Genomic DNA, 141,596 nt, shown 5'->3' on the forward strand with positions numbered 1-141,596 from the left:
AGAAGCAGATTGGGTTATATTGGATAGACATGCAGAAACATGGGATAAAGTCCTCGGGCGTGTGATGATAAGGAGACCTTTCTCCCCACCCTGCTCTTCCGTGCCCATGCAATGTGGATCCTTGCCTTGTCCTCTCTCCCTTCAAATCCCACTCCCCACCCAGGCAAACACTATTACCAGCTTTTTAATGTACCATTCCAGAAATATTCCAAGCCCTAAAGCATATGTAGGATACACGAATGGTCTCACCCCTCTCCATACTCTTCCGCATCTTTTTTTCATTTAACAACGCATCTTGGAGACATTTCCAAGTCGAAATATGAAGAGCAGACTTGTTCGTTTTAATGGCTGCAAAGAATTTCATTGCATAGAGGTACCATAAATTATTTAAACAGTACCCTGTTGATAGGCATCTAAATTGTTTCCATTTTTTTCTGCTACAAACACTGCCTCAAGGAGTGTCTTTGAATGAATGTCTTTAAACAAACACGTGTGCAAAGTGAGTCCGTGTTTTCGCCATTCTGATGCAGTTGGCTGAATGGTCCAAAGGGACATGCCTTAGTGATTTTAATAAATGCAGAGGCTCATGCCTTCACGGAAAGTGTGCTGTAAACCTTTTTTCAACCTGTTTTAATTGTCAGTAGGTTGAAAAAGGGTATCTCATTAGTCTTTCTGCATTGTCCCTTGAATCAATGCAATTGAACATTTTCTTACATGTCATGAGCCATTCACATTTTTTTTCTTTGCATTTCCTGTTCACATCATTTTCTTTCTCTTACTAATTTTTTTAGAAAGTTATTTGAGATAGAGAGAGAGAGAGAAAGAGAGAGAGAGGAGTTTCTAACTGGTTCACTCTGCAAATGCTCACAATGACTAGGGTGGCCTGGGGTCAAACCCAGGAACCCAATTCTCAATCCAGATCTCTCACTGGGTGACAGGGATCCAGCTACCTGAGCCATCAACTGCTGCTTCCCAGGCTCAGGGTGGGTAAGAAACTGGGAAGGGGCGTAGCCAGTAATCGCATCAGGTACACCTATGCGCTCATGGGCTTCTCAACTAGCATTTAGCATCTGCCCCTCACACTGAGGTTTTCTGTAGATGGTCAAATCAGTATCATTTACTAAAAATCTATTTTTGTTCTACTCAGTTTAAGTATAATCTTAAACAACCATATCTGAACTTGCATTTTTTGGGTTCTGTCTCATGTATTTCTCATGAATGGACCACACAAATTTAAACTTGTACTTTTGGGGCCCGATGTGGTACAACACATTAAATTGTCACCTACAATACTGGCATCCTATATAAATGCTGTTTCCAGTCCCAGCTACCCTGCTTTTGATCCAGCTCTCTGCGGATCAAATCCAGCTCCTGGGAATACAGTACAAGATGTCCCAAGTCCTTGGGCACCTCCCCCAATTTCAGAAACCTGGATAGAGTGCTAACTTTTACCTTCGGCCTAGCTCAGTCCTGCAAGTTGTGGCCATTTGGGGGGAATGAACTAGCTGATAGGCAATTTCTCACTCTCCATCTCTCTCTTTAACTCTCAAGTAAAGAAACTAAATCTTTAAAAATATTCAACCTTGAAGTTTTATAATATGCTTTACCATAAATTGACTAATTCCTCAGAATCTATCCATGAAACTTTCTTGTCATACATTCCTCACAATGACTAGGGCTGTGTATTTCTTTTTTTATACAAACTTTAGAATTGGCTTATCTAATTAAGAAGGGAAAAAAAACTTGTATTTTTCACTGAAACTGTTATTTTCATTTTGAAATTATGGATTAATGTAGGGAGAATTCACATTTGTAGGATGTTTTCCACTCTAGCACACCATTCCTTTTCTTTTATTCAAAGCTTCATTTGAAATCTTCAGCATTTGGAAATTTTTTTCCTAGATTTTCTGTCCTTTGAAGTTTATCGCTAACTACTGAGCTTTTCGTTGCTGTTGCTGCTGCTATTCTAACTGAATCGTTCTCCCATCTTCTTCCTGGTCGGTGTGCATCTGATAGATACCTAACATGTTAATGTTGTATCCAGCTGTATTACTGAATTATCTTGTTTAAGTTGCTTAGTTGTAGATTCTCTTTTAAATGAAGCATCTAGCCTTTCAGGAGAGAATGGATATCATCTTTAAAATCTCCCAGGGTAAATGGCTATTTAACAATTTAAGGCGCTAATAAATGGAGGCCATTTAGAGAAGGCCTGGCTCTTTCCATACGCTGCAGCTAATAGCATCAGTGACAACACTGCATTGGGTCTGCCTGCTTGCCTCTCAGTTAATCCTTACAGTTATTTCATGAGGCCAGGGAACAGATTCTTATTCCACTTTCCAGTGAAAGAGTGAGAGACAGGAAGGGAGATGTCCTGCTTCACTGTCAAGGTAGTGCTGGAATGAGAACCCACATTTACCTGGAGGATGAGGAAGTAAGGTGATCCCCTGGAAAGAAGAAGCATCCTTAGAATCCCTCAAAATCTGTTTTGGGCTTGATTTTAGTATCTACCTTCAGGGTGGCTATTTGGGGTTAACACTCCCTGGCTGATGAAGACTCTATAGTATCACAGTTGCCTGAAGCCACAATGAGTTGAAGAACTTAGACTGTCTTTGCAGCTGGGATGGCAGGACCTGGCCTGCCTCACTGAGTGCCATGGCCTTACTCCCATTGCCAGGGGAGATGAGAGCAATGCACTCAGAGGTGCATCTGAGTTCCAGTGGGGGAAGGTGAAGGGTTGGGGGCAGGGAACTCCTTGAAGTTCCCTCTCTGGCTCTCCTGGGCCTCTCTCCCCTCTCCCTCCCCCATCCCCGTCCCTTATTTCTCCACCCACCTCCCTGATCCATCCCCAACTTATGTTCATTGGCCTCAGGAATTTCTCTCAGGCCTGGACTGAGGCTTCCTTTCTCCTTTCTGGGGTGGGGAGAGCAGGGTGCGGCAAAGTCAGGGATGAAGAACTCTCCAGAAACTGCTATGTTATGAGGTAGGAGCAGTAATTGGGGGTCTCCTTTCAGGGAGCAGGGGCGTTTCTGCTACCTCCCATTGAAGCTTAGAGAAGTCATGGTCCTGAGGTCATGGTCATGCATATGCTGGAACTCCCAATGGTTTCCTGTTACTTTCTGATGTAGAAGCTTGACAGACATGTTGGGCCTCTGCTTTAGACCATTGACCTCACCTTGCAGCATCACCTCCCAAGAGCCCCTGGGCCCACATCTGCCAGTGGCCCAGCTGGGTCCAGACCCAGGTCTGTGCGGTAGAGGATGCGGTGACTGCCTTCACGAGCTCACCATGCTCTGTAGAGCAGTCTCCTGCTCCAGACAGGAAGGCAGATGGACTTGTCCCAGTAATTCTTTAATGTGAAAACTGCATTTAAATCGATGTGGCTGGAGTATAAGAGCTGTTTCAATAACTGATTCATATTGGTGCTTCCCCAACGCCACCCTTTTTTAAAGCTCAAAATGAACTAAAACTCTGGATGATTCTCATACAGCTTCAGGTGGAACTGGGAAATATGACTATGCAAGGGTACTTCTGGTGTGTGGACATATGAAATTAAGGATAACTCTATTTTGTTACAATTTAAAAGAAATGTTTTAAAATACTTATTTACTTGAAATGCAAGTAAGAGAGAGAGAGAGAGAAAAAAAGAGAGAGAGAGAGATCTTCCATCTTCTGGTTTATTTCCCAGGTACCTGTAATAGCCAGGGCTAGGCCAAAAGGCAGCCATCCAGATGTCCCACTTGGATGTAAGAAGCCCAGGTACTGGGGCATCTTCTGCTACTATCCCAGGTGAATCAGCAGGGAGCCAGATTGGAAGCAGAGCATCTCAAAGTCAAATGGATGCTCTGATATGGGATGCTGGTGTTAAAGGTAGTGGCTTAGCCTGTTGTGTCACAACTCCAGTTCCAATGAGAAGTTTGTTTGTTTGTTTGTTTGTTTTACTGGAAAGTCAGATATACAGAGAGGAAGAGAGACAGAAAGATCTTCCGTCCGATGATTCACTCCCCATGCAGCCACAACGGCTGGTACTGTGCCAATTCAAAGCCAGGAGCCAGGAGCTCTTCTGGGTCTCCCACCTGGGTGCAGGGTCTCAAGGCTTTGGGCCGTCCTTGACTGCTTTCCCAGGCCACAAGCAGGGAGCTGGATGGGAAGTGGTGTTGCCAGGATTAGAACCGGCACCCATATGGGATCCTGGCAAGTGCAAGGCGAGGACTTTAAAGATTTATTTTTATTATTTTTTATTGGAAAGGCGGATATACAGAGAGGAGATACAGAGAGGAAGATCTTCCATCCGATGATTCACTCCCCAAGTGAGCCGCAACGGGCCGATACTATGCCGATCCGAAGCCAGGAGCCTCTTCCGGGTCTCCCACGCGGGTGCAGGGTCCCAAAGCTTTGGGCCGTCCTCAACTGCTTTCCCAGGCCACAGGCAGGGAGCTGGAAGGGAAGCGGGGCTGCCGGGATTAGAACCGGCGCCCATATGGGATCCCGGGCGTGCAAGGCGAGGACTTAACCACTTGCGCCACCGCGCCGGGCCCGAAGGCGAGGACTTTAAACACTACGCTATCATGCTGGGCCCATGAGAAGTTTTTTAAAGAGAACCTTTTGAAGACCTCTTTTATGTGGGATGGAGGGAAAGAGGAGAATTAAAAAAGAAGAAAGGGGAATGGTGGAGAGAAAGCAAAAATGAATCCATGTTAAGTCCTTCAGTTTATTTTCATTTTCTCACACCTGGGTGCTTTAGGCCATTTTTATTAGGTCCTGGTCTACACAGAGGAAACCCATCTCCCTGCTCAGCAGTTTCCAGGTTGTCCTTGGTTTATAGCCTAGGCCTATCCTAGGCTCTTCCTTTGAGTTCTTTCATGAACTGACTGAGCTTAGCACAGTGCCTGACTGAGAATGCATTTTCCCAGACGTAGTTGGGTTTGAAACTTGGTTGCACAGACAGAAGCAGGTGTGCATGGAGCTGTGGAAGAGCTACTTTTCCTCAAGCGTGGCTTGTGAGGAGCCGGGTGGGGAGAGACAGCTACCCACTTTGTCCTGACTCTCCCTGGGGAAGTCCCCTGCCCATGTAAGTTTTCACCTCTCTCCTTAATACACAATTCAAGTTTGCACAGAGGGCCTTCTGGACAGTCTGATTTCTAAAGCAGAGCACCCTTCTTGAGCTCCCAGTTTTGTTCCAGCCAGCATGGTTCCCAGGACCACCAGCACTGGCCTGAAGCACCTCCTCGTCTAAGCTCCTGGTCTGACTCCTCCTTGCAAAGCTGTCATCTTTATCTTCATCATCTTCATCTCACAGCAGCAGTTTGTGTCGTGAGTTCTCCCTCACCAGATGCCAGTTGCTCTAGATGTGTTACTTGGGAATATTTTATACTGAAAACACGATGAGGAGGGTGCTATTGTTACCCCATTTCACGAGGGAGAAGCCTCAGGCCTTACAGAGTCTCTGGGTAGTAATAATGGATGAGCTGATGAACCCTGGCACAGCAACTGCAGGAGCCAATGGGGTGAACCATGGTCAGGGTGATGTTTCCTTGGGAACCAGCGTACCCACCTCTGATGACTGAACCTTCCCATCTCCTCCCTGGCTGGTCCTGGGATGGTGAACAGCTTCATTTCTTCCACTGATTAGTGAGAGGGTGAGACCAAGCAGGACCTCAGGAGGGGGGAGAAAGCCACAGTTCACTAGGGACAGGACATCTAGGAAACTAAAGTGCCAGAGATGTGGGTTAGCTCTGGCTCCATGTCCCAGTTTCAGGCGCCACCAGGGAATTGCTTTAGCATGGCTTCTTCCATCAGGTTCCATGTCACATGCCCCCAGGACTGGTTTGAACCTCTGAGTTATAGCTGGATAATTACCTTTCAGAAGGCATCACAGAAGGCAGCCAGAACTTCTGCAGGTACATTTATGTACAGCCATGGTGGGAGCACTTTTCCACCAGTTGTTTTTGATTTGAACATGGATTGGGTATAGTTTGTTCATTCTCTTTGCTGACCTAATATGTTTAATCTGGGATATGTAGTTGGGTTCCTATGACACTATGGGAAGAGGCCCCTTTTTCTGACCCTAAGTCTGGGGGGCAGTGAAAGATGAGGACTTCCCAAAGGCATGAAAGTAGCAAGTGACAACAAGCAGTCCCTAGCCATCTTGCTGCCTCCATACTTAGAGGTTTCACTGGAAGTTCTGATTATTTATTGTTATCTGACCAACTATTCTAAATTTGATGCCTTAAGACAACAGCTACTTTTTTTCCTCTCTGTTGACTTCTGTGGTTCTGACATGGGCGGAAGAACCAGCTGGGCCGCTGTCTGCTCCATGCAGTGTCACTTGAGGGGCTCAGCTGGAAGCTGGTATAGCTGCTTCCAAGGTGACTCACTCATACAGCTGGCAAGTTGAGGATGGCTGGAGATCAGGAACTCAGTCAAGCCATGGGCTGGGGAGCCTCAGTTCCTCTGAGGGCTCTCTCCTAGAATGGCATTTTAAGGACAAGTATTCCAGACAGAGCTAATGGAGCTCCCACATTCCATGGCCTGCATCCAGACACAGTCATGCTAATATTCCTCTTGTTCAGGAACTCAGAAGAGCCCAGATTCAAAGACATAGAGTATAAACTTGGTATTGTCAGAACTGGGTGGAAAGGAGCATGTCTTAGAATATTCACACCAGGGCAACTCTAAGCATTGCAGCATTTAGCTAAGGAAAGGTCATATGCTAGTGTCTGTGTGCTTAGGCTGATCAGAAACATAAGCATAATTTGGATGAATTGCAACTTAGGTCATTTCCATGAGTCCTGGAGGAAAAGCCTTGGCCAACATGCCCTGCTGCATCTTACTACTTGGTGGATCAGGGAGGGGGTCTCCCTCAGTCATGTGCAGAGAGAGAAACATGAGGAGCATCCACACAGTGTTTGCTTTCAGGAAGGCAGGCAAACACGAAAGGAGGCAAATAGAAAAGCGGGGTTAACCAATGAGGGTGTCTCTTTCAAACAAGACCTGTGATAAGAATGCATTAGGTCATTGTGCTGGATTTATTATGTTCCCCAGGGTTGCCTTGTACCCATCTTTCTAATCACACTGTATCATCTCAGCAAATCTTGACAGCGAGTTCACTGTGCAGATAGACACAGTCTCTGTTAGTACTTCAAATCAACTTGGAGTACCTCCATCCCTCAACAGCCAGTCACACCATTCTTCAAAGGAGAAAGGTCCACAGAGGGAGGTAGATTTCACTCATTCCCATGGTCAGGAGAGGCATGGAAGGACCAGGATCCAGCTCTGAGGAGAACTCTATTGGTTAAGTGGGTAGAGAGAGGCAGTAAGAGAAGGAGGAAATCTAATGCAACCTGAATTAGGAAGGGCTTGGGAGGAGCCGAGAAGAGAGACCTCCATCTGTGTCTTTGTGCACTATGAAGAAGGCCAAGGAAAGGGGTGGGGAAGATGGGGCCAAAGACTAGGGAAAGCCTTGGAGATGTGGGTGCAACTCTGAAAGCTTGTGAAGCATGCAATTATATTTGAACTTCTGAACTGTCACTTGTTGCTGTGTGGAGAAAAAGGGGAAGGATTGGAGTCAGACAGAGGACATGATGGTGAGCAGTTAGTATTGTTTGAATGAGGATTGTGGCCAACAAAAATAAGAGAAGTGGCTGAATTCTAGAGTTGACTGTTGGGGGGATGGGAGAGCTTTAGTAATAGATGCCATGAGGGGAGAGGAAGAAGGGATCCCAGGGGTGATCACTGGGTCTCTGGCTGACTCAGTTATTGGTGGAGCCGCGGTGCACTGAAGAGGAGCAAGAAGCAAATGGTGAGATTCTACAGGGTAGATCTCAGAATGCTGAATTCATTGCTTGATCACATGTGTTGGAGCACTTCTGAGGGATCAACATGGAAAGGCGGGAGAGGAGAGTGAGTATGTGGTGCTCAGGAGACTGCCAAGGACAGCAAACATAAGTGTGGGAATCACTAGGCCATGAGGGTGTCGCCATCCCACAGCGACACTAAATAACGAGGCACACTCTGGAGGGTCTGGGAAAAGCCGGAACCGCAACTGGACCCCTCACTGCCAAAAGCGGTTGCGTTTATCCCTTTCTCTCCACTGCCTTTATCCCCGTCAGTTTAGCTTTCCTCCCTGCTTCTCCAGCCCCCTTTCTGCCACCCTTCTCCCCGTTCCTCTCCTCGTAGGTCTGCATTGCTTCCGTACCGCTTTTGTACCCCTCTTTGCCGCTTTCCACCTGAAGATCTTAGCCCCTCTTCCCACCTCTACTGCCCCATTCTTACCGTTCCATCCGCCATTTTTCTCCCCATCTTTCTCCTGGTCGTCCCCCACCCTTAGCTTTTATCGGCTGCTTTTATATCATTCTCCACCAATCACTTCTCCCCGTGGGTCCACTTGGCGCTACCTGATAGGTCAGTAGCAATGACATAAGCACAGGGAGGGCATCAGCCTATCCCTGTGACTTCCTGTTTACCTGCTGGTGAGACCAACCCTGCCTCCTGGCCCTGGGCCAGCCGCTATTCTGCGATGGCCTTTCCTATTCCGGCTTTCCTATTCTGGGGAGTGGCCTCAGCACCCCGCTTCCCACAGAGGGGGCCTAGGAAAGGAATATACAAGGAGCAAAAGACAAGGGTCTGAGAGGTTTAACATTTGGATGTCAGCAAGGGGAATGTAAAAGGAGGGTCATAGGACAGAGGAAACTCAGGCAGAGTGGAGTCTTGGAGAGGAAGAAAAGGAAGAGGGCATAGAAAGCACAGATCACAGGGGTCGTTAGGGTGAAGACTGGAAAAGGTTTATGGATTCAGTGACACAAAGGTCAGTGGTAACCCTGGCAAGAGTCATCCTGCCCACCTAATGGGGCAGGATGGGTTACGTGTGTGTGTGTGTGTGTGTGTGTGTGTGTGTGTGTGAGAGAGAGAGAGAGAGAGAGAGAGAGAGAGAGAGAGAGAGAGAGAGAGAGAGAGAGAGAGAGAGAGAGAGAGAGAGAGAGAGCATGAGAGAGAGAGAGAGAGAGAGAGAGAGAGAGAGAGAGAGAGCATGAGAGAGAGCATGGGGGAAAATGGGCAGGTAGGGATGATAGCTGAGTGACTCTTGTAAAGGAAGCTGCAATGAAGGACCCCATATAGAGGAAAAGGTTGATGAGACAGGAGAGGCTAGGCAACTGATGGTGCTGGAGGCTTTCAAGAAGATGTGGAGGAAGCTCTCAAGAAGAGGAAGGAGCTGGTCTCCTAGAGCAGGAGAGGCTTCTCCTAATGTACTAGAGTAAGGAGTGTGGAGGGCACAGGTGCAAACAGATGGATACAGGTGCAATTGTTCTCTGTGGGAAACCAGGGGAGCTTTGATTGAAGCAGGACAATTCCCCAAAGAGCCCAAGTACAGAGTGGAGATGGTAGGGTGGGCATTTGAGTTCAGCACAGTTAGAGGGGCCTATTAAAATAGGGAAGGAATCTGGCTAGGGAGATAGGGAAGTTGGAAGGAGGCATGAGGAACCCATTGAGGTTGGTGGCCATGAAGGTCAATGGATATCACCTCCACAGCATGTTTTTCTCTAGAGAATCTGGCATCAAGAAACCAGCTATTGAGTTCCTTCAAGGTTGGATTTCTCCAGGCAGATGTGCTACAAGGACAGAGGGGCAAGGACATCTTCTGGATGTTGCCTTGGTATTCCATGGAATTGCCATTCTCAACATGTTCAAGATCTAGTATCTCCATCTTCTTTCACAAATTTGTTCTTCTTTCTAGATTTCCTGTCTTGGTTAACTGCAACACAAGGGCAGGCATTGTGGTGTATTGAGTTAAGCTTCCACGTGGGTCACCTACATCCTATACTGGAGTACTGGTTTGAGTTCCAGATCCTTTGCTTAAAAAAAAAGATTTATTTTATTTTTATTTGAAATGCAGATTTTTACAAAGAGAGGAGAGACAGAGAAGAGATCTTCCACTCGCTGGTTCACTCTTCAAATGGCCATAATGGCTGGACTGAGCCAATCCGAAGCCAGGAGCCAAAGGCTTCTGGGTCTTCCATATGGATGCAGGGGCTCAAGGACTTGGGCCATCCTCTGTTGTTTTCCTAGGCCATAAGCAGAAGGCTGGGTCAGCAAGTAGAACAACTGGGACTTGAACTAGAGCTCATATGGGATGCTGATGCTTGCAGGTAGAGGATTAGCTTGCTATGTCACCACGCCAGCCCCAACACCTCTGTATCCTGAGAGGCAGCAGATAATGGCTTAAGTGCTTGGGCCCTTGACACATGTGTGGGAGACTTGGCTGAAGTTCCAGACTCCTGGCATCCATTTATTCCAGCTTTGGCTGTTACAGACATTTGAGTAATGAACTTGCAGGTGGGAGGCTTCTCTTTCTCTTTCTTTCTTCCTTCCAAGTAGATGAAAAGAAATCAATAAACATTAAAAAAATATAAGCATTGAATAATGCCACTAATGCCAGTCACTTATTAAGCACATGTTATACCAGATATCTTAAAAGGATCCCCATCTGATCATCATAACAACATAAGGAGTTGATATTATTCATATTTCTGATGTAAAATGAGAGGTTATGTAGTTTGTTCAAGATTTCCAAGAAATGGCATTCAGGTCCCAGAGCGCACTCATCTTCCTGTCTCCATATTATCTCCAGGTCTCCCAGCTGGGGGCCGCCTGCCTCAGACACTGTCCTTCCCGTCTCGTGTACCATGTCACCTGTCACTCTGCTCACCTCTGTCATGTGTCCAGCATCCCTAGCTACTTGCAGTCATGCCTCTCCAGCCAGGTCCTGGTTTAACTCCACAGCACTGTCAGCTCTCTACTGGCAGGCAACAAGGACCATCTTTCTTTCTGTTGTGTTGTCAGGGCCTGGGACAGCATCCAGTGGGGCTTGTGGACACTGCAAATGCAACAGTCTTGAAGGTACAGATAGTGCCTCCCTCTAGTGGAGGGCAGTTTTTTTTGCTGTGCATGGCAGTAAAGGTAACATGTGGTTGGCTAGTTTATTATTGGATGGTCTTTTATAAAAGAGAGGGGTTTCCTGAACTTGGAGTTCCTCAATACACACAGTGTTCCCCTTGTCCAGCCCCATGTCCCATCTGGGGAACCTGGGGGTTAAGAGAATTTGATATGAATATGTATTACAATGAGTAAGAAAATGTCTCTGGCCCAGGAGTCTCTTGTCTTCTGCCAGCACCCATGAAAGTGTGTAGGATATAACTTGTTAACCTGCAAGGGTCACGCTTGGGCTGTGCTCCCATTCCTGGTCCCTACGACAGTTGCGATACCTCTGCCTCCTGTCACTCCCCAAAGGGATCCTTAAGATCCCTCAGAGCAGAGAAATTGTATCCTGATTCCCTGACCAGCCCTGCAGACCCGGCTAGTGGCTCCTGCTCCTCCCCATCCTCTCCCCTCCTGACTCCCAGCATTGCTGCAGCTCAGGCACATTCTGGCATCTGTGTCCTTACCATGCTCTCCCCATCCACAGGGGCCATCGTTCCCGCCTTTTGCCTGCTCATTCTTCGAGGCCAGTGTCCTCCAAGATGCTGGTTGAGAGCCTGGTGAGCATGTCCCTCTCCATCACTGTCCTCATTTGAGGGTTCTTCAGTCCCTTCAGCCTTGCTCTTGACTGCCTGGATGGAGGCCACTGTGCCCCTGCTGGAATTTCTGCTCCCTCCACCCTGTAACCCTCTTGGCCTGTACAGCTCCTTGCATCTGGCAGGTGCTCCACAGAGAAGTGATATACAGAATTCTCAACAGTGCAGGGAATAACCTTGAAGGGTTCTACGGTTTGGGGAGGGGGTAGTGGATAAGCCAACTGGTGCAAAGATATAGAGAGAACAGACACATGCAGGTGGCATATTTAGTGCAAGGTAAATAACCACTCTGGGTGAGTGCGTGCAGGGAGGAGGACCCAAGAGAGGAGTCTGCAAAGAAGTCCAGGGCTGAGAGGGCTTGGCCACAGGGATCCTAACTGCTCCAAGGGTGCAAGCCCTTGGTAAAGGCTTCCTGGTCTAGGTGCTCTCACTGGCCGCGTTCCCTGCAACACTCTCCCGGCTGCCCGTCACCCACTCCGTCCCCGCCCGCGCTGGCCATCAGAGCCTCGCTCACTGTTGGAGAACCTCGAGCCTCGCACTGACGCGGGCCCGCGCGTGAGTCAAGCCTGCGTCACGGCGCCCCGCCGCCAGGGTGGCCTTTCGGAAAGCGAGGGAACAGTGCGCGCTGCGCTCCGCCCAGCTTCGTTCTGCTCCGCAGAGCCCGCACGGCTAGGGCGCAGGGAGGGCGACACTCGGCCCCGGCCTTCGCAACCTCACGCGCTCCCTCCGCCGCAGGACCCCGGTCTCTCGGCCGCTCCCCAGAGCCCCGAGCGCGTGGCGGGCGGGAACCGGGTTGGGACTTGGCAGTCAGGGAACGGAGTGGTGTGCGCTGGCGCGCAGCACTGGGCCCCCCAACCCCAGCCCCAGCTGGGGCCTGTCGCTGCCAATTCGAGCTGCCGTGGGAGGAGCCGCAGGCCCGCGACCCGTCAGGGACCGCAGCCACTCGGCCGGAGCGCGGAGGCCGAGTCCGCGCAGCGGACCACGCGGGACAGGTGAGTCGCGGGCCGCGCCCTGCCGGCTCTACCTTGCCAGCCGCCCCAACTTTGCCTGTTCTGGTCCCGCCCCAGCCTGGGAGGCCTATGGACCGGGGTGCAAGGCGGCGCTGCCCTGGTATCCACCCGACTCTACGTGGGTTCGGGGCTCCTCCCGCCGCCCAGCCTCTGTTGCCTGGAGACGCAGCACAGAGGAGCAGTCGCGCCTCTGGCGCATCGCTGGGGAGTGCCCCGCGGCACTTGCACGGGCTGGACACCTGGCTTCAGTTTCCTGGGTTCAGGGGGCCCGAGAACTCCGAGGTAACAGGGCGGAGCTGCTGAAGCAAGCGTTCTCTGAAAACCCGGGAGGAGGAGGTCCACCGGGCGGGCAGGTCTTGCTGTCTGGAGCCGTGCACCGGGGCGCAATTCCCTTACCCCGCCCCCCCCCGCTCCTTCGCCGCTGCGGACCCCAACCCCAGCCGCTCGGCCTCAGGCCCAGTGACCTTGACCGTAACATTGGCCAGCGAAGCAGAACGCTGACGTCTTAGAAGAAGGTTGAATTTCTAGTCCTGGGGGCTAGTTGTCTCCGAATTCAGGGTTAGAAAGGAGCGCTTCCTCTTTGCGGGGAAGTGCGTCTGGGAACAGAATGGCAGAGAGGGGAAAGCGACTTGCACGGGTGAGGATCCGGAGGAGGCGCCGCTCCAGGAGGAAGGCCTCTGCCACGTTCGTACCTGTGCCGCGCACCGTGCTCTTGCTGATGCTCGCAGCCATGCATTGGGGAGGGCCGCTCCCCCAGGGGCGCGGCCGCCTTGGAAGGAAGCCTGGTGTTTCCTTTTAAAGCCCTAACAGCCCTGCCAAGGGTTCCAAGTTCAGAAATCCCGAGGTCACTTTACAGGACTGTCGTCAGTTGGGTTTAAGAAAAAAAAAAAAATCTGATTGCTTTTTCTTTTTTGATAAATATTTTAACAGTCTTTTTTTTTTTTTTTTTTTTTTTTTTTTGCTGGGGTGGGGGTAGGGATTAGGAAATTTCTAACCAGAGCTACCTTTGGGGCATCCCAACCTTGAACTTGAGGCAAGGAGGGGGTGGCGCTGGGGAAATAAATAGGGCATGGAGGTGAACAAGAAAGACGCTGTTAGAGGCACAGCCTGTGTTAACAGGAACTTTCGGAAACTGATAAAAACAGATCATGGCTCCTGGAAAATGCAACCAAGACTTTCCTGAGCATCTAAACGGTTAGGCTCTGCAAGCCAGGCTAATGGGTGTGTGGAGAATAAGTTAGAGTGTGCTGAGGTCGGCTGGCAGTAGGGACTTCTTGTGTCTTGCACTAGGCTGATGTTATCTGGTGCCCTCCCATCTCCTGGGCAGCAAGGGCCCTGAGGTCACACTTGAGTACCCTTGGCCATTGCCCAGCGATGGGGGACTGCCAGAAGCTCTGGCTCCTCTGCGGGCTTTTTCCTCTAATGGAGCAGCTGTGGCTAAGTAGGCGGTGGAGTTTTCAGCGAATCCACGCAGCTCGGTGGGAGTGAGTCAGTGCAGGAGGCAGCGCGTGCCCACCAGCTCTGATTGGAGTGAGTCTGTTTGGTGTGAGTCACGTGCAGAATCCTGTGCTGGCTTTCTGGGAGCTGAATGGGAGTCCTTTAGGAGGATGTGTGGGCAGGAACGACCTAGCCCCAAGCGTGTTTTATTTATTTATTTATTTTTGGTGGAGGGGAGCACTCATAGGAGAGGGTTAGAGCTCAAGTAGCCTGGCTGAGGCAAGGATTCTGAAGCTCTGATCCCTTTGGGGAAAGTCAGCAGGACTAACCTGGGGCTGGGAGAGGTGTTGGAGGGGAGGCTGGGAGGGTGCCCCGGGGTTGTGGTCTCTTCTGGGCCCAATGTTGTGCTGCATGCCTGCAGGGTGACCTTGGGTAAGTCAGTCTTCGGTGGCAGAGGAGGAACATCTATGGTCCCTTTCCTGCAGGCTTATCCTTTACGTTCCTGAGAAGCAGAGAAAACAAGTGAGATACCATCTGCACCCCAAATACTGATGACAGCTGAGGGGCCAAAGCCAGGAGCCACCAACTTAAGGCAGATTTCCCTTAGATTTTTTCCATGGTCTACATTAGCAGGGACCCAGTCAACAGCCGGAGTTGGGTATCAAACCCAGGCACTCTGTTTAATACGGGACACCGGCATCTTGAAGACATTTTAACTGATAGGGCCAAACACTGCTCCTGCAAGCTTATATTGGGCTCAGCACAGAACACGTGGCAGGTGCTCATGAGATGTTTGCTCCCTACTCCTTCTGGTATGGGCTGCACACAGAGGCAATTCTTCCTTTCCCTGTCCATGCTTCTGGGGGTGCAAGGGGGTATGGAGATAAAGGCAGGTGGCAGGGTTTCCCAGGTAATCAAGATGAATCTAGAACTCAGATCCAGAGGAATCTGTGCCCTGCCCAACCCTCAGGTTTTCCTGTGAGATCCTGAGTGGGGAAACCAGAGCAGGCCTCGTGTTCTAGGAGGGGTTGGCCTGTGCTGGGTGCCCATGGCCACTCACAGGCAGTAGCTCTAGGTGGAGCACTGGCACAGACCTTCACTCCTTGGGACGATTCATGATTGTGTTCTGATTCTCAAGCTGCAGCACCTGCTGGGTCCCTTGCCTGTGCTCAGGTCTTGTCACCTGCCCATCCTACTCATAATAGAGTTGGAAACTGCAAGAGAAATGTCCAGAAAAGCTGAAGCTAGCCTTTCCCAGAGAAGAAAATGGGGAGTGTGTCTCCCGCCTACCTTACTCTCTCCTGTAACGAGTCAACTTTACACCAAGCTAAGGTGTCTAGGTCTCAGGAGTGCAGGAAATGATGAGGGGACCTCCCAGTGTAACAAAAAAGAGGTCACACTGGCTAGATGGGGTGTGTTTGTGTGTTGCATTTACTGTTCACCCTGGAATTGATGGCCTCCCAGCTGTGTCTGGGTGCACATTCCAGGGAGGATGGAGACAGAAGTGAGTGGATTCCAGAGAAGCAGATTCTTTCCACCTGTGCACCTCCCTCCCTGCCCCCTGCTTTCCATCCAGTTTCGCCTCAGCAGGACGATCCATCGTAAATCCCATTAGAACTGCTAAGACAAGCTACAGCAGAGTTTAAAGGGAAGATAGATTGGGGCGTTCTTTCCTAGAACACAATTCCCATTCGCACTCACTCCCAGATGGGGCTGCAGGAAGTCCTCACAGCTTCTAACATCTGGAATTCCAAGGCGGGATGGGGGAGCCCTGTTATCTCGGCTCCCCACTCCCTTTCTCAGCTGCCAGAGATCAGAAGCCAGTGCAGTGGATAGATGTGGATCCTGGAGCAGGGTGGCATTGGTGGGGGGAAAGCCTGCTCCTTACACTTTTAGGAGGAACAAGCACAGCCCTAGACTCCAGCAGCTCACACTGTGCTTGGCACACAGTAATAACACACAGCTTTTTACTGAGGCCTGGGCTAAGTGTGTTATTTGCGGGCCAACTTGTTTAATTTCCACTTGAGTTACTGTCAGTAGCAGTGGGTGTGGAGTTGGAGGTTCATATAGCTGCTGTGCGGTTCAGAGAAGTTAAGTAACTTGCTCAAGGCCACACAGGTAATGAGTAGCAACTTTTGAATCTGAATTCTAAACTTCATGCTCTTCGCCACCATATGACATATTTATGTAATACATTTTTAAAAAGCTGTATTTATTTATTTATTTATTTGGAAATCAATTACAGAGAAGGAGAGAGACAGAGATCTTCCATCTGCTGTTTCACTCCCCAAATGGCCATAATGGCCAGGGCTGTGATCAGGACAAAGCTAGAAACCAGGAACTTCATCTGTGTCTCCCACATGAGTGCCATCTTCTTGAGCCATCTTCTGCTACTTTCCCAGGCACATTAGCAGGGAGCTGGATTGGAAGTGCAGCAGTTGGAATTCAAAGTAGATAAGGGATGTCGGCATCATGGGCGGCGGCTTTTCCCAGTATGCCACAGCACTGGTTTCCCTGTGGTAGAAATGAACATAGCCAAATGGGGAGTATATTTAGTTCCAGATGGATTGGGATGCAGAAGATCCTTGGCTCCATCCTAGTGCTAGTGTGGTCCTGACCCTGTTCTTGCCCTCCTGACTCCTGCCACCCCTGAGAGTTTGTCCAGGTCAAGGGGTTGGCAACTGGAGCAGTGTGAGGATAGGCAGAGCAGGCTGGACAGGACAGGGAGAATGCCTGCCACTGCAGAATCAAGGCCCACCAGAGGCCAGCGGCCAGCGGTGCTGTGCTCCTGGGTCAGGTTTCTCAGCTGAGAGGCCGAGGCAGCCATTTGCAGCAGTTTCAAATGAGGCCCCAGGCCCTAGAGCAAAGCTGCTAAGCCTCCAAGGAGATTTGAAGACGCAGCTGGTCTGGGCCCTGGGAGGGTGGCTGTTTCCTGAGCCAACCTCTGAGCTTGTTTCCCTGAGCTTGTCCCTCCGAGAGAGCCCGCTCTGCTCTCCACTAGGGGCACTGCCATGCGTGTCTGAGTCTGTTCTGGGAAACCTGACATCGGATGCCTCCCACTGCTCTGTCTCTTCTTTCTTGAAGAAATCAGCATCCCCTAGAGGAACAGGCCCATGCTGTCCTTGTTTGCCTGCCAGCTGCAAGCCACCTGAGATCTCGGAGGGGAAGTTCTTGCGAGGGTGGATGCTGGAAGGCCAGGCTCAGTGCACCCCAACCCCAGTGGGCCCAGGAGCCTTCCCAGAGGGCCCTGCTCCATGGCAGCCATTTTGTGTAGACACGGTCCTCAGATGATTCTCTCCCTCTCTTTTCTCGCATGAGTACATTAAAAATAATTAATGCATTGTTCATCTATGGGAAAAATCTAGTCATTTATATAATTAGATATTCACTGTGCTGAAGACAGTCATGTGTGAGAACATAGCTCAGATGCACAAGGAAGTACTGAGCTAAATTATTCTCATGGTCAGAATGGGGTGTATTTTGATAGAATGTATTTCTGTGTCACATGAGTTCTACGTTACCTGAGTCCCCAACGTGGCCATTGACTCACAGACCTGCTTGTGCATGGCATGGGAATCGAGGAGCTAAGGCTCCCTCTCCCAGGTACTGGGATCATCTCCTCTGCTGCCTGTGTCCCACAGGGATATCCCTTTGCCCTCCACAGCCCACCCAGCAGTTCATTTGAAAATAACAAGTTGCCTCTCATTCTAAACCATCATTTCTAGTTAGTGGTTTGATGAGATTTTCTGTAGGATCCTTTGCACCACTAATTTGCCACTTTTTGCTCACAAATGGAATCCACTGACCCACACCCCCAAAATCTGCCACTTGAATTTTTTTTTTTTTAAATTTCTGGTCTGTTGTGGTTTAATAACCCACAGCAGCTGCACACAGGGAAAGATTGATGCTTGCCAGTGGCACCTCTCGAGAGGTGTGAGCAGTCACCACATAGGCTGTCCCTCGCAGGTGCTGCCAGATGCAAGTTCATTAAAGGGCAACAGATGTCCTCTATGCAGGAGAGCCATGCTGGTGCTCCCAGAATGGCACAGTGGGCGCTGTCCACGGTCCTGCCACACCACAGCCTTCTACTTTGCAGTAGCTTGAGCCTCTTTTAGAATAGCAGCTGGGACGAATCTCCTTGACCAGACCCCCAAGTTGCTTTCTATTGCTAGTTTTGGGAAAGGACCCTCCAAGGGAGGCATCACCTGACTAAGGGAGAAATAGTGATGGATGGGCTTGTTCCACTGTTGACCTGATGAATGAGACTCAGGTGTATCATTTCACAAGGCAACAGGGCATGTGACAGGACTTTCCAATCAGTGTCACCGATGTGTAGCATGTGGCCACCAAATCATGCTGCCATTGGAGTGTCCTGGGATGACACTGGGTGGTGGAGTCTTCCTTGCATGCTCCTGAATGCCATGGCAGTATTAGTTTCCCTGTGTGTCACAACATGCTTGGAAAACACAGTGTGTTGGAAGGAGCATAAGCTGCAGAATTTGAGTCCCCATTCTTGTAGTCCAGGCTTCTTAGTCTTTACTGTGAGAACTTGCTGTATCTCTGTGGCTAGAGGGTAACTAGCACACACTGTGCTCTGGTGAGTAGAGATCTTTGTGCTGAGCAGTTGCCTTGACTTGTTCCCAATTAGAGAGCTTTGTTGCCCAGCCCTCCACAGCTGCAGTGAAGGCTGGTGGGGAAAGATGCAACCCTTCTCTTCTCTGCAAAGTGGCATCCTGTCGGGGCGGTAATTAAGGGTTTCTGATCACCACTCCTTCAAGTACTCTTCTTGAAGTCCCTCCAACGACTCAGGTAATTGGACACCCTTGGTTCCCCCTGTCTGTCTCTGAAATGAGAGAAAACAGTGGCCTTAAGAAAACCCAGCACGGAGGATGTGGGCTGATGTTCTGAGGGCCCATCTGTCATTCTGGTGGGCCCCTATCAATGGAAAGAAGGGGAGTGAGAGAAGCATGTGCCCATTGCTTTAAATGATTGTTTTCAGATTTGATTCTGAAAGTCCTTTTCCCTCATTGGTGAGCTCTCATGGGTGTACCTGGCATGTGCTCTGGTCTCTGGGCCCTTGTATTTCCCTCCACTCTTAAAAACCGAACCCTCACCCAACAACCCTGTCCAGGTCAGTGCCTGGTCTTACCTGCCTCCCATAGCTCCTGAAGTCCTCCAAGCCGCCCATAATCCCTTTAGAAACAGATCATTTCACTTTTGTGCTTGGGTGTCTCCAACAGCTTCCTGTTAGCCTTGAAGAAAACTCAAACTGCTTTCTGTGGCCAATGGGTCATGCCTTCTGTGGGTCCAGTACGTCCTGTTCTCCCTTCACTCAGGGTGCTCGGGATGTGTGGTCCCTCACTGTCTTCTTACTCCCCAAACATGCAGGTTCTATCCCAGGAGCTTTGCACTTTCCACTCTGTCTTCCCTGCTTACCTTCTCAGGGCTTGTTCTCTCCACCTGTTCAAGTGTTTGCAATACTTTCTCAGAGGATATTTCCCTAACCTCATGTCTTACTCCATCTCCTCACACTTTACATTAAAAAGGGATTCGTCCTTTAACACAGACTATAGATATGAAAAATATACATGTAGATGTGTGTACATCTTCTCATGAATTATATCATCTTTCTGGCTTTTGCCTTACCCTCCACAGGGCAGGGTCAGTACTGCTACCCCTGGTCCAGGCCTAGCCCACAGGGTTTGAGGGAAACTTGCTGAAGGAAATAAAGTGAAGGCAGGGACAGAGGAAATCAGTGCAACAGAGAAGTGCATTTCATTAGGGTTTCTAGTTTGAGGGAGTCTCTGGTTTCTGTTCTATGTGTGCCCAGAAGGAAGTGGATCCCCTGGAGTGCCAAACCCAGCAATGAACTCCTCTCCCTGCCTTACACCTTGCCCTCCGGCTTCTCTGTGTGTGTAGCACACCAGATTCAGAGGACTGTGAAGTGGTGGCTGCACATGTCACCTTCCTGTCTGAGCCACCTTCACCTGTTTTGTGTCCCCCAAGGGAGCAGCTGGCATTGTGGCCTGGCCTGGATTGAGGGCCATTTTTGCGTGGTCTCATGCTGCATCCTTGAGGTCGGGGCAGGAAGCCAAGAGAGATTGTGTGCTTTCCCAGACTCTCAGAGAGGCAAATGCAGAGCAGGACCCAGATGCAGGCTTTCCCTATGCTCTTTCTAGAGCAGTCCTGTGGCTCCTAAAGGTCTACAAATGGTTAACCCGCAAAGTCCCGGAATGAGGATACTGAGAGGGTGGAGGCTCCATCTGATTTGGGCTCAGTGGGAGGTCCTTAGGGCCACTTGGGGTGGGGGCTGTGCTGCTGGGAAGACAGGTCTCACGAAAGGGTTGGTTATAAAAGTGTGAGTCAGGCCCAGCCTCCTTATTTCCCAGCTCATTGTGTGATCTTTACTCCCTGCCTGCTCTACCCTTGCTGTCCACAAACCTGAGCCACTGGGGCCTGCCCAACATTGGTCTGTGGGCCATGAGCTGAGACACACCTCTTTGCTTCCTAACTAGCTTGTCTGAGGGATTTTACTATAGAGATGAAATTGATGAGCACAAATAGTATTGGGGTTCGGCATTGGGGTCCCTAGACAAGGTGAGATTGGTTTAGATCTGTGGGTGCCCAGTTTTTGATGGAGTATACATGGACGAATGTGTTGCCTTAAAGCATGGATCTCAAAATATATTTTGTTTGTAAAAACAAGACATGCCTTCTGTCAACAGCTGCTGTATGGCTGTTAGCTGGTGGCAGGTGTGACCTCACTGCATGAAAACCTTCCCTTGACCTTTTTAGTATAAGTACAAGTGCCAGATTCCAAAGAATCTTAAGTTCAGTGATATGTGCTTGGACAGTGAATCCCTCTGAGCCTCTGCTTCATCATTTGTTTATTGGGGATAAGAGTGGCACCAGCCTAGTACAGTTATTGATAGCTTCCAAGAAGTTGATGCATGAAGATCCTTAGCACAGTGGTGGCCGGAGGTTGCTGTTGTTTCTACACCCTGCTCTCCCTTTGGAGGTAACCCCAGGAGGTAACCCCGAGGTAATCTTCAGGCCCTGAATTCTAATGCAGGAAAGATGTACTTGGTGGATGTGGGGGCCGCTGTACTGCCCTGTCTCGTGCACCCATTGCATATGCCCTTCCCCAAACATGAAATGGTAAAACAGAATTGAAAGGTCTTGATTGCACTGGCCACACCCACACATTTCAGAACCACTTCCTCCCGTGCTGGACCATCTGTCTCTTTTTCTGATGCTTTTCTCTCAGGACTGAGAAAACAAGTTTATGGCTGCAGAGAATACACTTGACAAATGCAACAGCAAAGCGCCTTAGCCTGATATGTTGTGTAGAGTAGTAATGCCATTCAGTGCCACGCGTACTTTGTGCCAAGACAGTGCCCATCTACTGTTTATTCTGGGTTCTGACTACCAAGCAGCAAGGGAGAAATGGAGCATAAACCACAGTTCCCTTAACAGAGGTAAAATCATCAAGTCTGGTGTCTTAGTGTTTCCTCGTTTTCAAACTGTCATTTGTGGCGTATTCAGGGAGAATATATGCTTTTGAGATAAGAATTGTGAATGTGAAGATAGAAAAAAGTTAGCACGTGGAAGAATACTCAAGCACTCATTCACTTGTGCACTCCTTCCATTTGTTCCCATCCTGTTATTTGTGGAGCACATGTAATAGGAAGGCACCAGGATTTAGGCTTGCAGAAGCCAAACTGGTGTCAACTGAGATATGAAGCGGAGGACCAAAACACAGGCCTACCAGAGCTGTGAAAGGGAGCTGGAAAATTACCACCCTGTTTATTGGACTTCTCACCAAAGCTTTCTTCTCTTTCTTCTTGGGTCCATGTGGAAGCCAGATGCACTTTGTAGGCAAGTACAAGGCCCTGTTCTACAGAGGAATTGAGCAGCAAACTGGTCTCGCGGTGCCGGGCTCCTTCCCATGTGTGCTCCAGGGCTGCTTTGGATCAGAGCTCCCCTGTAGGGGCACACAGCCTTCTTGTAGCCTGGAGCGTCTCTCTAGTGGCTCTCCTAGCTTGTCAGCCCTGTCTGGTTGCTTCAAAGTGAAGGCAGTGCTTCAGATTTCAGCACGCAAAGCAGGTTGTTCTTGGATGGTGGAGAAGGCAGGGAGTCTGGAACATCTACAAGTCTTGTGTTCTGCCCAGATAAATGGATGGGATGCCTGGCTCTTTTTGCCAGGCAGAGAGTAGGGAAGAGGTTGAGGGGAAGATGTTGATGACTCCTTGGCTCCTGCCTGTAAAGAGCCTCCTGTTCAGAAGGGGAATTGAACTGGACAGACAACCAGTGACCCTGGAAAGCAGCTGGTGAAGGACTCTAAGACTGCAGGGAGTGTGATGAGAAGTGCGGAGAAAAGGGACGTTAGTACTCAAGAAATCACAAGAAGGCATCATGAAGACAGGGCATCTGTACAGAAGATTTCAGGAGGTGGAGGGAACCTCTAGGCCTTGGAAAGGGTGACTGTGGGCTCTCTGCAGCTGGCAGTGGGCGTGGGGGTGACCTGGTATTTCCAGAAAATGTCTCTGAAGGCAACGTGTAGGGTGGCCTAGAGGGAAAGTGGGTGAGGAGCCTCCTGTTGGTGTTGAGCCAGAGAGAAGGCCTGGATCAGAGCACATGGGATGTGGCGAGAAAGGAGCTGAACACATCAGTGAGACTTTGTGATGCTTGGAAGGGGTGCAGTTAGAACAGGCAAGAGCAGTGCTGAGCTCCCTGCCTGTGTGGCCTGGAAAGACCAGGGAAACAGCCAACAAGTCAAGGTCAGCTCCTGCCGGGAGCATTTGCCCAGGGGACCATTAAAGGTTTAAATAAAGTAACCCGGGTCAGCTTTGTGGCCCAGGGGGTTAAGCTGCTACTTGGGATGCCAGCATCTCAAATGAGTGTTGGTTCTGGGGTCACTGGGAGAAGTGTTGGGCCACACTCCTTGTCATACAGAGACAAATTATAAAGTGTTCCTGAGGGTCTGGACTTAGTGGCTTCCTCCCCGTTATCAGTGAGTCTGAAATTGGACCTTGGGGCCCTACAAGCTGGGTGCTCTCATTGCTCCCCCTGTGGTGGAGGGGTGCCAGGCTTGGCCCCAGTCTCAGGGTGAGAGCTGCCCTTCCAGCCCCTGAACTTATCACAGTTGCTCTGCTATCTGGAAAAATGCTTGTGGAGCCATCGGTACTGTGGCAGGAGATATTTTTACCTGTCTGTCTCCTAGCCACACTATTTTTTTTTTTTTTTTTACCATTCTCTCCACTTATTTCTCTCACATAGGCTATTCTGAGCTGAAAGAGCATGCGTTGCTAAGTGACGAGCCCGCATCCAAGGCTGGCTCCAGCCCCGTGGCACCACCGTGTTGTCTTGAGGCTTATTTCTTGAATGCTCTATGAACCTTTGTCAATTTATGTGCTTGTGGAAGCAGTGTCACAGCCCACCCCAGCTACTACTACAGGGTGATCATTAGCATGCAGTTGGGCTGCTTGTTGATGCATCTGAAAGCTGCCCAGCAGGCTATGGGCTGGTGGTGGAGGTGGTAGGATGCAGCCTAAAGTTTGCATCTCGCTGGATGCCTGGGGTAGGGAGGGCCCTTCCCACCCCCATGTGCTAGAGGGCAGTTACTGGGTATGTGCTGGGACTTAAGGAGCCTTAGAGATTGTCCAGACTGAGGCATTTTGCACACAGAGAAATTGAGACCCTGGGAGTCGAGGGCAGTGGTGCCAACTTGCACAGTTGCTCGGTGGTTGGTGAGGACCAGCACTTGCCAGCCTCCTGATGCCTCTCATGCCATACTTCCTGGGATGTATGACACACACACACTCTCTCTCTCCTCTCTCACTGTGCACCTGCCACTGGGCTCTGTTTGCTGTTCCTGGGTTTCCCAGGGCTACCTTGTTCCCAGGATCCTGTGTCGGCTGCTCCTCTGCAAAGATTCACCAGGGTCACTTGAATTTCCTCTCCAGGGTCACCTCCTCTTAGGACAACAGCTACCAGCTGGCCTTGACTGCTTTGTGTCACTATTCCTTGTCACTAACATGCACCACTGCTGGCCACTCTGCATTTCAACTGCTTAAGGGACACTTGACCTGTTCAGTTCACGGCTGTACTCACAGTCAGACTAGAGTCTGTTATACGGGGGACATCAGAAAGTGTACACTGTGGGGAGTAAATGAGTGAATGAATGAAACAAAATTCTCAAACCTACGCCATGCCCTTCACCCCATCACAGTCAACTCCCTTCTGCGGAGTCTGACTTGGTGAGTGAGATTCCTTGGGTAAGACAAGTTGGGAGACCTGAGTCGCTTTGGGCAGTTTACTTCTCTCTGCACCTGTCTGCTGTGTGCAGAAATGAGCATATTGAGTCAAGCCAATAGTAGGGTCCCTCAAGCTTTAATGTCTTCAGGATTGACCCTGCTGTCACCTGAGCATGTTCACTGGACACAGAAGGTTCCAGTCATGATGGCAGCCCAGCCTAGTGCCTTGGCTTGCAGGTTTGTACTAACACTTTGCATCCTGCAAGCTCCATGGCCCCTTGTCTTGCTACACATGAGGCTCATGCATATAAGTGGCACCTTGAGAAGAAAAGGTAGCTTGTACAAGGCTTGGCCCTGTGGTGGCCTTCATGCTGCCCCTGCGTGTCCTTCTCTGATATTACTATTCAGTGCCCGCTGCGTCCTTGAGTCCTCCTATTTTAAAGTAACGACTTCTTCCTCTGAGTCTTTTCTCATGCTGCTGACCTGAGCTGTCACCAGGCTATTTATGGGGAAAAGCATGCCTCAGCTGGTCAGCATCAGGCTGTATTCTGCAGAACTGTGAGACTCCCCTTGGGTTTCTGCAGTTGTGATTTGCTTTGATCAAATCCTGCTGTGGGCACTGGTTTTGAAGAGAAGCTCTTGGCTAAGGTATCCTGGGGATTGCTGTCCTCAGAGGGACCCTAACTCTTGTCCCAGCTTGGGGACAGCTCTTGAGCAAAAGGTTGTAATAGAGCTAGACAAACAGCTGTTACTGATGTCTGCACCACTCTTAGGGATACCTTTCGTTTGCTTATAATTTTACAAAGTACTTATTTGGGGCAGATGTTTTGTGCAGTGATTAGTTTACTGCTTGAGATGCTTGCATCCCATATCATGTGCCTAGTTCAGGTCCGGGCTAAAGTGCATCCTGGGAGGCAGCAGATGTTTGCTCAATTACTTGAGTCTCCCACTAATGTAGGAGACCTGGATTGGAGTTCTGGGCTCCTGGCTCCTGGCTCCTGCCAGGTTAAGCCCTGACTGTTATTGTAAGCATTACAATAATAAAATGTTACAATAATAAGAAGAGGTGGGAGATCTCTTTTTGCCTCTCAAATAAAATGACTTTTTTAAATTAATTTTTTTATTTGGAAGGTAGATTTTACAGAGAGAAAGAGAGAGAGAGAAGCTTTTCCATTGGCTGATCCACTCCCCAAATGACTGCAGAGGCCAAAACTGAGCTGATCTGAAGCTGGGAGCCAGGAGTTGTTTTGGGTCTCCCAGATACGTGCAGGGTCCCAAGGGCTTGAGCCATCCTCCTTTGCTTTCCAATGCCACAAACAGGGAGCTGGATCAGAATGGAGCAGCAAAGACTTGTGGTGGTCCCCGTATGGGATGCCAGCTTTACATGGTAGAGATTAACCTCTGTACCACTGTGCTGGTCCCTAAAATAACTTTTTAAAGTTTATTTATTTACTTAATTTGGGCCAAGACCAAAGTCAGGAGCTGGGAACTCAGTCCAGGTGTCATATGTGAGTGGCAGAAATCCAAATACTCTGAGCCATTGCCTGCTGCCTGCCAGGGTCTGCATTAGCAAAGAGCTGGATTCAGGAGCTGTAGCCAGATATTGAACCCAGGCACTTTGGCATGCTACAAGGCTGACCTACATGCCATTGTAACTACTAGGCTACACAGCCACACCACATCCTTAATTCATACCGTGTCAGCATCCTAGCAGCCCCTGGGGGAAGACTGAGAGCTGAAGGCCTACAGATACCTGGTGCCACTGTGACACAATGGGATGCTCAGCTGACCGGCTGTGAAATGTGTGTCCCACCAGGGAGTCCTGGGACCTTCTGGGATGGTTGGCTCTATCCCAGGAACTCCAAAGCCCGAGACCCATGTGCTGCTGGGTTGGAAGAGAGCAGTTGCTTAAGCCTTCACTGCCTCTTGGATGAGGCAGGGGCAGGGAGCTGTCGCTGCTCATCTGGTCCAGGGCTTGCAAGGCCTGGGAAGGGCTAGTCAGTCCCACCCACACGCATGGTCAGCTGCCCTCATGTGCTTGGCCTCCCAGCTTTGTGATGTGGATGATATCTAGCTGGCCTCTCAAGGGTCAGCCAGGAGGTCAGGATCAAAGCTTGTGCCATGCAGCTGCACAGCGGCCTTGCCCATGCTGGTCAGGTGGGAGAGACACAGGAGGGAAGCCAGCAGTTTCTGGAGGCAGCTCATTCTCTTAATAAAGTAATTACGGAGCTGGGTAATTTGCATCCCTAGAAAGATGCAGGGCAACTGCAGGCCGATGTGTGTGTGTGTGTTTAATTTTAACTCCTCCAACCTCCTCCCAATGAGGAGGTGCCTTGAAATACAACAGAATGTGGGGACTGCAAAGGCTTCATTTTCTTGGTGCTTTATTTCTTTAAGGGCAGGCAGGAGAGACAAATGAGGATTGGCATTAGCAGGGGCGGGTTGGCCTCCCCACCCCTCCCGCCGGTGTTGTGCAGATACTATTTGCTGTAAAACTGTCGCCGGAGGATGGAGAAGCAGCTCTTGGCTGGAGTGGCCCTCAGATAATGTCAATGTGAGCAATGGGCTGGGATCTGTTGGCACTGAACAACCTTTTCCAGTGTGTCGGTGCCAGAATCCTTAGTTAGCTGAGTCTGCTCAGCCTGCTGCTGCCAGGAGAAGGAAGAACCTCACAGTGAAGGTCCTAGAGCTTCTGTGAAAGGTCGATGTCACTTTGCATCATCTCAAGACCCTACAGAAGTGTGGAGAATTATCCAGGAAGCCTGGGTGGGCCTGAAAATCTGCATTTCTAATAGGCCCCTGGCGATGTTACTGGACATGGAATGTGTTTTTAATAGAAACCTAGGAAAGGCAGTTGTGTCTACTCTGAGTCCTGTTGAGTGGCTGGAGATAAAGAGGACTCAAGATGGCTAGGTCTTGCCCTAGCTGAGACTCCCTGGAAGGGGAGGGCTGTGGGGACCTCATGAATCCCCTGGGCCCTGAAGAATAGGAAAGAGCACTGTCAGGGCAGGCAGCCGGACGTCTGAGGGCTTGCGTCTTCTGCTGTTGGGGCTAGCTTTCTGTGGAAGTGCAGGTAGAGCCACTAGGGATATTGAGTTTGTATGTACCTTTGGGTAGAGAAGGCAGACAAGTTCAACATTTGGGGCCCCCTGATCCACCTCACTGTGGGCCACGTGGAGTTGGTTGATGGGTTGGGCCTCTTTTGGGTTCCCCTTCCCAGTGACCAGCTAATCCACCCCCTGGCTTCGCAGGTCCCTGGATGAGAAGGCGCTGCCAGCAGTTGGGTCCCACCTCTGTGTGCAAGGGAACGGGGCTGCGTGGCCCAGGTGGCACCGATGCCCAAGAACAGCAAGGTGACCCAGCGGGAGCACAGTAATGAACATGTCACCGAGTCGGTGGCTGACCTGCTGGCCCTCGAGGAGCCCGTGGACTACAAACAGAGTGTCCTGAATGTGGCTGGTGAGGTGGGTGGCAAGCAGAAGGCTGCGGAGGAGGAGCTGGACGCCGAGGACCGGCCGGCCTGGAACAGCAAGCTGCAGTACATCCTGGCCCAGATTGGCTTCTCTGTGGGCCTCGGTAACATCTGGAGGTTCCCCTACCTGTGCCAGAAGAATGGAGGAGGTGAGAAGTGGCTCTGTGTGCAGCACAGGGTGCCCTGGAAGTGGAGGTTGGGCAGAGAAGTGCACAGGTGTACCCGTTTGTGGGGGTGGGGTGGCAGCCCCTGGAGGTGGAGCTCGGGTTTCTGGAGGAAGACTACAGGAACAGCTGTCATTATAGCTAACTGCTGACATGAGGCTGAGGGTGTGTGAGAAAATGTGGGCTCTGGTCCAGCAGCTTCTGGACCTCCATATTCCTCACCTGTTGAGATGGGCGTAAAAATAACTGATGCTTTACAACAGAGCCTGGAGAGCAAGAGGAGCTTTACTCATAAAATACTTAACACCGTAAATGTCCAAGGTACTAAGCATTGTCCTGAGCACTCGATGGAGATTAAATCTCTAAAACTGCTGAGAGTTGAGTGTCTTGGGATACCTTCAAATCTTCCCCCTAGCCTTATGTGGGAGAGCAGTTATGAATACCCTCATTTCTGTGACTATAAAATTGAGGCACGCTTGGCTTGGGTGCCTTGTTCAAGGGTCATATGTGATCAAGGTTAACAACTGTTAGTAAAGTCAGTCTCTAATCTAGGCAGCCTGGACCCTGAGGCTGAGCCTCCAGCAGCCCTAAGACTCCCTGAAGGAGAGACCCTGGTAGTGGTTTGAATCTGTCTGAGGACCTGGCCCAACGTCAAACCACTACTATCAGCCCACCATTTTCAGATCTTACAGAGAGCAGAAACTCCCAAGGTCTGGCCTCCCCAGCACCCTGAAGCAGACTGCAGTTTCCAAAGGCAGCTGACTCTGAAAGCAGGGCAGAGCCAATTGGGAAAGGAAGTTCTGGCAGGGCTGGAGATGGGGCCTACCAGCCCTTCCTTCTGGTCCTGGGCAAGCTGGCCCGGAGGGCCCAAGCTCCCTCTCCAGGGCCCATGTGGCTCCAGGTTAGACCAGAAGCTTATGTCTGTGCCATAGCACAGTGTGTTCATTCTATGGTCACCTGATTCTGCCAGATTTTTTTCCCTCTAATAAGTAACTGCCAGGTAGAGCTACTGGTCTGCACAGCATGGTTGCTGAGCAGATGCAAGGCCAGGTGAAGTGAAGGCTTGAATCTAAGGGTGTAGGATCCTTAAGCTCTGGGGGGTTGTCTAGGAGCCCCTAGGGAATGCAGAACAAACCTGCAGCCTGGCCCACGGCAGACAGGGCCAGTAGCAGGTGGCCCAGCTAGACTTTGCCCAAGATCACTCCTGACCATGTCTACCTAGAGGCTTTCCTGGGCTCTCTGAGGGAGAGGAGAGAAGTCTTCATGGACAGGGCATGCCTGCCTTGCTGACGCCCTTTCCAAGGCATCTGCCTGACCCCTCCTGTCCCACCCAAGGACGCAGGCAAAGTGCAAACCCGGTGATTCTGTCTCCCTTCACCTCCCTGCAGCAGATCACTTTTGCTTTTCTACATCTGCTGCATGTGAGACTGTGAGATGGAGTTAGAGATAGGCCCAGGGTCTAAGTGTGCTGTCTCTTAGGCTCTCGTCAGGAGACAACTTATGAGTGACAAGTTGAATCAGGCTGTGCCTGTGGCTCTAGCTTGTAGCCTCTGGGTTGCCTGCCTTGAGCGGCCTACCAGCATTATTGGATTCATCCCCTCCTGCCATGCGCTGTGAGCTCCATGGCCCTGTGCGCCTTTGTTTGCAGGTGCGATGCAGGGATCTTTTCCCATGGAAGATCAAGAACCCTTCCAGATGGTGTCTGGGCCTTCTGTGGTTGCTGCCTGTGTCTGGCACGGACTAGGCTGCCAGTGGATGGTTGCCTGTGGCCAAGTGCCAGGTTTCATTCCCAGGAGACCCCCAATCCTGGGTTTCATCAGTTGGCCAGGTCCACATTTTGGGGGGCACATGGTGTGTGACATTCTGACTCTGGGGGTGAATGACAGAGCCCCCTGCTTGCAAGCCATAGCCTAGGGGTGCTGGGTGGCCAGAACTGGCTTGACACCTTTTGACAGGCAGGCAGGCAGGCAGGCAGCACAGTGCTGACGGAGTTGCTAACAGGACCGAATTGCTGGCACAGCTGTCAGCGGGGTGCACTCGTCTGTGTCCAGGCATGGTTCTAATTCTCCTGCTAAATGCCCTGTCACTGGGAATCGAGGTTGTGTCTGCAGTGAAGCTAGGGACAGAGTCATTTGTCTCCTGGCATCTTCAGTGAGGTCCTGTCTATGCTATATGATCCTCCCAGCCATGCTCTTCTGCACTGCTAATATCTCTGCTATTCCTCCCAATTACCTGGGCAGAGCCCCTCCTGAGCTCCTCTTCCCCAGAGCTTCCTGGGCTGTTGTATCAGCATCTCACTCAGGAGTGGGGAGGTAGAACAGTGGGAAGTGGGGGTGGGTCAGGCTGGTGTCATCTGCGGCTGCTTCTCTGTGAGTGGGTAGAGGGTATGGGCAGGTGTCCACAGAGTGCCACATCTGCCTTTACCCATGGGTTCCAGGTGCAGTGCAATGGCCGTCTGTCTTTGAGATTAGCCTTGTGGATGGACGGCATTGGCAGACACGTGCTTCCTCCCTTCGTGTTTCATGTCAGGGGAGTCACAGAGGAGAAGAGCGGCTGCTTGGACCACATGCTGGTCTGGGTCACATGTGGGGGTAGGGATCAGTCATGGAGAAACCTCTGGCTGGTCACAATGCATGGCTGGCCCACTCTGTGGCTGAGTCTGTAGGATGGGCCTGCTGCCTTTCTGTCTTGTCCTGTCACATGCTCTAGACACCCTCTGATATCCCACCACCCTCTCCACTAGGTGCCTACCTGGTGCCCTACCTGGTGCTGTTGGTCATTATTGGGATCCCCCTCTTCTTCCTGGAGCTGGCTGTGGGCCAGAGGATCCGCCGTGGCAGCATCGGAGTGTGGCACTACGTGTGCCCCCGCCTGGGGGGCATTGGCTTCTCCAGCTGCATTGTGAGTTGGGGGCTGGGCAGGAGGTTGGGTCCCCCTACTGACTGCCAGGAAAGGTGAGTGGCTGGTATATGAGTGGCTGAGAGCCTGGCTGGGACAAGGGCAGTGAGGGGAACTTCCATGTGAGAATCACTTCCAGCTGGCATTTTAGGACTACAGTCACCCTATTCCCTAGTCTTCCCTGACTGAAACAGAGTATAAGATGCAATTAAGTGAAGAAGAAAAAACAGGGGGATATAATGGAGGTTCTGAACTGTGATGCCTGGGACCCCTCTCTGCTTCCCAGCCCCCCAGTTCCCTAGTCAGGCACAAAGAATGTCTTAATTGGGTAAGTGGATGACTTTGGAAAAAGCCAGGTGAGGGGCTCCTGGACATTTTGTGGGGGAATGAGCAGAGCTGGAGGACTCGGACCACCCAGGAGGTCAACCCAGAATGGCGAGGCTTTGGAACAGTGGGAGACAGGGAGACCTGCCAATCCTGGCTGGGGAGTTTTCTGGGGGCTCCAGGCACATGTAGAGGAGGGTATACTTAAAGCTGTGCATGAGGCAACTGTATATGTCCCAAAGCACACACTTGGGATGCATACTGACATCTGCTTTCAGAAGGGACAGGGGGTGCTGGCAGGACTGGCAGCAGGGCCAGTCCATACCTGCCCCAGGCAGAGACTGGGATGGAGGATTGCACCCTCTGCTCTCATACAAGGCATCAACTTTGCCAAAGACAGGGTGCTGTGCCAGGACTGGCTATGTGTGTCTCTGTGTGCAGGCAGGAATGTGTGTGCTCTCCCACAGGGACTGAAAGTACCCAGTGTGGGCAGCAGGTGTCTCTCTCCAGAGGATGAAGGGAGGAACATCTGCACAGGTACACAGGTGCTTAGGTGAAATGGATGATGCCAGAGCTCTCAGTAGTCACAGGGACAGGAATCTCAATGAGTGTGAGGTAGCTGGGGTCCCCACAGGGGATCTTCAGCATCCCTTGTACAGACAGCAAGGCCCTACCTGTAAAGCACTGAGCCCCTTGAGGAGCTTTGTATCACACCTGGGTTTGATAGTGGACTCCCATCCTGACTCCAGCTTCCTGCTAATGCAGACCCCAGGAGGCAGGGTGATGGCCTAAGTTGTTGGATTCCTACTACCCATGTTGGAGACCTGGGCAGGGCTCCAGACTTCTAACTCTGTCCCTGGCTTGGTCCTGGCTGCTATAGGCATTTGGTGAGTGAATCTGAGAATGAGAACTAACTCTATCTCTGGATTCCCTCCAATGTATAATAAAATAATAAAAAATTAATAAATTTGAACTTCCAGACTATGTGTACTCATGTCTTATTTTAGGAAAATATTTATGTATTTGCAAGGGGGTATAAAGAGAGAGAGAGGTAGAGTTTTTATCTGCTAGTTCACTCCTCAGATACTGACAGGGGGCAGTGCCAGGAGCTGGAACCTCAGTCCAGGTCTCTGGCATGGGTTGCAGGGGTCCAGCTGCTTGAGCCACCCCCTGCTATCTCTCAGGGTGCACATTAGCAGGAAGCTGACATTGGGAGCAGAGCCGGGACTCGAACGTAGGCCCTCTGATATGGGGTGTGGGTATCTCTTCTTGGTGTCAAACACCTGTCTCATGCACTCCTATTTAACAGCAGATTCTGTCAGTGTTACCTGTAGCTTATCAAGAAATGCAGAGTGATGTCTTTCTAGAGGTAGGCTGCTGGTCTTCTAAAAGAGAGAGTAGTGTCCCAAGAGAAGAGAGAACTGAAAAGACATAAGGAGCATCCCTCAGGTCTTACAGCCCACAGCAGCCCCAGGCTGCTCACCGAGAGGATGGGTAGACACTGTCCCGGAGGGCACTGCTGAGCTTGCTGTCCTAAGTCATCAGAAAACGACAGGGAAGCATTCAAGAGCATTCCTAATGGGAAGGGCTGAGCGTGTAAGATGTTTATTGCTTAAAGGACAGACTTTAATATCCCAAGAATTCCTTTGTGGCCAGTGTGACACCAGCTGGGAGGGGCTACAGCTTCTGCCATGCAGCGTTCCATGGCTACCTTCTGGGCTTGGTAGCTGGGCCCAGGCTGGAAAGTAGAACATAGGGCGGGGCTGCTGGCAGTGGCCATGACCCCCTCCTCCCCACCCTGTCACCAGGTCTGCCTCTTTGTCGGGCTGTACTACAACGTGATCATCGGCTGGAGCATCTTCTACTTCTTCAAGTCCTTCCAGTACCCATTGCCCTGGAGTGAATGTCCTGTTGTCAGAAATGGGACCGTGGCAGGCAAGCATGGAGTGTGGGGTGGCCTGGGAGCCTCCAGGGGTGTCTCCAGCAAGCCCTCGCCTAGGAAAGAGCTTAACAGGCCCAGTCCATGGGTTTGGGGTGGGGGGTGGTTCTCACTGACTGTGTCATCTTGGAGAAGTCACATCGCATCCCTGAGCCTCACTTCCCAATCTCAGGTGGATGTTCTTTCTGGCCTAGTACTCTGGCCTCTTACAGAGTTGAAATAAATCACTAGTGTAGGGAGAACTCTGAAAATTGTCACTGTTTTTAATGGTTACTAGCCACTCTGCACTGTTCTGACGCTGCAGAGTCTAGGAGTGCTCTTCCATTACATGCCAGGTCCATTTCATAGATGGCAAAACCGAGGCCTAGAGCAACTGCCTGTGCTCACATTACCCATGTGATCAGTGATCTGGGTCAAAAATCCAACTCTACAGCTCCCAGTTCAAGTCTTTCCCCAAGGACCCTGGGAATAACTCATATTTACCCCTCTCAGCCTTCCAGGAGTGGACATAGGTAGGGATGTACCAAGGGGTTGCTATGGGTGACAATCCAGCCTTATCGGCATGCCCCAAGCCTTTCAGACCCCTGTGGGGCAGAGACGTCCTCAGGGGTGATCTAGGACCAGTATCACCTTCCTAGTGGCCCACTTCTGCTGGCCCCAAGCAGGCATCCCCCACTCCCAGGCCCTGCCCTGAGGCCCCCATGGCCCTTGCTGCTATTTCAGTGGTGGAAGCCGAGTGTGAGAAGAGCTCAGCCACTACCTACTTCTGGTACCGGGAGGCTTTGGATATTTCCAACTCCATCTCGGAGAGTGGGGGCCTCAACTGGAAGATGACCCTGTGCCTCCTCGTGGCCTGGAGCATCGTGGGAATGGCCGTCGTGAAGGGCATCCAGTCCTCGGGGAAGGTGAGTGGGTGACCAGCACCTGAGACCCCCCCACCCTCCTGTGATCCAGCAGGAAGAGAGCTGAGAAGTCTGGGTCCCCTCTCTGCAGGGTTCTTTGGCTGGGCCTGGGCTGTGGTGGCTCAGCGTGATGACCCAGCCTCCCCACCAGAAGAAGGGAGAGGTGGGAGAAACACTACTGCAGCCATGCTCACTCTGGACATCCCCACCCGAAGCATACTTCCTGGCAAACCATTGTCCTAGGTGCCAACTATCTGCTCTGTCCATGTTCCAAACTAGAGGTGCCAACCCAGGGCTATCTGTCTGGATTCCAGGCCCTCGGGTTCCCTAAAAGAGCCTGTTCGGTGCTGAGCACTTGCTGAAGAAAGCCAACAGCTGACCTGCAAGGCCTCTACCAAGCCCCCCACGCCTTGCCCCGGTAGTTCAGATCCCTCTTAAACATGACCCTTCCTTGCTTGTCACTCACCAGTGTTCACAGACTGCCAGGGAGCATGGCATCATAGAGCCTAAAGCCCAACCAAGTCTGCAGAGATGAGGAAGCCGGGGCCTATGGTGGAGGAGGCCCCTCTCCTGACATCACACAGCCAGACTGCTCCGAGCTGGAAGCAGGCCACAGATGGCTGGCTGCACTTCTTTAGGACACTCGATGAGTGAGGAAGCTGAGCTTGATAGAATTATGCAGCCACCAGCCTGCAGGTGCCAAGTCTCAGGTGCTGACACATCATAGCATTTTCTTGGTTCTACCACACGAGGAAGCACATTTGGGCCTCAGTGATCTTGTGTGTTAGGAATTACAATGTCCATTTTAAGATTTATTTATTTATTTTTACTTTGAAAGGTAGATTTACAGAGAGAGAAGCAGAGACAGAGAAAGATCTTCCATCCACTGGTTCATTCCCCAAAAGATCCAAACAATCAGAGCTGTACTGGTTCAAAGCCAGGATCCTGGAGTTTCTACTGAGTCTCCCATGTAGGTTCAGGAGGCACAAGCACTTGAGTCATCCTCATGGAATAGCTGAGACTTGAACCAATGCCCATGTAGGATGCAGGTGGAGCAGAGCCATAACCTATGACACAGGCCCCATGGTGGGAGTTTTATACATGAGGAGTGGGAGGCACTCTGAGGTTAGAAGCCTGAGGCCCCACAGTTGGCAGATGGCAGATGGCAGATGGCAGATGGCAGGGGCTGGCCATCCACTGACACATGGCACTACACTGCCCCAGCAGCCTCTGTGGTCAGCATCTCCTAGACCAGGCACACAGGCTGTGGACATGGGTGAGCAACACTTGTGCTGGAAACCAACACTTCGTCATCCAGAGGGGCTGGGAAGTCTTCCAGCCCTGCTAATCTCTTGGCTGTTTCTGTCAAGGAAGGTCTGAGACAGGACAGCTCCTTCAGAGGTCCATTGGGGTCATGAGACATGGGGAAATGAGGCTGGGAGAGCAAGCCCTGAAGTGCTGAAAGGAGAAAAGGAGAAAGGAGAAAAGCCCCACGCACAGCTGGGCTGACTCCAGCATGGCCTACTGCAGCTTCTGCATTGGCTTGGGGCCACATGCCCAGATGTGTGGTGGGTTTGGCCCAATGCCTGGAGGTTCCAAGCCTCTGATTTCTGCTGCCTGCCATCAGAGGAGGCTCCTGGGGCACAGCTGTGAGCAGGGAGGGGGTGCCAGCTGCAGGAGGGGCTCCGCTGATAGCAGGTCTCTGTCTTCTCTGCAGGTGATGTACTTCAGCTCTCTCTTCCCCTACGTGGTGCTGGCCTGCTTCCTGGTGCGGGGGCTGTTGCTTCGAGGGGCGGTCGACGGCATCCTACACATGTTCACTCCCAAGGTAAGAGCTGGATCTTCCTTACACCTGGGAACAAACACAACTCCACAGAAGAAACAAGAAACACCATGGTGTTGGGCTCCTGACAGCTCAGGAAGGACGCACAGGCCCCATCCTTGAGTTTGCAAGGAGGGAGACAGGAAAACGCTTTGAGAAGGAGAGGGGTGACTTCTGAAATGAGCCCCAGGGAGTAGTGGGATCTCAGTGAGTGCCAGAGGACATTGTCCTTAAAGGGCACCATGAAAGCAAGCATGTGGAAAAGTGTTGGGTGTGCTGGAGGCTGCAGTGGGAAGTCACATTCAGTCCGGATGTGGGGGCAGGAGCTTCATTCATGGTGTTTTATTGTGTAGACCTGTGACAGCATGAACAAAGAAAATGCTCAAGAGAACACTCCTGCTGGGATTCCCAGTGCCGGGGGAATGTGGTGAACCTGATGGATCTGACTTTAGCTGGTTGGGACCTATCAGGCTCTGCCCAGCCCGGTGAGGGAGCCCAGTGGGATCTCTGGTCATGCTTCAGAAGGTGCAGCAGAGGCACAAGCATCCCCAAGATGCATACCCAGCTTTCCCTGAGGTGATCTGTGCCCTCCCCTTGGCCTTGCCCTGCTGTGACCTTCAGACCATGGGGCATAGCTGATGTGAAGAATATAATCTCCCCCTGAGAAAGAAGAGAATTAAAGTGCGGGGTGACATGCCCTTCGCGTTGCCCCAAGCAGTGTTCATCATTTGCCCCAGCAGCTCAGGCTGTGAATCCACCTCCAGATGCCATATGGTCAGAAGACAACCAGCAGGGGCCTGCAGGGACTCCAGCTCACAGGCACAGGGTCAGGGCTCGGCCAGGCCAGCCTGCTGCCTCAGTGTTCAGTCATGTCATACTTCCCATGTGTGCATGCGTGCGCGCGCACACATACATCCATATACACATGCACGTATATACAGGTGCTAATTTACACACATGCACATGAATATACATGTATGTATGCCCACACGCATGCAAACTCATGAAGTTTGCCCACATTGGGAGAGGAATCACATTGGGAGAGGAAACAGATTTAGCAAAGTCTGAAATCTCTCTTCTCCCCTGCTCTGTGGTTGTGTATAGACTTAGTGTTTGGAAATTGGCAGTGGCCTTGGGGCAGTATCACTCCATGGTCATCAGATAGTGCATGACGTTCTTGGATGAAGCCATCAAGTTTCTGTTTGAGCAACCACAAAGGTCTGCTTTGTGAGTACTGTGAATCCTTGGCCCTGTGGTGAGCTGTAGGCTTTCTGTCAAAATGTGATGCCAAGCAGAGTAGGAAAAAATGCAGCCTGGGTCTGGCTGGGAGGACATGGCCATGAGTAGAAAGCCAGGCCCTTTTATGATGAGTTACTTCCACTGAACTGTAGAAGCACCATCAGTGTGCAGTGTCCACTTGAGCCTGTGGGTTGTACTTTTCCTGGTGTGTATAAGGGAATGACGTGCTCCAGGGATGCTCATAAAAGTATAGATGCACCAAGACATCCAGATGGGCTTTTGGTCTCCCTGAACCATGACTGCAGGAGCAGGTGGGGCAGATTCACCAAAGCAACCCGCTGGATTCAGAACTTCTCTAAACATCATTTCAGTTCTGGAGTATCGCAGGCATACAGCTATAGCTAGGAATATAAGAAGCACTCTGAAGAAATAAAATATGATGGAGGCAGATGGAGGCCCTTTAGATCCCATTTCCTTCCTGTCCTAAAGATAGCCACTGTCTTACCAATTCCTGCTGCTGCTGTAACAGGACTGCTGTAGGCTGCATAGTCCACACATAGTAGAAATGCAGAGACATACTGGTCAGGCTGGGCAGTCCAGGCTGAAGCCATCAGTGGATTAATTTCTTGTGTTGAAGATGGCCCTTTCTTAGGGGTAAGTGTTGGGTTCAGCAGTTATAAGTGATCAATATCAGTGTGCATGGGTTCAAATCCCTCCTCTGCTTCCAACCCAGCTCCCTGCTCATGTACCTGGGAGGGAGCAGATGGCGACTCAAGCACTTGGGTCCCTGCCATACAGCTGATGATTGGGACTCCTGCCCAGCCCTGGCTGTTGCAGACAGGAAGTAAAGTAGCAGATGGATCATATCCCAACTCCCACCCTCTTTTTCTTAGCTTTTCTAATAGTAGTAGTAATAATAATGATAATAATAATAGTAATAAAAAAGAGCTGGCTTGGATCTCCTGACTAAGGCCTAAAGGCCTCACCTCTTCACACCATCATGTGCTAACATACATTCATTAGCTTCCTATACATGAATTTAGGGAGACACCGATATTCAGAGCATGGCAATTGCTATCCTGAATATGCAGTTTATCTTGTTAAGACAGTCTTGTAAAACTATTGCACATTTGTTTGTGTCTATATGTAATGTACAATCTTCATACAAACTCTTCAACTTTACATATATGATGTCATGTTCTAGGGATCCTGCTGTGATTTGCTTTTAATTCAGCCTAGCACTGTTTTTCTGAAATTTACCTCTGTGGATATGTGTAGTTATACCCCACTTTTGCTGCTGTACAATATTCCACCCTAGAACTAAACATCTTTATTCATCCTCTAGTTGATGGTTATTTGCGTTGTCCCCAGTTTTTATCACTGCTAAAACCACAATGAATGTTATGCCACAGATTGTCATGTGCACACACATATATTTGAGGATGAAATTGCTCTCTCAAAGGGTGTGAGGTTTTACTAGATACTGGCCAATGGGACCACTTACTGTTAGGAGTTCTACTGAGAACTGAGCAGAGAAATGGAAATGGGTAGTAGCTGGAAGAGACTGGGAGGTTCAGGATGTTATTTTAGGATTTCAGATGGCGATTAAACAAATAACACATCACTGGTGGGATGGTATATTAACCCAGTAGTTTTGGTAGGCAGCTGACAGTTCCTCAAAAGACTAAATGGAATTTGAATTAGGACCCAGCAGTTCTACTCCTAGGCACATAGCCATGAGAACTGGGAATACATGTTCACACCAAGACTTAAACTCATATCTTCCCAGAGCTGTGTGACTCATAACAACCAGCAAGTAAAAATAAGCCAACTGATCACCAGCTGATGGATGGATAAACAGTGTGTGACATGTCCATCCATGGAATACCACCCTACCTTAAAGAGGGATGAGGGCCTGGTATGTGCCGTGGTAGTGAGGCCCTGGAGAAAACTGAGCCAAGCCAGAAAAGCCAGGTACGTGAGACCACATGCTGTAGGACTTCAGCTCAGTTGGATGTGCAGCATAGCTGAATCTGTACAGATAGGAAAGAGTTAAGAGGAGCAAAGGGGTTGTGCACAGGTGCAGTCTTGCTCTCTGGGGAGATGAAAAGTGCTGTACCACTGATGCGTGGGGCAGTTTCATCACACTGTGATTTACTGAAACTAGTTGACTTGTGCCCTGAAAAGAGGGGGAAGTCGGTCCTATTGGAGAGGAGAACTGAGAAGCCCTGGGCTTCCATGCCAAGTGGAGGTGGCCTGGAACAGGAGCTCTCAGAGTCCACAAGGGCCTGGGCAGGGTCGGTCCCAGCATCTGGATGCCAGCTTGAGAGAGGATATGGGGAGGAATTCTTGTCGAGGAAAGAGTTCTCATCAGTGATGTCCTTTTTTCAAAGAACTAGGAAGGGAAGTGATCAGCAGAGAATGAAAGTGGAGGAGGAGGGACTGGAGGTGAGGATGAAGGAAGCATGCGAAACATTAGTGGACCGAAGTGAGGGCCTGCTGAAAGGAAGGGCGCAAGAGTGTGCAGACAACATGTGAGTGGCTACAGCTAACACACCAGGGACTTGAAGACAGACAGCTTTTTTTAGGAAAGAAGATTAATTTTGTGAGAGACAGTGAGATCTTCTTCCACTTGCTGGTTCACTTGCCCAAATGGCAACAGGGTCCAGGGCTGGATCAGGCTGAAGCCAGGAGCCATGGACTTCTTCCAGGTTCCTTATGTGCGTGGCAGGGACGCAAGCACTTGGGCAATCTTCCACTACCTTCCTAGGCATGTTATTAGGGAGCTGGAGTGGAAGCAAAGCAGCCAGTACTCGAACCTGCACTTCAATATGTGGGATGCACGCATCTCAAGTAGCAGCTTAACTTGCTGCACCACAACACTGGCCCTGTTTTTTTTATGTTTGATTATCATCGAAAGCAGGAGGTACTCAGGCACTCGTGTGGTTTCAATGTCAGTGCTGTCCGTGTGCCAGGTCCCCTCCATATATTAACTTATTCGAACTACTGAGTTACCCTAGAGGTAGACATTTTTCTTATTATTAAGTTTCTGAATTATTGTTATTATTATTCACTATTTCACCAAGAGGTTAGGTGGTTGCAGGGCTGAGCATGGGCAGAGAGGGCAGCTCGCCTGGAGCTCTGGGCGATAAGGGCATGAAGAAGTGTCATGGCTAGCAGGCGAGTCCTCCAGGAAGTGGCCACACATATACACATGTGTCTGAATGTGTGTGCTTGTGTGTGTGTAAAATGTATCTATTGCTGGCTGTGCAGACACAGGATGTTGGGGGCGAGAGTCCAGGTGAAGATGATGGCAGGGTCATCTGGGAGAGATAAGTGTGTTCCTTCAATTGCTTGGCACCCAGGTGGGGTTTACAGGCGGAACTTCTGGGATCTCAGTGGCAGAATGAGGGCCTCTGGCAGGAGGGTGCAGGCGACCCAGTTTTGACACAGACGTTGGGCAGGGAATCCCAGCTAATCACCAGCACTTGGAGGTGGGTAAGTCCTCGACTCTTGGGGCTTCAGTCTCTGCTGCCCGACACCAGCAATGGCATCCCTGGCATCAGCAGAGTGCATAAGCGTTTGCTGTTATAATCTCATCCCTTGTGAAGGTGACACAGCTCTCAGGCAGTGGGAGCTCGGCGCTACGGTGCCATCTGGCGTCTCGTGGCCCATCTGGCTGTGAGCTGGCAGGTGCTGCGGCAGTGTGAGAAGCGAGGTGTGTTCCGTTGTCACGCACTGGCTCGGGCGAAGGCCTGGCAGCTGCTTGCCAATTCCAAAAGCGCGTTCATGCCTGTGAGTCAAACGCCGTGAAATGCCTTGTTCCCTTGCATGAGGAAGTGACTCAGCCATCATGCCCGAGAAATGGCAGGAGGCGGTGCTCGGGGCGAGAGCAGGCACCCTGCGTCTTGGCTTCCATGGGGAAAGCCAGCTTCCCACATCTCCTCTTGCAGTCGCATCCTGAGGTCTGGAAGGGACATGGAGCACAGCTGTGGGATTTGTCCCCTGTTGATGCTTGTTGATATGCCCCCGCTGGGCATCCTTGAAAAGCCTCCTTTAAGTTCAAGAAACAACAGGTTCCTGACTCAGTTTCCCTCTGCAGACTGCAGGATGGGAATGAGGGGTTGCCCAGGGATCACTCACACAGGGTGCTCCCTAACTTCAGAGGCCAAGTGTCCATGCTCCGAGGTACTTTCCTGGATAGGAACTTACTCATGTCACAGCTGGGACCAATAGTCCAGGGGTGAGGGGTGACGGGTTTTGTGTGGTCACTTAGTGGTGGTTGTTGAAACCAGATGATGGGGACATGGAGTTCACTACACTTGCCTTTCCACTGTTCACCTTTCATAGTAAATATTGCATACTTTAAATTTTTATTGGAAAGGAAGATTTATAGAGAGAAGGAGATACAGGAAGAAAGATCTTCTGTCTGTTGGTTCACTCCCCAAGTGGCCGCAATGGCCAGAGCTGAGCTGATCTGAAGCCAGGATCCAAAAGTTTTTTATTCCAGGTCTCCTACATGGATGCAGGGTCCCAAGGCTTTGAGCTGTCCTCTATTGATTTCCCAGGTTACAAGCAGGGAGCTGGATGGGAAGTGGAGCAGCCAGGACACAAACTGGCATCCATATTGGATCCTGACGGATGCAAGGCAAAGATTTAGCCACTGGGCTATTGCACCAGGCCCAATATTATATACCTTAAGAAGTGAAGACAGTCTTAACACAAAATGTGTCTATCCAAAGTCATTGCTGATGTGGCAATCCTGCCCTGGTTTCTAAGAAATCCCCTTAGCTGCAGGACCAGTTGTGACAGTGGGACTTAGGATTGTGGTGCTTGTCCTGGAGTGACTCTGCCACTGTTTGTGCCATTTGGTCCTGAACAGCCATGGGGCCAAGGAATTGGTCCGCATCCTGACTCTAGGCTCAAACAGAGGTGAGAATCTTGGTGATGCCAAGGTTTTGGGTTGCATAGTCTGGACTTCAATATGTTTGATGTACATTGAAAAAGAAAAATGTACTGATGGGAGGGGAGAAGAGAGGAGAAGGAGACGGAGAGGAGAGGAGAGAAGAGAGGAGAGGAGAGGAGAGGAGAGGAGAGGAGAGGAGAGGAGAGATCAGCATTAAAACAACAGTATTTTAGAAAGTTGAACTTTGAAGAACTGTCATCTTCTGTTTCTAATTGATCACATTTTAGCCCAGCGTTAGCAGCCACCACCTCACAGTCAATTGTGTGGTCCTTCCTGTTCGGCTCAACCTTGAGAAAACAGGCCAGTTTTGTCGTGTGACTGTCTCTCTCCAGCTCTCCACCCTCTCCCCATCTGCCAGCTGCTGTTCAGAAGCTCTACTCCATGCATACTATGGAAAGGAAGAGAGACACATATCCCTGTGACGTGGGTACTGACGCTGAGCGGTGTGAGACCCAGCTCTGAGACTGGCTCTGCCTCCAAGAGGAGGTGATGGTCTGCTGTATTGTGACAACAAAAGGGGCGCTTCCTGGAAGGGAACAGGAGCAGAGCCTCGGGCGGAGGGAGCAGCCTGGGCCAAGGCCAGGCAGGCCAGGGTCCAGGGTGGGTCTGGAGAAGAGTGAGTGGCTGCTCCTGCAGTGTTCAGAGCACAGAGCAGTGGTGCCGTCCCTTCCATCACACAGAGAACTTGGTCATAGCACGTCTGTCTCAACCTGCCTTCCCACGGTGCCTGTGGTCCCTCCCCGGTGGAGCTCACCTGTCTGCTCAGAGCCGTCCATCCATGTCCTGGTTTCCAGGCTGAGAGGAGAGGCCATGTTCCAGCAGACTGCTAGGCATGTTGTGACTGGCATCTGTGAGCACCAGTGATGGCCAGCATGCCTTCTCCTTCCTCAACCCATTTCCTTTTCTTTTAAAGATTTGTTTATTTTTGGACCCAATGTGGTGGCCTAGCAACTAAAGTCCTTGCCTTACACGCGCCAGGATCCCATATGGGTGCCAGTTCTAATTCTGGCAGCCCCACTTCCCATCCAGCTCCCTGCTTATGGTCTGGGAAAGCAGTTAAGGATGACTCAAAGTCTGGAGACCCTGCCTCTGCGTGGGAAAGCCACGCAGGTTCCTGGCTTCAGATCAGAGCAGCTCTGTCCATTGCAGTCACTTGGAGAGTGAATCATCGTATGGAGGATCTTTCTCTCCTTCTCTCTGTATAGCTTACTTTGCAATTAAAAATATATAAATAAATCTTTAAAAATTTACTTATTTTTATTGGAAAGGCAGATTGTAAATTTTTTAAAAAGGTTTATTTATTGTTATTACAAAGTCAGATATACAGAGAGGAGAGACAGAGAGGAAGATCTTCCGTCCAATGATTCACTCCCCAAGTGAGCGCAACGGCTGGTGCTGCGCCGATCTGAAGCCAGGAACCTCTTCCGGGTCTCCCACATGGGTGCAGGGTCCCAAAGCTTTGGGCCATCCTCAACTGCTTTCCCAGGCCACGAGCAGGGAGCTGAATGGGAAGTGGAGCTGCCGGGATTAGAACCGGTGCCCATATGGGATCCTGGGCCTCAGATTGTAAGTTTTTTAAAGGTTTATTTATTTATATTGGAAAGGCAGATATACAGAGAGGAGGAGACAGAGCTGAGCCAATCCGAAGCCAGGAGCCAGGAATATTTTCCAGGTCTCCCACATACTTGGATCCCAAGGCTCTGGGTTGTCCTCTATTGCTTTCCCAGACCACAAGCAGGGAGCTGGATGGGAAGTGGAGCAGCCAGGACATAAACTGGCACCCATATGGGAACCTGGTGCATGCAAGGCAAGGATTTAGTCAGTAGGCTATTGCACTGGGCATGGAAAGACAGATTTACAGTGAGAGGGAAATACAGAGAGAAAGATCTCTCGTCTACTGGTTTACTCTCCAAGTGGTTGCAATGGCCATAGCTGAGTCGATCCACGCCAGGAGCCACGAGCTTCTTCTAGGTCTCCTATGTGGGTACCAGGTCCCAAGGCTTCGTGCCATCACTACTGTTTTCCCAGGCCCCAAACAGGGAGCTCTTTCAGCCAGGATACGAGCTGGTGCCCATATGGGATTCCGGTGCAGGCAAGGCAAGAATTTAATCACATCACTGAGCCATCTTGCTGGGCCCAGCCCTCCACCCATTTGTATGGAGCCTCTAGGTGGTGGCAGAGGGAGAGTTACAGAATTTGTTCCCCAGTAAGGCCATGATTATTATTCTCCTTTTCTCTAATCGCCTCATCTCTGTGTGTTGCATTGTAGGCTCCTGATTCCTTATCCACAATACCCAAATCCAAACCACCCTGAAACATAACATTGGTTTGATTTGGTTTTTATGTTACCCTAGAACTCATTTGGAACCAAAATGACTTGCTCAGATGTGTAGCTATTTATAGTGTTGTGTGGTGCACCTGGTGCGACTATTGATATTCCACAGCAGAATCCTAAGGCGCTTGATAACAAGGGGCTGCCCCGAGCTCCTCTGGGGGTGTTAGAGAGTCAGGTGGCATATGTCCCAGGTCACTTTTCCAAACTAAAATCAGCAGCAAAAGCCTGGATTGTAATGCCAGCCTTTATGTAAGAAGCAGAGCCTGTGTTACTGTTGTAAATACGGCAGTGTTTTATCTTACCTTGGAAAAGTGTACCCTTGAGACTGATGCTGTGGTGCCATAGCTTAAGCCGCTGCCTGCAATGCCAGCATCCCATGTTAGGTTTCCTGTTTGAGTCCTACTTTTTCCAAAAAAAGTTGTTGTTTTTTTTTAAGATTTGTTTATTTTCATTGGAAAAGCAGATGTACAGTGAGAAGCCGAGACATAGAGAAAGATTTTCTGTCTGCTGGTTCATTCTTCAAATGGCCACAATGGCCAGAGCTGAGCCAATCCAAAGCCAGAAGTCAGGAGTGTTTTCCAGGTCTCCCACATGGGTGCAGGGTCCCATGGCTTTGGGCCATCCTCCACTGCTTTCTCAGGCCACAAGCAGTGGCTGGACGGGAAGTGGAGCAGCCAGGACATGAGCTGGCACCTGTGGGATGCCAGTATCATAGGCGGTGGCTCAGTCTACTACTACACTTGGATGCCAGCCCTAAGAATGAATGTCTTGATCTTTCCCTGTCACCCAACACCTCTGTTCCTCTCTCACCTTTCTCCTCGGCACCTGCTCATTGTCTAGCCCAGCAATGTAGCTTTCACCTTGGCTGATCGCTCTCCAGCCTCCCTCACTTCCAGTTCATCCCCAAGACCTTTTTGGTTTTTCCTGCTAAATCTGCCCCTCAGCACCAGCCTGAACCTGGGCAAAGTCCTCACCACTGCATTCCTGGCCTATAGGAGGCCCTTCCTCCCAGGGCCTGCTGCATCTCTGTTGTTTAGGAAGTGTGCCTTTGACGTGCGCCCCCCTCCTTCAGACCCCTGGGGGTTTCCTGATGATGTGCCCTTTTGGAGTGAAGACAAGCACCTGTGCTGGCTTCCCTCTGCCTCCCCGCCCCACCCCCACCGGGCTGCTGCAGCCTTCCTGACCTCTTTCACTTCCCAATGTTTTTCCTCCCTGTGGGCCTGGTTTCCATCACCTGGCAGAAGCCACTCCAGGGTGCTCCCTCTAGAAGCCCTCCGACCTTCTGACTCGCTCATATGGCCTCTCCTCATTGGGCCCTGTGTGCCTGATGTTGGCTGTACTGTTCACTCCTGCAACTTAGTATCTGTTTGCAGGTCATTAGCCAACATCCCCCTCTCCCAAAGTACTGGCACCCAGTTGCCCCCTCGTGCTCCCTTCCAGGAACCAACGTCACAAGGGAAATGGGTGCAGAAGGGCTCAGGGGAACAGTGCCAGCACTGCACATGCTGCTGTGACTTAGGCTGTCATCAGGTTTGAGGGCAGTGGGGGCAGGTGCTGCCTCTTCCCGGGAGCTGTTTAGGTTCTGTGCTTTCAGCTAGTGTGGGAGGGAGCATTCCATGAACTGGAGAGTGTGGCTGTGTAGTAATGAATTGTGGGTCTTTCTGGCCCAAGAAGGGAGAGCTCAGGCAAGCAGGAGGGGGAAGGTGTGTGGTGTGTGTATATGTGTGTGTATGTGGCGTGTATATATAAAGTGTGTATGTGATGTGTGTATACATGTATGGTGTGTGTATGTGTAATGTGTATATGTGATGAATATATAATGTGTATATACATGTGGTGTGTGTGTATGTGTGTGGTGTGTGTATGTGAGTGTGTGTATTTGCTATCATTTTGGGTAGGGGAGGTGTCAGGGATGTTGCATTCTCTCATTTGTACACACAGCTTGCTGTGTGGCCCTTGGAGACCCCTTTTACAACACAGTGATTGGCTCTCCCCAGAGCTGTGCCACACAGCCATGTGTGAGGGTCTTGATGGTGTTCCTGGGGTCAGCAACGGCAGCATTGAAAAATAATAGAGGGCCCGGCGCGGTGGCGCAAGTGGTTAAAGGTCCTCGCCTTGCACGCCCGGGATCCCATGTGGGCGCCGGTTCTAATCCCGGCAGCCCCGCTTCCCTTCCAGCTCCCTGCCTGTGGCCTGGGAAAGCAGTCGAGGACAGCCCAAAGCTTTAGGACCCTGCACCCGCGTGGGAGACCCGGAAGAGGCTCCTGGCTTCGGATCGGCATAGTATCGGCCCGTTGCGCTCACTTGGGGAGTGAATCATTGGACGGAAGATCTTCCTCTCTGTCTCTCCTCTCTGTATATCCGCCTTTCCAATGAAAAAATAATAAAAATAAATCTTTAAAAAAAAAAAAGAAAAATAATAGAGAACTCACCATGTGAGCATTTAGCCTTTGTTTTCTTCTGCCTGGGTCTCACCTCAGCACCCTGAAACTGGCATTCTAATTATTTGAGCTTCTGAATGGGGAAATGCAGACTAGGAGTTAGAGGAACATGAAAGTCACACAGTGATGCCTTACCACACTGCCTCTGGGTCCCATGGAGGCTGAGGGAGGGGATGTGGCTGGACCCCCCCCCCCCACTGTCCTTGATAAAACTGTTACCTCTGTGTCTCTTTTCTCCCCTGCCTCGTCTTGGTCCTGCCCCATAGCTGGACAAGATGCTGGACCCCCAGGTGTGGCGGGAGGCGGCCACACAGGTCTTCTTTGCCCTGGGGCTGGGCTTTGGTGGTGTCATCGCTTTCTCCAGCTACAACAAGCAAGACAACAACTGCCACTTTGACGCTGCCTTGGTGTCCTTCATCAACTTCTTCACCTCGGTGTTGGCCACCCTTGTGGTGTTTGCTGTGCTGGGCTTCAAGGCCAACATCATGAATGAGAAGTGTGTGGTCGAGTAAGTGGCCTCCCTCCCCACTCCTTAACTCAACTCCCTGGCCATCTTACTCTGGAGTGGGCAGAGTGACTTCCGCAAAGACTGAGGACTGGAGAGTGTGGGAGCGTTCTCCATGAGTTCAGAGATGACCCATGAGGGTCCTGTCTGGGGTTCTGGGAGGTACCTCTGGGGTCTCAGCTGCCACCCCCTCAGCCCTGTGCTCACCCTCACACCCAATATCTATCTCATCTGGCTTCTTGGCTCACATGTTCTTCTTGGTGCTGCAGGAATGCTGAGAAAATCCTGGGGTACCTCAACTCTAATGTCCTGAGCCGAGACCTCATCCCACCCCACGTTAACTTCTCTCACCTGACCACCAAGGATTATGCCGAGATGTACAATGTCATTAAGACCGTGAAGGAGGGCCAGTTCTCCTCCCTGGGCCTGGACCCCTGCCTTCTGGAAGATGAACTGGACAAGGTGAGGGGACGGGGCAACACTGCCCTTCCCAGGACGGGCCGTGGCCAGCGGGAACAAGCCCACAGGGAATCCTGTGTTTGCCTGCCAGGCAAGCACCTGCTTTATGTCTCCAGAAGGGGGAGAGAAAGGAAGGTGAGGTGCCAGTGCAGCCCTGCCCTCAGGTAGGCTCGAATTTAATGCAGAGACAAGGCCAACACACACATCACACATGTCACAGAAGAATGCCCCTCTGCTGAATGGGCTTCCTGTGCACCTGTCACTGCCTTATACAGTTTGTTTGGAATGTGGCCCAACTTGTCTCAGTGTTGATATTAAAGTCTACTTTTTTTTTTAATCACCCTTGACAGCTGGCCCTGTGATTTGAGTGTTAGTATTGTTCCCTTTCTGTTGCATACACCAGTGGTCTGTAACTGAAGGGTTTGATCTCAGTTACTGGTGGAGGGTTCACGTTCAGGCTGTCTTGTTCCCCTTGGTGCTTTTGCTCCTGTCCCTAGTTTTACCCACTGCCAAAATGACTCTTCTTCGCCCTGAGCTGGGGCCAGGAGGTGCTACCTCCTGGTCCAAGCCAGGCCCAGCTTTGGCCACCTGCTGTTTTTACTGCATGGCTAGACAGTTTCAAGAGGAAGGGAATAACACACCTAAAAAAGTTCTAAAGTATCAGCCTGGGCCAGCCCTGGCCTTCTCCACAGGACCAAGAAAATGTGCTTTCCTTGGGCTGAACCCTGAACACCGTGCTACAGGTTTATCACTCAGAACTGGCCCTGTCCTCATGCTGAGGACACTGCACCCTGATCCCTTTGCCCCTTCTCAGGAGGTCAAGAGCAGGAGAGCCAATCCTGCAAAACCCTGCCCTGGCTGCTTCTCCTGGGTGACTGACAGCATCAAGGCCCGGCCCCTCCATGTTCCACAAATCCCTGTTCCTTCTCACAGATGTGGCCGGATCCCTTAAACACAGCTGGTATTGGAACAGCTTTTTTCTATTGCACAACCTCAGCAGCATCTGAAGGATAAGAATTATACCCTCACCCAGCCGAGGCACATGTCCCCATAGTTGGTGGCATCACAGAATAGCAGTAGATGCTGTGTTGGGCAGCTGGTCCAGGAAGGATGGCCGAGTGTTAAACCAGTGTTTTTCTACCTTGGTTGTGCTTTATAAAACTCCAGGACCTACAGCAATCAAATCAGCCTGCTTGGGATGAGATCTGGGCATTATGCTTTGTTTAATTTTATGGATTTAGTTGAAAAGTGGAGAAAAGAGCGAGCACACACTCTCGTCTACTAGTTCACTTTCCAAATCCCCCCAGAGACTAGTAGAAGGCAGGACCCAGGAACTCCATGCACATCCCCCACGTGTGTGATAGGAACCCAGTTATTGGAGCCATCCAGGATCTGCCTGGGAGCATTGCCTTGGGGTCTGGAGTTCAGAATTTCAGAGCAGGAAGTGGGCCCTGTGTGGCTGCAGCAGTCAAGGAAGACATCATGGAGGAGGGAGGTCTTGAGCTGGGTAGGTTTCCAAATCACCTGGGAACTTTTGTGCAACCTGCAACTCCCAGGTGCCCCAGGAAGACTCTTTACTTTGTTTAAAGATTGATTGATTGGTTGGTTGATTGGTTGATTGATTAACTTGAAAGTCAAAAAAACACAGAGAGGTCTTCCACCTGCTTATTCACTCCCAGCCAGAAGCCAGGAGCTCTGTCCAGGTTTCCCACATGGGTGTAGGGTCCTGAGTACTTGGACCATTTTCTACAGATTTCCTAAGTCATTAGCAAGAAGCTGGATTCAAAGTGGACAGGATGGAATGCTGGGATCACAAGCTACAGCTTAGCTTGTTGTGTTGCAATGCCTGCCAGCTCCCCAGGGAGACTTCTAAATTCATGCTGTCATACTCTCCCTAGTAGGGGATTCCAGCACCCACTAATGTTTGAGACCCACACTCCAAATCTAGAGGATGCAAGTGGAGGTGTGGCTTCCTATGGGAGAGGGAATATGATTTGGGGGCTCTGAGGGTGGAGGGAAGGAAGCAAGGGTTCCTGGGGAGTGGAAGAGCCCTCACAGTGCCCCCCTCTCTGCCTCAGTCCGTGCAGGGAACAGGTCTGGCTTTCATCGCCTTCACCGAGGCCATGACGCACTTCCCTGCCTCCCCATTCTGGTCGGTCATGTTCTTCCTGATGCTCATCAACCTAGGCCTGGGCAGTATGATCGGGACCATGGCAGGCATCACCACGCCCATCATCGACACCTTCAAGGTGCCCAAGGAGATGTTCACAGGTAACCCTTTGCTGCAGACCACCCCCTGTGAGCGACAGCCAGGCTCTGGCCCTTATCTTAGGAAGACTGGGCTCTGACTGAGCTACCCCTGGAACTGGTTGTGCCGCTCAGCACGAACCCGGGAAAGCCAGATGGAAAAAGCCATGTGGGACCCTGAGCCAGGACACTGGGCTTTGTCCAGGGTCCCTCGGCCCTCTCTCTCCAAAGGCCTGCTGAGCATCCGGGGCACGGTGCCTTATCTCAGCACCAGCATTGCACCTGTGTCACTACCAAGTTGGGCTGTGCCCACCGCAGTTGAGCTGGGCACCAGGTGGGGCTGCCTCTGACCTGTCAGGTACTGTCTTCCTGTTCTCAAATGGGGACACCCTTGTGGAGAACATGACTGGAAACCACCGTTTGAATCACTGAAATGAAACACAGCAGGTCAGTGGGCACCTGTTGCTGCCAGGCACCATGTTTAGGGGGAACAGTGGGGACAGTGTCTTCTTCATGATGTTCTCTGCCCAGCCCCCTGGGAGACCTCACACAGGCCTGGGCTGCTGGGCGTGGTGGGAGGAGAGCTGCAGGCCTGCTTGAGGAGAGGTGCTGGGAGGGCCTGGGTGTCCCCACACTCCCCCGGGGCCCCACCCACCCCACACCTTTGCCCCTACACCGGCCTCCCCGGCTCTCTGTAGTGGGCTGCTGTGTCTTTGCATTCTTCGTGGGGCTGTTGTTCGTCCAGCGCTCTGGAAACTACTTTGTCACCATGTTTGACGACTACTCGGCTACCCTGCCGCTTACTGTCATCGTCATCCTGGAGAACATCGCTGTGGCCTGGATCTATGGCACCAAAAAGTAAGGGGTGCAGGGGGAGGGGGAGGGCAGGAGAAGGGGTCTGGCTCATGAGGACTCCCTGGAGAGCCAGGTGTTCCCAGGGCTGCCTGCGAAGGGGGCAGGTGACCAAAGAACCAAAGAACCAAAGTAGCCTGGCCCAGAGTGCCCTTGGAGGTTATTTGGGGAAACTGAGGCACAGAGTGAGGACATGACTGGTCAAGGCCAGTGGGGGCCCTAGGAACTTTGGGTTCCAGCTCTGGCATCAGCCCAAACTGCTGTAAATAGCTGCACCTGCCCCGGATGCCAGCTCTCTGCAGAGTTCTGAAGCACTTGATAAATACTTGGCAGGTGCACAGGGGAATCTGGTGGACTTCAACAACTCAGTTTGCAATTTTGTTTAAAAAAGAAAAATGCAAGGATTTCAGGTTTTTTTTTTTTAATTTGAAAGACAGAGTGACAGAGAGAAAAGATGTGTGTGTGTGAGAGAGAGAGCTCTTCATTTTTCAAATGGCCACAGCAGCCGAACGTGAGCTGATCTGAAGCCAGGAGCTCCTTTTGAGTCTCCAGTACGGGTTCAGGGGCCTAAGGACTTTAGCCATTCTCTGCTGCTTTCCCAGGTCTTCAACAGGGAGCTGAATGGGTGTGGAGCAACCGGGACACGAACTGGTACCCATATGGGATGCCAGCACCCACTGGTGGAGGTTTAATATTGCTATGCCACCACACCAGCCCCTCAATTCACGATTTTATTTTCAATTCACAAATTTTTTAAAAAAGATTTATTTATGGGGCCTCAGGTAACCTAGAGCTGGTTTAAGAATCAGAGGACACACAGCAAAATGCTGGTTAAAACATGGGAAGGCAGAAGGACCTGAAGGCATAGCTGTGGACCTGTGGAAGATCCTCTTTATACACATATAAAAATTCATTTATTTTGCTTGAAAGAGTTACAGAAAAGGAAGGAAAGGTACAGAGATTTTTTATGCACTGGTCCACACCCACCTCCCTGCAAATGGCCACAACTAGAGCAGGCTGGTCCGGTCCCAGTCTCCCACGTGGCTGCAGGGTGTTCGGCCTTGGCCTCTCCTCCAGCCTCTCCAGATTTTTAGTAGGGAGTTTGATGGGAAGTGGAGCAGCTGGAACTGGAACTGGTGGTGCTCAGATGGGATGCTGGTGCCACAGGTGGAGGATGAGACTGCTGTGTCACCGTGTCAGCCCCGATCTATGGAATTTCGAAGTCATAGTGAACATAAATGACGTCTTTAGGTACTCAACAATTCTCATATAATTTGGAAAGATCTGCAATTCAATCTGTTGGTGACAAAATCACAGATGCAGTACTCCCATGTACTCTATGTTTGGGATGGAAAGGGATGTTACATTTCAGTTAGGTGTCACTGAAGTTAATTTTAATCCTTTGCCCTTCACTTGCACAGCTGCCTTCCCCCAGGAATTCTTAGGAAAGACCCCTAACCCCTGAGTCAGGCAGGGCAGCCTTTGTCATTGGAGACTTGGAAAGTGCACTTCTACCTATTCTCCAGCAGGGGGAGACTCAACCCAAGTCAGCGGAGCAAGCCTGTCCACCTGCCAGGGTGTGTTGTTCTGGCTGTGCTCCGTCTCTGGGTGGTGTGCAGTGTGATGTAGTCATAAGGGAGGTCAGCAGAGGCTTCCCAGGGGCCAGCCAGGTCACACAACTCGACTGTGAAGAAGAGGCTGGGAGAGAGTGGCTGCTCCCTGGAGGACGTGGCTGTGGGGGAACTAGGAGGCAGGTGCAGTCGAACAGGTTGCAATTGTGGGTTTCTCTGCTATGCCTGGCAGGTTCATGCAGGAGCTGACAGAGATGCTGGGCTTCCGACCCTACCGCTTCTATTACTACATGTGGAAGTTCGTGTCTCCCCTCTGCATGGCTGTGCTGACCACGGCCAGCATCATCCAGCTGGGGCTCACGCCTCCTGGCTATAGCGCCTGGATCAAGGAGGAGGTGAAGAGTGGGGCCGCAGAGGCTCTGGGGTTGGGGGGGCTGACTGGCAGCTGCTCAAGCCTCAGTGTGACAGAGGCAAGGGCAGGACAACTGCTAGGTGACAGGTTCTGCCAGACACTTTGTGCACCTAATGTGTGATGTTTACAACAAAGAGAGAGATGACATTCCTGCTATAGGGCACTGGGGCTCAGAAAGATTGATACATGTATCCAATCTTTCTAAGTCATATTCTGAGACAGAAAAAGAGAGAGGTTGCCCAGTGTACTGGTGTAGGTTGAGAAGGTGAGCAGCTAAACTCCAGTGTCCTCTCTGATGGTTGCCATCTCTGCTGGTGCCTGGCCAGGATGGCAGGAAGGGAACGGCCATGGGTAGGGGCAGAGAGGGGCTGATCTGGAGGAGCTGGGAGGGTGGAGGCAGGCACAGCACTGACAGCAGCCCTCTCTTTGCCCCCTCACCTCTAGGCGGCTGAGCGCTACCTGTACTTCCCCAACTGGGCCATGGCGCTGCTGGTCACCCTCATCGTGGTGGCCACACTGCCCATCCCCGTGGTATTCGTGCTGCGGCACTTCCACCTGCTGTCTGATGGCTCCAACACCCTCTCAGTGTCCTACAAGAAGGGCCGCATGATGAAGGACATCTCCAACCTGGAGGAGAACGACGAGACCCGCTTCATTCTCAGCAAGGTGCCCAGCGAGGCACCCTCCCCCATGCCCACCCACCGTTCCTACCTGGGACCTGGTGGTGCATCGCCCCTGGAGACCAGTGGAAATCCCAATGGACGCTACGGGAGTGGTTACCTCCTGGCTGGCACCCCTGAATCAGAGCTGTGACCACTACCCCATCCTGCCCCCACTGCCTCTCCCTTCACCTCCTGCTCAAACTGCGTACTTGTGTGGGGCCTGGTCTCTTCCTCCAATGTGCGCATCAGGTCCTCTGCCCCAGGAGAGAGGGGCCATCCTGCCTTGCTGCCCACCCCAGCTCCCCTGGTCCTGAACTGGGGCAGGGTACAGGCGGGAGCAGCTTCATCCTTGTCCAGGCCCCTAATCTGTCTGACCCACTGGGGGCCTCCACCCAAATCATAGCCAAGCGAGGGGGAGCAGTTGGAAGTCCTCATTTCAAGAATGGGGGAACTCTCAGTGGCCACGGGAGAAGGGGGAGCCACACCATTCTCTCTCCCTGCCACCTGTAGCTCTCAGGTCTCAGTGGGGATGATGCTGAGGGGCACTGGGTCGGGGGAAGTAGATGTCATCTGGGGATGAGATGGGATCTGTCATGCAGCCCATAACCTGGTTGACTTGCCCCTTGGCCACGGATGGGAACGGGCATGCCATGGTGCGGGGCTTTGATTTAATAGCGAATGTGCAGAAACCAGGTTCTGTTCTGTGAGTAGCTAGCACCCTCTGGCTTGAGCATGAGCCCTGGCAGCAGGGAGAGGGGGTTCCTCCAGCCCGGCCTCACAGGGGCTCCTTTGCAGTTCTTACCAACTTTGCTTGCAGCTCCACCTCCTCCCTTCCCCCTTCCCCAAGCCTGGAGCACAGAATATCCAGAGCACAACACGATAGTTCCCAGCACATTCAGATGGTTTGCAGCACACAACTGTGAAGCACATGCCCCCTGCCCCCACTTGTGCCCTAATTCCTTTCTGGCGGGCAGCTTCCCCTGGGTGGAGCAGTCCTGGAGTCCAGGGGCTCCTCCCAGGAAGCCTCGCTCCTGGTAAAAGGATCATTGGGGCCACTGCTCACTCTTTTTGTTGCACAAGCACAACCAGCCTGGTGTGTGCGTAATGCGCAAGCATGTTGGGGACATTTGCCACCCCTCCCTGCCTAGGCTGAGCACTGCTCCAGGCAGTGCTGTGAGGTGGGAGGCTGCCCAGGTGGAGGGCTCCACTTCCAGCCTGAGGCCTGGCACCTGCAGGGAACTGCTGCCTACGGCAGTCTCCTGGACTTTCAGCACCCCCTTCCCCCTCCCCCGAGTTGTCCTTGAAGAGTGCTTGGAAAGATTTAGAACCTGACTCCAGAGGAAATGGTTGGCTGGATGACTGGGTAGATGGATGGATGGATAGAATGAACAGACTGCTGGATAGGTAGATGGATGGGTGAGTGGACAGATGGGTGGGTGAATGGATACATGCATGAATATGTAGATGGCAGCTTGGTTAGATGGATGTATTGGATGGATGGATGTACAGATGGGAGGAAGGAAGGAAGGAGAGAAAGAGTAAAGAAGGAAGCAAAGGAGAGTAGCAGGCTGAATCCGTCTTAGAGAACGCTGGTGGGCAGGGCAGGAACAGGCCACAGAGCTAGGCCTGGACACGTACAAAGGGCACAGGGTCAGTTGTGCCCCTCACTTCTGTCAACACCAGGAGGGACAGGTAGGCCCAGGATCCCCTCTTTCACCCCTGAATCCACTGGCCCTCCTCCCATGTAACTAGGAGGGTTCTTCTCCCCACCAGCCTCTCACTTCCCATCCCTCCCCGACTCCCAGCCCTGTTGACCTCACCTGTCCTCCCGAGTGTTTGAAAGAGAAGAATTCCCAAATCTCCCCGAGGGGTTGAGCTCTGTGGACACATCTGATGTGGGTCCCCTCACCTAATAACACCTTCCCTCCTGCCCAATGCCTAGTCCCAAGCAGAATTAGAAACAGAAGAAGCAAGGCCCCTGGAGAGACACTCTACTATATATATTCCCCTCTATGTTCTATTTCTATTGTATATTCAATCTGTACATGTGGGTGTAAATGCTGTTAAATGACAAACTCAATATGAGACTGTGGCTGGTGGATATTTTCACCCTCAGTGCTGTACAGATCTATTTTCATTGTATATTTGATATATTTTTAATTTTGTAGCATGTGCTGGGCCTGGCCCCAGCCACCAGCCTGTAGGAGGGGCTGGGCTGGGGCCACCTGCTTGCTTGCCGTGGCCTTCACTGTAGGTAGGCTGGGTCCCGTGCTGGCAGTGTCTTTGCTGTGTGTTAGTGGTAGGGCCCAGAGTTTGGGGTGCGTGCGTATGCGTGTGTGTGTATGGTGTGTACACGTGTGAGTGTGGCTATGTGTAGGGTGCTGATTGGTGACCCCCCTTGTTCCCATGCTCACCACCTTCCTGCCCCATTCTCCCAGTCGTGTGGGGTGAGGCCTCAGGGCAAGGGATCCCACCAGGGAAGCACTGGCTAGTGACTTTTACCGGAAGTGCCCACTGCCACCAAAACCGGAAGGAGGGCCTTGGTGGAGGTGGGGGAGTCCCTGGATGCTTCGGGCTGTTCTCTGGGGAGTCCCCAGGTCTCCCTGGCTTTGCTGAGGGCCTCTCCCAGCACCTCTGTCTGCAGATAGGAACAGCTGCCCCCAGCTGCAGGTTGGATACTGCCACGCCCTTTTCTTAGGGGAGTGCAGGGCAGGTGGGGTCACCTGACACAGCGAGATCTGGTTCCCTGCAGGTCAGGAGCTGGCCGAGCCCCCTAAGTCCTTGTCCCTGGCTCCCAGCTCCACCGGCCTTGGTGCTGCCCATGCAGTGCTGACCAGGAGGCTGTGTGTCTCCCTGGGCCTGAGGGAGTACACCGGCCCTTCTCACCTGACTCTGCCCACCCTCCAGCCCCAATCACCAGCTTCATGCTCATGGGGGCCTTCACTCTCTCCACAGAGGCAACTGACGTGCAGGGCCCAGGGGCAGGGGTTGGACAAGTGGGGCACAAGAGGTGGTGCCAGGGAGGGTGGCTTTCACCTTCCAGCAATAAGCCTTCAGGGACCACTACCTTGCTAATGCAAGGGGACACCCCCTGCGTCAGCCTGCATCCTAGGTTGTGGCTGGGGTCCTGGAGGCCCCAGGCAGGCCTGCAGAATTGCCAGGCGTGGGGTTGGTAGATGCCCTTCACCCAGCTGCTCACCTCCTCCAGAATCCTCCCTACTGTGAAAGAAGGGCTGAGCAGGCTGTGCTGTGCCTGAGCCTCTGAGCAGCCCTCACACGTGGGGTCAGCCGTTCCTTCACCGGGGTCGGGGGCAGAAGGTCTGGGGTCCTTTCTCATCATGAGCTCTGCTTTGTATACACTGGCCAGGCCGTCATTCGGGATTTTGGCACAAGTTCAGATCAGTCAAGTTCATGTGTTCCATGGGCTGTCAGAGCCACCCAGCCCAGGAGAGGGGACAAGGCACTGTCACCCCCGGGGTCCCTCTTTCCTCTCTTCCTCACTGTGGTGTACAATAAAGTGTCTGTTCTTATCGGTCCCCCTTGCCTTCCTTACCTGCTTCCTGGAGGAAGTTCTGGGGTGAAGCCTGTACTGGCAGGGGCTGAGCAGCACCAGGATGGCAGCACCAGGTGCCAGTGAGTCACTTGGCTGGGGTGTCACCCCACTTGCCCCGGGTGGGGAGACTCGTGTTGAGCCAGGTGAGCCATGTGCAAACGTGTGGCGGTTCTAACCTCACACAGCTCTCCTGCCATCTTTGCAATGTTCTTCGGGTGCTAGACTTTTGCAGGTGAGGAAAGTGAAGCTCTGCCCACTGGGAGGGTATACCAGCGTCTTGTGTCAGCAGGGCATAGGTGGGGTGAATGGAAGCATGCCTCCCAAGGTGGGGCTGGGAATGAAGAAGGTTTCACAGGGCCGAGGAGCCGGAAAGCCAGCATCTCTTTTGCAACCTTAAGTAGAAAGCCAAGGTGGACAACAGGATCTGATCATGTTTGCTCAAGCTTCATTCCCAAGCATGGATTTATTAGGCACCCACTGAATGCTCAGCACATGAAGAACAGAATAAGCCAGTGTGAGGAGGAGGGGGCTGTTCTTCCTGCCTCATCCCCATTGGAAGAAATAAGAAGCCCCGCCCCTGGAGAAGTTCCTCTGCATCTGGAGTGATGCTGCTGTGTCTGAGACACAGAAACCTTCGATTTTCTTCTGCAGCTATTCAAGGTGTTGTTCCAGGAACAGCCAGCAGGTGGTGAAAAACCTTTCTCTCCAGGTTTTAACCCATTTAACCTCGTTTCTTCCTTGATGGATTAGTTTGTGCATTGAACGTTTGCTAAGAATGCTCCATGGGAGGCTTCATGCCAGCTACAGGAGGGCCTTGCTGTGGGAAAAATTCCTCCTTCCAGGTCATTCAGTCCTTTGGCTGAAGGTGACATTTGTGGTTGAAACACCCTGACCCAGGAAGACAGGACAGCATCCCCTCCATCCATGGCAGATCCAAGTCCTCTGGGGGTGCCTGGAACATGGAGATTGCCACCTGCCACATACTCTGTTTTTTGCTATATACACATACCTGTGATATGCTGGAATTTTTGTGTGTGAGCCAAATTTTTATTTTTCATTTCTTGCATTCTTCAATGACATCTTTAGCTTGGGCTTCTTTGCCACAGCCCTTGACAAAAAATGAACAGTTTCTTATTAACCTCCACAAATCACATTAAGTCCTCAGCACTAGTTACTACAGAGCTTAAGGCTGTCTTGAATTATGTTTCATATCGCAGAAATCTGTTGTAACCATTTTCAGGAACCTCAATGTCATTAATGCCCTAAAGGCTTATAACATGGCATTGCTATTGCCAGTTTTTTTTTTCTAAATTTCTGCAAAACATACATTTAGGTAGAGAAAATGGAATTTGTAAGTTAGGGACAGTGAGAGATAAACAATAACTCATGATGAAATACAACAGTTGTAGCCATGGAAGGTAATAAAATTTACTTAAAACATATAAATTGTTTGTTTCTAGAATATTCCATTTAACGTTTTCAGTCCATCATTGACTATGGGTAACTGAAACCACAGAAAGTGAACCTACAGGTTGTGGGGCATGGGGCTACTGGAGAACAAAGTCTTCAGTCCAAGGAAGCTCTGGATTCAGACTTCTCAAGTTTAAGTTTGAGGCTAGTTTTGTCTCTGCTTCCTGGGAAAGCATGGGTGAGCTACATTATTCCCCCGAATGTCAATGCCCTTGTCTGTACAATATAGATCATGAGCTGTTGCTGTGTCTCAGGTAGCTCCAAGTCTTAGTAGCTGAAGAGCAACTATTTGATCACATTTCACAGTCAGAGGTGGGGAGTTTGTGCAGGGTTTGTTGGAGCAAGTCTTCCAGGGCAACTGAGGTTACCAGTCTGGAAGACCTGAGGCAGGATCCCTCAACACTCAGCAGCAAGTAAGACAGCAAGCCTGGGTTCAGTAGGCACTATGACCAGCCTCTCCTCATGGCTCATCCTTGGTGGCCAGGCTTCTCAGTGATGACTCGGGGTCCCAATAGAGACTGCTGGAAGTCAGCAGAGGGGGAAGCTGCCTAGGCCTGGAAAGTGGCACTGCCTCATCACCATCCAAGCTTGAAGATCACAGCAACCTCTGTCCGAACAAAGGGCAGAACCAACAGGTGAGCTTGTAGATGGGAGGGGCTGCCCATGTGACAGGCTTATCCAGGAGTTCTGAGATCTTCATCACCCATCATTGGCATCTGTGTGAACGCTTCCTCCTAAAAGAACATCAGCCTAGAGACCCAGAACTGGGGTGTGCACACAACATGGGAGTTCCAATGGGGCCAAGAGTGGCTACTCTGGGGCCCTGGCGGTGCTGCAGCACAGCAGGCAGAGCTGATATTTGCAGTGTCCTCATCTACTTTCAGAGTGCTGGTTCAAGGCCTGTCACTGCTGCTTCTGATCCAACTCCGCTGATCCATCATGACAGCTAGCAGATCACAGCCTGATGCTTGAGTTCCTGCCAGCCACATGGGAGACCTGGATGCAATTGTGGGTGTCTGGGTTTGGCCTGGTCCGGCACTGGCTAGTATAAACATTTGGGGAGTGAACTAGTAGAGTGTAGATCTTCTTTCTCTCTGCCTGTCATTTTGCCTTTCAAGTAGATGAAAACTAACCAACCAATCAACCAACCAATCAATAAACATGAGAAAAACCAAGCTTGGGCAGTGGGTAGAGGGAGCTAGTAGGGAGGAGGGTGGCAGAGCCATGCAGGAGGCTGGGAGACAGCTGCTTCTGCTCCATGTGAGCCCTGGGGCAGGTGATGTGAGGTGGCTTGAATTGTGAGTCTGTCACCAATCTTGGAAACCCATTTAACCCTCTGGACCTCTATTTTCTAGTCTGTAAAAGGAGGAGCAGTCTCTTCCCTGAGATGTTGTAAAGGTGGGGGAGGGAACTCCCTCTGTAACACCTATTGGAATGCAAGATTGAATTCTTTGAATATGGGAACATAATTGGTGCTCCTTAAATAGTAACTTCCTTTTTCTTGCAAACCCAGGTGAGTCAGAGAGTATATCAGCTTCTCATGACAGCAAAATGCCTGAGACACACTGTTTAGGATGGAGGGAGATTGATCCCTGAGTCTGGCAGTTCACAGGTAAGATCAAGTGGCTGCATTGCTTGGGCTTCTGCTGATGGCATTCTTGCTGGCAGAGTCCCAAGGTGGCAGGGAACTCCACAAGCACATATAATGTATTAGAAAGCCACCAGAACTCAGTCATGTGGCTCAATCCAATGACCCAACATAACCTTTAAGAGGCCCCATCTCCAGATACCATATTTGGATTCTTGATAGTATTAATATCAGACTTTGGGGATCAAACCTTCAACCCCAAAGTCCAAACTAATCCAAACTAACCAAAATCTAGCTCAAGGATCCCTGACACCTATTTAATGAGCCTGATTCTTGGAGCTATTTAAAAAGAATAGTTTCATGGCCTGATGTGGTAACCTAATGGCTAAAGTCCTCGCGTTAAATGTGCCGGTGTAAGGCCGCGCGAAGTGAGGACAGCCTTACCGACTCTCGAGAAAGTGAGTCTCCCCAATGATCAACGAAGACGAAGCTTGATGCAAAAGCAGGAGGATTTATTCAGATGCCAGCACGCTGGGACGGAGGCCAGTTCCTCACGCAGGAGGGTGACACATCTGTACTAAGTCGCTACACCACATGGCTTTTATAGGTCAAAATCACAGATACAGCATTTTGAAAAATAGCTTACTAATGGATACAAATAGAATCATAAAACAATAAAGTTAGGGGCTGTTTTTTCCTGGCCATTACATCATAAGACTGCTGTTTCTTTTAGTTGCTTGTCACAATTTTCCGTGAGTTTGCTTTTCTCAGACCGAGTTTACTTTTTTCAGACCTTTGGAGCCTCCTCCAAGAAGTCGGGGACTTTTCGGCTCCTCACTATTTTACCTTGATTCTTCCTGAGATACTTATCTCAGGGCCACTGTTGAATTTTGTATCCTGAATCCCAATTGAACCTAATCATTTACCAAAGACATCCTATTCAGCTATTCTCAGCAAGCGAAGTGCAGAAAGCAAAGAGCAATTTACTTCTTATTTTTAAATTTAATTTCTTTCTACATTCTTCACCGGGATTCCATATTGGCACCGGTTCTAATCCCAGAGAGCTTGCTTCCCATCCAGCTCCTTGGTGGCCTGGGAAAGCAGTCGAGAAGGGCCCAAAGCCTTGGGACCCTGCACCCGCGAGGGAGACCTGGAAGAGGCTCCTGGCTCCTGGCTTTGGATTGGCGCAGCTCCAGCCATTGTGGCAGCTTGGAGGGTGAACCATCGGGCAGAAGATCATCTTCTCTGTCTCTCCTCCTCTCTGTATATCTGACTTTGCAATAAAAATACATAAATCTTTAAAAACAAAAAGGGTAGTTTCAGTCACCACCCAAGGAAGCCAAGAACGGAAGGGAGAGGAGGTACCTGTGGCAGGAGAAGGATGCTCAGAAAGAGATGACCTTATCCCTCCCCCTGCCAATCAGACACACAGCCTCACTCAGCTCCAGTCATATGGACTTGGTCCAAGACTAAAGGGTTCCATGGACTACAGGCAAGAATATGTTTACTTTGGGGTTTTTGTTTTCAAAGAGAAATTCCCAAACTCTTTAACACATTTCCCATTAGAAGCAGAGTCTGTTTCCCTCCTTTTGAGTGTGAGAAGCGATGCCTTCTCTCACCAACAGAAGATGGTGATAGCCATACATTGACTGTCCCGGGTAGTGTGGGATGGGCCATGCCATGTTCTAAGGGCCAGCCACTATGAGACTGCCATGCAGGAGAGTCTGTGTGCTTGTGAATGCCTAGGAACAACCTGGAGTGGCCTCTGAGTTCAAGGCCAGTGTCAACTGCCAGCCACATGAACACACCATATAAACATCTCTCCTGGGGAAAGGCATTTAGCATAGCTCTTAGGACACTCGTTAAGATGCTCACATCCCATCTCATTGTACCTGGGACCTAACTTTTTCCAATTTGAGTTTTCTGCTAGTTCATACTCTGGAAGAGAACAAGTGATGGTTCAAGTAGTTGGGTCCCTGTCATGTAAAAAACCCAAATTGAGTTTTGACACCCATACGGAAGACCTGGATAGAGTTCCAGGCTCCTGGCTTCAGCCTGGCTCAGCCCTAGGTTGTGTAGGTATTTGGAGAGTGAATCAGGAATGAAAGACCCCCCTACCCCTGTCTCTGCTTTTAAATAAGTTAAAATATTTAGCTCAGTTGATCTTTATATGTTGGCAGCCTCATTTGATATCTCATTTCACAGCATAAAGGCATCCCATATTGAAGCACCAGTTCCAGTCCTGACTAGTCCAATTCCAATCCAGCTCTCTGCCAACATGCCTAGAAAAGCAACAGGAGATGGCCATGGAAATGGATTGGGCACCTGTCACCATGTGGGAGACCTGGATAGAGTTCGAAGCTCCTGGCTTCAGCCTGGCTCAGCTCTGGTTGTAGGGAGCATGTAGGGAGTGAACCACTGAATAAAAGCACTCTTTCTCTGTCTCTCCTTCCCTCCCTCTCTGTCACTCTGCCTTTCAAATAAATGAAAATAAACCTTAAAATGACCTGTCCATAGCTTCTCTTTTGGCTAAGGTCTAGTGTAAAACAGAGATATTCAACATTGCCTTAACTTCCTGACCCCTAAAATATGAAAGAAAATATCTGTTAGATTTATGCCACCAGGAGGGATTTGGGAGCTACTCCCCCAAACAACATTAACCAGTACCCTTATATGAGACTTCTTTAAATGCATGGAAATGGAATTAAGAGACAGGTTCATTCTGGTGCAATTTTTTTAAAAAAAATGCATGCATCATTTCCCCCTAAAACACCTTTTCCATGAACTCCCTGAAGAACCCTCATAAAACAATTGGAGCAACAGGCTCAGAAAGGGGGTGAGATCCAGCCAGAATCCTAACCACAAAGCCGCAGTGAGCTGGGACCGAAACCCGGCCTCTGTCTCTGTCCAGCACATCCTCTACCATTCCACAGCAGACTCACAGAAGGGTCAGGTTAGGCAGGGAGGTGTCCCAGTCTGACTTGCAGAGTGTCACCCACTGGCAAGGTCAATGGGGACCAGGCACACCACCAACTTCTTGGTTGGCACTGTCTCAGGGGGGAAAACTTGGGAAATGTGGGGAAGATTGCCTGTCTCTCAAGCAAGAACAAACCATTATGAAGAAGACTCCCTGCCAGGCACTGTGCCAGTTTTAGTATAGTTGACTGTGTGTTGGGGGGAGGGTGCGGATCTGGCCCCCTGTGTCCACAGCTGGCTGGATCTTCATTCTTTCCAGCTTGCCCCAGGGCAGAAACCCAAGATTGAGCTTTGTGAGTACCCAAGAGGAGCCAGGGCCTGGTCCATCTCTCTAGATGACCACATCCTTCCTCTCCAGCACACACTGCAGGAGGGAGACCGGGGCCTGTCATTGGGACTAATGAACTCTTCCGCTGGAATGAACAGTTTTTCTGGAATTCAGCCTGGGTGGGAGGGATTGGTACCTTTCTGGATGGAGAAATGCTGAACGCCAAGGCACCTTGCCAATCAGGCTCTGAGCTGACAGGGGCTTGGGGGATGTGGGGTGCTCTCTGCACCCAGCAGGCTTGAGCGACAGAACTCTGGGGACCCACTTGGCTGGCTCTGGTTCTGGGAGTCCCATGACCTCTGTTCTGCGTGGAGAGGTCCCAGGGGAGCTCCCACAGCATTCTTTGCCCTGACTCCACCTCCTACAGCTCATTGTTCATGTGTGGACCTCAAGGGGATTGTGTCCTCACATGACTTCCAGCCCTCCAATTCCAAATCACCCAAGCTTATGAGGCCCTTAGTCCTAACCAGGGCTTGTGTTCACCCAAAGCCCCTCTGGTGTTCCCCACAGCTATTCTGGGATTGTTGCAGCCCCCCATCCTTGCCTGCAGGAGGTCTGTGGGTGGCAGGCACTGCTCTGTCTGACCTCCCACTCAGCCTCAATTACTGTGGGCTGTCCCTGTAAGGTTAACTTTTCCCCAAGGCCCTCCTGAGAAGGCTGTCACATTGGCCTTGGAGCCTGTAAGTCTCCCCAGGCTGCTTGGGGGTGGGGTGAGAGGCAGGATAAGAGGAGCTGATAAGGAAGTGGGAGACTTCCAGTCCTTTCTTGCAGGTCCTCCTCTTCTCTCTCTGTGAGAGAAGAAGCCCTATCACCCTTTGCTCCTGTGATGTCTGATAAAGCAATTCAATTAACTGGCCTGGAAGGCAGCAGAGCATGCTGGGAAAGGATGCTGACTCCTTGGCCTGGACTTGAAGGAGAGGTTGGTCCTTGACAAGAGCTGGAATGCCCCAAAGCAGCGAAATGAGGAGCAAAGATTGGGACCTTGCCTTGGTGGCCATGCAGCCTGCTCCTTCAGCGAGTGGAACCCGATGAAAGATGGAGGAGATTCTGTCAGCCTGAAGAGGTGAGCCCTCATAAAACCCCTTCAGGGGGACAATGCCTGGCCTACAATTCAGGTTGTCAGCTTCACACTGGCAGGGTCAGCCTCAGCACCTAGAAGGCAAAATCCTTATCTGGGGGTCTCCAGAAAGGCTCAGGGGTTTGACATCACCCATATCCCCCCTTGAATCCCAGACAAGTGCTCTTCCATATAAACAGAAGAAAGAGTGCCAAAAGAGAGGAAAATGGAGACAAAGTGGGAAGAGGACAAAGACACTTGGGAATTGAGAATTCCCATGTGTGGCTGTCTATGGTCTTGTTTAAGTTTGCCAAACTATCAGGGTCTGGGAGGAATGGAGGAGGAGACAGTAGGCAGCATCTGTAATGGAACACTAGGCTGGAAGAGTTATCCCAGGTCCAGGAGCTCCAGAAAGCCCACGGGGGTGAACCCAGAGACAGACCCTCTTCTCCCAGCGAGTCCAGAGCCAGGCTGTCTTCCACCACCAGGGGGCAGCACTCTCCCACCCACAGTAGGCTAGTACAGAGCTGGCAGGCATGGAGTTAGGGGGACTCCTCTCCCTCCTAAACTCCCTTAACACGGACGGCATGACCTCACACACAGAAAAAATTGATGGAGACAAGCCCTTGATGCCAACCAGAGCACCCTGACACCAGGAGCAGAGCCTCGACAGGCTCAGGTAACAGGTCAGCCCAGTGTGCTAATAGAACCTTCTGCAAGCACTGAGGTCCTCTCCCCAGAACTCTGCCCCAAGACTGAATTCCCCCTTGCTAGCCTGGACCTGGCTTGAGGGGAGGTGCACCTATTGGTGCCAAGTCGCCCCTCTCAACCTGGACCATCCAGTTATGTCAGCTCGTCTTGGGTCTTTCCTCCCCTCCTGCCAGTGTCTCACTCCACCCTTTCCCCAGGAACTTGTGGCCATTCACAAGCAAAGCAAAGTAGAAGCATCAGCTGGGCAGAGGGCAGGGCTTCCCTTGCTCTGGGAAGGGCAGATGGGACAGGAGACTCTGGCTTGGCACTGATGTGTTTCTGGTGTCTGAAACAGCTTCCAGCCATGTAGTATGGGTTATCAATCAATATGTGTTGAATGCACGAGACAGGTGTAGGTTGCCCCTCTCTCTGGATGACTGAGCCCAGTGAATCTGGATGGACAGCATGGGAGAGACTCCCAGGGGATTGCCAGGACCTGTCCGGAGGAGACTTGAAGGTTATCACTACAGTAACAAAAACCTTTAAAATATTTTAAAATTTTTATTGGAAAATCAGATTTACAGAGAAAAGGAGAGACAAAGATGTTCTGTGCACTGGTCCACTCCCCAAGTGGCCGCAACAGCGAGAGCTGAATTGATCTGAAGCTAGGAGCCAGGAGCTTCTTCCGAGTCTCCCATATGGATGCAGGCTCCCAAGGGTTTGGGCCTTCCTTTACTGCTTTCTTAAGCCACAACCAGGGACTGGAAGGGAAGTGGAGCAGCTGGGATATGAACTGGCACCCACATGGGATCATTAGGATACTGCACCGGGTCCTACAGTACACTCTTACTATCTTCCTGAAGCTTCTCCAAGTACCCTCCAGCTGGTCCTAGGTCTCCTCTTCCAGGTGAACCTGGCACGGGGCAAACGCCAACTCTGAATGCAAACAGGCCCAAGAAGTGGGGAGGACTGGACTTGAAGCCTCTCATGAAAACACACAAGCTCCCTACGTTCTGTCCCCTCTGGGCATCCAGGGCAGGTGTGTCAGTCACCCTGCCTTTCTGCCTCCAAATCCTCCTTGCCTTCTCCAGACAGAAACTGGAGGAAATTTTTTTAAAGATGAAAAAGAGGTTATGAACAAATGAGAACAAATGAATCTGGAAATGGCTCATGGGCTGGGGGCCAGTGCGGTTGGGCCGGTGCCTACAGTCTTGGATACGGCAGCTTCTCAATCACTTAGCAAACAGGTTTCTTGGAGGCAGGCACTGAGGGAGCCATCAAGATGAAAAAGCAGCTGAAACCTGGAGGAGCTCAGGGTCAGAGGGGTTAGAGGAGGCTCATACACAGGCAAAGTCAACTCACAACGAGTGGAACAATACAAGATGGGGTGGAGTGGGGTGGGGTTGAAGGAGGACAAGACAGGAAATGACAAGTCCTGGGCACCTTCTCCGGGACTCCTAAGAACTAGGCTTTCCGTCTAAGGCTCCTGCAGGGCCAGCGGCCCCCCACACCGCAGCATATTTCACCATGGACAGCGCCAGAGCTTTGAGTCCCTGCTTTAGTGTAGCAATTGCTTCGGCGCCCCAGGCCACCATCTCCCATTCCATCGTGGGGCCTTTGGTGACTGTGAACTTCCCTGTGCGTCCAACGAGCTAGATGGAAGCGGGATGGTCAAGAGGCCCCAACAGGGTCTGTGTCCTCGAGGCACCTTCTCTCCACCCTCCCTCTCCCTCGGCCTCGATTCAGCCGCAATGAAACGGCAACAATGCAAACCGCCTGGGCGGGTAGCTGGCGTCCGGTGCAGCGTCCAGAAGCGGGCGGAGGCTAGAGGTAAGGGGTCCTGAGCCATTTTAGTGTCGCTCGGGCTGCAGTGGGAGGAGCTGCGAGCTAGGGGAGGCGAGGAGCGGGGAGCGGGGGGCGCGCGGGAGGGGATGGGTGCGGAGACGCGCAGGGGCGGCGCTCCGGGCCGGGCACTGGCTGTGAGCGGGTAACGCGCCTCAGCGGGGTTCGGCTCAGCGGAGGACAGCAGGCAGAGCTCTGCCACCCCGGCCCTGCAGCAAACCAGGCCGGCCCCGCGCCTCACCCTTTCCACCCCGCCCGGCGGAGGGCGCGCCCAGGCGAGGCGGGGCTGGGAGGAAAAGGCGCCACTGGAGCGTGGCATCTGCTGCCATCGCCGGAGGGAGACGAAGAACCCCTCTTGGTCCCCAGCCCGGTGGCGCCGAGGCGTCCCCCCCCCCCGAAGGCCACCTCGCGCCAGCCCCCCTGCCGCGAGCCAAGGCCGGCGCCGCACCCGGAGATGGGCAGACGCGTAGATGGCGTGGCTCCCAGCGCAGCCAGATCGCAGGAGCCAGGCGCCGGGGCGCTGCGCTGAGCCTCGGGTTCGGCGCGGCCCCGGAAGCCGGCAGGTGTCCTTGGCCGCTCGGCCGCTGCCCGGGGCACTCCTTCGCCAGTGCCCGGGGCCCGGCTCCCGGGAGCGGCCCCGCCCCCCAGGCTCGGCGCCACGCAGGACGCCCCGTCTGAGCCCCCCCGCCCCAGCGCGGCCCCCGCAGCTCTGCGCCCAGCCCGGCGCAGCTCCCAGCCGCGGACGCAGGACCCGAGGCTCGCTCCTGCCGGCGCGCTTGTTTTCCTGCTGCCGCCTCGCCCTGCGCAGTCCCCGCCCGCCGGTCCGCCGCGCTCGGCGCAGCCCCGCCCGGCATCCGTGCCCTCCGCTGGATTTATGAATGGGGGGAAGAGGCCACATGCCGCCGCCGCCACCTCGTGTTGACCACACACAGCCCGGGCCAGAGGAGCGCCGGCTGCCGTGAGAACGTTGGCTGGCCCCGGCAGCCGCCCTGAGGACTTGTTGCTGCGCTGCCGCCGCCGCGGGGAAATCGGCCGCTACCGGGCTTGGCGCGGTCTAGGAGCTGGACGGTGGCCCGCGTGAGTGTGAGCGCGCGCGTGCCCCGGACCCTAGCAGGGCGCTGGGACTGTGCGCTTTCCAGTCTCCTGGGGGAGGGGGCAGCAAGGGGGCGTGTCCTCGGGCCCCAGTGTCTGTGTGAACCGTCCTAGCCCGGGAGCGTGTCCTCTCCTGCCTCCCTCCCCGGCTCTGCCTTCCCAAACCCCAACCACCTGTGCATCCGAGAAACCCAACTCCTCCCGCTCAGCGCCCCGGGGGGAGAGAGGCAGGAGCAAAGCCACTCCGCTGAGGGACCGCTGCCTCCTCCTCCTCCTCCTCCTCCTGGTCTCCTCCCACTCCCCTGCCTGACGCTGCCTCCTCGGGAAGGGTGTTTGGAGGGTAGCGGCCGCCCCAAGCCGGAGCCCCGCAGCGCTTCTTATGATCAGCTCGGTGTGTGTCTCCTCCTACCGCGGGCGTAAGTCGGGGAACAAGCCTCCGTCCAAAACATGTCTGAAGGAGGAGATGGCCAAGGGCGAGGCGTCGGAGAAGATCATCATCAACGTGGGCGGCACGCGACATGAGACCTACCGCAGCACCCTGCGCACCCTGCCGGGCACCCGCCTCGCCTGGCTGGCCGATCCCGACGGCGGGGGCCGGCCTGAGTCGGATGGCGGCGGCTGTGGAGGCGCGGGCGGCAGCGGGGGCGGAGGCTGCGAGTTCTTCTTCGACCGGCACCCCGGCGTCTTCGCCTACGTGCTCAACTACTACCGCACCGGCAAGCTGCACTGCCCCGCCGACGTGTGCGGGCCGCTCTTCGAGGAGGAGCTCACCTTCTGGGGCATCGATGAGACCGACGTGGAGCCCTGCTGCTGGATGACCTACAGGCAGCATCGCGACGCCGAGGAGGCGCTCGACATCTTCGAAAGCCCGGACGGAGGAGGTGGCGGTGGCGGTGGCGGCGCGGGTCCTGGAGAGGAGGCCGGCGATGAGGAGCGCGAGTTGGCCCTTCAGCGCCTGGGTCCTCATGAGGGAGGTGCGGGGCCTGGCTCCGGGTCCGGGAGCTGCCGTGGCTGGCAACCCCGTATGTGGGCGCTCTTCGAGGACCCCTACTCTTCCCGGGCAGCCAGGGTGAGTGACAGAGTTCAGGGGCACATGGCCTAGTGTGGGTGAGAGGCATCAGGGGCCACAGCACCCTGCAGTTCCCTGTCTCTGCACGCGCCATAGGGAGGGTGAACGCACCTGACTTACTACTCGGCCCCATCCCAGCTGTCTGCTTTGCTGCATCCCCTCCAAGCAAGTTGGGAGGGGGGGGTGCCCTCGGTCCAGCTCCTCCACCACACCCTTCGTTGATCCACCCAGGCCAGCCCCACCTTCAACCGGGTGGCAATCCAGGAGAGCTAGAAGTTGGCCTTCTGCTGGGGAGACAGAGCCCCCCCAACCAGGGTGCCACTGCATTCACACCATGCTTCTTGTTTGTTTTTAGCGGAGGGGCCAGGGCTTATAGGCCTTCAGCAGCACGCAGGAGGCTGAGTGCACATCAGAACCCAGGCCTGTGTCCAGGGCCCTGAGAGGCCTTCTTCTAGGGAGTGTGCATGGCACCACCACCTCCACCGCCCTCCCCACCCCGCCCCTGCCTCCTGCTAGCGCACCTGCAATGTCCTGGCCACAGTAGGGTAAAGGGGAGAGTTAGGAAGAGCCATACATCCTCTGCCTTTCCAGCTTCCACGCCTGGTGGCCAGCCGCAGGCTTCCCGGTGGTGGTACCAGCTTTGTGCTGCTGCTTTGCTTTCTGCTACAGCCTACACTGGCTTTCCAGAAAGCCCTGGTTCAGGTTACTGCTTGGAATGCGAGTACAGGGAAGAGGTAGGGGAGCAGTGGTTGATTAGGCAGGTTGCCCTTCCCTTCCCTTACCCCCTCTTCATGCTCATCCACTTCCCCTTAACCCCTCTACGTAGAAGGGGACTTAGAGGTGGTGCTGCACCCTATTTTGTTTGGGCAGGGTCTGGATGGCTGGAGAATGGTTGGAAATGAAAACCCTGGGGCTGGTGTTTGATCTCACCGCCTCTGTCTGCCTGAGAAGCGGAATAGAGCTTTGTGATTGGTTTGGTCTGGGGATCCCGCCACAACAGCCATGATCCCTGTGGCATCCAAGGTTTTCATGACAATAATCTCAGAGTCTGCCTCATCCCCCTTCCTCCTCAGGACCCTCTGTGCCAGCTCCCCTGACCCTGGGAGGAAAAATTCCACTTGCCCACCCAGGAGAGGGAGGGGTAGGCAAGTGAGGCTGCAAAGAGAATCTCCGCAGACACAAATGCCAGAGGAGGGCAGATGCAGCTCCTGCCTGGAAGAGGAGGGAGGAGCAGAGGTCTTGGGGGCTATAGGGAGCCAGGCAGGGATGCAGGCGATGGCTGGAAAGCAAGGATCTTTCTCTAGAGTGAAAGCAAGCTAGGGCCACCTGTCTGGGCTTTGCAGCCCTGAGGCCAGCTCAGAAAGGGCCTTCCCCCAGCCCAGGTTTCAGGGGGGTCCCTCATATAGCTCAACTAGTCCTGCTAGACTGAGTTCTCAGCTGTGTGCAGTAGGGGAGGTACCCAACCACTTACCAAGTTGCAGGGTGTATGGGGAGGCTGATTGGGCTGGACAGAGATAGGAAAGGGGAACAGATAAGGGAGACAGGAAGAAGAGGAGGTGATGAGGGAGTGGGGCCCTCTTTCTGAGCATTCTGGCATCCCTGGGGCCTTGTCACCTGCTCTGTTCTTCCCCTTGGAGAATCCCAGGGGCTGTCCTCTTCAGCGAGTTTGTTTTCTGTTCAGCTTGCTGCCAAGCAGGACCCGTCTGAGTGAGCCTGGGTGTGCCCACTGCTGTCCAGGATGCCCTTCTGACATGGAATTTCATTAGCTCAAGCATTCCCATTGAGGTCTGAAGTGTGGGACAGAGCAGAGTTCATTCTTCCATTTGCCAGGGCAGAGGCCGGGATTTGGACACATCGGGTTTCCTGCCAGAGACACTTACCCAGTAAGCAAAGGCGGCCAAACACCCCAACTCCCCACCTCCTGATTTAGTACAGATGGGAACAGCTGCATGGAGCTCTGGCTGGCACGGGTGCCCAAACAGGACTTGCTTACTGCTGAGGCACACAAGCAAGGGGCAGGCCCCAGCTGCTCTTGGGACATGCAAGTGAGAATTCATGTTCATAAAAATGAATGGTTCCTTGCTCTTTATTGAGCCAATCCCATGCAGTGTGCTTGGCTGGGGACACTTGACCTTCTGATCCTCCCAGGACATTTCAGACAGGCCAGTACTGCTACTGAGCAGTGAGGCTTGCCTGAGCGCCCATGGCTGTGGAGTGGCGGGGTTCTGACTCCTAGCTGGGCTGTCCGACTCTCAGCCCTTTGCTCATGGAGTGACCACTGTCTGCTCTTCCTGCTGAATGTGGCTGTTTTTTGGCTGGGAAGGAGGTGGGTATCTTATTCTGCTCTAGGATGTGTCCTGAGGTTTTGTACCTCTTGGGCATAACATCAGAAACCCCAGGAGCAGATGCAGACATCAGAAGAGACACTGAGCTCAGTGACTCTTCAAGGCCTTGAGGGCACGGTGCCCTGCAGGGGAGCCAGGCTCCCTGTCCTTCGTATTGTCCTTCGCCTTGCAGCCCTGATGACCTGGGCATGAGTGTACCTCTTCCCTCCCTTCCAGCTGCTGCCTCCATGGAGGGGCCTACAGCAGTGCAGGGTACTGAGCCTGTCTGTGATATCAAACAAGGAAGGTAAATAAGGGCAGGGGAGCAGCCCTGAGGTGGCTACACATGCAGTGGCCCTGTCACTTGAGCAGGGTGTTGTGCCAGGAGCCCAACAGACTCATGCAAGGTGCACTGAGCTCATTCAGAGGGCCTGTTGCCTAGCTACGGGCCCGGCCGAGCGCTGCTCCCACATCAGGCAGCCTCCCAGGCTGACTGGCCGTGCACCCTTGCTCCCTCTGCTATGGCCCAGCCTTGGGCAGGTGCCTCCGTGGTCCTTGGTCTAAGGCCTCTTTCCACCTACCCACTGTCTGCTGCATGGGACAGGCTGAGGGACAGCAGGAGCTGGCAGCACATGCAGCTCTAGGATGCTCCTTTCCTGAGATCAGATAATGGGAAAGCCTGATGAATGCCTGCCAGGACATAATCCCACTCCTCCACCCCGGCCTCCCTGGCACCCTAATGAGAATTAGGTCCCCTTTCCACCAGCAGAAATGCTTCCTGGATGGGTTTTCCCACAGTTTTGTTCCCAAGGTGACCTCCAGATCTTTCCTTCCATTCCCCGCCCCCCACATCCATTGGGAGTGCAACCCGAGCTGGGTTTTCACCTTGATTTGGCACCTGCCATGTATTGGAGGCTCAGCCTCTGCCTTCTTCCACCAGCTGCTCAATCCACCGAGAAGGAAACTGAGGCTTACTAGGGGTAGAGCCAACATCCAGGCTCACCTCTCATGAGCCTGAGACTGGCTCCCACTGCTGTCTCTGGCTTCTGGGGGGTGGGGGCTTGTATGTGGCCCCTTGATGGACAGCTTCCTCCTGTGCCCACCTCTTAACCCTTCCCTTGCCTCTCCTCACTGTAGAATGCCTGGAGTCTGACCTTTCCCACTAACCTTCCTAGGAAGGAAAAAGAGAGATGCAGGTTTCTCAGTTGGTAGAGATGGAATCACAGCTTTCTAGGAAAGAAATGCAGAGCTCTAGTCCCGCCTGCTCAAGGCCCCTGGCTTCTTTGGTCCAGGCACTGTCTGGCGACTAGCCAGGTGGTGGTCCCCATTGGCTCTGGAGTCAGGGTAGGGGCTTGCTGACCCAGGGCTTCTGAACTAGAGTTAGCCAGGAATCTGAGCTATGCCCAGCCTCTGTCAGCCTCTCAGGAGGGCAGTGTCAGCCTGATGCAGAGTGGTGTTGGGGCATGTCCTTCTCAGGGAACCTCTTTCTTGGGCACCCTGGAAAGACCCTGCCCTCAGGCAACCTCCCAGGTTTTTTTGTTTTTCCTGCATTTCTTTTTTTCCCTCTCCTGTTGTGAGCAGATCAGCATTTGTGTCTGAGCATCTTGTCTCTGGATGATGAGGTGTTTGTGTTTATCACCATGTGGGGAGGGGTGTGGGGGGGCGGGGGGGAGGAAGACACTTGGTCTATTTTGGAGACTGGGGGAAAGAGAAGGCAGCAGCAGTCAAGAGCCTGCACCTCCACCCATGGACAGTCTTGTATATGCTGGGAGCAGGAACATGTTCAGGCAGTACCAGCAGGCTGCATGGCTCCTGGCCAGGCCTCAGGTTGTCTACAGGCGTGGAGTGGTCCCCCCAGCCCCTGGAGGTGGGGCAGGGGGGGCACATCAGGAAGTGAGCTTGGTCCATCCTGGACAGCCACGGAAGTACACCCTTGTTGCCTCAGTCTGTGGACCTGATGATCCTTCATCACTGTGCCTCTGCCCCAGCTCCCAGGACTAGGAGAGGGAGCAGACATTCAACAAACAGAGCACATCCTGCATGCTAGAGTCAGAAGTGGCCCCTGCTCCTGAAGAGAGCCAGGTTAGGGCATTGTGCTTGGCAGATAAAGGAAATTAGATGACAAGAGGCAGTAGCGTTAATACAGAGTGGATCCCGAGAGGTACCATGATAGAGAGAAAACATACAGTTTAATGGGAGGTGAAGAGGAGAGGGCCATGACCTTCACCAGTATGCACAAGGCAGCCCCAGTGAGGCTTGGAACTTGAGCTAGGTGGGATAATGACTTGGCTCTAATGGCTGATTTTTAGGAGGAGTTAGGCTAACAATTAATATATGAATGAATACAATTTCCATGTGGGTAGCGTTAAGCCCTGTAGAATGAGGGGAAAAGGAGAAATTCCTGGTCAGGAGGTCAGGCTGAAAAGAACCAGGACAGCATGGGTTGCTGAGGGATTCCATTTGCTGGGATAGTGGGTCCTTGGGCAGTGATTTGGGCTGGCTGCATCCCTCCCATGGATAAGCTGCCACAGCTTTGGGCAGCCCAGCAGCCCTGAGAAGGCCCCAAGGGCCAGCTACCCAGAGGGTGAACAGGTGAAGGGGCTGGCCCTCGGCCCTGGGGCCAGAGAGTTCTGGCTGAGGGTGTGAGGGCCAGGTGCTGTTGCTCCTGGGCAACCTGGGGAGGAGAGCATCTGGGTTTTGGTGCAGCTCCTTGTACTTTAGCGCAGTTAGGCTCTGGGTTGTCTTCCTTGGCTTGCTGCCTCCTCTCCTGCCTGTTGTTCCCCCCCAGCCAGGGGCTACCCCACTGCCTATGCAGCCCCTTTGAGGAGCTGGAGTCTCCCTACTCCCCCTCCCACCAAGCCTCAACCCCTCACCCTACCCCCACAGATCTTCCTCTGCAAGTGTCTCTGGCTGGCTGTGTTCTCGATTCTCCCTTCTCCTACACTCCATCCTTAATATAGGTTTTGGGGAATGAGTCTCCTTCTGTTTATCGTCCATCTGTCTCCCTGGCCTGCCTTCCTCGGGCTCCCCTCCCCTGCCCCCGCTGATTGTAGTCAGTTCCCCGTGATTGGTGTCTGTCACCGATCCCCTGGACTCAGCCTGTGCCACATGCCCAGAATGTGCTAGGCTGTGTGCTTAGTTGTACAAGCAGCATGTTTTCCCATCCTCCGAGCAACCCTGAGAAGGAGACACACCTCTTGGAGAGAGATCTCAATTCTGCTGGCTCACTGCAATCTATCACAGCTGGAGCTGGGCCCTGCTGAAACCAGCAGCCCAGAATTTAATCTGAGTCTGCCACTTGGGGGCAGGGACCCAACTAGTTGAGCCATCACCTGGTGCCTCCCAGGGTGCATATTAGCAGGCAACTGGAATCAGGGGTGGGGGAAGAGGCTAATCCTCTACCCTGTGGCACCAACATTCTATATGGGTGCTGATTTGTGTCCCGGCAGCTCCGTTTCCCATCAAGCTCCCTGCCTGTGGCCTGGGAAAGCAGTTGAGGATGGCCCAAAGCCTTGGGACCCTGCACTGCTTGTGAGACCTAGAAGGAGCTCCTGCTTCCCAGCTTTGGATCAGCTCAGCCTGGGCCATTGTAGCTATTTGGAGAGCGAACCAGCAGATAAAAGACCACTCATTCTTTCTCTGTAAAATAGGCCTTTCAAATAAAAACAAATAATCTTTTAAAAATAGACATGGAGCCAGGACTTGAACCCAAGGCACCCAAGGAGCATTGAACTGCTTGGCCATTCAGTCCAATATTCCCAGTTCACTCACCTAACACCATGTCTCAGGGCTTTTGCTTGACCTATTCTTACCCCCCCGCCCCAGACTCTTCTGAGTCTTCTGTGACTTACTCCTTTAGGGCACTGCTTAAATGTCCCCTTGTCATTGTGATCTCACCTAACCACTCTGTTTGGAATATCTTCATGACTTTTTAAAATGGAAAGTCAGATTTACAGAGAGAAGAAGAGCCAGAGAGAAAGATCTTCCATCCACTGGTTCACTCCCCAAGTGTCTGCAACAGCCAGAGATGAGCTGATCCAGAGCCAGGAGCCAGGAGCTTCCTCTAGGTCTTTGACATGGGTTCAGAGTCCTAAGGCTTTGGGCCATCCACTACTGCTTTCCCAGGCTACAAGCAGGGAGTTGGATGGGAAGTGGAGCAGCTGGGATATGAACCGGTACCCCTATGGTATCCCAGCGCATGCAAGGCGAGGACTTTAGTCACTAGGCTACCACGCTGGGCCCAGTTCCATGACTCTTAAAGTCCTTATTTCCCAACCCTCACATCGTTTGACATGCCGTTCTGTATGCACTAGAATTTAAGGTGCAAGGTGCAGAGCTGTTATCTGTGGTGTTTGTTCCTCTTACCCAGCACTATATCTGGCACATAGTAGGCACTCAGTTTTCTGCTTCATAGCTGGAGACCCTAAGGCCCAGAGAGGCTTAAACAACTCCCCAGGGCAGTTTGTAGCAGAAGTGTATGTGACACCCTAGGACAGGGCTGGTCATGAAGGCACCTGCACTTTTGGAGGACACACCCCTCTGACATGTGTTAGTGCCTGGAAAGCAGGACACAGAGAAGAGATTGAGATATTGGCTCTGATGCAGTTGCATGCAGAGCCTCCCCACCAAACACTTTCTGTGCATCACACAGAAGCTCATCCATGACTGAAGTGCCCCTGTGTGCTAGTGGGAGGTGCCAGTGTTGACCACTTGGTGGATTGAGCAAATAGCCTGGAAGTGCTCCTCTCTTCCAGCCTGGTTTGAGTGACACGGCCAGGAGGAGGACCCAGGCAGTCAGACGGGGCTGAGGTATCTTGCCCAGGCTCCTCTTCTGCCCTGAGGGGCCATGATGCACATGGCCACTTGCTCTGCAGCATAGTTGGGTGGGGTGCTAGACAGGGTGGTATTGCTGCAGGCCCCTCTTATCTGGGCTCTGGTGTGTCCTAGGACACTCCCAGTCAAGGGAGCTGAGAAGGCCAGCAGCCAGTGTCCCTGCCCATATGCACGGTAAGCATGGTAAGCATCTAGCAACAGTTCCATCTGGGGAATAACTTCCGGGGGAGTGGGGAGGAGTAACTTGGACCCTGGAAAGGGATCTAGAACCTTGGGATCCTTTGATTCTACCCTCGGTGGGCACCCACTCTGTCCCTGCAGGGACCGAGGGGTCCCTGGGCCTATGTGGCACCTGTTGCCCAGCCATGGAGAGACCTGAGTTGCCATCGGTTGGCCAGTAGGACTTCCTTACTTGTTCCAACGGGGACAAGCACTGAGTCAAGCTGGCCCAGGTTGGATCCTGAGGATGTAGATGCCCTCACTTGGGTTTCTGTTCCCCAGAAAAGCAAGTCCAGGAGGCCACCCTTTAGCTACCCTCATCCTCTATGAGGGTGCATGTGTGGGATGCAAGTTGGTACCTGGGATGATTTCAGTGTTTTGTGGTTGGGGGAGGGGAGGGTTCTGTGACAGTGAGGCAGGAGGCAGGCTCCTTGGGTCCACAGTCAGAGGGTAGCTGGCACCACATTATCCCCTCCCCCTCTGCGCCCTGTGCTCAGCCCCTTGGCAACTCTTCCTGGACTTGTTTTTCCGAGTCACTAATTAACCTCGTGCTTGGGCTCCCAGATGAACCAGCTCTCCTGGCTAGCTTTTCCCTGGAGAGTGAGCGAGCAACCAACTGTTTGGCTTGCCATGCTTCCTGGCAGAACTGGGATATGCTGTTCTCACCCCTCAGCCCCAACTACCCCTCTGCTGCTGGGATCCCCCCAAAAGGTGCTTTTACCAGTTCTTCTCTGGGGATGGCCATGGAAGGTGAGCCCACCAGCTGGAGTCATTTGCCTCAAGATACCCACATGGCCTGAGTTGTTGTAGCAGCCCATTTTCCAGGGGAGGAAAGTTGAGGCCTGACAAGGAACTGGAAATGTACCTGCATGGGAAGAAGCAGGTGGGAGAAGAAGCAAGCAAAGTTGTAAAACAGGGAACCTGTGGCTGTGGTCCAACCTCCATCCCAGCCTTCTTCCTGCTGCTTTTCTGACCAATCTGTCCAAGTCCACAGCAAATGATGGGGAATCTGTCCTAAGTCCCAGGTACACATCTCCAAGAGTAAAACAGCAGGCATTTGGGGGCTGACCAGAAAGAAGATCCAGTGTTTGGGTGGGGACAACTTCCCTCCCTGGGCCTGTGAATTGACCTACTTGAAAGTCACGGAGCCTCTCAGTGCCAGCCAGGGTGATCCCTGACAAATGTTCATGCCCCAAGTTCACTCATCAGACCTGATCCTGCCCCAGGTGCCCCAGAAGGACTGGGGCTCAGTGTCCTTGCTCTACTGGCCTTTGGCAGCACTGAGGGCAAGGTGTGCCCTCCCCTCCCAGGGCAAAGACCATGGCAGGTAGCAGTTGGGATGGGGCAGATGGAAGAATTGTCAAATGACCGTGGGGCCACAGATGGCACTCACCCCTGGTTGAGGTTCAGCCTTCTGCTCAGGGAGAGAGCCCAGCCCTACCCACCAAGGCAGAGCAAGTGGCAGCAGGGGTGGGAAACGGGACCCCAGGGACAGCATGGTGCTGGTGGTGACTGGCATGGCATGAATAGCAGATGAAGGCTCCTTAATTGGTGTTATTACACACGCACTTCATCTCCATTCATAATGCTTGGACACTTCAGCCCAGCGTTCCTTGGCACGCGCTGCTGTCATCATTCTAGCAGAGAGCCTGGCAGCTGTCGGGATCTACTATTCCCTGCCACCCTCGGGTGCTCATAGGTGTGGGGCTGGCTCTCTGGAGCCCAGTGGCCCAGGCAACACTGGTGAGTGGGAGGAGTGGCACTGGCTCTTCTGGGAGGCCCACCCTGTCTTTCTCTGTTGATGTTTAGCACCTTCCTTTTTGGAGTTATTCCTTACTGCTGTCATGGCAGTCAGTGGGGACATCCTGCTGGCAAAGGCAGGAGACCTTTAGCCTGGGGAGGTCATGGTCAGAGCTATATCTGAGAAGTTCATCAGGTACCAAGAGGCCTGGGTGCCTTATAGCCCCCAACTCAGAGCACCTCTTAAATGAGCAGATCCCAGACCTCAGTGTGTATCAGAATTACCTGGAGGCTTTGTTCAAACAAGGTGGGGGAAAGGGCTGAGCCATGCATTTCTAGCCAGTTGCCAAGGGAGCAGAGGTTTGTGGTCCAGGACCACCTCCCCCAGAACTCATTTCTCCAGTTGGGGTCAGACAGCATCACCTGAGAGCTTGTGAGAGTCCTGGATGGACTGTCCCATTGGAGTCACCTGGGAGCAAGGTTCCCAGGTGGTTTGTCTGCTCAGGGCCCAAAGTATGACCTATGGGGAAGAGATGGGCTGAGCAAGGTCAAGCAAGCAGCAGGTGTCCTCTGACCAGTTGCCTGTCACAGGGCAGCGTGACAAAAGCTGGGAAATGTTGACTGGAAGATGGAGAAGGGCTGTCTGAGGAGGGGGTTCCACCCCTCATTCTCTCTCCATCCCATGCCTCACGCCCTAAGAAACTGCCTGCCCTCCTCTCTTCCACTCCCCTTCACCCCACTATGTCCTCGACATGTGCCCGGGCACTCCTGTCAGCAAAGCTGCCCCCTTAACTTTCCTCCTGCCCCCTCGCAGGTGGTGGCCTTCGCCTCCCTCTTCTTCATCCTGGTGTCCATCACCACCTTCTGCTTGGAGACTCACGAGGCCTTCAACATAGACCGCAACGTGACTGAGATCCACCGGGTGGGCAATATCACCAGTGTGCGCTTCCGCCGCGAGGTGGAGACCGAGCCCATCCTGACCTACATAGAGGGTGTGTGTGTGCTGTGGTTCACGCTGGAGTTCCTGGTGCGCATCGTGTGCTGCCCTGACACGCTGGACTTTGTCAAGAACCTGCTCAACATCATTGACTTCGTGGCCATCCTGCCCTTCTACCTGGAGGTGGGGCTGAGCGGCCTCTCATCCAAGGCTGCTCGCGATGTGCTGGGCTTCCTACGCGTCGTACGCTTCGTGCGTATTTTACGTATCTTCAAGCTCACCCGCCACTTTGTGGGCCTGCGCGTGCTGGGTCACACGCTGCGCGCCAGCACCAATGAGTTTCTGCTGCTCATCATCTTCCTGGCTCTGGGCGTGCTCATCTTCGCCACCATGATCTACTACGCCGAGCGCATTGGCGCTAGGCCCTCCGACCCACGGGGCAACGACCACACCGACTTCAAAAACATCCCCATCGGCTTCTGGTGGGCTGTGGTCACCATGACAACGCTGGGCTACGGGGACATGTACCCCAAGACATGGTCGGGCATGCTGGTGGGGGCGCTGTGTGCGCTGGCCGGTGTGCTTACCATTGCCATGCCCGTACCTGTCATTGTCAACAACTTCGGCATGTACTACTCCCTGGCCATGGCCAAGCAGAAGCTGCCTAAGAAACGGAAGAAGCATGTGCCCCGGCCAGCCCAGCTCGAGTCACCTGTCTACTGCAAATCGGAGGAGACCTCACCACGGGACAGCACCTACAGCGATGCCAGCCCCCCTGCCCGGGAAGAGGGCATGGTGGAGAGGAAGCGGGCAGGTGAGACTCCTTTCCCCCCACTGTAATGGGGTGGGAGGTGGAAGATGGGGGATAGGAAGGGGAGTTCTTAGCAATCCCCGGTCCCTTGGGATCTGGGGCTGGGAGAGCAGGCTATATGATGCTGTCTCCCCACAAGTAGATGTGCCTTCCTCGTTGCATAGCACAAGGCCACATTTCTCCACCCTCTGGTTTTCTAACAGCTTCAGGGTCTGTGGCATGAAGATCCTACCTCAGGCTGTGCCCCGAGTGGGCATGGGGCTGTGTGTTAGAAGCCCCGCTGTCCAGGCTTGTCTGGGCCACTGGGCATTGGGCCCTGTGTGCTGAGGCCAGTCACTTGCCCTCTCTGGGCATGGATTCCTCTCCTTATAAAATAGGAGCGAGATGTTAGAACACTGCCCACAAGACTTTGATGAGGCCTAAATGGATGTCAGCTGTGACAGTGCTGTGAGCAGCTGAAAGTGAGTTAAGGATGTCAGGCACTGCTGCCATTAGCCAGAGAGCAGGACAGCTGTTCCTCCAAGGTGCATCAATGCATGAATCACTTCTCTCTAAATGTTCGAGTCTGGAGTCTCTTGGCCTAATACATATGAAAACATACAGCAGTGGGATGCTGCCTTCTGTTCAGCTCTGGTTCCATGGAGTCCAGGGCTAAGGGTTGGATAGTGTAGAAGGGAATCGAGGAGGGAGTGGCCCAGACAATGGTGGGAACTGGCGGGGTCGGGGAGGGTTCCGGGAATGGGAGAGGTAGAGGAGCTGGTGTCTGTATCTTGCCCATCCAAATCCAGTCCTTCAAGGATGAGACAGGCTAGTTCATGGAAGCTTGCCTGCACCTGAGTCAGGAGAAAAGCAACAATGTGGAGTTGGGTTGGGGATCGGAAAAGGCACCCAGACTATAAAGTGGGGGCTGGGCTCCTGAGGAAGGTATATGGAAGTCCCTGGTGTGAGCACGTGTTGGATGCCAGGCCTTCAGGAAACTGGGCTGGAGACTGGGGGACTGAGGTTACAGCTCCTGACCAAGCTCTGAGGCAAGGTGGCCTAGTTCTCAAGGGGAGGTGCCTGACCCGGGACACACCTGAGGCCTCTTGACATGTGCTCGTCATGCCTGCTGGGGTCATTCTGGGATTGTGTACCTATGGGGCTTTCCACTTCGCCCCCCACTGAAGTAACACCCCCTTCCTCACCTTGGATATAAATATTCCAGTGAGGATGAGCTGTTCTCCAAAGCTTGGTGCCCAGGGTTAGAGAGGATCCTAACATGTGAGTGTGGAAGTTCTTTGATGGGTTCCTCACTGTATGCTTGACTCTGACTCTCTCAGACAAACCCTTGGCTGATAGCTCAGTCATTCTAAGCATGGGTTTGGCTGATGCCAGGGCCTCTGTCTTTAATCCAAGCAGTCTCTGCCCCTCTGAACCCGAGAGCCCAGCTTCTCCACCTGCTGCCGCCTCATGGTGGCAGGCTGAATTGGAGCTTGTGCCACACTGTGTCCCCAAGTCCAGACAGGGAACTTTGGGAGCTGAGTACCCCCTTGACAGCAGAGACCCTGTGGGACCCACTCAACCCAGCAAGCCAGCCATTCTCTGTGGGAATTGAAGACACATCCAGTGTGAACCTGAGCCACACCCTAGGAGGAGGCTGTGTCTGTCACCTGTTTGAGGCTGATCTCATGGGCAGGCAGATGGGGGCGGGGGGTTCCCAGCTGCAGGGGAGTGTCAACCATTGCTACACTCTTCTGAGGATACCCTAGGCTGAAAAAACTATTTTTAAAAAAACATATTCTTTTAAGATTTATTCATTTATTTGAAAGGCAGAGTAACATAGAGAGAGGGTGGAGGGTGATTTCCATCTGCTGGTTTACTCCCCAAGTGGTTGCAAGAGCCAGGCTGGATGAAACCAGAAGCTTCATCTAAGTCTCCCACATGAGTACAGGGACCCAAGCACATGGACCATCCTGTGCTGCTTTCCCAAGAGCATTAACAGGGAGCTGAATGCAAAGTGGAGCAACCTATACCACAACACCTGCCCCAGGAAGCTACCTTCAAAGCCAGCACAGCATCCTCTGGTGACACTCTCCAACATCAGGTTGGACAAGAGGCCCGTGGGGGTCTCTGGAGCCTGAGAGAGCCAAGGAGTTCCACAAGGAAGACGCAGGCCATGGCTCAGCAGCTTCCTCTTTGTCTGCCCCCTTAGACTCGAAGCAGAATGGCGATGCCAGTGCAGTGCTGTCAGATGAGGAGGGAGCTGGCCTCACTCAGCCCCTGGCCTCTGCCCCAACCCCCGAGGAACGTCGAGCCCTGCGCCGCTCAGGCACCAGAGACAGGAACAAGAAGGCAGCGGCTTGCTTCCTGCTCAGCGCCGGGGACTATGCCTGTGCCGATGGCAGTGTCCGCAAAGGTAGGGCTCCCCAGGCTGGACAGGTAGGGAGCCCCCACAAAGCAGAGTCTCCCCAGTCCTCCCCATGTAGCTTCAGCTCCCCACCTCCCCAGCCTGTGGCCTCCTTCTCCTCTACCTTGGATGTGCCCCCACTTTTACAATTGGTACCTTCAGCTCCCAGTGCTCAGATGAGAAAGGTCTTGTGTAGCCCTACAAGGGTGCACCAAGCTCTCCCCTAGGTACCTGCAGGGAAGAACTACAAGGTTTGAGGGGGCATGTGACCCTGGGTCCCCACTGCCACCCCATCTGATTTGATTACCTCCTTTGTTTCTGGTTCCTGCTATTTCTTGCAACCCTCCTGTAAACACAGCTAGGGCTTGCTCAGGTAAGAAATCCAGGAGATGCCCACCAGCTTGAGGAGTCAGGTGTAAGGGCCTTGGAGAGCCCAACACGGACCCTCTTGTCCCTCCCATCCTGTGCAGGTCCTGTGGCTGAGGGTGGGCTGACCTGGATCTGTGGACAGCCTGCATGTGACTGCCCTCTGGGATAGAGCTGGAAGTAGAGGGGGGCCAGGAGGGCAGCGGGAGTGGGTCCTCTCTGGGCAGTGTTGGGCAGGATTTAGCATAGTTGAAGGGAGCAGCTGAGTGGTGGCTGATCAGGGAGGCTGAGCTTCTACCACCATGCCCCAGGCCTGCCTCTGTGCGTGGCACGAGTGGAACTTGGTGCTAGAGATTCCTGGCCTGGAAGCGGGGATGAGAAATGATGTGAAATGGGAGAGCTGGTGGTGAGAACCTGGTATCTCAAGACTGGCTTTTCCTTCTGTCTGGTGCAGATCACCTGTTGTCTTTCTTGCCCTGTGACCTACCCACCCTAAATTGTCTGCCCATTAGGGCAAACCTCCACAACAAAGCTTTGTCTGGGGGTCTATAGTCCTTAGACCCCAGACCCAGACTGGGTTGAGTGAGACAGGGGTAGTGGCTGGCACAGGGGTAGCCTGTGGTACCTCTGTTCTCATAAATAGCACTCTGGCTGCCTAGGCCAGACAGGCCCCCAGGGCCTACCCAGACCATTCCTGACCCTCAGCACCCCCTGAGAAGTGTTTTCCAACTTTGCTGTATCTGTGTCCTATTGAATGGCACCTGCAGGAAGAAGGCCCAGAGAGTCCCAGCCAAGTGCTTACAGAGGGTGGGCACACAGATCATAGCACCCCCCTGCCACCTCCATGCTCTAGTCCTCAGGCCTTGGATGTGTCCCTCTCTCCTCCTCCCACCCCAAACGTGCAGTAGCTCCATCACATCTGGCCTGCTCAGCAGACAGCCCCAAATGTGGAGTGTTGGAGATCCCATCTCTGTGTAGGACTCAAGTAAACAGATGCATGCCCCTGTTTCCTGCACTGTGATGTGAAGGGCTTGGTACAATTAGAGACACAAGTCAGGGGGACCCTAGGTTGCTGGGAGCAGGCTGTACCTGGGCAAGGATGGCACGTGCTTGTCCTGGAGCCAGGGGCCTGTATCTCACCCCCTGGCTCTTTGGGGTGCCTGTGGGGCCTGGCTGCTCTATTTTCAAGATGCCTCCACACTGCCTCTTGGCAACAAGCATGCAGCTCAGCCAATTAGAGTGACCTTCGAAAGGGAACAGGTGGGTTGCTGGGAAACAGGCCCTGCTGAGCAAGCACGGCCATGAACAGCGCCAAACTCCCAGTGCGCATTCGATAACTTTCCCTATGTTATCCCAGGCTGCACTTCTTTGCAGCCAGGCTACCTGTGGGAGCAGGGAGGGAGTGGACCTGGACTTCCTCCTGCTACCAGCACAGAGCCCTGGGGCTGCTCATGTGGCCTAGCACCAGCATCCTTGGAGGAAGGTGGCAGGTGCTAATTTGGTGTTGAAGGCTGGGAGGTGTGTGTGTGGCTGGCTGGGCTATGGAGAAGGAGGAATAGCACAGGAAACAGGTGTGTCAACTATGGGCTCTGGAGTCTTCTTAGAAGCCCAGGTGACTCAGAGGCTAGAGAGTGTCAGGAAGCCTCTTCCTGGAGCCTGATTCCTCCACTCCAGCCCAAGGCCACCTGCTCTGCAGGGTTCCGAGGAGCTATCAGATGGGGAGCTGCATCCCCTGACCCTTGTACCTTTTCTCCACCAAGGATGTGCCAAGTCCCGGAGTCTAAACAACATAGCCGGAACGGCTGGAAGCAGTCTGGGGCTGTCTCCACTGGCATCGCGGTACAGCTCACCCTACTCTCCGAGAAAGCACTTGCTCTCCCATCCCTTTCCCCCCATCACCAGCCCATCACCTAGGCACTCTGCCCCTTAGTGACACCTGGACTCTGTTGGCACCTGCATGCACCTGAAAGACACACTCACATTCCCTCTGCCCTTGACCCTCCTGGGGCCCTCAGGGAAGCACGGGAGGCCTCCTACCAGGACAGAAAGATTTGGCCCAAGTGTCTTGTCCACAGCACCCAGTTCTCTAGAATGAGCATTCAGGGGGCAGATTTTTCCCAGGGCTGTTCCCCTATGTTGCACCCTGGATGAGCTCTTCTGAGCCACAGGAACCAGCACATCTGGAACCCTGCCTCCCTCTCAGGGTCCCATAGGCCAGCCTCCACAGCCAGGCCTGACTGGAGAAGGCCCACAATGCACTCGGACTGCTTAGTCTCACTGGAGAATCATGCCTGTGTTCATATTTGTCATCACGGCAACTACATCATCCTGCTTTGTGGCCTTAAAATCCAGAAACCAGACAGCCCATCTGTCTGTCTGTCTGTCCATCCCATTCAGGTGGTGAGCAGGCTGTGGTGTGGGGCGTGGCTGCTGGCACAAAGGAGGCTGGACTCCTAGCAGGCAATGTGCCCATGGGCAGTGGCGCTGCAGAAGAGGCCTGAGGTTTTCCAGCTTGCGCCTGCAGCGCATGTGGGGCTTCCTAGAAGGTGGAGGAACCTCAGACTTGGCACAGCTTGGGGATGGCTGCCTAGGCATAGGGTGACCCTCATCTCCTGGGAGGCCTCTCCCTGCCTGGATTCAGCGGGCGACTGCCCACAGCGGTACCCGGCATCCCATCTGCACTCTGAGCTGCGGGAGCTGCGGTTTCTCTCGCACTGCTTCCTCTGCTTCCGCGACAATTTTTCCTCCCTCTCTAGCTTCCCTCCAACTCCCAGCCTTGCTTCTGAGTCACCTGCCGCTCCCACCCAGCCTCTGTGCTGTGTTTTCCTGCCAGAACCGGAGACTCATCTAATTTCTATAATTAAGTGTATTCATTTACCTAACGAGCCCAGGAGCACAACATGTTGGTGAGTCATGGGCGAGAGGGGTGCACCTTGAGCAGGGGCAGCTGAGGGGAAGTGCTGCTGCACCTGCTCTTGCCACCACTCCCAAGGAGCCTCACCTGCCAGCCGGCCCCTCCCCCAGCAGGTCCTCATCAATCCAGTAGCTGGCTGGGCCCTGGGACCAGGGAGCAACTAAGAACACTTTGGCCAAAACATTTCCTGTTTCACCTGATGGGAATTAGACCTGACATCAGGGCCATGCGCCTGGCCATTTTTAGAGTCAGATTATGCAACTTGGTCAAGGGAGTTATTGAGTGAGGTACCTGCATGCTCCTTCCAGGGTGGGCACAGATAGGCATGGCCAGGCAGTCTGCGGGTACTCAGCCGGAGGCCAGGCAGTAAGAAGCCAGGGGCATCCTCATCTTTGGCAGACATGGTAGTGTTCCATCTGGAAAACTGTTCACAGTGGGTACCAGGGTGCCCCAATCCTGCCATAATTGATGCTGCCTGCCTAGGGCTTGCCCCAAGGAGGACATGACTCCTGAGAGCTGAGAAGAGAATTTCCTTCTGGAGCATTCTTGTGACAGTCCCTCAATAGGACACAAACCTCGTTGGGTGTTATGTTGCAGGTGCCAGGCAGCCCCTCCTCCCACAGCTAAGCAAGCATGTGAGCAGGGCTTCCTGGCACCCAGGGCTGGGGTCTGATGGGGACATGAGGTACCAGGTGTGTAGCTGGGCGTGGGTGCCATAGTGTTTCTCCTCTGACTTGGCGCTCTGGTTCAGGGAACCAAGCTGGCTATTTCTGTGGCAGCCCTCGAGTTGTCAGGAGCCCAAGTTTCCACGGCACCCACCGCCTCCTTCCCGCTCTTGCCTCCCACGGGGATGGGCATGCTCACGGCACCCCTGTGGTGGGCACAGATGTCCCTGGGCGACATAATGCAGCAGTGCCAGGCTGGAGGCCCTCGTGCCTGGAGGGGAGCTGGGCCCCCTACGTTCCCCTCCTGGCTCTGGAAGGCAGACAGAACCCAACTGATGGGAAGATTGAGGGGGTCTTCCATCTGCCAGCTTCCTCTCAGACGCTTCTCAGAGCCCTGAGGAAGGGCAGCATGAGGCCTAACATGCACACCGGCCCTGGGAGAGCGGGTGCTGCCTGCCCAGGCCCAGGTCCTGCACTATATCTTAAGCCTCTCTCTCCTCCCTACAGTCTGAGGGCACATCTTGCTTTCCCTTACCTTGGTCCTTGTAACTGCCTCCTCTGCTTTGATTTCGAGATGCTTTCCCTGCAGCTGGGGCTCAGCCACTTTCCTTAAGAGCAGGCAAGCAGTCAGTGGGGAGATTTGACACTTGCCTTCTAGCCTCGCCTGTCCGGGGGTTCCTGCCCATGCTGGAGGCTGCTTCCCAGCCTCCAAGGCTTCAGACAGGAAGAGCTGTGAAGGAGGACCTGAAAATGGTGACTCTCCCAGAGACAGGGCACAAGAGTCTCCCATTTCCTCAGATGCCCAGAAGGCTCCTGGGGTGAAGGGCAGTGCTTAAGGAGGTAGCCGGGGCCTTCAAGGAGGTAGACACAGCACTGCTCCAAGGTGGGAGCGCCCTGTCCCTTGGAAAGCTGTGCAGTCCTTGGTGTGAAGAGAAGCTGCTGTATTGTCCAGATGCCAGATCTGATTAACAAGAGGCTGTGCCCTGGATTCCAAATCTGATCACCTCAGGGTTTGTCTCAGCACTGACTCGGAGGGAAGCTGAAACCCTACTGGACTGTTGTCCTAGCTGTGCAGCTGGGACTCAGCAGCCACACTGCCTGCCTTACCTGTGTGGCGTCCCAGGAAGTAGCAGAAGGGGAGGCCCAGGCCAAGGCTCGGTTGCTGCTGAGGGCTTTCCGAGGGATGTTCTGAGTCAGGTGCTATTGTTGGCCCTCTCTCCCTAGTCAGGCCTCCCTGAGCTTGGCATGTGCCTGATGCTACTCACTCTCCAGCTCCTGGGAATATTCCTGTCTAGGTGGAGATGGCACCACACCTTGGGTGCTTCTTCACTGACTCCTGGGACACCGAGCTAGCCCCAGGGCGAAAGGGGGGGGGTGGCTAGCAGCTGGAGCTGTTTCTGGGGGAGAGGAGAGTTCAAGTTGGACTGGTAGTAACTGAACTCTTGGTCCACACATGGTCCATAGACATGGCAGGAGCTTTCCCTACTGGCCTCCTGGCAGGAGGCAGAGCTGTGGTCCCTCTTACCCCCACCGCCAGTGGAGCTAGCAGGTGTGAAGCTAAGTGAGAGTCAGCTGAGGCAGCTTGGTCCAGAGCTGAGTAGGCAGAGGGGTGATTAGGGGTTCATCCCATTCCTGCTTGTCCCTGCTATTCCTGGCCTCCCAACCCTGGGGAACCCCCACACCTCCTAGCTCTGCTCCTGCTTCAAGTTCCAGGCTGCCTGTAGGTGAGCAGCTGGCTCCCTCTAATCTGTCCTTTTTCTGTTTCTCCCTTTTCTTTTGCTGACCTCCTTGCCCACCCCAGAAGGCAATGTTGAACCGAAAGCGTGCGTCCCAGTGTCTCACACCTGTGCTCTTTAAACACAGAGACCTGCCAAGACGCCCTCTCGTCCAACTATGCCCAGGCTGAAGTCCTCACTCTCTCCTAAAGCGGCACCAGCGCGAGAGACAGACAGACAGACAGAAAACAAGCCAGAGGCTTAGCAGAACTCTGGAACCCAGACAAGAATCTTTTTGCTGGGACAAGCATCCTTGTTGGCACAGGACTGCTGGAAACCCTCCCATGCTATCCTCAGGGCCCAGAGCCATCTGGGTCTGCTGTTGTGTACATTGAAGAGATATATATGCACATATAGTATCTATATTCATACATACTATACTCTTGTGTGTAGTGCATGTATTAGTGGTGGTCTGTCTTCCTTGTAAGCCTGTCTACTTGAGCCCTTCCCCCACCCCAAGATCCTTATGCCCTTTCCTGTCCAACTCCTTGTTGTTTCCTGCTGACTCTGTGTGTGTGTGTGTGTGTGTGTGTGTGTGTGTGTGTGTGTGTGTGTGAGGTATGGGTAGGTAGGTGTGTGGAAAGTCCCAGGAAAAGTCTACATGGGAGCTGCCCATCTAGCTGGGTGATCCCAGGCCACTCCCTCTTGGGGGTGTTTCTCCCATCAGCCGGTGGCACATAGAAATCTGTAAAGGCCCAGACTGCCCGCCAGGGTCCCTGTTCCACTAGCCCCACCCCACCCCAGATTGGGGTTCTACCTCTGCCCCAAGCCCCAGTTGTGGGGGGACTTCCAGGGGCTCCCCTGCAGCCTCTTCCATCCCAGTCTGTGTCCTTGACTGAGGGGGAAGGGCATTTTGGTTTTTTTTGTTGTGTTTTGTCCTTGTTGTTTTTCTTCTGTCTCCTTTGTTCGTCTCCAAAGATGCTGCTGGGCAGGCGGGCAGGGAAGGGGTCTGTCTGCCCATCTGGCTCAGGGGTATAAGAAGGGGATGCTTCGGGCAAGTGGAGACCAGTTGCAATACTGTACTTCCTGGCCAGTGGCCAGAGGATGCGTGCAATAGCAGAGGCCAGGCGACCCCTTCAGCCACGGCCTCTGCCCCTCCCTCGGGCCTCCCTGGTGTCCATCATTCTTTTCTAATGCTACCCCTCCTGTGTGTCTGAGGCATGCCCAGGCCGGGCCTGCTGCCCTGTCTGCATGCCTTCAACTGTCATGCTGTGCTCGAGCCCCCAATAAAGACATCTGGAGCAACGTGTTGCTGTGCTGTGTGAGCGCCGGCGTCTGCCTCTCCCTCCTAGCTCTGAATCTAGAGGGACTCCTTCTGAGCTCCCACACCCAGTTCCTGAAGCATGCCTGCCCATTGTAGCGTAACCAGGCCACCCCCAGGGTCAGCCTGTGCACAGCTGGAGGCTGATGCTCCCAGAGGACACCGGGCATGGCCCAAGGCTGTGGAGGACTAAGCAGGACCCCTGGTCCCCAAGTAGTTTCTGTGACTGCCACCTGAGCCCTCATATTACATGGAAGAAAAAATGTTCTTGGTCCAGGGATTCCACTGTAAAAGTCGGGGGACAGGAGGAGATTCCCCTCTTCCCAGCAATTGCTCAGTTCTAAGAGGACTAAGTCCCCCAGGAGGTCAGTCATGGTCATGACTGGAGGACTGTCAGGTGGAGGCTAAAAAGGCATGGGTGGCACGACCTGACCTTGGGTCTCCTTGGGGATGAGGCAGGGGCACATGGGATGGGGAGATGGGAAGTGATGGTCCCATGTAGTCTGTGGCTTTCCCTGATGTTCCTCTCTCACACTCGCCTGGGGTGCATAAAGATCAGAAGCTTCCTGCCAACACTGTCACCTGCAACTTGTGCAGTGAGAAGAAGCCCGCTCCCCACCTTACCGCCCCCCCCCCCCCACATAGAGGCAGAGTGCCTATGCAGCTGTTAGCACTGTGAAATCAGTAACTCTGATGAGCAGCCTTGCATCTTCATTATGTCTGGACTATACACCTTGTGTCGCCAGGTCCTAATGCATGTCTACCTCTCAGTTCTGTCCTACACTATCCCCCAACCTGGCCCACTTGACTATCTTCAGGCATAAACTGAATCATAAGGGCCTCTGTTCCAAGATTTGCTAGCTGAAGGCCATCCCTCAAAGCTCATTTCCCTCATGTGTAAAATGAAATTCACAACAGTACCTAACACAGATACCGCATCGAGAGCCCAACTCAATGTCCTGTGTCTTTGTGATCAGGGTAAGTGCACAGTGAATGCTAGTTCCCTCCTGACCTTTGACCTTGAGCCCTCCACCCTTTCTCATTGGTTTCCGACATTTCCATGTCCAGACACACCAAAAAGCGACAAGGGCACACTCTGAGCTGTCTAGGGCCAAGAGTCAGGGGAAGCTGAGTGAGGGCTGGGGTCGGGGAAGCCTGTTCCTGAAGCATCACTGGGCTCAGAGCCTGGGCCAGCAGCAAGGCAATGGCAGGCAGCCAATTGTCAATTAAAGACAAAAATCTTTCCTCCAGCCACAGAGGGCAAGCAAGGGCTGTGCTTCACCCCCCCCCCCCATCACCCCACCCAGTTCCCCCTCTCCAGCCACCACCAGAGAAAGCCATTTGCAGCCAGGCTCCTTAGGAGCAGCTCTGCCAGGCGATAATGGGGTGGGAATGCACTGCTGGCTCCATAATGCTATTACGCACCAGGGCTGGTTTCAGATCAATGCAGAAACCATTTTGTGCTCAGAGCTTCAGAAACCAGAAGCAACTCAGGGGTACCTGGTGTCAGGTGCCAGGGATCCTCACAGGATGGAAAAGAGACGTGGGAAGGACGGACAGTGGTACAAGCTGGAAACCTTCCATATGGCCTTGCTCCATGTTGCCCACCTGCAAAAGTAGCAAGCTGTGCTGTTGAGGGAGGTGGGTCTCTGGCTTCTTCTGCCCAACTCCCACCTGAGGCTGCATTTGAGCCCCAACCCAGGGAGCCATTTCAAAGAAAGGGACACTAGTGATGGAGAAAGGCTTTGGGACTTGGGCTTGAAGCCCTGGCTCTATGACCTTCTAGCATGACTGTGGGTAAGTTCCTTAACCTGGCTGGAGCTCCATTTCCTTGTCTATAAAAGGGAATTATAATGGGTGTCAGCATCATCAAGCTATTGGGAGTGTTCAGTGAGCAGGTGCCTGCGAAGTTGTTCCATGGAGCTTGGCATGTGACCAGGGCTTACAGATGCTAGAGGTAGGTCCTTCCTGTCACGTGACAGCTCACTTTGCTGTCCTTCCTTTTCCAGATGGGTGCTGTGATGCCCTCAGCTCCTTGTAAGAGTTGGGGGGTTGACACTAACTTGAGTGTATACTGTGTATGCAGTATATTTCATGCTCACAAATAACATTTGAAGGTTGGTGTTCTCTGCATCTCACGGAAGAGGAAATTGAAACATGATGTTCAGGCTGTTTCTCTGAAGTCACACAGTGCCGAAGATGGGATTCACACCCCACCTATGTAGCTCTCTGAACCCTCGGGACCTCACCACTGTCTGAGCTGGGTAGGGAACAGCTATTATGGTAAGCAGGTTAAACTGCTGTTTGGGAACTCCACATTCTCTATTGGAGTACCTTGTTCAAGTCCCTGCCCTGTTCTAGTTTCTAGTTTCCTGTTACTGCTTCCCTTGTAGGGTGGGGGAGAGGAGTAGGTGATGGCTCAATTACCTGGGTCCCTGTCACCCATGCGGACGACCTGGATGGAGTTTCTGGCTCACTCCTTGCTTTTCCTGACCTAGCCTCAGCTAATATTGGGCATTTGTGAAATGAATCAGCAAGTGGAAGATCTCTTCTTTCTCCCTGTTGCTCCACTTTTCAAGCAATTAAATAATATTAGAATATAACTAAAGGATGAAAATAAGCTTTTTAAAACAAACAAACAAAAAAAATTGCATGGGCTTGTGAGTCCTGACCTCTTGTATTTAGATTTGTGGGGTTTTTTTTCCAGTATTTCTAGTCCCTTAATCTCAAGTGAATCTTACAGCAAAGATACAGCAAAGATACTGACTCCTCTTAAGAACCCTGGTTTGAGGAAGTAAGTGGTTTAACTCATTCTCCCCTCTGTGTGTGTGTGTCCCTCCCCTAACCCAGACATAGGCTTCAGTAATCAGCAGGAGGTGACCCTATCAGGTGCAACCAGGGTTTCCCCTGCAGGTGCTCCCTGGACTTTATTCTCTGGCTTCCAGAAGGGAAAACCTGGGGTGAGACTGGCCTGGAAACCGAGTCACATGACCACAGCTCAGCGTGGTCCCTGCCTTCCTTGGGGACTGGTTTCAGCCTCATCCCCACAGTGCTGGGGGTTACTGGAGAGGAAATGGTAGAAGGCAGGCTGGGTTTCTGGTGAAGAGCCCTGTGCATTGCCAAGTTAAGACAGTCTTTGGGAGGCATCTGTTAGCAGATCAACACAGAAGCCCATGACATCTTCCCTCAACCCTATTCCCATCCCTGGAGATGGTGCTATGACTGTCTGCTGAGGCGTCCTTCCCTGCCTTTTGAGAAAGAGTAGGTTGACAGCCAAACTGCCATGGAAGGTGGGCTGCCCTGTGAGGTGGGACGGTTCCTGTCCTTGGTGGAGAAATAGCAATGGACATGTTCAGGACAAGGTTTGCTGGAGACCTAAGATGTCCTCACTGGGGTCACATGATGAATTCAGCGAGCTTATGGCTCAGATCAGCCGCTTTCCTAGCACCCTCATTCTTAGTTCCATAACTGTGGAGTGGAATTACCTGCTAGACCACTCCTGTGCCTCTTTCCATTCCACCACGTATCAGGGCAGAGGAAAGTGCTGTCTGTGGCATTGCTAGTCTGGAATGACCCACGGGAGTGGCCACACTCGTGTGGCACCTCTGACATTGTTGTGTTGAGCACTCTCCTCCAAGCCCCAGATCCAGGGCCTGGTACCTACACAACAGGCAGTGTAGAAGCTGGCTGCATCTTGCGGGGCTGTGAGAACGACACTTGGGCCCAGGACAGCTTGCTTCACTTCAGAGAGCTGCCAGGACTCCAGTAACCAGGCTGTGTCCTAGCAACCTCAACTGCATCAACTCTGCCCCAGCCTGGACATTTGCCATCTTCCCCAGGGATTTCTAGATGGGTGATAATGAGAATTCCTGGGTGGATGATGATGTATGCTAGGGCTGCTTCATACGAGTCTCCTGGAAATACAAGTTTCTGCTTGTGGCTGAGGAAGGGTCAGCAATCCCTGACTGCTGGAGGTACAAGGGATGACCCCTTCCTTCCTATCACCACACCCTTCCTAGGTGACCTCATCTACATCCAGGGCCTTAAACATCTACCAGATGAAGTGCTGATGACATTCACATTTCTAGTGTCAATCCAAAAATTCCTTCTCAATTGCACACGTGTATGCAATCATTCATTCATTCAACAAGCACATACTGAGCCCCCTGTCTATTCCAGGCTCTCCTCTAATGCTGAGTGTACCACAGGGACCCAGACAGGCTCCTTCCTCTGCTGTCCAGGCTCACTGGCCTGGCCTTGCATGGACCCTTCAGCATCGCCAGCTCCCACATGGGGCTTGGCTTCTGCCTGCAACCTGCAGGGCCCTCTCCTCCCACCATCCGCCCTGAAGCCAAGCTGGGGTTGGTATTTGATCCCACCCTCTTATTTCTTAATGCACTCACTCATTTGCCATGCAGAAAATTCAATTATCCTGTAGGAAATCTTTTGTGAAACTCCTGGTACCTAGTCTGCAGGAGGCGACAGAACCAGACTCACAGGATCCCTGCCTCTGGGGAATTCACACAGTCTGATGGGGGAGAGAGGTCTGAAGACTGGTAGACAAAAGAATTCCCATCTGCCAGCCCATTCACAAGTTCTGTGTTTCCCTTTTGGCTCTGACATCTTTGGGTGTTCCCCGTTTCCAGCTTTCTGCACTTGGCCTGCCGGCCAGCCAGCAAATAAGCCCTAGACTCCTGCAAGAGGCACCTCCCTGGCTCCCACTGGCCCCTGCAGCCGCAGTCTTCCCTGGCTGCCAGAGAGCATTTCTGAAAATGGAAAGCGATCGTGTTACCCTCCTGCATCAAGCCCTCAGAGGATCCGCTCCTGTGGCTTTTCCAATAAAATCCAAACTCCTGTGGGAGACCGTGAGGGCCGGCTGCTGCTCAGCCCCCTCCTGACCTGCTGTGCACTCAGCCCCAGGAACCAGCAGCTAGTTTTCGTCCTCAGTCTCTAACCCTAAGTGCTGTACACATACTGCTCTCCCATGGGTGGGGGGCATTCTGATGAACCCCAACTTCTCCAACCTGGAGGCTCCCCCTCCCTCCCACTCCATGACCCTGGGAGGGGAAGCAGCTGCATTACTCTACATTGTCTTCTTTATGGTGCTATGGCTCTTTGGCACTATTTACCTGTTTATTACCAGCCTCCCTGTAAGTTTCTAGGGCCTGAGTCCAGAGCTAGAGACTTGGTAAGCATTTTATGAATGAATGAATGAATGAATGGGCAGGAGTGGGGCCTGGCCCAAGTAGCTACTGAGTTCCATGCTCTGTCATCCCTCCTAAGCTCTGACTCTGGCTGGCTTTGGCACCTCACTTCTAGGGCAATGCTGCAAGTCCTTGGGGAATAGTATGAAAGCTCTCCCTTTTACATGTGTTTCCTGCCTGGGAAGCTGTCAGAATAATGAGGAGGGCTGAGAGAGACACACAGAGAGAGCTAACAGAGTTCCCAGAGCTCTTCCTCGCTTTTTTTAGAACTTCGCACTTCCTACCTGACACTTAAAAAAAAAAAAAAGGATTTGTTTATTTGAAAGGCAGAGTTACAGAGAGAAGGGGAGGGTCAGAGGAAGAGATATCCTCCACCTACAGGTTCATGTCCCAAATGGCCAGAGGTGGGTCTAGTTCAAAGCTAGGAGCCTCCTCCGGATCTCTCCTGTGGGTATAGGGGTGCCAGCATTTGAACATCTTATGTCGACCCAGGCACACTAGCAGGGAGCTGGACTAGAAGTGGAACAGCCAGGACTTGAACTGTTGCTCATATGGACTTGACTTGCTATGCCACAGCTCCAGCCCTTACCTGAAACTTTTTGCTACTTGTTAACCCAGCTGCTCAGGTGTGTTGCTTCATTCTGGCTCCCCTTCCAGGCCTAGTCCTGTGCTTCCTACACAGTAAGTGCTCAATGAAATAAATAGTTCAGTGAATGAAAAAATGGTGGGAAACGGATAGATAATAAGGAAGGGTGAAAAAAAAGAGAAGGAAGCAAAGGGAAGAAAGGGGGAAGGAGAGAATGATGTGAGATGGAAGAGAAACTGAGAAGGTGGCTCAGAGCAGGAAGTGGAAAGGGAACCCTGAGCCAGCAGTCCTCTGGCCCAGTGCCCAGCCCAAACCAGCACCCTCATGGTGTTTTCTGTGCATTCTTGATTTGGGAACCTCCTGGGCCTGCCCAGCACTCAGAGCAGGATGGCAGCTCCAGAAGCATCCTGAAGCCTCAGTTCACCATCCTCAGCCACAGCATATGACTTCCAGAGGAAATTTCTGTAGGGACCAAAGCCTGATTCCTTAGCCTAGCTCTAGCTCCAACATTCCTCAAGATTCTGCAACACCTCCACCCTCAGTTAGTTGTGTTCAGATCCATGGGCCCATTAACTTCATATCAGAGCAAGCAAAGAGCAAAACACACAGAACTCCCTCCAGGCCCTCAACTTCCAGGCCCCAGAGATTGGACTCCAAGAGGAAGATGCTCCACTCCCTCCATACAGCCCAGGCTGGTCTACCTGCCCCTTGGAAAGGCCAGGGGTGAGCCCAGGAGGCTGGGAGACCCAGAAAAGCTGTTCCCCAAGGAGCTGTTGCCATGGTGGCACTTCCTGGGGTGCCAGCTCCCAGTCACCATGGAGAAAAGTTGTGTCATTGCTGCCACTACCACCATGACAAAGCTGCCCAGGGGACCCTTCATCTTTCCTGAGCTTCAAGCTGGCAATGCTCAGTATGCTGGGAGGAAGCTTAAAAGAGCCTCTTACTAGCACCCCAGCTACATACAGCCATGTGTGCCGGGACCTGCTCCTCCCTCGAGGGGACAACACTGTTTATATTCCTGGCAAATCGATTAGGGACCTCATTTCTCCCAGGATCATACTAGAGGTGGCAACCAGTTCTCAGGGAGCCTGGTGCAGGAGGATGAGAGCAGGAGAGGGCAGGAGACCTTGGTGTTGTAGTTCTTCCCGTGGGCCTCCTGCTGTGCGGTGGCAGGCTCCTGATCCCCTGGAGAGTTGGTCTCTGGTACTCCTCACCTCTCTTCCTGGGTTTTTTTCCACCCAGGTGTTGGCTTTCTGATTACCACTGACACTCCCCTCCCCACCCCAAACACACACACACACACACACACACACACACACACACACGTGTGTGCTTCTAGGGCTCTTCTGCTCTCTAAACTCCCTCTTTATACATGATAGAATCTTTCACAAAAATGCTTTTATTCCCATTCTGTTTGAAAGGAAGAGAGAGAAAGAGACAGAAAGAGAAAGAAAGAGAGAATCTTCCATCCTCTGGTTTATTTTCAAAAGCCCACAACAGCCCAGGCTAAGCCAGGCCAAAGTCAGGGGGCTGGAATTCAATACACTGGGTGACAGGGATTCAAATTCTTAAGCCATAGCCTGCTGCCTCCTAGGACACACATCAGCAAGAAGCAAGGAGCCGAGTCTGGCATTGTGGTATAGTGAGTTAAACCACCCCCTGCAGAGCTGGCATTCCATATGAACGCCGATTTGAGTCCCGGCTTCTTTATTTCTCATCCAGTTTCCTGCTAATGCACCTGAGAAAACAACAGAAGATGGCTCAAGTGCTTGAGACCCAGAATCCGTGTGGGAGAACCGGATGGAGTTTCTGACTCTTAGCTTTGGTCTGGCTCACCCCTAGCCATGTGGCCACTTGGAGAGAGAGCCAGAGGGTACAATGAAATGAAATGAAATGAAATAAAAATAAAATAAAATACTGAAGCCAAACCTCAAAACCAGACACTCCAATATAGGCTGCAAGTTTTTCAAGTGGTGTTTTAACTTCAGCACTAAATGCCTACTCCAAGAAAATATCCCGTATCAGTTATCTACATTCCAATCTGAAGTAGGGCCCATGGGTATAGGGCCCATGGGTATTTAACTTCTCAGGACACAGAGTTGCCACATCTCTGCTCTAGGAAATCCTACCACCTGAGAGTTGCAAGCAGGGTAGATAATTAGTTTTAATGCAGGGGAAAATGATGCAGGATTTTTCTTGTGTGTCAACTTTAGGGGACAAGGCTCTGCAAAAAATTCTGGCCTGACTGTGATTAATAAGATGAGAAAATAGTCCAAACAGGAATCCAGAAGTGATCAGCAACTGGATGTGCTTCTTTCTGTCTCTCCTTTTTACCTTCCCCATCACGTTCTGGTATTGATCCCCTGCCTGCCTCATCAGTCTAGGTCCACCCACCTGTCACCGTTTCTTTGCATCCTCCCTGGTTCCTCTGAGCGGAATCCGTCTCCCAGCACCGTGAGTGCCCTTCCCACGGTGACAACCTGAAGGCTTGCCTGCTCACAAAAGTGCCTTCTGAAGCCCTGCTGCATGAAGGAAAGGCAGAGGAAATAAAGGAGTTAGCTTTTCACTGCTGACTTCTGGCATCTTCTGCTGGTCATCACTGTCATTCCAGCCCCTCTCTGGGTCTTAGTATTTGTCCAAAATTGATTCCATGGGTTGCTGGGCCTCTCACTCAACTATTGCATTCCTCTGCACTAGCATGGCTCCCACTCACCACCCCATCACCAGTTCTCCCATTCATGTCTCCCGCCCAAATTCCTGCAGCTGCCCAGGCTCCAGGCACCTTTTCTTCTGGTGCTAGTGGTTACAAACAGGCCCAAGCTTCCCTGTGGAAGGGTCATGGATGTATGTCCCAGGCCGTTCCCTTCCTGATCCTTTCCCTTGTCAGTCTGCATTCAGTGTGTTCCTCTGTCAGCCTGCCTCAGCTCGGACTTCGCCTGGTGCTCAGGGTTATCCTCGGGGTCACAATTCCTGCTGCATACATGGCCACAGAGACCAGACCTGGGTCATTTCCCAAGGAGTCCAAGTTAGTCCCATGATGTTTACAGTTTCAGGCGCTACATCTGTGAGACAGGAATGAAACTTCCCCTGCCTTCATGCAAGGATGTCACGAAGATTAAACAAGAAAGTGGATGGATGGGTCCTCTGGACAGCCTTTTCCTAATCTATTTCCCCTTGCTGTAACCGAATTGTTTAGGGGTCTCCAGGCTCCAAGTTCAAGACTGGATGGTTGCATCTGGCCAGGGATTTGTACTGCACCTCCACAGTAGTAGAAAGAGGGCAAGCAGACTCATGCGCGAGGAGGGTCATTTTCACTTCATTCCAGCCCAGCTTCCTGAGAGCTAAAGCAGTCATGGAAGTTGCTCAGTATTCCAAGATAGGCATTACCTCTCCTTAGCAACATAACCACTCTCCCCACCCCCATGATCTCAATGATAACCAAATTTCAACAGCTTTTTGGAGCAGACAAATGCATTCCAACCAGGGAAACCTGAGGCACCTGTGAGATGACAAATTATCAGTTTTGTCCTTTTCTCATGGATTGTGCTATTGCTCTATTCTCAGTCAGCATGAGCTCATGGCTAACACCTATTGCATGCCCAAGACAAGACAACCATGACGATGAGTCCCTGGAGCAACCTCAGAGGGTGAGGGCCCATCACTTAACCTCTCTGAGTCTAAGGCCACCTCGGTGGAGGGGTGATCATCACACACCCTTGTGTGCTGTGCTGTCAATGGAGGTAGCAGATGGGGAGAAGTGAGCCAGGCCTGAGCAGGCGAGCCGTGCTCAGGGTCTGTCCCTCCTCATTTGCACTCAGAGAACCAGTCATGGGGATAGCGGCTGGCAGGCATGACACACATTCCACACATTCCTTACTAGAACCTTTACAGTGGGATGAGGGATGCAGATGAGCCTGGCTTGAGGACAAGAGTACTCCTGGGACCACTCACTGGACTGGCCATTTCCTCCTGGTGACCACTCTGTCTGATTTTGGAAATAGAGAAGATTCAGGGCAGGGGAAACCCATGAAGCTGCTGCTCCCAGGCTAACCTGGTGCCTGGGGGCCCCTTGATTCATCTGCTGTTCCTCCTCTCTCCCCTAAGGTTCCCAGGTCAGGAGTTACCTTCCCCCCTCCTCCCACCCAACATCTATGAACCACTGGGAGACAAGGGGGTGAAAGGAAGCCCAGGACAGACAGGAAGCAGTGGGAATGGGGGATCGGGGAGAATCCCAGAGGAAGAAGTGAAAGAGAGGAAGGAGGAGGGGAGAAGAAGGCGAGTGGAAAACAGAACAGGAGCAGGGAGGAGGAGAGAAGAGAGGAACAGAAGAGGGTGGGGGAGAAACAGGCAGCTGTAGGCAGGGGGAGGGGCCCAAGAGAAGGGGCAGGCTGCAGCAGAGGGCTAGGTAAAGCCAGGCATGCTGTCTGGGTGGATGCCAGCAAGCACTGGATGGACAGATGGGACCATGCGTGAGGAACAGGGGCCAGTCGGCCTCCGAGGGGCACAGAACAGGAGGTGTGTGTTTCAGGCTGCACACGTTAGCCTAAGCTTTTTTCTGGGGCTGTTTTCTTTACGTAATCCTTATTTTTAACTGGCGGGCTCAGGGGCGGGGCAAGCCTGCCACCACTCTGTCTCTGTCCTTGGCAGTTGGAAGGTTTGGGCTGCTTGGAGCCCAAGACCACTCTGGGTTTGTTTTTTGTTTTTAAATTTGTGCTGTGGATGCCACTGGCTTAAGGAGAGAGGTTGCAATCTACTTTCCAAAAGAAGATTTTGGAATGTGAGCTATGTAAGGGAAACCACTTCCCTGGTTAGAACAAACCCCAGTTCAGGAAGGCCTCCTTCTGCCCTCCCCGCCCCTGCCCCTCCCAGCCGCTCTGTGCCCTCACATGACACAAGCTTCACTCTGGGAGGGCCCAGGCTACTGTCAGCTTCTGCCTTGGTCCCCAGCAGCCCCAGGAGAAAGGTTGTCTTCTCTTGCCTTCCCAGAAGCCTTTACTTACTGCTTTCTCACTCCCCCTATATAGGACTCCTGGGCTCCCAGTAAAATCCATCCCCGAGCCCCTCAGATCCCAGCCCGTGTGGGCAATTCTGAAGCCCTAAGGGGCTTCATTGGAGTCTCAGGTTCTCTGAGGAGCTTGTGCTCCCACCTTCCCGAAGATCAAAGTGTCTGTAAGTTGGGCCTTGGGAAGACAGCACCAACCAGGTGGCCCTAGGTCGCTAACTCCAGGCCTTCCCTAGGCCTAACCTCAGACCTCCATGCTCTGGGCTTTCTTGCCATCAGTTGAGAGCTGCTGTGTGTGGGGCTGCATGAGGTGGCGTCTTGCTGCTTTGTTGGCTGTGCGGTTGCTGGCAGCTTGCTTGACTGTAAGCCTGGGAACAGGGTTGCTCCCTCCTAGTGGTCCCTCCCCAGCCTGAGATGAGCTCAGTGCCATTTGAGCATGTGTTGAACAGGTATGTGAACCAACAAAACAAGGGCAATGATCTCAGGAAGAAACGGCTGTCTTGCCTCCAAGGTGGTCAGATCAGGGCTTAACGTATCAGGTCAGAGGGCTCTTGCTCTTTCTTCTGCTACTGAGCCCAGAAACCAACACTTCAACCACATTTCCCTCCCTCCCTCTCTCCTTCCCTCTCTCCCTTCTCCCCTTCCTTCCTCCCTCCCTTCCTTCCTCCCTCCCTTCCTTCCTTCCTCCCTTCTTTCTTTCTTTCCTTCCTTCCTTCCTTTCTTCCTTCCTCCCTCCCTCCCTCCCTCCCTCCCTCCCTTCCTTCCTTCCTTCCTTCCTCTTTCCCTCCTCTTTCACTCCTCTGATGAGCTCCAAGGCCCCTTCCAGAGCTTTGCTTCACTGCAGGACCTTTGATGAATCCTAAATTAGGGAAAAGACACAGGTCACCCCACAGCCTTCCTTAGGACTGGGATTAGAGGCTTGGGCCACACAAGATTTGAATGGAAGATTTGGGGACCCCTATGATTGAAGGGTCTCAGCATGAAGACTAGTGAAGACTAGTGGAGAAGCATTGGGCCCTTCTCTGGCAGCTAGAATAGCTGAGTATCAGACTGCATTTTGGCTTGAATTAAATGTTTGACATTTTGTGGGGTTCATTCCAAATCTGGGAATGGGAGCTGGACAAGCCTGGATCCACGATTCACGGCCCCTTGGTCTATACCCAAACACACTACACCAAAGGTCCATCTTGAAGGCTTTCCTCCACTTCTTTCCTTCCTGCCAGCCACAGGCTCTCATCCTAAAGAAGCTCATTCTATGCATGTGGTCTGTCTTCAGCTAGAAGTAGAAGTAAAATGAGTGAGTTTCTTCTTACTGACAGTGATGGATGGATGGGCTAGGAACCAAGGAGGATGATTCAGAGAACTGAATTCTTGGTTCTTTGTACTCTCTGGGCCTCAACCAGCTTTTCATGCCCTTGTGTGACCCGCTTCTTGCAGGAGTTAGAGATCAGCATCTCAAGGAATGCTTATAAAGTGTTCCAGGCTTCTTGGACTTTATAAAGGGCAAAAGAAATCAAAGTTATCTCTCATCTCTGTCCAAGTAATGGCAATAAAAACAGCCTGAGCCCATGCCTTGCCTTACCCAGTGGCTGAGTTCATACCAGGCTGGGTCTTCTCTTACTTCACAGCAACTTGGCCCCAAAGGCTACCAGGCGATCATCTACCAAATCATCAATCCGTAAAAACGAGCCTGTAGCCTTCCTTGCACTTCAGAAAGAGCTGTAACTGGGTCCTGGCCTCTGAAGCCGTGCTGGTCCCTCTACTAATGCTGGCCTCATCACAGATTGGGTATCACATCTGTCACCTGATGCCCACAAGATATTTTTAGGCAGCAACCATGACACACGTGTCTCTCCCATTCACAAGGGGGTGATGAGAAGTAGAAAACTGGAGAAGATTTTACCACCCACTGAGCTAACAGCTCCTAGAAAGAATTTGTTGAAAGGTGAGTCAAGAAGTAAAGACACAACCTGGGGTACCCACATCCCATGCTGAGTGCCTGGCTACACTTCCAACTCCAACTTCTCACTGATGTGCACCCTGTGAGGCAATGAGTGATGGTTCAAGCACTTGGTCCCTGCCATCCATGTGGGAGACCTGGGTTGAGTTCTGGGCTCCTGGCTTTAATCTAGCCCTGCCTTGGCAGCACAGTGACCAGTGGATGGAGGATCTTTGTCCTGTCTCTAAGCCTTTCAAACAAGATAAATAAAATAAACACTGAAAAACCCAAGTTTAAAAAAATAAAGACTGTTGGAGAATCAAGATGGCAGAATAGGGTAAGGATACCTTTAAAAGGACGGATAAACATTTAATCAGGATGAAGCAGAGAGGACACATTCCAGGAAATAGGAGAGGACAGAACAACAGCAGAGGGGTACCTAGAGACAGACGCAGGAAAGTAGTGGACACAATGGTGTGGTGTTGTAGTGACTGATACTCTGGCGGCATTCAGGTAATGGCGATCTGAACTCCACCAGCAGCCAGAACTCCACCAGCAACCAGGTGGGAAGGGACTTTCACTGGGAGCTTGGGAAGTGAACCCAGAGAAAGAACTGTCTGTCCTGCTAGTCCGTTTGATTTGACCAGGACCAGAGACAGAGCAGCAGATCCCAGATGGGCAGTGTGAGAACAGGGTGGATTTCACAGCCCAGTCAGCCCCCCAGAGCTGAATTGGGCACCATTTTGCCTAAGGAGGCAAAGATAAGGGTAAGGACTGAGCATACGCCGAGCTGGGAGTGAACTCATCTATTTGTTGTCTAGAAGAGACACATTTCACCAACAAAAATCAGCGGAAACTATAACGCATGGGTTTTAATGTTTTCAGTTAGTTTCATCTCTTCAAAACACTTTCTTCTGATTAAATTCTTCAATGACTCATAGAGTAGCATGATTTTCTGCAAGAAGATTCTTGATTTTCATTTCTTCAGCTACAGGTTAGTCATTTAATAGCATGTTATTTAACTTCATAGTGTTGTTAATTTCTTTTTTCTTCTTGATGTTGATTTTGTTTTGTAGCTTTTCATTTAAGGGGATGTTTAGTAGCTGTGTAATGGAGACTGTCATATCTAGTAACATGTTATTTAACTTCATAGCATTGTAAATTTGTATTTTTCTTTCTATTTTTGATTTTGTATCATGACTTTTCATTTGAGGGTATGTACAGTAGCTGTGAAATGGAGACTAATATCTAGACGTGAGGATACAATGTAGTATGCATTTCTACTTCCAGACAAAAATGGACTTACAATGAAACTGTTTACTATATCTTGACAATAGAATGCTGGTCTCTCTGCCATTGTCCATGCCTGCAATGATGGACATAGGACTGTGTATGAAGAACTATATTTTAGTAATAATATAAAGGAACTGGGTGGGGGAAGGAAATTGGGGCTGGGAGAAAGGAAATATTAGGAGCCTATGGAACTGTATCATAAAATTATAATAATAAAAAATAATAAAAATCTAAAAAAAAAATAAAGACTCTCCTCTTGTGGATACAAGTGAAATGGGACCTCCCCTGAGCTTTGACTATGTGGTCCTTGCCTGTCCCTGCTCCTTCCCAGTGCCCTGCTCTCCAGCCACAGGCACACAGCTGGAGTCTGAAAAGAATGGATCCCATTCTTTTCTTCACTTGGAGAGCCCTTCTTTCTAACACTTTTCCACTTGGGAGTTTATTTGCCCCTGGTGAAGTCTTTTATGACACACTCACTCCCCCATCAGTAGCAGGTGTGTCCTACAGCCCTGATACAGCATGTGTAGTATGAGACGCTGACAAAACTGTCTTGCACAGAGTCCCTAAGGGCCACAGTGTTAGGTCAACTCCCTTGGGCTTGGCCAACTAGGTCACAGAAATCCATGCATACGCATTAGGAAGAATGACCTACGATGGGCTGAAGACGAAGGGAGGTGATGGAACCATTCTCCATGCTTTGCTGAATATTTCCACATGGAAACTACTTGATTCTCTGGGCCTGTGCCATCTACAGATGGCTACTGAGCACTTGAAGTGTGACCAAGTGCCAGGTGTCAGAATGATAATATTTTGGACGTGTTGCGTTCAACAAAAAATATTCTTAATGTCAATTTCTGTTATTTGTTTTTACTTTTTAATATGGTTTTAGAAGTATGCAAATCATACAAGGGTAGCTTTTGTGTGCATAGCTCTATTGGAAGGAGCTTTCTAGCGAAATGTATTCTTCTCTGACTCTGTCATGTAGTATTATTGATTAAGGGCTCAACTAGAAGTCAAATGTTGTAGATTTTGATGGTGAGAATCTGGCAAGAATTCAATGATTTTTGTCCAATGGGGACATTAACCCTATTTTTATTGCTCTGTAGGACATTAACCACATTGTCTTTAACTTTAAAATTATATTTTGGCATTGCCCTTTAAATTCCAGCTCCCGAAGTACTCTTGAACCAGCTTTCTCATCTTATTGGTTCTCTTGTTAATTAATGAGCTCAAGGAAATCTTGGACACATGCTCATCAAGAATGTTTTTAATGTCGTGGAAATGATATTTTGACAGATCTGTCTCCTGTCCAGTTTGAGAGCCAAGACTGAATTATTAACATGCCTATTATAGGTAGGGGATCCATAAATGTTTGTTGAATGAATAAAAGGCACTTGCTTGAATTGAGAGCAGAATGTTGTGTATTGGGATCCCTATCAGTCACATGTCGGGAGGATGGCAGACATGGGAAAGATGAGGCTCTCTTTTTAGGATCCTGAACTATTGAAGTGGTTCCTGGGGCTGGTGCAGTGATGGAGCAAGTTAAGCCTCTGCCAGCAGCACCAGTATCCCAAATGAGCACCGGATTGTGTCCCAGCTGTTCCACTTTCCATCCAGCTCCCTGCTAAGGCAGTGGAACATGGCCCAAATCCTTGGTACCCAAACTCACATGTTAGACCTGGAAGAAGCACCTGGCTCCTGGATTTGGGCTGGCCCATCTTTGGCTATTGTGACCATTTGGGGAGTGACAAGCAAATGGAACATTTCTCTGTCTTCTCTAGTTCTTTCTCTGTATCTTTGCCTTTCAAATATAAATAAATAAATCTTTAAAAAAAATCTCCTAAGGGGTTCTTGATTTCTTGGGACCTGTGGTCCCAAGGGGATGCTGGCCTAAGAAAGTCCCTTTGGAAGCAGGGGTCCCAGGTAGGTTTCCTGTCACTCTGGTCCTACAGCCTGTGCTCTTGCTAACTTGAGTACTGTGTGGATTCTGCCAGATACCCCCGATGCTTCTCAAAGTTGTACTTGGAGGGCACCTCTGTTGTAAGAGCTCAGTAATAATGCTGGCCTCACAGACTGGGTCTTCTGGGGATCTTGGGCGGGAGAGAAGGGGAAAAATCTCTCTGGGTCTTGGAAGCCTGTACACAATTGCAAAATTAGGTGTCTTCCCCTTTACCCTGCTGGTTGTCTCCCAGGGGGCAGTTGAGGGTAGAAGTTGATTGCAAATTCCTTGAGGGCAGAAGCTTCTCATTTATATGCTTGGCAGTTGGCTAGCAAACTGTCTGACTTCCTGTGGATATTCAGTGAATGTTAATCTGCCTGCCCTTCCTGCTGCCCAGCTACAGCACCAGAGTTCTTGATGTATAGACTCCTGGGCCTGGATAGCACATTGATTAATCAATTCTCCCCGCAGGGAGTGTGGGCAGGATCAGCTGCTAGTTAGGCATCAAACTCAGAGTTGGTGACCCAATAGAAGTGTCACAGCAAGAGTCATTGTCCACTTTCTTTGAAAGAAAAGAAGGAGAGGCTAGAAGATTTGAGTAAGACAGTTAAATGGGAGGGATCCCTTCTAGTGTTCTGTAACACAGTGGATAATTGCAGTTAACCTATTATAGATTTGAGAAGAACTGGACACTGTATACATGTATTACTGCCCTGTATTCCTTAAACATGTACAAGCATTACATATTAATTAAAATTCCTGAAACTCTGGGCCCAGTGTTGTGGTGTATGGATAAAGCTGCCCCTTGCAATGCTGGCATCTCCTATAGGCACCTATTCATGTCCTAGCTGCTCCACTGCTGATCCAGCTCCTTGCTAATGCATCTGGGAAAGCATCAAAACATAGCCCAAGTCCTTGGGTCTTTGCAGTCACTTGAGAGCCCTGGAAGATGCTCCTGGATCCTGGCTTCATCTTGGTGTAGGTCTTACTACTGGCAGCCATCTGGAGAGTGAACCAGTGGTTGTCAGACCTCTGTCTCTCCTTCTCTGTAACTTTGATTTAGAAATAAATACATAAATATCTTTAAAAGTTCTTAAAAAAAAAAGAGAGAGAGAGAGAGAGAGAGAGAAAGAAAGAAAGAAAGAAAGAAAGTCATGAGAGAAAGAAAGTCATGAGAGAAAGAGAGCCCAGCTCTCTTCTCCAGAAGATGCAGCAACAGAGAGAAGTCCCAACTAGACATCTGCCCTGTCAGCGCCTTGGTCTTGGATTGCCCAGTTTCAGAGCCACCATTCATATATTTAAAGAGAGACAGAAGAGAGCGATTGGTAGAAGCTTCGCTTCTAGGGAAGTAGAATAAGAGCAACCTGTCTTTGAAACTATGACAAGCAAGACTAACTTGGGACCTGGAAATTTAAATTTCCAGCTGTTGGTTGCTGGTGGGTGGACAGGCCGGGATCGTCTCCATGCTTGGAGCCCCGATTCCAGCCACTGTGTCCACGCGATGACCTGTCCCTGCACCATTCGGTGCAAGGTTCTGGCTGCTGGCTGCCTGGCGGCCAGCTTTGGGGCTTTGGGGCATTGAATTGCTGCTTAGGTATCTCCATGTTACTGTACTGCCCACTGTACTTTTGGGATGTCAATCAATCCTAAAGACTCCCTACAACAGAATAACCCTTCCTTTGAAGGTAAGGGAGGGTAATGAGACCTAGTAGGTTGGAGGAGAGGGACCAGATGATCTTTATGGATAAGACTGATATACCAAACTCCTTTAAATCCTGTGTAGTACTTGTAATTACTGAACAATGCTGACCAGTCCAAACACCAGTCCATGCAAAAGCTATGGCTCAGGGCTTGTCTAGCAGAATCATATCCTATCACCTGATATGATGATGGACCAGGAGACTGGTCACATTAGGCAGGGCCATGACATTAACTAGCACATGAGAGAACCATATCCAGGGATAGATTCAGTGGGAGATGTGTGGGCCAAACCACGTGGAAATGCTAGATCCACTGGTTAGTTCAAGAGTTGGGGTGGTGATGGACTAAGCTAGGTGTGACCAAGGAGCCTGCCATCACTCGTGGGTAACGGAACCCACAACAGCCTGAACTGGTCAAGCCAGTAGTACCTGATTGTGCATCCTGAATATGGTGTGGGATGGGCTGGACTCCAACATTCACCAGCTCATGCAAGGCCAAATGGAAGGCCAGACTATGCCGGACACTGGCCTAAAACCCAATGGCATGTATGAGAACTGGGTCCGAGAGGGGGGTCAAGTGGAGGAACTTGAGAAACTCCCTTGGCGGGTCATAGCTCTCGCTGGTGAACATGTGGTCCAGACCTGGGGATTGGATAAGTTGGGCAAAGCAGCTCCAGTGGCTGGCTAACGTGTGGATTGGCAATGGAACGGGTTGGACCAGGCAGGACTGACCAAACCTTAGCCCACAAGCAAAATTATAAATCAGGATGGCGCACAGGTCATGCCGAGCTAGGCTCTTGCACCTACTGGTGTGCGTGAGCCAGGGACGCTAAGCCACAGTGTCTAAGGCAAGGGCCAGGACAAGTGAGGGGCTGTGCCAAGCTGAGTCAGAGCAACCACTGGCATGTGTGTGATCTATGGCTGGAACAGGCCCAATTGGGGAGCTAAGAGGACAACCCTAGCTGGGTTGAGGTTCTCACCAAGGAGCACAGGGCTGGAATGGGGGCTGCATTCTGATCAGGATATGGTTGTAGCCTCACTTAGCACAAGTGTGGACCGAGACTGGATGCACTAAGCTGGGCTAGACTCCAACACCATCTGGTGTCCTGGAGGACCAGGGTAGATGTAGGATGAACTAGGCTAGTTCTCAGCCTCTACTGAGCCATGTGTGAGCTGTATGTGGGTATGGACGAGCCGTGGCTGGGCTGAAACATCCAACAGTAAGAACCAGATTGGGTTGAAGGCCAGTCAGGAAAAGCCACTGTTCCTTCTAGGACAGGAGGTGAACTGAGTAGGACTGTCTCATGAACCCCCTGGTATGTGCAAAATCTGGCATTGGGAGAGGTTCTGATGGAGGAGCCTGGGCAACTCCTCTGGTAGGACACAGACCCGGCAGGAAAGCACAAGAAGCATGATAGGAAACAGCCCAGAACAGGCCATGGAAAGTTTCCCACTGGCATACATTTGACATGGGTTGGGGGCAGACCAGGCTGAATCAGTTCACATCATTCTACTGGCAAATCCGAGCACCAGAACAGTGTGGGTCGAGCCGAGTTCAGTCACAACAAAAAACCAGTGCACAATACGGAATGCCAAGGTGAAGTTACCTATACCTGATGTGACTGCAGGGCCCAACCAGCACACATGAGAACCAGGAAGGGAGAGGGTGGAGTTGGCAGGGGGAATATGGGAGTGCTACCCTGCTGGACAGTTACTCCCACTGGAGAGCATGAGCTGGGATGGGTGTAGACCAGACCAGACTAGGCAGGGCTACAACACCTGTACACCTCATGTGGACTAGATCAGGGAAAAGCCAGGCTGGGCTGATTGTTCCTACTGGTGCAAACAAAAAATAGAGTAGGTCAGGGTTGTGTGGGTTTAGCCACAGCATAGCTGGCAGAAGCTGGCACTGGGGGCTAATTCTGTCAAGTTAAACCACAGAACCACCTGGAGAATGCATAATCCTGGAGTGGGAGTAGCCTAGAAGGGATATAGTGGGCTCCTCCCTCTTGGGGTACCACTCCCATCGAAGGGCTTGAAAACCAGGACAGGGGCTGAGGTGGCTAGACAGAAAGGCACCCAACAACATCTGCAAAGGCTGGATAGTTGAGCTGGTTAGATGGAAATAAGCTTTAATATCCGTTGACATATATGAGAGCTGAATGGGGTGTGGGACAGATTGAACTAGTCTGCTGCACATATTGGCTAACCAGGGTAGGGGGCGGGCCTAGTGGGAGTTATTGTGGGTTGCTCCGACTAGGCTGTAGCTCCCACTGGTTTATGTGAGGGCCAAGTATGTGCTGGGTAGAATCAGGCTGAACTGCAACACCCATTCATTCCAATGGAAGTTGGGGCTGAAAACAGAACCAGCCCAGCAATTACAACCACCACCTGATTATGGTGATGGACAGTGCTGGGCTCTGTACTTGCTAGCACATACAAGAATCTGGTCTGGGAATACCTCAGACAAAGTTTCTTTGGAGATCTCCCCAATCAAAATGCTGGACTCAGAACCCTAACCATGAAAAGACAGAACAAGACACAAGTTAATCAACCACCTCAGCCATATGTTGGCAGTGAAAAACTGGGCAAACAGAGACCTAAGACGGACTATGTCACTCAGTGGATTCTTCAACGACCTCACCATGCTTAGAGTGGCGAGACTGGCAGCAATTCATAACTGTTGAACTATCAAAATCACTTGAGCAAGACCCTTGGAGCATGCCCCACATCAGGGACCTGGGGTGGGTGGGAGACTGGGTGAGGCTTCTCCCTTAAAATCCCCCTTTACCTCAGATACATGAAGGAAACAATGTGGAAATAATAGTCTTACCCACTTTCCTGTAGCCCTTGAACCTTTTTACCCTAGTTAACTATGTAGATTGTCAAAAATACAATTAAAAAAAATTGAAAAAGTTAAAAAAAAAAAAAAAGAAACTATGACAAGCAAAGAGAATGGGCATTTGGCTTGGGGGCTTAAGATACCTGAATCCCACCTCAGAGTGGCTGAGTTTAACTTCCTGATATATTTTTTCTGTTTCTTCTTTTCATTTTCTCTTTCTTTCTCCCTTTCTTTTTTCTTTCTTTCTTTCTTTCTTTCTTTCTTTCTTTCTTTCTTTCTTTCTTTCTTTCTTTCTTTCTTTCTTTCCTTCCTTCTTTCTTTCTTTCTTTCTTTCTTTCTTTCTTTCTTTCTTTCTTTCTTTCTTTCTTTCTTTCTTTCTTTCTTTCTTTCTTTCTTTCTTTCTTTCTTTCTTTCTCTTTCCCTCCCTCCCTCCCTCCCTCCCTTCCTTCTTTCCTTCCTAATTTACTTGAAAGACAAAGTAACTGAGACAGAGACAAACCAGAAAGATCTTTCTTCTGTTAGCTCAGTCCCCAAATGGCTGCAATGTCCAGGGTCTGGCCAAGACAAAACAAGTGGGTCCTGTTATCATCAAGCTTGGCTAATAAAGACTCCTTAAACCCTAGACTTATCTGAAGTGATCTTGCTCACACCCTGCAATACCATTCAAATAAGTAAGTAAATCTTTTTAAAATTGTGGTTATACATATGGCATCTTATTTGCTCTTCAACTATTTTCCAGTATACAACGCAGTGACATTGTATTCACATGGTGGCGGGCAGTCACCACCACTGAATCTGTCTCCACTAAATAACTTTATCCACCTCTCCCCAAGCCTTGGATACCCACAGGTACCCCAAGTGACTGTAGTCATCCAGGTTTTGCCCCTTTTGTGATTGGCTTACTTCACTTAGCATCCTTAAGGTTCTCAAAGGTTCTGTGTCAGAATTTGCTTTCATTTGTAGACTGGATTTTTTTGTCATATTGGTCCTGTATCTCTATGTTATATGTATATATCATGCCTTACACACCTGCATCTATCTATGATGTTTCCCAATTCACCTGTTGATGGACTTGGATTGTTTCTTCCTTTGGGCTCTTGTAAATAATGTTGCCACAAACATGGGTGCAATAGCACAACTGGCTAATCTGCTTGTGGCCTGAGAAAGCAGCAGAGGATGGCCCAAAATCTTGGAACTCTGCACTCATGTGGGAGACCTGGATGAAGCTCATGGATCCTGGTTTCAAATCGCCTTAGCTCCAGTTGTTCAGGCCATTTGGGGAGTAAATCAGTAGATGGAAGATCTTGCTCTGTCTCTCCTTTTCTCTGTAAAAATGCTTTTCTGATGAAAAATAAATCTTTAAACAGACATGGGTGCCTGCTTCTCTGAGTACATACCCATAGGGGGAGTTTCTTGGACTCACAATGATTAACTGTGTGATTTTGTAATGGAAAAGCAGCAGGTTTGAGCACCTCTTTGTGCCAGCTCTGTTACTAGCCCTTTCCACATGCTACACCCACATAATCCACACAACCGCCCTATGTGATGGAGATTATTGTTCTCCTCTTTGTAGCGAATAGAGGGTTCAAAAATTAAGTGCCTGGCTCAAGGTTGTAGGTCGTGATTGGCAGTCAGGTTTAGAACTCAGCTCTGCTTGATTCCAAAGCCATGCCCTCCCTGAAGCTTTTAGCATCCAACACTTTCCTTCCTTAATAACACCTGAGGGGCTGGTGGTGTGGCACAATGGATTAAGCTTCTGCTCTCTACACTGGTATCCTATACAGGGAGTGCTGGTTTTAGTCCTAGCTACTGTACTACTTATCCAGCTCCCTGCTCTTGCACCTGGGAAAACAGCAGAAGATGACCAAAGTATTTGAAGCTCTGTCAACCCTATAAGAAATCAGGAACTGGATGCTGTAGTTAGAAGATGTCTCTCTTTTTTTTTTTCTCTCCTCTCTCTCTCTGTCTCTCTCTCTCTCTGCCTTTTGAATAAATAAGTAAATGTTAAAAGGGAGGGGGAGAGAGAATTAACAATTAACACCTTAGCAGGAGTTCCTTGCTAACAACTGGAATGAGTCTGCACGCCCCCTTTTCTCATGCAAATGAAATGCTGTCCACCAGATGGTCTCTATCCTTCCCCCACCACTCCTCCCACATCACCAGGTCCTCCCTCATCTGGCTGATGCCTACGCAGCTCAACTTCATCTCCACCCAGAAATCTAGCCGTACCTCCAGGAATACCTCCTATCCTGTGCTCCCTGGGACTTCTGGGCCTCCAGCTGGTGGCCCACCTGAATCTTGTTGCCTTGCATTATGAACTGTCTCCTGTTTGCAAGCTTCCTGAGAGTGCAGTTCATATCACTTTGCTGGTAAGATTGGCACCCAACCATGTATGATGCATTGCCACAGTTTGAATCAATGAATCGATTATAGCAAGGAGGACCAGTGTAAAGAAAGAAAACCAGAATGAGCTTCCTCTCCTATTTGTGAAAGGTCAGTCTGTTGACCTGCTTAGAATCACATACCTAGCACATCTGGCATCCCTGCATTGATTGGAAACTTCTGGGAGAAGTGATGGAATTATGCCCTTGAAGTTGGGTAGAGGCTCTAGTTCTCAAGAAAACCAAATCCTAAGGGGCTTCCTGGTTTTTTGAGCCCTCTCCCCCATACAAGGGGCTTTTGCTAAAAGTGAGACACCCAGCAGGGGAAAACAGATTCCCTCTGGGCAGGGTCATTCTACTTGGAATGTCTGTCAACAAGAAGTGGTCCAGGGCTTCTCTGGGAGATGAGAAGAGCAGCACAGGGGAGGCTAAGCCCAGCACCTTGGTTAGGGATGCAGGTACTAGCTGCTTCTGAAACTATGTACCTGGACAAACCCTGACTTTACCTTCCACTAGCTCAGCCAATGCTGTGGCCTCTGATGACAGGGCAGGGACAGAGAGAGCCATGGAGCAGACAGGGAGGGGAAGTGGGGCAGTAGGCACCTAGATGGCAACAGCCAGGCATCCTCTGTGGCAGCTACTCACACCCAGAGCACAGCAGGGAGTGCCTGCAGGCAGGACAAAGAGGCTCCTGACCAAGAAATCATTCCCTGCCAATATACACTACTCCAACTTGGCCTAGAGTCTATTTAGAGAACTTAAATAGGCAGGAACACAAAATACATAGGAAGAAGAGATAGAACTAGAATTTGCTTAGGCCAGGATTTGGGATTATTTGCCTGAGAGAGACAGAAGGAGGCACTTAAATGATTTGGTCATTCGGGATTATTTGTAAAGTGTTAGGCTGACATTAACTCAAATGGTTCCCTCATGAACCCTGCGTGAGAAGCAGAGCAGCAACCAAAAAGGTTATGGCCCTTGTTGGCCACTCGGTTCATCAATAAAGAAGATGGTATTTGATCCCAATGTTTCCGGCCTTGTTCCAGGGTCTTTGCTCATCTGGCTGCTTGCCCTGACTGCTCTGGGTTCTTGAAGAGTCCTGCATGGGGAGGATTTTGAAAGTAGTAAGCTCGGGCCCTGCGCGGTGGCGCAGTGGTTAAGGTCCTCACCTTGCATGCCCTGGATCCCATATGGCCGCTGGTTCTACCCCGGCAGCCCTGCTTCCCTTCCAGCTCCTTGCCTGTGGCCCGGGAAGGCAGTCGAGGATGGCCCAAAGCTTTGGGAACCTGCACCCACGTGGGAGACCCGGAAGAGTCTCCTGGCTTTGGATCGGCATAGCATCGTTCGTTGCGCTCACTTGGGGAGTGAATCATCGGACGGAAGATCTTCCTCTCTGTTTCTCCTCTCTGTATATCCGCCTTTCCAATAAAAATAAAATAAAATGAAATAAAATTAAAAAAAAGAAAGTAGTAAGCTCATCGTGGTACTTGCTACCATGTACTCTTGGAGTACTCCAAGTAGTACTCTTGCTACTCCTGGCATCTCTTCTGCAGACTGGCAAGAAGGAACTGGGGTGGGTACAGGCTGAGTTACCCTGCTCCTATGCAGCCCACCAACTCCCGCTCCACTCGCAGTCAGGGAACCTGGAGCCCCACAAGGCTGGCAGCTGGAGTGAGTTTACTTAGGCCTATACTGGCAGGGGCAGTAAGTATTGGGTAAATTCTGTGCATCTATATGCTGCTGTTCAAAGTCTTTGAGTTCCCACTGCTTTGGTAAGTCTTCCCAAGAAACTTGGGAGGTAGAGATACGGGTTCTACAGGACTAGGGTTAAGGTGACCACTGGTTAGAGGGAGAGCAGGACCAGGAAACAGATCTTCTGATCCTGAGTCTAAAGCTCTCTCTGTGCCAACCACGGACATATTATCAACTATTGCCTAAATCCATCTCAGTCAGTGGATTGTCTCCACTGATTTCCTCTACAGAGCTATGACTAGGGTCCTGCAGGGCCCTGCTGACAGTCATCAGCCTGGCTCTGAGAGCAGCTTATGTCTGAGAGTGGGCACAATACAATCATCTCAATGGCAGCTCCTGGAGGAATCTCCAGGCTAGGCTGAGGTCCTGATCAAGAGAAGGCCTCATCTGAGATTTTTGGGGTCTATAGGGTCCCTGAGCCACCCCATGGCCATGCAGGAAGCCACCAGGAAAGATTTGGTCAGTGACCAATCCCAGTAGCCTCAGACCCCTTCTTCCAGCAGGAAGGGCAAGGCAATGCACCAAAACCTGTGACTAGCTCACATGAAGGAGGAAATAGAGCAGAAAAGAAGGGAAAGGGCTGTTGCTGTTTTGTCCACAGAATTCCAGGAGGCACTCGGCAGCAGCTCTGCTGGAGACATCCCCCGCAGGCATCTTGGGAGCTGCCCTGCCAGAAAGGAGGATTAGGCTGCATGGAACCATCCCCATGCTCAGCCATACCAAGACTGCTTTGGGGTGCATCCAGGAGCCCACCCCTTCCCTCAGCTCCAAACCAACCAGTCAGCCGCAGAATCTGACCTCTTATAACTTATTGTGGCATCCTCATATGATGTGCTATACTATTTGCACCTGCCTAGCACCTATGGCGTGCCCCCAGAACATTCCCAAATAGTCATGGTCTCGTGTTCCACTTCCCCATCTGTGGCTTATCTGCCTGTGGAGGAGGCTAGAGTTGGCTCAGGGATGGGGCTGCGTATGTGACACCTGCTTTTTGAGAGCAGCCCTGGCATGGGTTTCTAGCTCTAAACTCTGTATAGCTTGCTGCTCTGGGAAATGCAGAATTAATTGAATGACATGTGCAGCGATTACGGGAAGGAGGAGATCGGTACAGGGAGGACCGTCTCTAGATCCTGCCAAGGAGACTGGGAATTAAATCAACCTGTCACTTTCTCCTGAGCTCCCTTAACAGGTGTCAGCAGAACAGCCACCTCATCTAGCCTGACTACAGAACCTCACAGCCTGAGTATGTACTTAACAGAGCTTGCCAGAATCACCAGGAGGCCCACAGAGGCCCACAATGCTTGGACAGCACAGATTACAGCTGCAGCAGCAATACCATTCCAGTCCATCCCAATGTCGTTTTTCCCAAGCTGGAGAAAATAACACAGTTGCAAGTAAAATAATCTTCCATGTGAAGAAGCTAATTAATTTCTGAATTGTCAGGGATAAGCTGGACCTCCAGCATTCTGAATGCTTTGGCAGGAGCAAGAAACACATTCACTCATATGGTGCTTCCTCATTCATACCTGGAATTCCAGTATCTGGCACTGAGCCTGGAACAAGGTAGGTGCTTAATAAATATACACACATCTAACAAGCCAATGCCTGAATGATCTAAGTTGTTCTAACAAGTTCGTTGGAGCTGTGCAGGGAGTTAGCATTGACCATGGTTTCTGATGGCTGTCCCCCAGGAACCCTCCATTTCCTCTCAGAAGGTCTTCCTTGCCTTTCTACCTCCCCTCAGATATGGGTTTTGCTGTGTTGCATGTAATACCCCATTCTATGTCTGCCAGCCCAAGGCACCCGAGATACTAATATTAGCCAGGTCCGAGTCAGCACAGATGTACTTGAAGATGCTTAGCCTGGCTGGGGAGCCCTAGACAGAGCTGGGTATATTTTTAGCTCTTTGGCTATCTGGAAAGGTATTGAGATGCAGCCGTTGTTACAGACACCCAAGCAAATCAGTATTCTGCTACTGGCCTCTCCACACCAGCAGTTTCCATTCAGTGTCTCAGAAGCAAGGGTTGCCATGGAGATTGAGTGCCAGGACAGCTGAACTTACCAGCACAGGTAGAGCTCTGTGCCAATGGGAATTGAGGAGCTCCTCAAATGGCCTCAGCTTCCTCTCTCCTGAAGGTAAAATGATGGCTGAAGTCCCTGATACCCTTGCAAGGAGTCAGCTGAGGGTGGAGGACATTGCCTGAAACTCCATTCAGGGAAGGACTTGCTTAGCAATTTCCCTGTCTCTTCCTGTCCTGGAGGGTTTTTTGGCCAGTGAAGACGGAATCTGAAAGCTGCTCAGAAAGAAGGGTGTTAGGAACATTTTGTAGCAGAGAGACCAGCCCTGGCAGATAACCTGGCATGAGGCTGGGAGGCCAGCTCCCTCCAGTCGTGGATGCATTAGAACCACAGTCAGCCAGTGTACAGGATTATCTTAGTTTGTCTGCCATTATCTGTGGAGGGTGCCAGGACAGATGGTATGATTCCTCTCTTTCCTCATTCATTCAATACACATTTCCTGTGTGCTCGACCAGCTAGGCTCCAAGAGGCTGAGGGATGCACCTGCAGTTACATAACTAGAAAGAGGGAGAACCAGAAGAGCAGATAGCTCTGTCAAGTCCCTAAGCTGAGAAAGCTCTTTAGAAGAGCATTTGCCCAAACCTTCACACTTCACAGACTATAAACTGAGACCTCTGTGCTGCTGGGCCACAGGCTGCCTGAAATCAGCTGAGGTGTGGTGGGGATTGTGGGGCTGCTGTGCGCCTCAGCCTCTGCACGGTCTCTCACCCACAGCTCTGGTTATTAATGGATCCCAGCTATCCTCCCAAGTACCCAAAAGGTAGGTCAAGGACATAGATGCATCTCTCCTCCTATTCCCCACAATCCCCCTGGAAATCCTACCCTGGCCATCTGCATCAGAATTAGGCTGGAGCAAACTGTGATCCAGCCCAGGGGCATGACTGGGACACCAGACTTTGCCAGTGCTGGGCTTTTGGATGATGGTCCAAAGCATAATGAAAAGGATTTTGATGTGAGAACAGTAAAGAAACAAGGGTCAGTTTATTCTGTGAAACCACAGGTGGCTCATTCCTAAAATGAGTTTGACATTCCTCATTTATCCCACAATCCTTTCTTAGGGCCCTATTAAATGGACACCAACTTTGTCTGGGGTCGTCCTGTGATCCATTGAAATTTCTGACTGGTCCAGCTTGCTGCAGATGTACACAGCTCTGGCCACTGGGTACCAGTAGCCTCCTGGAAGGATCCCAAATAAGAAGGCGAAGGCCCATTGGGAGGCTGTACTTGCCCCATCCTGTCCTTCATCCTGCATGGAGGGAGAAGGGCCTGGCAATAAAGCAGGCTCCCATCCTGACTGGAAGCCATCCTTTTGGGGTGGCAGAAACTAGATGTCTCTGAAGTCTTTTGTGACTATCCTGACAACATCCCTGAACCACATTCCTCTAGGCTTCTCATTACGTGAAAAAAACATAACCTGATTTGGGTAAACAAGGGTGGTTGTGTCTCCACCACAACACATCTTAGCAATTCCCAACAGTGTCCCTTGCTCTGACTATAGCCTCTGGCCTGGTCCTGCCTTCACTCAGGGCTCAGGCACTCTGATGTCAGAAGCTGGCCAGGCTTTGGGTCAAATCCGCATTTAGCAAGGAAGGGAGCTGCAGTATGACTCTGGAGCATGCTCGCTTCAGGCCTGGGCACAGAGCTCAGACAAGGCCAAGCTCTCCCTTGCTGCTTCATCTGCATTTATCACTCTTGGAGAAGTGAAGAGTAAAGTCCCAGGGATTGTTTTAATTCCTCCCAAGAGAGAACTTGGCTGTCATGAAAATGCTTCTTGGCTGAGAAGGCCCTAGGAATTAAGAACTTGACTTTTTCCACAACCAGAAACAGGGTTTCCAGTTTCAATCCATTGAGAGCTTAAAGGTGCTCTTCATGCAAGGCTCTTTAGGTTGTGTTCTTGGGCCTTTGGGATCTCTAAGATCTTAAGGCCATGTAGGGAGAAGTTGGTGATAATAACTTCTAACAGATTCAATTGACTTCATTCTTAGTATCTCATAAAAGGCCACTGCACAAGACCAAACAGGCACCTGTTATGCCAATATGCCATAATGGAATAATGGTTCGAGTCCCAGCTCCTCTGCTTCTGGTCCGAATCCCAGCTATATGCTTGGGAAAGCAACAGAAGATGGATTATGTCACCCAAGTGGGAGATCCAGATGGAGTCCTGAGCTCTCAGTTTTGCCCTGACCCAGCCATGATTGTTATGGCCACTTGGGGAATTAAACAGCTGCTGGAAGATCTTTCTCTGTCTATCCCTTTCTCTCTGTCACTTGGCTTTTCAAATAAAAAATAAATAAAACTTCTATTAAAAGTTACAGAATAACAAATGCCTTTAAAAGATTCCTGCAAAGAAATCTGAATTGGGATAATAAAGCAAGCATCACAAGCTTTTCACAAAAGAATTATTTAATCCTTTATTTGAAAGTCAGAGTTAGAGAGAGGAGGGAGAGACAGAGAAAGTTCTTCCATCTGCTGGTTACTCCCTAGATGGACACAATGACCAGGGATGGGTGAGGCCAAGGCCAGGACCCAGGAGCTTCTTCTGGGTCACCCATGTGGGTGAGAAGGTGTCAGATACTTGGGCTGATTTCTTCTGCTTTCCCAGGCCATTAATAAGGAGCTGGATCGGAAGCTGAGCAGCCAGGACTGGAATCAGTGCCCATATGGGATGCTGTTGTCACAGGCAGTGACTTTGCTTGCTTTGCCACAATGTTGGCCCCGTTATTAGCTTTATAAACTCTTTGTTACCCATCTTATATATAAGATAAAAGCCATAACAATCTTATTGGATATAAAGGAAGCTTACCCCCTCACCCTAAAACTGAATATGATCAAAATAATTTCCTCAACTATGATTGCACTTGTTAATAAAGGTTGTCCTAAGAATTTTTGCCCTGTGACATCAGCTAGTGATCGCAGAAAGTTTCCCAATTAGTAAGATATTTTAAAAATTAAGCATCCAGACTACAAAGATAAACTTTCTCAATTTTTTCATTCATGTTTAAGGTCATTATCATGCTTAATCCAGTATTTTGCAATATTTCATTGAACGTAACAATAACCGTATACGAAAGCCTTTTGGTGTTTCTTAATAATTGCAAAACACAAAGAACAACATACCCTCAGGGAAACATTTACTTTTTTCTGTCATGAAAAATGGCTGCAATAATACATGAAAAGCATAACGACAATTCAAAGCTAGTCTTTCATCAGGAGGCATTATTGAAAGATGCATAGCAAATACTTCCATACTTCCTAATGAACATTAGGAAAAATAAAATGAAAGCTTAAAGAATGAATATTAGGATAAATAAAAATATTAGGAAAAATGTTTAAGGCTACTTCAGGAATTTCATGGAAAATGAAATTAAAAGATAAGTTTATTTTGGTACAAAAAATTTAGAATCCATGCAGAGTTTCTTTATAACTTTCTGGAAACTCTTCAGACATATGGATTTCATAATTTTTCACACCAAAATAAGCTTATCTTTAAGTTCCATTTTCCGTGAACTATTTTGTAGTACCCCCTTTGTTACATATTTGATTAAAAATGTGGATATTTCAAACATTTGCTAGATTTTGTTGAAACAATAGAGATCTCTAGGAAAGGGCAATTTTTGAAACACTGAAAGAAAGGTGTGTGTGGATAGAATAAGTGATGCTCTCAATAAAAATGCTTTAGGGGAAAAGCATTGACTGGAATAAAAAGAGGGATCTGGAGGTTGGCATTGTGGCAAAGGGACACAATGTATTCCATGTCACACTCTTTTTTAAAGCATTCTTTTTATCCCTATTTGAAAGGCATTTACATAGAGGATTAGAGACAGAGAGAGAGGTCTTCCATCTGTGGGTTCACTCCCCAAATGGCACCACAGCCTGAGCTGAGCTGGCCTGAAGCAAGGAGGCTCTTTTGGATCTGCTACTTGGGTAGAGGGGCCCAAGAACTTGTACCATTTTCTGCTGCTTTGCTGGTCCTTAATCAGGAAGCTGGCTGGATGGAAAGAGGAGCAGCCGGGACTCAAATTGACACACATATGGGGTGCCAGTGCTGTAGATGGAGAGGTGAAGACCACTCAGTTTGAGTCCTTGCTACTCCTCTCCCAATCCAGCTCCCTGCTAATGTGCTTGGGAAGGCAGCAGAAGATGACTCATGTGTTTGGGCCCCTGCCACCTACATGGCAGACCCAGATGGAGTTCCTGGCTCCTGGCTTTGGCTAGGCTGTTGTGACTATTTGGGAAGTGAGCCAGTGGTTGGATGATTCTTTCTCTCACTTACTCTCTCTATTGCTCTCCCTTTTAAACAAACAAACAAACAAACAAATAAAAATAAAGTTATGATCTGGTGTGGTTGCAAAATCACACTTGATCTTCAGTTGCTGGGTGGCAAAGATGTTATAGTGAGACATGCGCAAAAATGCTATGATGTAATTAATTTAACTTTAAAAGAGTGATTAAAATATCATTAGGTCTTTATAATACTTCATAGTGGCAGATAGAATAATGAGGAAGAGGTTTACACAGAGGTTTATGGGATGTCTATGGTAAGCACTTAGGAGCATTACTAAACTTTTTTTTCTCATTTTGATTACCCTTCTTCATGATGCTTAATAACTGTCCAACTTCTTAATAAGCTCTTAAAATCTGTCCCTTCAAGATAAAAGCAACAAAAAAAATTGGGTTTCTTCTATCCATTCAAGAGAGACCTGGATTGAGCTCCCAACTGCAGTCCAGTCCCAATTTTGGCAGACATCAGAGAAATGGGCCAGAGAATGGGAACTCGGTCTGTCTGTAGCGTCTCAAATAAATAAGTGAAAAAAAAATTTTTTAAAGATTTATTTATTTTTATTGCAAAGTCAGATATACAGAGAGGAGGAGAGACAGAGAGGAAGAGCTTCCGTCCGATGATTCACTCCCCAAGTGAGCGCAACTGTCAGTGCTACACCAATCTGAACCCAGGATCCAGGAACTTCTTCCAGGTCTCCCACACAGATGCAGTGTCCCAAGGATTTGGGCCATCCTTGACTGTTTTCCCAGGCCATAGGCAGGGAGCTGGATAGGAAGCGGGGCTGCTGGGATTAGAACCGGCATCCATATGGGATCCCTGTGCATTCAAGGTGAGGACTTTGGCTGCTAGGCCTCCTTGCCGGGCCCAATAAATGGAAAATTTTTAAAAAATCATCTTTGAGCAATCAAATCCATGCTAAAGAAACAACACTGGAAAACACATGATTGGATGTTGCTATCATTACATCATTTTTCCTAAGGCTCTGTTTGCAATTCCTTTCATCACTCATAATTAGATACTTAAAAAAGAATTGGAAATGAAAAATTTTAACCTGTGATTAAAATCGTTTAGTGGAGGAGTTGTCATAGCTTTTGACTACACTTTATTACAATTATAAAAATATAATGTCTATGCAATAAATAACTTTAAATCATAAAGTTATAAAAACCTTTCTGTTGGTTTTAAAAAGATTTTGCAGTGCTGAATGGAAACGGCCTTAGATTACTGATTTCTCACCACATCTTGATACAACTGGAGCCTCTGCTTCTTTTATTGAGAGACAGAAAGACAAAGGTCATGTCTGGAACCAGGGGCCAGGAACTCAATCTAAGTCTCCCATGTGGGAGGCAGGAACCCAATTCCTTGAGTCATTGCTGTTGCCAATCCTAGTCTGCATTGGCAGGAAGCTGGGGATTGAAGCTGGGCATTCTGATATGGAATGATATGTCTTAATTACTAGGCTGGACACCTGCTCCCGACTATCTTCTTCTTCTTCTTTGCATATCTTCTCTTCGCTGACTTTCCTCACCCTTGTTATGCAGGCACTGCATCTGTGAGCGTGATGTTGGACTTCAGCACAACAGGCACACTCTCCTCCCTGATCTTGTGTCCAACCACTTTGAAACCTGGTTACTTTTCCTACTCTGGTTTCTGGAAGATCGTAAGAGGAAGCCCAGCCTTTCTGTAATCAGATGTGCTTCTGCCTCACCTGCCTCTGCTGATTCTTTTCCAGGACCTTCTGCTCTTTCTACTTGCTTGAGGTCTAAGTTTGTGACCAGATCTCACTCAGTTCCCATTTCCTTCCTGAACCTCTTTGGCCTTGACCTTCCCAGTCCTCTTTGTTTTGTCCTTGTTTGAATGGTTTTCTCATGTGCTTGCCTGTACTATTGGGCACTACACCACACTGTGAGATCCCCATGGAGCCCCAGCCCGTAGAACAGAGAGTGGGAACAGTAAGGTGTGGAGCATGTGGGCTACACTTGGGAAATGTGTGTTGACATGAGTGACATCTGGGACCTGCATGGTGACTTGTTTGCATCTGTCACATGTGCATTTGTCTGTGGTGAGGGTCGAGGGAGTGTTCAGACACTCTATCATTAGATTACTGCCCGCCTGGTGGCAGAGGGGACATGTGGGGTCAGGAGGGGTGAGACAGCTCAACCTGTTCTGAAAGGAACAGCCAGCTACCCTGAGCCCGGGGAGCTGAGGGCTAGACACAGGCAGCTCCTCCCTTGGGTAAGAGTTACGGTAATAACAGCTGTTCTAGGCCAAAATACATTTAGTGACATCCTGGGAGAGTTTGGTGCATGAGGCATGCTTTAAAAATACATGAGAATTTAAGTTTTTTTCACACCTGCTGGGAAAACATGTCCTCTCGTCTAGGCTAATATTAGGGCTGTTTATTTTCTAAGGCTGACATTTCCTTGGCCATCTTAGATTGCTGCTAGAGATAGAATGACTGATACAGACTTTGGCATCCTTCATCCAACAAGGATTCGCAAGGGCAAGTAGGTGCAACTCAGAGCAGCACAGACAGACAGACGCCCTGAAACCTGCGGTTACTACTCCCCAGGGGGCCAGTATCTGACACATAGCTGATTCCAGGGTCAATGTGACTCCTGAATAAAGGATTCCAGTTCAGAGAAAGATATTTCTTTAGAAAAGAAATTAATTTTGTTTATTTGAATGGCCAAGACAGAGGAGGGAGAGAGATCTTCCATCCACTGTCTTACTCCTCAAATGAATGCAATGACTGGGCCTGGATCAAGACAAAGCCAGTAGCCTGGAGCTTCAACCAGGTCTCCATGTGGATGGCAGGGGCCGAAGGACTTGAACCACCTTCCACTGCTTTCCCAGGCACATTAGCAGGGAGCTGGTAGGGAAGTAGAGCAGCTGGGATTGGAATCAATGACTATGTAGGATATCAGCATTGCAAGTGGCAGCTTAATCTGCTGTCCACAAGGCTAGTCCCAAAGAGCGAACACGTCATGAAAGAGACTGACAGACTCAAGTGTCTAATTTTGTTTATAGAACAAGAAATAGCCCTTCAAGGGGAGGGAGGAACAATCACCTTGGAGGACAGGGAGAACAATTTAAAGCAATAGCTTCACCCCCTAAAATAAAAATAAACTCTTCAAACTTTCAGTGAGGAAGTAATGCAAACCTTGAATGGGAGAGGGAGGAAGGTGGTGTTTTCATTTGAGAAGGGCCCTGCACAAGCACCTCTTTACCTCTGGGCTTTGCCTCTTTGGGTACAAAGCTCCCCATTCTCCCTGGGTCAAGTGGATGGTGGAAGTCTCTCTCAGGCTGCCTTCAACCGAAATGGACTGAAATTTTACAAATGTAAGGTAGGCAAAACTTTCTATGTTTGGAGGGTTTCATAACTAAGTCCATGAAACAGAGAGTTGGCCAGCTAACAGGAGAAAAAGTATATGAATTTGTTATATGCATGGGAGCATCACATGGAAGAAAAAAGACTAAGCATTTAGACTAACAATTATGACACTTGCATCTAATATAGAATACCTTAGATCAATAGCCAGCTCCTGATTGCAGCTTCCTACCAGTGCAGACCCTGGGAGGCAGTGGTGATGTCTTAAGTAATTGGGTTTCAGCCACCCACATTAGAGAACTGGATTGAGTTCCCAGCCCCTACTGTTGCAGACATACAGGGTATGAACCAGCAGAGAAAAGTTTCTGTCTCTGTATCTTAAATAAATAAATAAATTTTTGAAGGTTTTGTTGTTGTTTTGATAGGCAGATTATGGAGAGAAGAAGAGACAAAGAGAAAGATCTTTGATCTGCTGGATCATTTCCCAAATGGTCACAACAGCTGAAACTGAGCCCATCTGAAGGCAAGAATGGGAGCTTCCTCCAGCTCTCCCATGTGGGTGCAGGGTCCCAAAGACTTTGGTCATCTTCTGCTGCTTTCCCAGGCCATAAACAGAGAGCCGGATGGGAAGTGGAGCAGCTGGGACATAAACCAGTGCCCATATAGGACACTGGCACTTGAAGGTAGATGATTAGCTTGTTGAGCCACAGAGTTGGCCCTAATAAGTAAATTTTTAATAAGTTTATACCCACAATTCCTTGAGGCCTAGAAATTTATATTTAGGGGGAGAGGGCAAAGGAATGCAGGCAGTTTAGGGGGGGAGCAAAGGCTTTTGGGGAAGGTGAATGGACCCTCAGATAGGAAATCACCTGTGATTATCTAGGCATGATGTAAATCGACTTTTCCTGGTTGATGAAACCTTTAGAGGGTTGTCTTTGGCCTGTGAGGGAAGTTCAGAAAAAGGCTCTCCCGCATTTGTTGTCTTTGGGTTAAAATCATCAGCATCCAAATCAGCACATTTTAGAATGGCGATTCCATGCCTTCCCATTCAAGAAGGAGGAAGAAGAGAAGAAGAAGAGAGAAAAAAATAAAGCAAAACACAGTTGCAATATCAAGACATAATCTTATACCTTTCCCCTCACTCTTTGAGAAATCCTATAAAACTTTCTCCTTTATAATACTCAGGTTCTTCCTAGGTTGGAAGTTTTGGAAAATCAATTTGCAAGTGGTCCACCATGAATGGGATTCTAAGTCTTCATGTGTCTTCAGCAGCAGCAACAACAAGTTAAATTAAATTGGAGAGCAGGTAAGATTGCCATCTGAAATGCCAGCTTCCCATAGGGACAATGGTTCAAGTCCCAGCTGCTTCACTTTTTATCCAGCTCCCTGCTAATGTGCCTGGGAAAATTAGCAGATGATGTCCCAGATGCTTGGGCCCCTGCACCCATTTGGGAGACCTGGATGAAACTCTAGGTTTCTAACTTCAACCCGGCCCAGGCCCTACCATTGCAGCCATTTGGGAAGTAAAGTGGATGGGGAACCTTTCTCTCTCTCTCTTTCTATGACTTTACCTTTCAAAGAAATAGAATAAATCTTTAAAAATTAAATTAAAATTTCCATCACAGAGGCTATCTTCTGGCAGCCATCTGCCCAGGAGCTGTCTTCCAAGGCAACATGAGGATGGCAGCCCATCCTCTTCTCTGGGCTGCTGGGGCCTCTTGGATTACTTCAGTACTTACATAAAAATGTTAACCCTCTCTGGTGTGGAGCAAGTTCAATGAGTCAACATCTTCCATTTGATTCCCCCGGGGGATTGTTCTGGAATGGGTAGGACAAGTCAGGCCCTGGCCAGCATCAGACCCCCTCCTCTGGCTACAGGGCCCCCGTCCACCTCCCAGCCACACTCCAGACCCACTCTAGGACACTAGGCTTCTGAGGACAGAAGGGCTTTGCCATTATACTCTCTGTAGAGCAGGAGAAATGGGTCTCAAAGCTGTCTTCCTAATTGGAACATGGGGTAATGCTTTATAGCTGAGGTTGGAGAAAGCTTGAAATATGGAAAGGACTGGCAAGGCCAATTGAAGGGCCTGGGGATCAGACCTCAATGGTCTCAGTAACTCTGAAGTTTGAATATCTGAGTTTCAGGGACCTTCGCCTGACAGGGCTCATGGGTAATCTACTTCCCACATTGCTCTGGCTTTTTTGGTTCCACCAGTCAGATCTTCCTCCTTTGTGCATGTCTAGGCTATGACGCAAGCCCCTCCCCAGGTTCCTAACTTGGTGGGTTCTGCCTTTGAGAAAGTAATCATTCCCTAAAAAACAAAAACTTTAAAAATATTGTCAGACTCCTTGTTGCATCATGAAATGGGGAGACTTTCAGAAAAAGAATGGGGAAGCATAACAAAATGAAGTTTCTTTTTGGAACATCAGGGGAAACCTGCTAAAAGGCAGCCCTATATCACTCCTGAAAGCATGGAAATGCTAGGTTGGTGCACAGATTGTTAGCTAGGGATAGACATGCCTGAGCAGTTATTAAGTGCAAGTACTCTCATTCTTTTTTTAAAAAAAAGATTTTATTTTATTTTATATTTTATTTGAAAGGCAGATATATACAGAGGGAAGGAGATAAAGAGAGAAAGATCTTCTGTCCGTAGGTTCACTTTCCAAGTAGCTGTAATGGCCAGAACTGAGCCGATCTGAAGCCAGGAGCCAGGAACTTCTTCCAGGTCTCCCATACAGGTACAGGGTCCCAAAGCTTTTGGCCATCCTCTACTGCTTTCCCAAGCCACAGGAGGGAGCTGGATGGGAAGTGGACTAGCCAGGACATGAACCAGAATCCATATGGGATCCTAGCAGATGCAAGGTGAGGATTTAGCCACTAAGCTATTGTGCCGGGCCCAACTACTCTCACTATCAAGCACAGTTTATTCAAACTCTCCAGTGGCTTTATGTAACAGGGAGGGAAATAATGAAGAGCAAAGAGCTGTCACCAGATCCCAACACAGAAGCTGACTTTGAAGCCTTGTGGGTGCAGGCCTGACACTGCACCTTGGAGGACTGAATGAGGAGGGGGAGGGCTAGGAGTGTAGAAACACCAGGCCCTGCAAACAAGGCTAGCCCCAGAACACCACTTGTTCATAAAAAGCAGCAAGAATTTCTGGAAGGTTCTTGGAATTCTTTGGAAACTCTGGAAACACAGCCCTTCATAATTGGCAACCCTTTCTGAGCCCTTACCAACAGCCAAGCTTGCTCTAAGCAGTTTACTTCAGATAACTCATTTAATCTCCTCAGCAACCCTGGGGAGCAGGTACTATTATTATCTCCATTTTACAAAGGAGAAAAGGTTAAACAACATGCCTACATGCACAGAAACCATAAAAAGCAGGGCTGGGATTTGAACCTGTGTGATCCAACTCCAGTCCCTGCTCCCAGGGACACAATTGCCACCTTGTTGCTGCCATTCTTAACCCTGATTGGGCCCTTTGTGGATGTCACTCTTGACGAGGGTCTCCCATTCTTCCCCTTAAAGTCGTTGGAATCTGTGCTTCAAGGGATCTCAACGCCAGGAAATAACTGAAGCTATCCTGAGCTGTCTAGGGCTCTGAGGACCCCAGTCCTTAATTTGCCACTGCTATGAGGATGTTTGTTTCATCTGATGTCCTCTTACTATCCATCTCCTGCTTAGTTTCCTTGGAGCACCCCAATTTCTCTCTGTGGCGAAGCAAATAGCATGCACCAAGGGACTTGCAGCAAAACAAACTGTGGCAACACTCCGAGGTCTCACAGCTTCCATTTAGCAAGCAGCTCAGGAACCTCTGCGGGCAAAACCCTTGGGGAAAGTGCAGCTGTTCATCACTTGCTTGGTTATGGAGGGTGAGCAGGGCTGGGGAGAGGCCCCAGCTCGCTAGGGGGTGATGGGGCAGTCGGCAGGGATTGGGGTCTGGTGGAGCTGCCGCTGGACTCCACAGCAGGTCCTCAGGCTGCCCAAGGCTGACATCCTTACTCCATTCTGAAGCAGAAGAGGCTGGAACTTGCTTGTTTACTATTTATACCATCATTGCTATCTAGGGGTTTTCTTTGAAGCAAACTGGTAAGCTGTGAGGCATGAAAGTACATTTCTGGCTCAGTGCTGTGCACGTCATCACATTCCAACACGTGAGCATACACATGCACATGCGCGTGCACACACACAGATTCAGTGGCTACAAAGCTTGTACTTATTCCCCTGCTGCCTCTGTTTCCTTCTGGATCTGTATATTACAGATACAGCCGCATTCCAGTGTCAACCCTTGCCCCCGACGTGTGCACGCTTATGCACACACAGCTCCTGAATGCATACGAGTCTGGCTCCTGTTTCCTTCACTGGCCTGTGAAGCTTCATTTCAGTCTCCTTAAGATTATGCCCTGCTCTTTACCAGCACATATGCATTTTAAAACAAATGTACCTTTTTTAAAAAAAATGACAAATTTTTATATTTGAGAAGCAGAGAGCAAAGATCTCCTATCTGCCAAACTCACTCCCCTGCCCAAAATGCTTACAACAGCTGGGACTGAATTGAGCCAGGCTCCAGCCAGGAGCCAGGGACTCCATCCAGATATCCCATATAGGTGTCAGGAAGGTGGAAGCACAGAGTAGCCAGGACTTGAATCAAGCACCCCTAGATAGAATGCAGATACTGCAAGCAGCAGCTTAACAGCTGTGCCACATGCCTGCCTCTGGCTAGCATCTTCAGTCCTCTTGGCTCCACCTTCTGTATCTTTCACCTCCAGGAAAAAGCCACCTTCTGAGGAAGCAAATTCCACCCCATTCCTATCCCTAGCCTTCCTAGAGCATAGCATCTGAACTATGTGGGTTTTTTTATTTTCAATTTTTTGTTACTCAGGTATATTAAGGTACAATTCACACAGGTAAAACATAGTCTTTTGGGAATACAATTCTATTATTTTTGACAAACACACATCTGTGTAATCAGTGCTACATGACAAACAGAACAGCTCTGTCACCCTAAAATATTCTCTCATACACCTGTGTAACCAACTATTGCCTCTCTGAACTGCCACTCTGGGTTGGTTTTACTTTTTTCCCCTGGCTTTGCTTTTTCCAGAATGTCACAGCTGGAGCCCGGCTTGTTTCATTGGAGAAGCCCTTTGGCGATGTGTCAGTTGTTGCCAGGATCCATGGTCCACTCCTTTTAATGTTAGGTAGTATTCCAAAGTATGGCTGCACCACATGTATTTCTGTTTCCCAGGTGAGAGACGTTTCTGCTGCTTCCAGCTTGGGGCAATTATGAAGAAAGCTGCTATACACATTCATTCATGTGGAGGTTTTAATAAAGATGTGTGCTTTCTCCTGGGAAAATATCTGGAAATGGGACTTCTAAGTATATATTTAACTTTGAAGAAACAGCCAAACTGTTGCCAAAAATGGCCACAGTATTTTGCATTCTACCGGAAGCATAATATAGATCCAGTTCTCCGTGTCCTTACTAATGTTAGATGTTGTCAGAGTCCCTGCTATACTCTCCTTCCATTCTAAAGATGTGCTGCATGGCATTTTAATAAGCTATTCTGTGTTTCTTTCCTTCAAACTGCAGTTCTAGAAGGCAGAAAATAGGATTTGTTTATTTCTTGATTGCCTACACAACATACGTCAGGGTGGGAGCTCCATAAAGCTTTCTTTATCACAAGCGAGGATGAATGAATACAGCTTTTCAGGGGGCTTGACAGTCTCTCGACTGTCGAAAAGCATTGCAGTGCACAACTCCTCAAATCACGGGTCAGTACCTGGTCTGCCTCCATCCTCACCCCTTCTTTAAGCCACATCACCTTCAGGCTGTTATCTGTGGTTCCTTTCTTGTAGTGTGAGGCCTGCTGCATTAGTTTCATTCCCTTGGGAACAAACTGGGTACAAAGAAGACCTTCCTCTTGTACGATCAAGAGGGGGAACTCCTATGAAGAACAGTTGCTTATGTCTAAATGATTGAAATGAAAGCTTAGGAAGTGGGTGACAATATACTGACAATCTCAGAGTAGACTGCAAGAGAGGCAGCTCTGTACCCTTAGAACCTGTCCCTCAACCACTCAGAGTCCTGCAAATTGTCCCCAGAGTGTGGCTCCTGGATTAGTAAAAGAGAAAAGCTACTCATCAGAGAAGGTGAGCACAGTCAAGAACAGTAGGCCAATCACAGGCAAGAACACTGTGAATGAGCTTGTGCGAGGAGGGCCTGTGGAAGCAAGAGAGGCATTGCCTGCAGGAGCTGCCTTGGATCTCCTGACCCAATCACCTGGCATCTAAGATCAGCAGTCAGGTAGGGCTCTGAGGACCCAACCACAACATGCCTGGCCTGGCCTCTGCACCCTAAGGCATCTTCAATCCCCTACAGAAGAGCCTCAATGCAAAGTGACTGTAAAGACCATGTATTCCAAATCCTCTCTCTCTCTAAAGGGGAGAGATTTGAGACCTAAGAGAGAAGATGTGATGGGGGTGGCCACATGGCTCATTAGTAGGAGAGATAAAACTGAATTCAGGTCTCTGAACCCTTGAGAACAATTTTGAATGTGGACTCCTGGAAGCTCCTCAGGAAAGTCTGATCAGTTCAACAACAAAAAGCTAAAGCGAGAACCTTCAACTGAGTCCAGATATGTCTAACCAGTGCCTGCCTCTCCAAACTGCTTGCACTTGTGTGGTCCTTAGCTACCGGGGTTCAGGCCTGTGAATGCAGTACTGATGATAGCTCTCTGCTTCACAATACCACCCTCACAAACCATGGGTTAGCTACTCCTGGGGAACATTAGGCCCAGAAGCAGTCACTCCTGCAGAGTCGTTTCTCATGGAAGGTATGGCAGATGGTGGGAAGGGTATGAGATTGGGGAAGAGACTCTCCCACCACAACCCCTGGGGCTCTCTTCTCTCGCTGCATGCTAACTGGTGGATTACTCTGGGTGGCTGTGGGTTGAAGAGGAGCTGACTTTGCTCACATTTAAAAGGCTAACAGTAACCTGGAGCCTAGATGATGCAACCACTTTTAATTACCCTATGCTCCTCTTCATTATTAATACTACATGACTGAGCCTCTCTTCTTGCCAAAATTTTCTGGAAAACTTAGCCCCTTTGAAGATCTAACATACTAATTGTGTTTGGGGATATGTAGTTTGTCCTCTCTTTTCCTCTTCATAAGCTCCCCCTGACGAGACCGGCTCAGCTACCATGTGATTTCCCAACTACAGTTAATTGGTCCAGAATCAGAACCCATCTTAATGGTGAGCAATCTACTGACAGGTCAATAACCAATTGGATTTATTGTCTCAAGAACTTCAAGTAAGTACAACATATTATACAGAACTCATTCAGGGTTCCAGAGTTACTGAGAGTAGGGAACTTTGCCCACTAGCCAATACTGTAAACAGGCTGAAAGGCATTTCTGAGGAAGTTGCAAGGAGAAAAGCATCCCCCATATGCAAATAGCTGCAGCCCAGGGGTGGGGGACAAAGAAAGAGGATCAATGAGGGAGGGCCTTTGGATCATTTTAAAGAGGGCTTGTGTGGCTCTGAAAGCAAGAGCTATGATCAAAAAGGAAGTCTCTATAGTGTGTCTCAGCCACCCAGTGGTGCTCTGTTTTCCTGAGAAAATGTCAGACTCAGCCACTCACACTCATGATAGTGCACTTGTAATAATCCATGACTGGCCAAGTGGGAAAGGAAATAAATGTCTCCGAATGTCTCATCATTAAAAAAAAAAAAAGGAGAGGGAGGAAGAGAGGAGTCTGGCCTATGTCCCAATGACTCAGATTTCCTAGGTCTGAATTGTCCTTTATTTCCAGGTAGTATCCCATTACCTAACAATAGCGACCTCCTTTATTTTGGCTGACATGAGTGCCTTTGGCATCCAGTAATCCATTTTGCAATGCCTTTCAATCTTTATGTAATTTGATTTCATGTATTATAAAAATGATCACTGTTGAAATGCCAAGGGAAGGCCCTGGAGTTGGCCATGATAGTATCTAAAGCTCTCTGGTTTCCATGACAATTGGCCCAGGTGGAAGGAGCAACATTAAGATGCTGAGTGAAAAGAAGGAGGCAGAAGTCCTTAGCTTTGCAACTGTGGACAAAGTTTCCTGGGAGCTGAGAGAAGGCATCTAGCCAGAGCCAGAGAGTGTCTTCCTTTGACTTGTTATGGTCCCCAGAGAGAAAGTGTCCAATGTTACCTCAATCAGTTCTTTCACTCATTTCACAGACACTTATTGTGGCCAATTATCGTGCTGACCCTGGGCTTGATATGGAGGAAACAGAAAAATAGAACACAGTTTCTTCTCACGGTTTAAAGAGGGAGGCAAACATTTTGGGCACCTTGCTGGTACTGCCACTGCCAATTATGATCTACTTCTCCTGAACATGATTTATCTCTGCCCTTCTTTGAGCTTAAGAGTGCAGAAAGAACAGACATCCTGAGCTATCATCTCTGTCTCCCTCCACTGAGACTTGTTCCAGGCCCAACACTCAGAAAGTAACTGAACAGTTGGCAAGATAACTTGAACTCAGTTGCTCTTCCATGTGTACCCTAAAGCTGACCCTGGCCCTGACCAGCAAATTCTGGAAATATTGTGTTCTTTCTTGGTCATGGGGAGGGGTAAGGAACATGGGTACAATCATTCAAACGTGGAGGAAAAACTCCCAGCAAATACTACACTTCCAAATGCGCAAAACAGCTGGGGTCAGGCCACATGTAAGTCAGAAACTAAGAACTCTAGCTAGCTTTCCCACACAGCCCAAGCACTTGCGCCATCACCTACTGCCTCTCAGGAACAATGTCAGGAAGCTGGATTGGTAGTACAGAGTAGGTTAGAATCAAACCTACGCTCCAGTGGGATGCGGAGGTCCCAATCAGTGGTTTAATTTGCTGTGCCACAACACCTACTGCTGCAACCAACTCTTGACTCTTGTGATTTGAGTTGTATTTCTCAAAATTTCTCATGATAACTTTGATTTACCACCAGGAGTCGGATCAACATAAGATTATCTAAATGCAAAAGCATCATCTTCAGGCAGAGAGAGCAGGACGTTCTGTATTCAAGACATTAGGGAAACAAGTGTCCTAAGGTCCCCAACAGCTTAAAGTCTCATGCAGGAGCAGTGCATCATGTCACTATGCCAAAAACAAATCCAGTAGTGACAAATATGAAACTGCACAGGGAAGATTAAAAAAGAGAACTGACAGAAGGCAGCTTTCCTTGAAGTTCTCAACAGAAGTGATCAATGGTCGCCTAGCTTAGTTGCGTTTACCCATATGGATATGCAGTTCTTAATTATCTGCAGATCCAAATTTTACATAATGTAAAGGACCAATACACCACCCTTTCCTTCTGAAGCCTCTGCTTTCAGGGTTACCTTCCACCCTACACTCTGCCAAAACCTAAACTTAGCCATCTCCTTTCAATATTCCAATCATTACTGGGACCTAGCCTCAGTTAATAGGGGTGGTGTTGTAAATGAAGTAAAAAAACACACACATCATTGAAAAAATGTTCAGGGCCAGCAGAAATGCCTTTGAAAGTGCTTGCTTTTTAGTTGGGAATATGCAATGGCATAGCAGGAACAGGTTTTGATGCCTGCATTAGGAAGATAATAGAAATGTAATGCCAATTTTAATGCTGTGGGCTACTCTAGGCTGTAACAAATTAGCAGTAGAATGTTCTTTGCTCTAAGAAAAAAGGAAATAAAGTTTATTGGTGCAATGGACAGTTCATCACATTTTAGATTCAGGCACCTTATCCGCCCTGAAGATAGCTCATCTGTCACCAACCTTGGAGTTCTTTTCCTCCAGATGAAACTCAGGTCCTTCAATTCCCTTCAACATGAAGATCTGTCAAGTTTGACATTCAAGTCAGCAGCACTGCCAAGGGAGTGGAGAGTGACAGTGCTTTCATCTCTAGATCCTGGCACATTTTGTTCTCCACTAGGTTCCAGGAAGGTCTGAATAGGAATCAACATTCTGCCCCAGGCCCCACACTCCCAGGAAAGGAGAAGGGACAGGAGTAGAGGCCTCTTTAATGAAATTTGGGCTAATTCTGAACTTGTTTAGGCACTGCTATTGTAAGTGAATGATCACCCCAGTTGCATATTTATAAGACCCTGTCATTGCCTGGAAGGGAGTTCTAGAAGAGTTCTCTGGGGAAGGTCACCAAAGAAGAATCCAGGCTTTCCCTGAGCAGGTCACCTTTTGGGCTCTCAGTTTCTTTATTCATTACTTGAGTCATTGGCTTTCAACAAGGCCTGGTTTTGCTCCCAAGGGAACATTTGGCAGTGTCTGAAGATATTTTGGATTACAGCAATGTGAGAGAGTGTGTGGGGCCATTATCATCTGTGGACATTGCTCAACAGCTTACCCTTTGTAGACATCACATGCCTCAACAACAAATACTTGGTTTGAAAGGTCAAGTGTGCCAAGGCTGAGAAACCCTGGAGTAGATGAGCTCCAAGTTCCCTTCAAGGTAGAATATCTGCTCTTTCACATGAATATTAGAAACCCACATGGTGAGTGGGCATTTAGCCCAGTGGTTACAATGCTGATGAACCACATCACAGTGTCTGGATCCAATTCCTCGCTCTGGATCCTAGCTCCAGCTTCCTGTTAATGTACACCCTGACAGGCATCAGTGATAGTTCAAGTACCTGGGCTCCTGCTACCCATGTGGAAAACCTGGATCGAGTCTCCTGCTTCCAGCTTTCAGCTGGCCTAGCCCTGACCATTTTAGCTATTCAAGAAGTGATGCTGTGGATAGGAGTGCTCTAGTTTTCTCTCTGTCTTTCAAATAAATTTTATTTTCAAAAAAAGTAACCCCCCACATGGACATGTGATCCCTCAAGATTTTTTTCTAATTTGAGTTAGTTTAATTAATTTATTTAAAAAGTAGAAAGATGATATCTCTCTCTCTCCTTTTGAGAGGCATTCCACTCCTGACTTTTTCTTGGAAGGTGCTTTCCTGTCCCTTTTCTTTCCCCACTCACCTGATCCCTTCGCAAATAAACTTCTCTCAATAATAATAATAATGATAATAAGGATAATAACAGGCAGAAAGAGAGAGAGATTTTGCATCTGCTGTTCATTCCACAAATGCTTGCAATAACAGTGGCTGAGCCAGTCCCAAACCAGGAGACAGGAACTCAATCTGGGTGGTAAGGCCCCACCTGCATGGTTCATCATCTATTGTTTCCCAGGTTGTACATTATTCGGAAGCTAGAATGGCAAGCAGAGCCAAGACTCAAACCCAGACCCTCTGATATGGGATGTAAAAGTCCCAAGTGGTGCTTTAACCATTGTGCCCCACTCCCACCCTTTCCGCCAAGTTCTGATGGCAAAATCCAAGGCACTTATTCTAGGCACAGGAAGGCCTGCTGCCACTCCTGTCTCTACGTTCTGAGCCCACCTTTCAAGCCAAGCAGATGCAGAGCCAGTTTCTATTTTCTGTCTCTCCACCCTAGGCCCTGCTCCAAGCTCAGCAGAACACCTGTCATTCCCAGTCAGAAAAGTCTGGAGTGGGGTCAGAGTCTATGATGATGTCACTCCATTGACCGCTGGACCATCAATCACCACTGAGCTTTTTTCACTCTGTGCCTTGTGTGTCAGCTGCAGTCTTATATCACTGTCTTGGGCCTATTTCTTTCCTCTTCTGGGTCTTAGGTCTGCCAGCTCTAAAGACTCATCTTCCCCAGAGCTGGGATCCCAAACTCTTTACCAACCTCACCTGTGGTAGGCTTAGACTCATGGTCTTACAGAGGAATTCAGGATTCAAGCTGTAGTTCTTTGTTCTAGGAACTGAAATAAAAGGAAAGGCTCAAGGTACGTATGAATGAGACACGTGGTATTAGTTCTCTCTCCTATATTCATGGCAGACATCACAAATTCATCACAGTACTTTTCCTCCACTGAGCTAGATCCTAGTTAAACACTATACTTACTCCGCATAGTTACCCCTAGCAGATTGGAATTGATTTTGACTGATTTCCTTTCCAGTCTCTGAATCTTTCTGGCGCAGATGGCAGGGGTTAGGAGAAATAAGGAGATGAGATCTGAGGCTAGATTATAGGCTCCATGAGTGCAAGCATCAGTTCTGATTCATTCACTAATGTAAACCAAATATACCCAGGGGAGCGTCAATAAGAATGTGGAATGAATGAAGAAGCCCTCAGCTGTGATCTCCTTAAGGCCTACATTGAAGGGCTGGTTTGATGGCTCAATCAGCTAACCCTCCCCTTGCAAGCACCAGTAAACTATATGAATGCAGGTTCTAGTCCTAGCTGCTCCGCTTTTGATCTAGTTTCATGCTTATGGCCTGGAAAAGAAGTAGAGGATAGCTTAAAGCTTTGGGACCCTGTGCCTGTGTGGGAGACCAGAAAGAAGTTTAAAAATAAATAAAGATATATTTATAAATAAAGATTCTTTTATTTTTAGCTGAAAGGTAGAGTTACAGAGAGAAGGAGAAACAGAGAAAGAGAGAGATCTTCCATCCACTGGTTCACTCCCCAAATGGCTGCAACAGCCAGAGCTGGGTCAGGTTGAGGCTAGGAGCTCAAGTCTATCCTACTCTCCCATTTGGCTCACGAGGATCCAAGGACTTGGACCATTTACACTGCCTTCCCAGGCACATTAGCAGGGAGTTATATCTAAAGTGGAGCAGTCTGGACTCTAACCAATATGGGCTATTGCTATTGCAGGGAGCAGGCTATCATGCTGTGCCACAACATCTGCACCTGAGACATTCTAAGAAATTGTTCCTTAGTTATCGGATGTTTATACTTAAGTGACCATCTTGTACCCTTCTATAGGAAATCTTTTCACCATCCCCTGGTGAGGGTCACTTGTAGGTGTCTGCTTTCCTGGATGAAGGAATGCCTGGGGAGAGGCAAAGCATTTTCCCTGGGTGTGTCTTGAGGGTGTTCCTAGAGAAGACTGGTGTGTGAGGTGGGGGACTGAGTGGAAAAGAGCCACCTTAGTATGCTGAGAACCAAAAAAACAAAGGATAGGTGAATTCTTTCTCTCTCCTTCTTGGAGCTGGGACATCAGAACTCCAGCCTCTTTGGCCTTTGGACTCCAGGACTCTGCTCAGTGCCACTGCCCCTCCTCCCACCCAGTCCCCTCCTCCCACTGCTCTTGAGCTGAGAATCACACCCCAGCTTCTCTGGGTTTGCACAAAGTCCTGCTGTGGACAACCCTGGCTCTCAAGCTTGCAGAGGGCCTGTGGTGGGACTTGTCATCCTCAGAATCCCGTTGCCAATTCCACTGATAGCCCCTCTTGTAAACATCTGTGTGGACACACACACTCTGGGGAGCCCTGACAGATCTACCTAGCCTCTACCCTCCTTAGTCCACTTCCTTGCCATCCTTTGATCCATTGCCCTGCTCCAGTTCTGGGTCCTATCCAGCCAGAATTGCTGTGTCATATTCCCTGCCTGGTGCTGCTGAACTATTTTACCCATCTTTGGCTTCCTGGAACCCTCTTGAGCAAACAGCTGAAGGCCCTTAGCATCCTTTCCCAGTCATTCAAAGCCTCTGGTGGGGCCTAAATGCAGGGCTCCTTGGAGTGGGACTCGGTGTGGGGGGCTTCTGCAGCAGTGAAGTAATGCAGCTAATGAACCAAGAAACACACAGTTTTGTGGTTTGGAAAACTTCATCGTTTCCCTGGCTCTGCACCAAAGCAATCATTTTAAGGTGTTTTGGGGTTGAGGGGGTGGCTGGAGAAGAGGCTGGCTTGTTTAGTCCTCTTGCACCCCCACCCCCCCCCAATCTCTCCAACTGCAGATGGGATAGGTTAATGAGCTGTGCAAGCTGAATTCACCCAGGAAATGTAGCAAGGCTGCTCCCAGGGACCTGTTCCATAAGGCTCTGAAGCTTTAGGCTCAGAATGAGTGGATCCTGGAAACCTACTGCCTGTTTAGGAGAGATGGGAAAGGACTTTCCTTCAGGTAAGTGACCATAACTGAAGAAGATGGGAAGGAGGTCAGGCAGAGAGGGAGGAGGAGCTGGAGGAACTGTACTTCTGGCACCACCTTTCCTATGTGCGTGCAAACACACATACATGTGCTAACTGCACAGGGGCTGGGCAGCTGGACTCTCAGGCTCATGCTGCTGCTGTGAGAGCCAGTTGGCCTCCCCATCAAGGCTTGTTTGCTTGTCTGTAAAATGCAGGACTAAACTCTCCCAGGCCCTGCCTATAAAGGCCTAGGTGCTGGGTCTCCCCACCCAACCATGAACTCTATCAGGGCAGGGTCTGGGCCCTATACCCCTTGAGTGACTCATCAACCCAACAATGCTGGCTTCAGCTGCTGTCCTCAAACCCCGAGAATTCAGAACTTAGGCATTTCTCACTGTGTGAGCCAGGGCTGCCCAGGACTCTGAATTCTCAAGCAGGCAAATTAGTCAGGGGTGCTCCCTGCAGTTTGGCACCATGGGACTGGTCCAGGATACCGGGCTGAGGGTGAGAACACAATTGACAGGTGGCTCCCAGGGTCCTACCCTCTCTCTAGCCATTCACACATTTGCAGTCACTGCAAATGCCTTTCGATTTAGCTTAATTAAGCCATCTGCCCACATTAAATGGTAAATTATCTCCATCACTCCCCAGATCCCAGAGGGGGAGAAAGAGATCAAAGAAAGATGTTGTGCCTTGAGTGAATCTGAAGGGTTTTGCCATGCTTGTGATGACTTCCACTGCTATCTAGAGACAGTTTCATGGCTTGCAACTCCTTTAGTGTCCCCAAAACTCCAACTCCACCTGTCAGCTCCCTGTTTCCTTCTCTTTGTAGGGGGAAAGACAAGATTCATACATTTCTTATCAAGGGTAAGAAAAAAAAACAGTAGAGCTTTTCTTTATTTGTCCCCTACATTTGAATGCATGTGACATTGCTCTCTTTCAACAGCCTTTTGTGTTGTCTCTGTCAAGAAAGCCCTGTATGTCCACTGAAGTGACCTGTGACCCTTGCTCTGCTCTGTAGGCCAGCTGAAGGCGGGAGAGATCTCATTATAGACATTTGCAAGGGTGGCAGTGGAGCTGCCTTCCAGGAAAGAAGTGTCTTCATAGGGTTGTTGTGGACCAAGGGGCTGATCCTGGCATGTTTTTGCATTTCCAGACATTGGATTTATAAGCACATTCATAGAAGTCCTCGTTCAACAGTCACTGATTTATAGTTACCACTCTCCTAGTTGAGAATGAAGAACCCAGGGCAAAAGCAGCTCAGGTGACAGTTCCTGCCATCAAGTATTGGCATCAAGCCTACATGGAATATCAATAGGCTGCTTAGTGAGTGTAGAACAGAGACATTTTGTCAAGGGATAGAAAGCTGGAAAGAACAATGCCTGGTCCACAACGGTCTTTCCAGAGTCCAGGTGTCTCTCTCGGGAGCTGGAGACATCCTGGCTACTTGCAGCCTGTGAATATGCATTTGCTAGACTCCAGGCAGACCATAACCCTGCAGCTGCCAAGCCCTTCGTCGGTCAGAGCAAGAACTATCAATTGGATCACAGCTCTTTTACCACATTTAGTTTGGGTCACCTATTTTGGACTTGGGTATTTCCCAATCTCTTCATTACACATTTACAAAACATTACTAAGAGTGACTCTCTTCTATAAATGGCAAAATGTAGCCAGCATTAATCAATTCATAACTGTTTTACTTTTTCTGAACATGACTTAAGCTCTGGGTTCTGAAATATCTTTCTATAACTCCCTGAGTAGCTAGAGTTCTTTTAATGAAGTGTTAAGTCGGGTCATGGGATCTCAGGCAGGAGTTGCAATGCTGTTTCAGGGTGTACTTGAGCCTTGAAGGTTCAGCTTGCTAACTGTGTAGCTCTAGGCAAATCATTAAATCTCCATGAGGCTTGGTTTCCTTGGAATGAAACGGGGATATTAGTGATTATTTCACTAATATAAGCATGAGGTTCAAAGCAGACAGCCAAGTGTTGTATCTTAATTGTGTATTGGGATGGACTAATAGTGTATTGGGTATTAGTCCTTATAAGGTATTAGTCCTTATGGTGTTTGTTATTAGTCGGGAATCCCAAGGGATGCTTCTCCAGACAGAAATGGTTTGGGAAATATGCTTCATTCATTCATCCAGAAAGAATGCATCAAGCAAACCCATGTAATAAGCATGGTACTGGCCTTTGTAGAACCAATTTTCCTAAATGTTGGAATACTTGCTTTATGATGGGAAGCAAGGCTGGTGAACTGATGACAAAAATTGGGAACTTAGCAGTGTGCCAGATGGAGTATCAATTGGAAGCATTATTTTATGTAACCCATGCAACAGTCCAGTGAAGCAGATACTTTGATCACCTCCATCTTGCAGAGTAGCACCCTGAGACTTGGAGGCATTAATAATGTTACTTAAGATCCTGCAGCTTGTGTGTGCTGGAACCAGAAACCAGATTTGCAAGACTATAAAGGGCACTCTGTCAAGCAAGCTGCAGAGAGATGCAGATCGCAGCACAAAGTAAGACTGGTAGAGATGAGGCCTCCTTTGCACTGTGGGTGTGTTTGTTTTGGGGTGGTCATTAAAAGTGACTGTGTTGTATCCAAACATGTTTGCAGATGAAGACTGCAATGTCCTAGTGGGTGGATGGGTGAAGGGAGGATCTCCCCTTAGTGGTGACTGTGAAAAGGAGTTTGTAGTGGGATTCTCTGTCTAAACCTCAAAAGGAAGAGGAATTCTCCAGGTGGATGTTGCCCTCCTGGAAGGCAGGTGCAAAGCTAGCATCTACCACTTTGAAGGAGGGCAAGGGTAGCGAATCAGGGAAAACTGTCCTCTCTTTCAGAAAATTCCAGGCCCCCAAAACTAGCTCAGAAATCAGTGTGGGCCCCTCTCTCTGATCGGGAGAATCATAACTACCTTGAAACCTGGGCTTCACTGCTGAAGGCCCAAACCGAGACAGGATAAAAGAGCCTGTCTTTAAAGCCATTGCCGAGTGGACAGTGTCTAGATTCATGTACTGTGATCATATTTTCCTGTCTGCATTCACTTTCCCTACACTTCTTGTCAAGTCTTATATAACAGATGCAGCCTGGTTTCCACCAGGCAAAGAGCAAAGTCATGTATTTAGGCCTGAACTGACACATGAAAGAGAGGGCAGGTTCCCTGCAGCTGAGCTGAGGAAATGCGTTCCAGGTGCACATCCTTTCCAGGAGACATACTGCTATGGCCTAGTCACCTTAGGACTGCCGTGACATCCCTGACATCGCAGACTCCCAGACCCTGACTCTGACTTTCGCTTCCACTCTCAGGCTGTGCTGGTGATTGTCCAGTTCCTTGCTTTCCAGAGACCAGCAGCCCAGGCAGAACTGGAGCTTGTAAACAAAGCCAGAACATTGGGGCTGGCATCGAAGTATAGAAGGTTAAATTGCTGCCTGCATATCCACCATCTCATATAGGTGCCCCTTCAAGTCCTGGTTGCTCCACTTATAATCTAGCTCCCTGCTGATGTGCCAAGACCTAGCTAGGGTTTTGTTGTGGTCAGTTGGAGAGTGAACTAACAGATGTAGATCTCTCTCTCTATTTCAAATAAACAAATAAATCCTTTAAAAAAAAGATTTACTTATTTAACAAACTGATGGAATCATGACTCCTTATGAAGGACTATACTATTGTAATAATATGGGGAAAATCAGACGGGGTGGGAATTTAGGAGGGGGAATCCCAGACCCTATGTAATTGTACCATAAAACTCAAAAAAAAAAAAAAAAGTAGAGTGACAAAGAAATGAACAAACAAAAAGATTTATTTATTTATTTTTCTATTTGCAAAGCAGATAAACAGATAGCCAGAACTAAGCCTAATCAAAAGCAGGAGCTTCCTCCGGGTATCCCACATGGTGCAGGGTCCCAAGGTTTTGGGCTATCCT

At 50.5% G+C, this 141,596-nt stretch overlaps 2 protein-coding genes and 1 non-coding gene across 5 annotated transcripts; 2 read left to right on the forward strand and 1 right to left on the reverse strand.

The window, feature by feature from the left end:
* The first annotated feature begins 27,526 nt into the window (after positions 1–27,526).
* SLC6A17 (solute carrier family 6 member 17) lies at positions 27,527–53,696 on the forward strand. Of its 2 annotated transcripts, none has more exons than XM_040998740.1 (11): positions 27,527–27,891; positions 30,650–30,807; positions 32,937–33,063; positions 33,791–33,972; positions 35,687–35,797; positions 47,039–47,280; positions 47,547–47,739; positions 49,815–50,007; positions 50,682–50,841; positions 52,639–52,801; positions 53,263–53,696. In XM_040998740.1, exons 1-11 carry the CDS (start codon positions 27,606–27,608, stop codon positions 53,629–53,631), a joined length of 2,184 nt encoding a protein of 727 aa, XP_040854674.1. In that variant the 5' UTR covers positions 27,527–27,605; the 3' UTR covers positions 53,632–53,696. The 2 variants fall into 2 exon arrangements, with proteins under 2 accessions (XP_040854674.1, XP_040854675.1); XM_040998741.1 differs by having other exon boundaries at positions 27,606–27,891; positions 49,824–50,007; positions 53,263–53,631.
* Positions 53,697–58,255: 4,559 nt separating this feature from the next.
* LOC121168916 lies at positions 58,256–58,382 on the reverse strand. Its single transcript, XR_005885781.1, has one exon. It is a non-coding gene; the product is annotated as a small nucleolar RNA SNORA33 (small nucleolar RNA).
* A 10,073-nt stretch (positions 58,383–68,455) lies between these two features.
* KCNC4 (potassium voltage-gated channel subfamily C member 4) lies at positions 68,456–88,265 on the forward strand. Of its 2 annotated transcripts, none has more exons than XM_040998792.1 (4): positions 68,456–69,145; positions 79,076–80,012; positions 82,201–82,404; positions 88,204–88,265. In XM_040998792.1, exons 1-4 carry the CDS (start codon positions 68,456–68,458, stop codon positions 88,263–88,265), a joined length of 1,893 nt encoding a protein of 630 aa, XP_040854726.1. The 2 variants fall into 2 exon arrangements, with proteins under 2 accessions (XP_040854726.1, XP_040854727.1); XM_040998793.1 differs by lacking the exon at positions 88,204–88,265 and adding an exon at positions 88,142–88,197.
* Positions 88,266–141,596: the final 53,331 nt, after the last annotated feature.

This window comes from Ochotona curzoniae, unplaced genomic scaffold (genome assembly GCF_017591425.1).
Source record: "Ochotona curzoniae isolate NIBS_2020 unplaced genomic scaffold, NIBS_Ocur_1.0 scaffold_1037, whole genome shotgun sequence".
In the NCBI taxonomy this organism is placed as follows: Eukaryota; Metazoa; Chordata; class Mammalia; order Lagomorpha; family Ochotonidae; genus Ochotona; species Ochotona curzoniae.

Coding starts and splice junctions, on each gene's coding strand:
- SLC6A17 (XM_040998740.1), top strand. CDS start 27,606: ATGCCCAAGAACAGCAAGGTGACCCAGCGGGAGCACAGTAATGAACAT. Junction 33,064..33,790: donor CAGAAATGGGACCGTGGCAG/GCAAGCATGGAG, acceptor CTGCTATTTCAG/TGGTGGAAGCCGAGTGTGAG. Junction 50,842..52,638: donor TGGATCTATGGCACCAAAAA/GTAAGGGGTGCA, acceptor TATGCCTGGCAG/GTTCATGCAGGAGCTGACAG.
- KCNC4 (XM_040998792.1), top strand. CDS start 68,456: ATGATCAGCTCGGTGTGTGTCTCCTCCTACCGCGGGCGTAAGTCGGGG. Junction 80,013..82,200: donor GGTGGAGAGGAAGCGGGCAG/GTGAGACTCCTT, acceptor CTGCCCCCTTAG/ACTCGAAGCAGAATGGCGAT. Junction 82,405..88,203: donor CGATGGCAGTGTCCGCAAAG/GTAGGGCTCCCC, acceptor CTTTAAACACAG/AGACCTGCCAAGACGCCCTC.